Raw genomic sequence first — 128890 nt, 5'->3', positions numbered from 1 at the left:
TTCAACCGAAATTCGGTGATTTTCCACCGAAAAATGGTGTCAGTTGTGATTTTTCTACTGTTTCGGAGGTCAAATGAAAAACTTTTGAATACCAACTTTGTTCAGTTTTTCGAGATCTACAACTTTTGTTTCAGGAACTTTTTCATTTGAGCAATGGTTTGAAAGTTAATTAATTATTTCAAAAACCACCAATTTAAAGTCTTGTCATTTCATGTGACAACTTCCATTTTCTCTCTTAGGCCTCAACTAGACTTTTATTATTCTTGTTATTACGGATATGCCTATAAAATTTTAGAGACATTGGTTGATCCAATTGAAAGTTGTTTTAAATCCAGGACAAACATGATTTGAATTGGTTATCAATTCATGTGACAGTGTTTGAATTTTTTTTATTCAATTTGTATAGAGAATTGTTAAAGCATTCTGAAAGGTGTGCTTTCCTACTTCATTAACTCTCATGCCAACTCAAATTCTACCTCATTAGACTACAAATAACCTTGTTTTTCAACTAAAATGCAATTTTAGCCTAGCAAATGATCTTAGATTTGAGTGTGTTCTAGTCCTATTTGCTCAGAAGAACACCTAGTTTTTTATCATATTTTTTCCGAATTTTTTATAAATATTTTTAAATTTTTAAATTTCAAAATAGAAAATGGCGAAAAGTACCGAAATTTCACTTCCCGGCTACTAGCGGAAACGAAATTTTCACCGAAATTTCGGCGAAATTTCGCCGAAAAGGTAAACCCTGGTTTCAACAAGAGGTCGGCAACCGAATCTCTCTTGTTCCATCAGTCTTGGAATATGTATTTTTTAAATTTATCCTAGGTTAAATATTTTTATCTTTAACCGACAGTGTCTCCCAAAATAATTTATTTTGAAACAGAAAAATACATGTTGCTGTAGTTGGGTTTACAACAAATCAATTTTTATGATATTTTTTCTATCTTTTTTTTAGATTACACAGTACAACTCAGACACTCACAACGCACGTATACTCACACCTCAATGAACACACGTACGCAAATCCTATTCCTATGAGCATCTTCGAAGACTGAGCCTTAGGAGTCGAACCCAGGACCTCAGGTGCTACCAAGGCTCTTGTAACCACTAGGCTACATGCCCTTTCGCTATTTTTGCTATCCTTCATGGTCAAACTTAAATATATTGGCTTAGGATAAAACTAATGCTAGTAGCTATATCATGAGACGGTAGAAGAACTGATGAAATTTAAGCGTATGCGCAAGAACCAAGCATGTACCTCGTCGGATTAGTTTATGTGTAACTAGATAATTACAGGTGACAAGTTAAATTTTGAACTAAAATAGTCCTTTTGGCCCAAATTTTAGGATGGCTTGGCAAAGAAAACTAGCCATCTAGAGGCAAATCGCCGATAAATATCTCGCAACGCGACGCTAGGATTCTTCCGGGAAAGGAACACAATAATGAAAATGCAAGAACGCAAATCTTGTCAAATTATGATCCATCATTACACTAACCACTCATCTAGCAGAACTCAATCAATTAATATTCAGAAAACGGAGTACATAGACGTGGCAGTTGTTGGGGTCTAAGTTGTGATGCAATCCCCAACAGCAGTACTGTCGCCTCAATGCAAGGCACTACGGCCGTTGCTTTTCCTTGATTGATCGGTCATATAAAAAAGAAATCCAAAAGTTCAGAATTAATCGATCGGTCGTGCTCTAATTAATTAATCGTATTTGCTCTTTCTGATGATTGGAACCGGTTTCACCAGGCTGTCGCCCACAATGCATGATGATCGAACATCCATGCATCTTTAGTTTTTTCTACAGCTACCCAATGATTTGAAAGCGGACTGACGGCTGAGATTTCATTTCTGTTTGCCGCGATTGACAAGAATCTAATCAAGATCGTTGGGCTGTGAAAGAAACTGGAAGCTACGTACATGGGTTCAGCTCCAATGTTGGTCCATTTCAAAACATAACAATACGAGTCGTCAGTTTAAAAGAAAATTGTTCTGATACCTGTGTCGACATGTAACCATGAATATCAACAAAGGTTATGCACCTTCCAGTGTACGTACTAGCAGTCTAGCACTACTATTGTGAGGGAGGGGCATGATGATACCCCGCCGGATCGAATCAGTATCATCCCTTGTTGGGAGGAATGGGATTCTGGGAAGGACCGGATGATACATCATGATGATGATGATGTTGCTTGATAGAATAGAGAGAGGCGGCAGCCGTGCAAATCAGCCTAGCTGGATGGAAGGCAGTTGTGATGTTCACGTTGGCCTCCTACCCTAGCTGCCCTCCGCGCACTCTGTTCTTGGAAGTTCTTCCACGTCCGGGGCCGGGGGCGATTCCGCATCGCTTTCGTCGGCCGGCCGGGTCTTCCAAGTAGGCAGTGGTTGAGCGGTTGAGCCATGTACTCTTCCTGGACTGATAATTCATCTCGTTGGGCCAAATAGGAGCCCACCTCCATCGGGATGCATGTCGAATCACCAATCAAACCTAGTGGGGGTATCAGCCGGGGAATCTGGGCTTACCCACACAAATAATGTGGCCTTCGACACAAACAAAAAACTGTCCTTGACTTTAAGCGAATTGGGCTGGGTCACCTACACACACCGCACACTGCAGAGAGACACGGCGGGTCGTGCCGTGCGCATACTCACGTACGCATTTCCTTGTCTTATTTTAAAACATTTTGGCAAATAAAAATATTGAGCCCGTCCAGCTCAGTCGGCAGAGCGCAAGCCCCTTAACCTTGTGGTCGATGGTTTATGTAATCATTTTGTATTTTTAAATAAATTTACATTTACATTAGCCGAATAGGAACATATTTTCTTTAAATAAATTTGCATCAGCCGAATAGGAACACATTTTAGTTTGAAGTCTGACCATGATATTAAAAGTAGCACGCATATGTACAAGCGGTATCCGCATATTCTAGTCTCTGCTTCTCTATCTTTATCTCTACAATTACTAACGCAAGTAATATTTTTATGGTCCGTCAATCGAAATCTTACAAAGAATCCAGGTCCGTATGTTGAGTTAAAGGTTCGAAACCGTCTAGAATTAGCATTTGTTGAACAAAATAGAAAAAAACTGAAGTCTGTAATATATTATTATAAAACACATATTGTGTATAATATATACATTTTTATATGCTAATTAATATATATGACTTCTCATAGCACATACGGGTATATTAAATAGTTATTTCTAAATCGTACAATGATTTCTTACACTATTAATCGGAATTCTAATCGGAACCGGACAAATCAATCGAAATTCTAATCGGAGCCCGGATAAATCATCGGAATCTGAACTGGAACCCGGACAAATAAATCAGAATCCTAATCAGAACACGAACAATCAATACCTCGCACAATCACAACACAACATATACATGGAGTGAACAAGCATAAATTGGTTGGTGTTACGTACGACTATTATATTACCCGTAGCAACGCACGGGCACTATACTATGCTAGTATGTTTATAAAAACTGAAACAGAATCCCGAGACGGAAAGACAAAGGGTCTGTTGGCACAGCTTGATACTCCTTCATCCTGAAATATAAGGTTTTTTGGTTTGTTCAAAGTCAAATTGTTCTAAGTTTGACTAAATTTTTAGAAAAGAGTGATAATATTATGAGAATAATTAGATCCCTTGTAAAATATATTTTCTTAACTTACTTATTTGATGTGCTAGATGCTAATATTTTTCTCTATAAATTTGGTCAAATTTAGACTAATTTGACCTAGGATAAAATAAAATACCTTACATTTCAGACGATGGGAGTATCTTCTAAAAGCAGCTCCAACAACAAAATCAATATGCTCTCTATAGCAATATCTATGTAGGATATAGTGAATCTTATAGATTACCTATCCAACGGTCTTGCTATAGTACAGTTTCCTAAATTGGTGTGGGGTCCACCTATTTATGATCCATGGCTCCATGCACAACTTTTCTGTTCTTGCTAAATTGTCTACGGAACCATCCCACAAAAGCATTTGCCTATGTAAAAATAGCTGATCGGATGCATGTTATATCAACAGATTCTTAATGGATGGCATAAAGATTCGCATCAGCAAAAGATCTTATCAACATTCACCATTTGCACAATAGGAATTTGACCCCTTATTTGGGAGTACTAACATAATTTACAAATCGTGAACATTTCACCTACACAGACAGACAGACTGACCTACCTTTGTATCCACCAAAAAGTAAGCAAGTAAGTCACATAAGAGCTTTAAGAACACTTAAAAAGGTGGATATAGAAGCACCATCAACTTATTTGCGAATACAACAAACCTAAGTTTAGCTAAAATCCTTAAGCCTTCTCTTCAAAACATCCATAGATTTCTTACGAGCGTTTTGCTTAACATTGCGGTTTGAAAGGCTTCCAAACAGACTGCCCGTAGAATCCTTGTACTTGTCACAAACAATGGCCACCTTCTTCTAGTCCAGTGATCCGTAGTTCCTCTGCCTTATCACCGGGTTCATGAAGTTCTCAGGCTGGCTACTGAGCAGGAGATTGACGAGCTGTCTAATTTCAACCAAACAATCTCTGAAAGTTGTTTCCTTGCCCAAATCTGATAGCCCTATGCTGTCAAATTTCTCATCTGCAAATGCCTCCAACATTTTCAAGTCGATATCAAGTCCTAAAACTGCATTGACAGTGAACCTTTTCACACCATCGTTTCGAAGTGTTGTCATTATAGAGTCCGAGATGTGGCTAATTGCACCAGAAACCACCTTGTATAAAGCTTCCAAAGGTAGAATCGACTGAGCTGTTGATACTAGTGTTTCAAGATAGATCAGGACCTCATTCATGTAGTCATTGGCATCATCTGGGGCTTCCTCCGCAATCCAGCTAACATTTTCCAAAAGCACCATAAACTCGTCAACCTTAAAATTGGCCGAGTTTATTAGAGAATTATACAATGCATTCTGTGAGGCTTTCAGCACAGCTCGAGCAGTCAAACCAGAATGAGACCTCTCAGCAACTCGCTTGGGAATGCCACACAAATGGGCGGAGTGCAAGAGGTACATATCACAAGCTTGGTCAAGAACAGATATATTACCAGCAAGTTGCATCATCTGTGACATTGCCAGCGAGCGAGCATATATCATGTTTAGAAGACTGTCGTTCAATACCTCAATCAACAGCCTGTCTAGGTACACTTTCACCACATCATAGATGTTCATGAGACCACCATATGACAAGTAGCTGACAGAATCCTCGATGAAGGACCGAACGATACGACAAACCTCTGGAACAAAAGAGGAGAATGGTGCCACATATGGAAAATCAGGGATCACATCATCATGTTCCAGATGAAATGTTTTCACATTCATGTTGTACTCATATTCCTTCTTTATAACCATCTGTTCATACGAGTCATTAGTGAGGATGTCATCTATCTGCTTTCGACACTCAAGAAGAAGCAATTGATGGTATCTGTCCCCGCTTTTCTCAAGAACTTCAATCAACTGTGTGATTTGATAACCGTACTTGTTAACGGCTGCACCTGGAAGAGTGACATAGGGCGTGATTGGTTCATGTAGCAAGGCAGCCTGGTTCGCACGACAGCTGCAGGCTCTAGCGGGCCTGGCTCATTGGGTGCTGCAGCGTTATGTTTGGTTTACGTCTACATTCAGCCAGGCTCATGGGAGATTCCGTTTGGTTGGCCCGACCAGTGCTCAACCAATTCACTTTTTTATCTCAGTGCACGATCTCCAATGTGCATCCATTGTGCTCGCACGAGCCTGGCCGGCCAGATACACTCATTTCTCTCGTATCTGCGGAGCCTGGCCAGCAGACCATTTTTGCACCGCGTGAGCCAGGCCCAAAGGCTCGTCTGGGCAACCAATCATCAGCAGCTTGCATCTGGAGAGCCTGGTTCGGCTGAAATCAGGCAACCAATCAGGCCCATAGTCTTTTATGAGGAGAAAGTGGCTGGCTGTACGCATACGTGAGAACTGCTCCTCCAATATAGATGTTATCTTGGCAATAGCTGTCTCCCATGTTGTTTCCACTTGGCTCTCGGACAACAATCCATCTGCAGTTCGAAGAACATGTTCTTCAACGATAAAAAAACCCAGCTACTTGAGAAAGGAAGGGTTGATGGGACTCTAGGAAAGGCTGTGAAGTGGAAATCTGCATGTCCAAGTTGAGTTGCATGAGCCTGTTCTTGTAGTAATAGTCTCTGAACTTCTCCCCTATACCAAGACATATGTGCATGTGATGCGTCCGGTACACTGGTGTGACATCAAAATCTAATGCTGATTCTTCTTCTTTATTCTCCAGATTTAATGAATACAGATGCTCATCTGGTCCAGCATGGCTATGCCCTTCCGCTTCTCTCTGTCGGGCTCGTATTTCCTCATCTTTCTGGCGCGCCAAGGAAGCTTGGTTTATTGAGACCTGGCCAATATGCTTGGCCATTCTTCTTATATGAACAAGCCAGTCATTGAACTCGCTACAAACTTTCTTCTCAATGTGCAGCTTTATCAATGGTATCTGTCTCGCCACCACCTTTTTAAGAAGCTTCAAAGGAATACTATTCAAGTAGCCCTTCTGGATCATGTCTAAAGTCTTCAGTGCGGGATGAAACTTAGCTTCCGCAATATAATTGTTGCATCTCAAGCACAAGCTGAAGACCTTGACACAAATCTTAAGTGTTGCTATGGCCTCCCCTACATTTTTCTTGACCAAATATATCTCAAGAAGTTCATCAAGCTTAAATAGTAGGGTAGTAGAAGCCTCTTGCAAGTGAGAATTCTCACCAGAGAGCACGCCCTTCAGCTCCTCAGCGTCAACCAACACACCACGTAGTTCATCGACAGCAACAATGAAATCCTCATAATGAAGTCTACATAACTCTTCAATCTCAACTTCCTTCTTCTTCACAATGCTTCTAAGATTATGCATGAGAGCTTCAGGTTTCCCAGATTCAAATGAATGATGGGACCCAAATCCTCACCATTTGTAATAAATGCAGCAATACCCAAACCAAGACCTCCATCTCCACTGTCCACTATAGTCCTCTTCTTTGGTGGAGCAGACATTGTTCAACTATAAAAAAGAACAAACAGGTATATTATTTCATTGCGGATGTAGCAGTGCATAAATGGGTAGCATCACAATTCATAAGGCGGTTCGTAGCCAAAATATAAAGAAGGTTTGGGATGGCCAGACAGCTACACAAGAGCTTACTTGTTCCACGTTTCTTCTCAGTTGACACAACCCTACACTACAGTAGTAAAGGCAGTTCAGATTTCTTGTGAACATCTAAGGGTATATAGGGTATTGACTTCGTTAAATTAGCCCTTTTTAACACAAGCAAAAAAGCTGACTTTTCCTATATTCATGGAATTTTAATTTTTAATCATCTAAATATATTAGCTATATTGAAAATGGACACATTTATTTAAAAATAAAAAATCTATAGCCCGATATTAACGAATTTACTTTAAAAGACTGAAATATCTAGCTAGGTAATTTCAAAATTTAAGACTAAACCATTTTTCATACTCCGGAGATAACAATTTATGCAAAAGATAATGAATTATGCAATTGTTCAGAGAAAGATATTCATGATAGACAATGTTGGAAAGGTTACCACTAAATCAATAGCAAGTGTTAAATTAAGGATCTTTTATGTTTTCCATGGTGTAACTTTCGTCCCCTAGTTTTAAATGGTGTAAATAAATCCCTTAACTAATTCAACTAATACATAATTCATCCATATGTTGGCTTAACAACTATTTAGTGTATTTTTGACAACAGTTTAAGACAAATAATCATTTGAAAAACATTTTTTAACCATATCATGTTTGTTAGAGTGAAATAAGTTTGTTAAATGTGCTTACTAATATGAAAAAAGAATAGATTCTTACTCAGTTTGTATGTTGAGTCAAATAAATCAATATAATAATATGTGACAATTGGTTTTTTATTTTTTCCCTAAAAATTAAAAAATCTCTTTCCCCTTTATTGCTACCCAAATCCTTGGTGGCTGCCAGATGGCACTAAACCATTGTTAAGCCGAAATGTGAATTAGTGCATCAGTTAGTTAGGTAAGGGATTGATTTGCAGTAATTAAAACATAAGGGATAAGTTACAATTTCGCGATAGGTGAGGGATGAAAAATACCCTTATTACTTAGATTAAACCACTTCTACCAAAGAAAATAGCACCTACAGATGCATGGAAATGAAAGAAGAGGAGGGAAACAACCTCTAATACGAAAGGTAAATTATCAACTCTACCAAACTGAAGGAGGAATTATTGCACAAACTACCACTAGACGAGACACTCAAAATATTGACCTAAGCAACTCAACATCACAATGGGGGTAACTAGTGGGGTTTATGCTAAGCCGTTGCCCATTCAACGGTCGAGTGGTTTGCACGATAATGCAGTTAGGTGAGATGACACACCAACTCGGTCCTTAGTGGTGACAAGATGGATATCTCTCTTCCTTGCTCTGCCACACAGGCACGAGCACACCAATCGGCAAATCACACAGAAATGTCATCCATCCCGTCTAGACTCATCTTTCGAAATTCCACATTTCTCCCTTCCCACACTTTATAAAACAAGTTGTATTGTGTATGAGGTCCTAAGCATTCTAGCAGTGATTAACGTCCAAACAACACATTCAGACTTTAATCTAGGTGGTCAAGGAATGGTTATAACAAATCAAGGGGTGGCTATCCAACCGTGTTTTCAGCAGGCAAAACATATGCAATTTTTATAAAACAGGCCAATAGGTTGTGTTTATAAAAACTAGGACAAAAGCATGCATCAAAGGATGGGATTGAACTTGCCGTCTTCAAATCCTTCCGGGAGGTCCTGATCGAAGCACTGTCCATCGGGTTCGGGGTCGTGGAACTGGTCCTCGTTCGCCTGCTCACAATACTACTCGTCTACGGGTTCTCCCTCGTTCACACCATGATATACGACACAGATAAACATGCACACAATCAAGAAACAGAAATAGAAGTTTTATCGTTGAGCTCGAATCGGAAATAGTTAAGTTATGGAGTCCGGAGTAATATCTTTGGGTGGTTTCCTAATGGCACGGTCAAAATTATGTTATGAATGGCGTGTTAAAGTTTCGGATTAATCGGAGGTTGTTTGGCGCATGAAATGATAGGTTATATACAAGTTTAGGGGTTAAATAAGGGTCAAGGGACTTGTTTGTAATTATATTTGAGAAGGCAGGGGCTTGGTTTGTATTTTAGAAACTATTTGGGTCATTCTAAAAAGGGTCAGGGGTTCAGTTAGAAATATGTCTATATGGGAAATGATTTATTTTGAATTATAACACAAGGAGGGGCTTATTTTGCAAAAAGGCTTAAAAGAGTGGGGGCTCTTTACTGAATAGAGGAAAGGGGAGGGGCTTAAGGGCAAAACAACCCTTTTAACCCCTTCCTCTCGACCGGGAAACAGGGGAGGGGGCGCTAGGGCGTCGGCGGCGGTCAATCCGGCCGGTCCGAGCCCCGGCGTCGGCCGCAGTGGGAGTGAGAAGGAGGAGGGCGGCGTAGGGAATCGATCCCCCACCACGATTTGGGCTGAGGTACAGCGAGGCGGCGGCGTCATGGGGACCGGTGGGTGGCGAGTGGCGGCACTGTGGCGGCGGCATTGTGGAGCATGGCGGCAGCCAGAGAGTGGGGGAAGAGGGAGAGGAGGAGGAGAGGGTCCGTTTCCCCTACCTAGCGCGAGCTGGAGTGTAGTGGGGCGGCTTGGCCACGAAGACCGATGGCGGCGGCGGAGGTGTGTGTGTGGCGGCAGTGCTGCAGGGCCGGGAAGAAGGCTAGGAGCAGCGGTGGCGGTCGTGGAGGTGAAGGACGACGCGGGTGGCCCTTTTGTAGGCGAAATGAGGCGGTGGAGCGGTGGTGGTCGGTGAGGAGGCCGGCGGGCGGTGCGGGGCAGTGTTAATGGGGCTCGGCGTCGCGAAGCGGAGCGGCACGAGCGGCGAGGCGCGCACTGGTGACGCGACGCCTCGGGCAGGCGGCAAGCGGCGCTGGCGGCGCTGTGCGAGCACAGGAAGTGGCAGCGGTGGTGGCGGGGCGCCGCACGTGGGAGCAGTAGCAGGGCAGGGCGCCAGCGGCGGGCAGGGCGCGTGGCTGCGAGCGGCGTTCGGGGGGGCGCGCAGGAGCGGGACAGAGCAGAAGGGGGGATGGAGAAGGAAGGAGAGAGGAGAAAGAAAAGAAAAGAAAAGAAAAGAGGAAATGGAAAAGAAAAAGGAAAAATAGAAAAAAGAAAAGAAAAAGGGAACGAGAGAGAGAGTAGAGAGATCGTGCGCGCGCCGGCGAAATCCGCGGCGGCGACCGCGGGGCTTGTCGGCCACGCGCACGTTGTCGGGCGACACGCAGCGCGTCGCGCGGAGCGGGAAAAAGAAGATGAGACATCGGGTGATCGGGACAGGGAAAAGTTTCTAGGATCTACGGTTTAGGGCTTTAGGAGGAACTCAAGCTCAACGACGAAAATAATTTTTTTTAAAAAAAAACTTAGCACGTGATTTATTTTGTGGATTTTCGGGATGTTACAAACCTACCCCACTTAAAATGAATCTCATCCTCGAGATTCGGCTGGCTCCTAAACAGATGGGGGAATTCTTTCTTCAGAGCGTCTTCATGTTCCCATGTCGCCTCTTCTACTCCATGCCTGCTCCACTGGACTCTGCAAATCCGTACTTCGGAATTTCTTATCCTCCTAGTGACTAGTGACTGTGTCCAGGATCTTGACCGGTATTTCCTAGTATCGCAGGTCTGGTTGCAGATCTATTGCTTCTATTGGCACGTGTTCTGCCTCGGGTACTCTCAAACACCTTCTTAATTGCAAGACATGAAACACTGGGTGTATATCCGACATTTCTTCAGAACTCCATACGGTCCAATGTACCGAGGGGCCAACTTTCCTTGTATCTGAAATCTTCAAGTTCCTCGGATGGGAGAAACCTTGAGATACACGAAATCTCCTGGGTTGAAACTTATTTCCCGTCTTTTCTTGTCCGCGTAGCTCTTCTGTCGAGACTGGGCCGCTTTCAGCTTTTCTCTAATCTCGGCAACTCTTTCTTCTGCTTCTTTTATGAGTGCGGGTCCGACTAGGGCACAGTCTCCAACTTCTGACCACATCAGGGGAGATCTGCATTTTCTCCCGTAGAGAGCTTCAAACGGTGACATGCCCAAGCTTGCTTGGTAACCGTTGTTGTATGAAAATTCCGCATAAGGTAAACTCTTCTCCCAATCCTTGCCATAGGTAAGGACACATGCTCTCAGCATATCCTCTATGATCTGATTCACCCTTTCTGTCTGGCCATCCGTTTGCGGGTGATAAGCGGAGCTGAAATCCAACTTGGTGCCTATGGCTTTATGCAGACTTTTCCAAAACCTAGAGGTGAACTGGGTCCCCCTATCTGAAACCATTCTGCTAGGCACACCATGCAACTTTACTATGTTTTTCACATAAAGCTTTGCTAGCTTTTCTCCACCGTAATTTGTCCGTACGGGTATGAAATGAGCCGATTCAGTGAGTCGATCCACTATTACCTATATAGAGTTGTGTCCTTTCTGTGTTTTGGGCAAACCCACTACAAAGTCCATTCCTATCTCATCCCATTTCCAAACCGGGATGGGTAGGGGTTGCAGCAATCCTGCTGGCTTCTGATGTTCGGCCTTGATCCTTTGACAAGTGTCACAACGGGTGACAAACCGGGCAATATCCGCCTTCATTCCATTCCACCAGTTTTTTTGTCTTAAGTCCATATACATCTTGGTGGATCCTGGGTGGATGGAGTAGGCCGAGTTATGAGCTTCATCCATGATCATTTTCCTGAAGTCTCCTTTCTGGGGCACACAAATCCTATCTTTATACCATAACGTTCCCTTATTATCCACTCTAAAGTCCGGTGCCTTATTTTCTCAAGTCTGCCTCCGGATTTCCATTAGCCCCTTGTCCGAACTTTGAGCCTTTCTGATTCTGTCTTCTAGTGTGGATTGAACGTTCATCACGTGGCTGGAGCCTCGGGGAACAATGTGCACATTTAATTGTGTCATTTCCTCTCGTAGATGATCATCCTTGGGTCCATAGGATTTCCGACTTAAGGCATCAGCTACCACATTAGCCTTGCCAGGGTGGTAATGAATTTCCACATTATAATCCTTAACCAGTTCTAACCACCTTCTTTGCCTCAAATTCAAATCTGGCTGGGTGAAGATATACTTCAAATTCTTGTGGTCGGTGTAAATCTCACACCTATTCCCAATCAAATAGTGTCTCCAAATCTTAAGGACATGCACCATGGCTGCCAATTCCAAATCATGGGTTGGATAATTCTGCTCATGAGGTCTAAGTTGGCGGGAAGCATATGCAACGACTTCCCCGTCTTGCATGAGTACACAACTCAATCCTTGTCGGGATGCATCACAATAGATGAAAAAATCCCGATGAATGTCCGGTAGGGTCAGCACTGGGGCGGTCGTCAACCTATTTTTCAATTCTTGAAAACTCCTCTCACATGACTCTGTCCACGTGAATTTCTTCTCCTTCTTGAGCAGCTCTGTCATGGGCCGGGCTATCTTGGAAAATCCTTCAATGAATCTCCGATAATATCCAGCTAATCCAAGAAAACTTCTGATCTCACTGACATTGGTCGGTTGCTGCCAGTTGGAGACTGCTTCGACCTTCTCGGGGTCCACTGCTACTCCTTCCGCGGTCAGAATATGACCAAGGAAAGCTACTTTCTCCAGCCAGAATTCACATTTGCTGAATTTGGCATATAGCCTGTGTACTCTTAATTTTTCCAAAACTACTCTCAGATGTTGCTCGTGCTCCTGGACACTCTTCGAGTAAATAAGTATGTCGTCGATAAAGACTACGACAAACTTATCTAACTCATCCATAAATATCTTGTTCATGAGGTTCATGAAATAAGTAGGAGCATTTATGAGTCCAAAGGACATTACAGTGAACTCAAACTGTCCGTAGCGGGTGACAAAAGCTGTCTTTGGAATATCACTTTCTCTGATCTTAAGCTGAAAATATCCTGACCTTAGATCAATCTTGGAGAAGTACTTGGCTCCTTTTAATTGATCGAAAAGGTCATCAATCCTAGGAAGGGGGTACTTATTCTTGATGGTAACTTTGTTCAGTGCCCGGTAATCTACACACAACCTCATACTCCCATCCTTCTTCTTGACAAATAGGACTGGGGCTCCCCAAGGCAACGAGCTTGGTCTGATGAAGCCAATTCGTTGTAACTCTTTCAGTTGCTTCTTTAATTCTGCCAATTCGGAGGCTGCCATCCTATAGGGTCTCTTGGCTATAGGGGCGGTTCCAGGGACAAAGTCGATGACAAACTCTATATCCCTATCTGGTGGCATTCCAGGGAGTTCCTCCGGGAAAACATCTGGGTACTCATTTACTACTGGGACTTCTTCTAAGGACTTGGCTTCCATGCTAAACACCATTGGGTCTGATCCACTTACCCGGGTATGGCAGGTCACTCGTACTCCTTCCAGGTTTGTCAGGTGTACCACCTTGTCCGTACAACCTATGAGGCCATTGTGTCGGATTAACCAGTCCATTCCAAGGATCACGTCTATTCCTTTAGACTTAAGTACTACTAAGTCTGCTAAAAATTCTACCCCACTTAAATTGATCCTTACCCGTAGACAACCCAGGTGACACTTGATGTCACCTCTAGGCGTCCGGGTCATTAGGGGTATTTTTAGTAGTACTGTAGGTATGTTGTGCTTTTTCACAAAACTCGAGGATATGAACGAGTGTGAAGCTCCAGAATCAAATAATACTATTGCAAGAGCTGAGCTGACTAGGTACTCACCGAGCACTACACCCTGAGGTCCTTGACCTTCCTGTGCGTTGATGTGGTTGACGTGGGCTCGTCCAAATGACTGCTGGGGTTGCCTCATCTGCTGACTGTTGTTGTTGGTGTTGTTGTTGTTGCGGATGGGCACTCGGTTAGCATCTGACAAAACTGGCCTTAGTCCATTCACTGTATTGGAGAAGGCTGATGTAGCCGGCTTGTTCTTGGAATATGGGCAGTTGGCAATGAAATGCCCTATCTCTCGGCAGTTGAAACAGACCCTAGCATTGTTGTTGGTGGTGGTGACCTGGCTTGCATTGCTCTGCGGGGCCCTTATGGTGTTCTGGCTCCTGAGCTGTGTGTTAGGGGCCTGTGGGCCTGTCACTTGAGATTGAGTCCTATACTGCATAGGGGCCTGGGATCTTGGTGCAATGTAGCTGAAGCTTCTGGGTTTCTGGAAGCGATCCTGCTGGCGGGATTTTTCCAGAAACTTGCGCTTGTTATCCTTCCTCTCTTCAATTTTGGCCCTTTCTGTAAGTATCGCCTTGTTCATCAGGGTGTTGAAGTCCGGGTAGATTTGTGGGGTAAGCAGGGTCCAGAGTTCTGGGTTCAATCCTTTCTTGAACATGTCATGTTTCTTCTCATCATCATTCACTTCTTCTGGGGCATATCAGGCCAACTCCATGAACTGATGAGTGTACTCTTCTACTGACATACTTCCTTGCTGCAGAGCGCGGAACTCATCCGCCTGGCGCTTCATGGTGGCCGAGGGAATATAATATCGGCGGAACTCCTTCACAAACACTTTCCATGTGATGGTGGAGGCATCTTCGGCAGCGGCACAGTAATTTTCCCACCAGGCTAAGGCAGTCCCGGTGAGTTGGTGTGCTGCCAGAAGAACCTTGTCTCGATCCTGGCATTCAAACGGCTCGAGCTTCCTCTGGATCACACGTAGCCAGTCGTCTGCATCCAAGGGGTTGCTGGATCCGGCAAAAGTGGGTGGCTTGGTCCTCAGAAAAGCTGTCAGCTTGTCATTCATGGTTTGCTCTCAAGGCCGCTTGTTTACGAGGGCATTGGCCAGTGTTTCTAGGATGAGGGTATGGTTGTGAATTATCTGGGCTAGGTCTCCGAGGGGTGGTGGCGGTGGCAGTGGTACTTCTCCTTGATTTTCTCCTCGATTCTGGCTCACTTCCTGCTCATCCTGAGGAGGGTTCTGTCCATTAGGCTGCACTCCCGTACCAGCGACTGCAGGGTTCCGAATGCGGGAGGCCCTCGTAATACTTCGGGAAGCCATCTGTAAATTGGGTAGAGTTTTTGTGAGATTGGGATTAAGTGATGTTTAAGTTGTTTAATTCGTACTTTTAAAAAGGCAGAATCTATCTTCTGCCGATAAGCACACAACTAACAAGCACACAAACATAGCAAACAACAAGCACACACAACTTTATTATCGCAAGGGAGGGTACAACACGGGGTAAGACTAAAACGCGTACTACACGTCCGGATATAGGTTCACACTTAAGGGTACAACTTAAGCCAGTGGGGCTGGGAGGTACAACACTAGAGCGGCGTCGGGCATTCTACTCGCCGGGCGAGCCTTCTTCCGGGGCGGAGTGTGTGAGTAGTCCTTGCTCGCCGTCCTCTGGGTTTCCATTTTCCAGGGGTTGCGTAGCAGCTTCTCCTTCACCGACAGCAGTAGACCCTTCGGGATTCTCGGGTGGGGCTTGTGGGATTATCACGAGTGGTCCCCATCCTATGACGGGTGTCCCGAGTAGAACTTGGTCTTCCCCAATTGCCGGAACTGGGGTTCCATTCCTGGTCCATTCTTGCATACGCCGGTATCGGGCTTGCCTGAGGCTCTCCTGAGCAACTGCTTCACTGCTGACCGCGGCTGCGGCTCTTGCCTCGGTTTGGGCTGCTCGTATCTGTTGCAGTCTCACCGCGAGCTCTGCTTGCTCGGCTCGATTTGTCTGCTCCCTCAGAATGTTGGCTTGCTCGTCAAAGAGCTGATCCAAGGAGGCTAGGTACGTAGCCACTTGGTATAGTGGGTCTTCTTCATGGCGGCGCCGTTCCAGACTCCTCATACGTGCTTCCCAAACTGGGGTTCTGATGGCCGGCGGAACGAACCTCATTGGTGTGGGAGCGAGGTGTCTTTCAAAAATCCGGCACAGGTAACAGAGCGCCTTTATGACGGCCAAGGGATAGGTGTTGTAACACCCCAGGTGTTTATCACCATAACTACAAAGTTAATTCCATGGTTAATATGGTTGTTAGCACTAAATCTTCCTGAACAAAACCACTAAAGAAATTCTTAATAGCAATTCAACCTAGGAAATGTAAAAATCTCTTTTGAAAAGATTTCTAAATAAAGGTTCGCGTCATTTTTGAAATCAAATAATACTAAAAGGTAGGAATAGGGAAAGAAGAATGTTTAGCTAAAAATATAGTTGGGGGTGCCAAATGACTCAGTTTTGATGTTTGAACAAATTTTCAAAACAAATCAAGTCGACTCAATCGCAATTTATCTCTGGGAATCATTGTGAACCCGGAACTTCTGGGTATGAATCCGGAAATTCCGGATTTACCCGGATACTCCGGGTATTCTTCCGGATAGTCTGGACCTGAAGTGCTATATCACGTGTTTTAGGTCTGGTGACTGTTCCCAAATGTTATTCACCATTTTCTCTCCCTTCCTCACTCCCTCACGAGCCTTCCCCGTGCTCTCTCCCTTCCCAAGCCCTAAACACCAACTCCACCATCCCAAATCCATCCCAAGGACTAAGGGAGCTCCAATTGGCGTGGGGGACCCTCTCCTCCAAGTATTCCACCTTGGGGTGGTTTCATTTCGAGTATTCTTGCAAGGGAAGCTTACTCAAGGTACCAAAAGCTAGGGCTAAATGGATTGATCGTTCTAGGATGTTTTAAGCGATTTCTTTCGGGTCAAATCATCTTCTCATGAATCACTCTACTAGGGTCTAGGAGGGTTTTGATTTTTGTGGGGTGGTTTAGTCTTAATCAAAATTTTAGTTTTTGGGGCGAAAATGGTAGGAAACCCGGAGACTCCGGATATAAGCTCGGATACTCCGGATTTGGAACACTCCAGGGAAAACTGTGTGAAACCCGGAAACTCCGGGTATTAATCCAGATACTCCGGAAAATCCAGATATTCAGGATGTAAAATCCGGATATTCCGGATTTTTGCAGAATTGTGGACGCCTGGTTATCTCAAATTAAACTAGAGGGTTCTGTGAGTCAGTTAAGTGGAATCCTTTAGTACTCTCTTTTGCTTCTGTGTACATGCCCAGCCTTCTAAATGTGTTTAGTAAGTTTTATTTAAAGGACACACTTCAGGCTAAAACCAATTGAATGAACTCTCATAGTGTAGCGTCGAACCGCTCTCCTTTTAAGCTTGCTATGTCTTTTTGATGCATCAACCATGCGTTCATACATCAATATTGTTGCGTTTCATTTAGATACGCTAGATATGCAAAACATGGACGTGAAGCACGCGATGTTGGAGCCGAACCCCAAGACGGTGTTCGGTGGACATCTCCAGAAGAGAGAAGGACCAGTTGGCGCAACTGAAGACCCGGCCCAAGGTCGAAAGGGCTTAAGGCCTTGACAACATTAACACTGACTTAGTGTTACCCTCAGGCAAGCCCCGGTGCATATCCTATTAATTTAAATTATGATTCACTATGTATATATTTTATCTATTACTTGTGCATTACGTATTAGGAATTGATTGGAACCTTAGCTGCATGATCCCTAGGTTTCCTTGAGTTTTACTAGTATGTCTAGGTCGATAGCAGTGCCAGACTAAATAAGACCGGTAGAAGTCGGGTGACTACGTGTCACTCGCGAGACACAGGAAACTTTAGAAGCCGAGTAATTGCCGGTTACTCGCGAGATACATTATTATCTTTATACTTCAGTATTTGAGAAATGGATTGAAATGATATGGAGATGTGAGACCGGGCGGGGAGGATGTGTAGGTATGGCAGCAGGACAGGGTTCCTGGGTGCCTTAGCCCCGTCCGTGTCGATTAAGGACCGGTCATTGTGGCAGTGCTGATCGGGGATTGAATTGTACTAACCGCATGCCGGGAGTAGGAGGTAGTCGAAACTGGTAAGCCGAGTACTGCCTTGCTTCGAAAGTACAGGAACCCGCACCCAACTCCTGGGGCGAGTCGAGTAGTCGCTGAGAATTGGGATGCGTATGTTTACTTTTGGTGGTCTCACGTTGAGCTCGGCTGACCATATGTCGTTGGGCTGGTTCCTGTAGTTCGAGGCGGGGAGGGGAATGGTTGGCATGTATAGTCCGACGGGGCAAATACGTGCCGTGTTGGTTAGGTCCACCTTGCAAGGTTAAATCGGATCGATTCGTCGTGTCTCGCGGATATGAGGGCCTTGATCTCTTTGTCACACCGTAGCGAATGAGTTAGGGTATTAGAGATATAAAAATGGATATAAATTCTGAAGCTTATTTGGATGCTCCACATATGTGTGTAGATAGGCAAACTTTAGTGAGAGTCTAGCTATATAAGATATGCGGCTAAAATGTTGAAAGTAAGGATACACTTCTAGTTGCTATTTCTGCAAAAACAAACCACCAGCCAAAAGTCTTGCATGTCTAGATATGTGGGCTAAGTTATACCCACTGGTCGGGTAAGCCTTGCTGAGTATTAGTTGCTCATGGTTTGTTGTTTACCCTATTTCAGGTATAGGAGCTAACTAGGCTTCACATCGGTGGGCTCGATGTGGCGCCTTGTCTTCACGTCTCGGTAGTTCTCGATTTATATTGTTCGTTTTATTTATCCTCTAGTAAAAATATTCTATAAGTTAGATTCTTTTCCGCTGCTATCTTTTCTTTTGTAATTTTTTTTTAAATTTAAAGCTGTTTTGTAAAAGTCTAAATATAATTTGCTATTTTTGTAAGTTTATATCATGCTGGTACCTTCTGCGCTCGCCTCCGTGCGAGACTTCTGGTGTGTTTCGGTCGGCATGTGGGTTGGAAACAGCCTGTCAAGTTACACTTAATTAAGCTAATGCGCCAAATGATGGCGGTTACGCTTAATTAAGCGTTTTAACTCGGCGGGTCTGTCACAGGTGTCTTGGTGCCTAAACCCTGTGGCGGTCACTCGCCATGGCTGGATGTCGGGGTAGCGGTCACTCCTGGCGATGACCAGAATCACCCTGCAGCGGAGGGTACCATGGTGCTCGTACTCTCTGCTATAGTACCTTGGGCGTTCCGTAACGCCAAGGCTTTCCAGGGCATTGATCAAGAGGCTGGGGAACCAGGTGCAGCTTGGCAATTGCCCTGGGTCCAACCTTCCTCAGCTATCTGAAAAACAAAGATTAGGTGAATCCGTTTTGCATAAAAACGGTCTGTGAGGTTAAACAGGGTTGGACCTAATGGGAAAGGCTTGGAAAAGGGGTCTCGCTCCTAGGGGTCACGTCCTACGGCCAACCTACGGCTCTAATACCACCTGAAGCGTCTCGTCATAAGAGAGGACCTAAATGTGATACAAACATCAGTCCCAGGAGGCTGATGACACATTTATTACATCAGATGGTTAATCACCGTACAACTCTACGCGGTAGTTAGCAAAGGAGCGCCACTATCGCGAGGATTACAACCCACACCCACACAATGATATTAAATATAAAAAGGGGGGTCATCAGAGTCTTGCGTCATGCGGTATGCGGGTGACCCTAATCCACAGGCAAGGCTGGGTGCAGGACGGTACCCTACTCGACGTCGTCAGGAACGAAGTCTGGGTCTTCCTCTATAAAAATTAAGAATGGGGTGAGTACAAATGTACTCAGCAAGTCCAATCACACCCACGGAGAGGGAATAAACAGAATATAATACACAGGGTAATTCAAGGATAAGGTTAAGGTCTATTTTTGCGGAAAGCAATATTTTATGCAAGGGTTCATTTGCAAGAAAACATTTCCAAAACCAATTTTCTTGTACCGGGTAACACATAGGATTGATCCACACAGGATCCAAGTTTTAAGCTGCTACCGGACTCCTCATCCGCCGTAGCACACGGCACAACTGCCGGACACGTTTCCAAAACAACTCACGCCAACCCATCCCACAATAAACACTAGTCATGTGACCACACCGTAACTCGCCCAGTACCGTGGGCACGGCTATTCAAATAGATTCTTAACTCTGCATAAGTGTGCAACTTTACCCACAAGCGGGGTATCGCAACTCGATCACCTTAGTGTCGGTGCAGATCCCAACAAAGCCATTACCCACCTTAGCTAGACCTAACTAGCCATCACGGGATGCACCAAGGGGTCATTGATCTATCACAGAGGTTTTAACCGAGGCATCTGTCCTTCGGGTTCGGGGTCGTGGAACTCCTCGTTGGCCTGTTCACAATCTTGCTTTTCGACGGGTTCTCCCTCGTTCACACCGTGATCTACGACGCATACAAACATGCACACAATCAAGAAACAGAAATAGAAGTTTTATCGTTGAGCTCGAATCGGAAACAGTTAAGTTATGGAGTCCGGAGTAATATCTTTGGGTGGTTTCCTAATGGCACGGTCAAAACTATGTTATGAAAGGCGTGTTAAAGTTTCGGATTAATCGGAGGTTGTTTGGCGCATGAAATGATAGGTTATATACAGGTTGAGGGGTTAAATAAGGGTCCAGGGACTTGTTTGTAATTATATTTGAGAAGGCAGGGGCTTGGTTTGTATTTTAGAAACTATTTGGGTCATTCTAAAAAGGGTCAGGGGTTCAGTTAGAAATATGTTCATATAGGAAATGATTTATTTTGAATTATAACACAAGGAGGGGCTTATTTTGCAAAAAGGCTTAAAAGAGTGGGGGCTCTTTACTAAATAGAGGAAAGGGGAGGGGCTTAAGGGCAAAACAACCCTTTTATCCCCTTCCTCTCGACCGGGAAACAGGGGAGGGGGCGCTAGGGAGTCGGCGGCGGTCAATCCGGCCGATCCGAGCTCCGGCGTCGGCCGCAGCGGGAGGGAGAAGGAGGAGGGTGGCGTAGGGAATCGATCCCCCACCACGATTTGGGCCGGGGCACAGCGAGGCGGCGGCGTCACGGGGACCGGCGGGTGGCGAGCGGTGGCGCTGTGGCGGCGGCATTGTGGAGCATGGCGGCAACCAGAGAGTGGGGGGAAGAGGGAGAGGATGAGGAGAGGGTCCGTTTCCCCTATCTAGCGCGAGCTGGGGTGTAGTGGGGCGGCTTGGCCACGAAGACCGACGGCGGCGGCGGAGGTGTGTGTGTGGCGGCGGTGCTGCAGGGCCGGGAAGAAGGCTAGGAGCGGCGATGGCGGTCGTGGAGGTGAAGGACGACGCGGGTGGCCCTTTTATAGGCGAAATGAGGCGGTGGAGCGGTGATGGTCGGTGAGGAGGCCGGCGAGCGGGGCGGGCGGTGTTAATGGGGCTCGGCGTCGCGGAGCGGAGCGGCGCGAGCGGCAAGGCGCGCACTGGTGACGCGATGCCTCGGGCAGGCGGCGAGCGGCGCAGGCGACGCTGTGCGAGCACAGGAAGTGGCAGCGGTGGTGGCGGGGCGCCGCACGTGGTAGCAGTAGCAGGGCAGGGCGCCAGCGACGGGCAGCGCGCGCGGCTCTGCTCACGGAGCGGCGAGCGGCGTGGCGGAGATGGTGGCCCGGTGGCGTGCGCGTGGAGCGCGTGGAGGCGGCCGGGTGCAGGCGCGTGTGAGCGTGGCGAGGAGCAGGTCGGGCGCCCGCGGCGTGGCGCGGGCGTCTCGGCTCGGTGCGTGCGCGCGCGAGCGCGGTGCGTGGGCGGGCCGGGAGCGTGACGCGGCCGGGGTGGCGAGCGGCGTTCGGGGGGCGCGGGAGCGGGACAGAGCAGAAGGGGGGAGGGAGAAGGAAGGAGAGAGGAGAAAGAAAAGAAAAGAAAAGAGGAAATGGAAAAGAAAAAGGAAAAACGGAAAAAAGAAAAGAAAAAGGGAAAGAGAGAGAGAGAGAGTAGAGAGAACGTGCGCGCGCCAGCGAAATCCGCGGCGGCGACCGCGGGCTGGTCGGCCACGCGCGCGTTGTCGGGCGACACGTAGCGCGTCGCGCTGAGCGGGAAAAAGAAGATGGGACATCGGATGATCGGGACAGGGAAAAGTTTCCGGAATCTAGGGTTTAGGGCTTTAGGAGGATCTCGAGCTCAACGATAAATATATTTTTTTTAAAAAAAAAGACTTAGCGAATGATTTATTTTGTGGATTTTCGGGATGTTACAAAGATCGACTAACATTTTTTACCTTGAATTGGAATTTTTATTCTCATCACTGAAATCATATCTTGTTTTGTGCTTCCGATTAACCAATTTTAAATTATTATTATTTCAAGCAAAAAAATCTGACATTGATTTGTAACTTGAAAAAAAAATGGCAGGTCAAAGTATGGTGACCCGGCCGTGACTTGAGCATTTGTGATAAACAAAAGGTAAAATAAGACCTTAAGCTAAAGTGGAGCCGCAGCTAGTGCAGGAAAGTGAAATAAAAAATTAAACCACTGTCGTATTCCTATCAGGACATCGCATGATGTGGTGATGCTGGATCTGGGCTTTATTGGAACCAAGTTGATATAAACAATAGTGTTAGTCTATTTTCGATAGGCCTCTTACATATGCCAAAAGTACCCCAAAAAAAAACTGTTCCACACTTTACGTTTCAAAAAATTAAGATATCTTGTTTTGAAGTGGGCCATTTAGCCTACGACTGGTAGGATTGTTTGTAACACTGAGAAATGATCATCCACTGTGGTCAATCAAACCATTCGCCTTTTTTCCTATGTGTCCTGCAATTTTAGTATTTGTTCTTTCAATAATGATACATTTTTTTGTGAAAATACTGGTTTAAGGATTGTTTGCAACTGTGCTAGCAGCCCTCCCTGCAAATCACTTCGAAAAATAACCATGTTGGAGGTGAAGGCGGTGAACTGCATGTCTGCTGTCTGCATCACCCAAGAATGTTTTCCGGACACCCACTCCATGCACGCCATGGTTGTTCAGAGAGAAAGGCAATGCCAACCTTTTGAAGATGACATCGTGCAGGTGCAGCAGCCATTGCTGGAGCTTGCAGTGGGTGGGCGGAGCACAAGAGCGGTCAAAAAGGACTTGGCATGCTACCTTCCCTTCCTTTTGGTCTCCAGATAGATACTGGTCAAGTGCAGCATGATTGGAACCGGGGAGGCCTGCCAGATAAAGATCTCTTTTTCTCGGTGATTGTAACTTTCTGCTGTGGTAATGCGATTCGTTACGCATGCTTTTTAGGCTTATTTCCTCGAAATTATGGAAGCTCTTCTCTAGTCCTAGATTCTATAGATTCCTTAAAAGTAAAGATGTCATTTTGGTCCCAGTCCCAATCCATAGTATCCATAGGTAGTGTCTATGTGTCATGTCAGCAATATATTTTCTTTGGAAACTTCATCCTCCAAGCCATAGTTTCCTAAGGTGGGTCCCTAATTTTTTGGTGCGCGTGAAGCAAACTTGCAGCTCCTCATTTCTTCCCTCTTCTTCTTTCTAATCGGCAAAAAAAAAAAGCACAACCATCCTCAACCCTCTCTCCATCGATCTCTCCCTTCCCTCTTTCTAAATCCGAACAGCAGCAACCAGCAGCACGTCTTCTTCCTTCTCCGTTGATCTGCTCCATTAAGCAATAGCAGAGCAATTCACAAAATCCATTAGCTGCAGCACGCCAAACTACGAAATCACGAATTGGATCTTCCTCGCTTAGGACCAAGAGCGGCACGAATTGGAGTCGCGTGAATGCAGCCGAGCGGAAGCAATGAGCTCTGCACGAGCAGCAAGGTTAGTGCAGGCTGCTGCGGCAGCCAAGCAGCGACGAGCTCCGTGCAGACCATGGCGGCCAGCTGCAGATGCGCAGGTCGCGGCTGCAGATGCGCAGATCAACGGCGGCCGGCCGGCAGCGCGGGGCAGCTGCTGAGCTACGGCGGGCTCAAAGGGCATGCTGGGGTGGACGCGAGCTCCGGCCGGCAAGGGGAACAACAATGGTGATGGTTGATTGCGCGAGCTCGGAGGAATCCGGTGGTGGGCCTGAATGGGAGTTTCCCAACACGCGCTGCGCATTGGATACGGAGCCGAAACCATTTCCTGCTTCCTGCATGCGACCCGGTTTCTGGTTGTTTTCCCTCCTCTTCTCATTAATTTTCTTGCCACATCAAATTTTTGTTTGCATGATATATTATTTAATGTCATGGACACCAGCTGAGGTGGAGGGTTGGGACTGCCTTCGAAGCGTGCATGACAAATTTCGGTGACAAAGTGCTCAGTGCAAGAGATTTTTTTAGATTATGTAAAAAGTTTCGATCTTGATCATTCACACGGCCAAGCTTAGTACAAGAGATAGATAAGCTTTGGTGGCCAAATATTTGCCCAAATGGAACTAGTTCCTCTGTGGTCACGTATGAATGGCTACAGCCAAGCTCAGTAGAAGAGATAAGCTTTGGTGGCCAAATATTTGCCCACCAAGTTCACGTATGATAAGCTTTGGCAACAGCAACATCCGATCGGCAGAGCAGGCTCATCCGTCCGAAGGGTCTTTGCACCTCCACTTTGATCTTTCGACGGCTCGTTGCAACCATTATCCTGTTTAGGGCTCGGTGAAACCATCATCACAGAATCCAGTCCTTTTTATTTTACAGGGCCGTACTTTTCGCAGGCGAATCTTACGGAAAACCCCACGTCGACTTTAGCAGGGAGGCGCCTGCTACGACAAACATGCTCTCACCATAAAAGGAGCGAACAATGAAAAAGCGCTTTACATTTTCCCTTCCCTCTCTGGCCTCTTTGCTACAAAAAAACGAAGAAAAATCAGGGCAGATGCAAATTCCAACGAGCTGCTGCAATCAACATCCAATGCCGGATTTTTGCAGAAAGGGGAGTGATTCTGCTGCGAGAGAAAAGTCCCGGTAAAAGGAGTGTCGCTGGAAAGATGCAATGGTAGCGTTGGCGTAGCAGGGGAAGGCATTCAGATTCAGGCGAGCAAGCCTGACGAGAGAAAGGCAAGCAGGGCAGCGTGGAAAACAAGGAGGGCAAAGGCCATTCATCTCAGGGAGGCAAGCAAAGGCGCAAAGCAGCTTGCCCAATCATGGAAAGCGCCGCGGATTCTATGCATGAGCTCGCAAAAGATCATTGCTTTCTGTGGCACCGTAAAGCAGAGATGAAATCAAGGAAAACTTTGCTACGCACGAGTAGCTCTGCCTAGAACATCATGGAGTTTTCTTGGATTTTGGGGGCCATCCTAGCATATTGGGGGCCATCGTAGCATATTCGTTGTGTTCGCTTGCTGTGGCAAATGCATCATTTCTAAATTCCCTTATCAATACAACAGAAAAGAAACTTTGTTTTCTTCCATCATCTTTGGTGAAAGATGACACCGACAAAGCAGTCTAAACTATCACAAATGAAGGTAGGTAAAAATCCACACTAGTACAGTACTGCTGCACGTGGATGAAGCACTGAACCAGTTTTGAGTTTCAGATAGTCGGGAACTTGAGAACAACTCCTCTGTTTGTTGCTGTTGCGTACTTGCATCGTCCATAAATTGCATCAAAAATACATTACCTCATACTAGCTCATAGCAACAAGATGATTAACATTTGCTACAAGAATATCATGAGTTGGGAGGATTTTCTCTTGCTCATATGTAAGAGTAGCAGTCGTAATGGAGATAGTAGATAAGGTAGGTAGATATGTCGATAGATACAAGAACAGCTCAAGTCAAAGAGGGAGAGGAGAGAGAGGAAGAAGGAGGTCGGTCCCTGGCTAGCTAGCTATGAGGCTATGAGAGATGATGAAGTCGTCAGTCGAGGCCGGACCTGATCCGCTTGTGGCCGGCGCCGGCCTGCCGGACGGTGCCGACGGATCCGCCCTCGGAGGCCGCGCGGCCGCCGCCGTCGGAGGCGGCGAAGAGCGAGGAGAGGTCGGCGTAGAGGTCGACGACGCGGCGGATGTTGTTGTTGAGCTCCCGAATGAGGCCGACGTTGCGGGAGAGGTCGCCGGGCACCTTGGACTCGTGGTTCTGGTTGATCTCGTTGATGAGGACGCGGTTCTGGTCCAGCAGGCTCTGCACCTGCACGAAGCTCGTCTGGAACGCGTGCAGCACCTTAGTGTCCACGCCGGCCCCCGCGCCGCCGAACCCCGACAGCGTCGTCTCGCCGCCCTCCATGACGGAACCGGATGCGCTCTCTCCTCTCCTTCCCCCTTTAGCTCCGCTTCGTCGTCTTGCTGCTGGCGTCCTGTGCCTGAATTCTTGGATGGCTTGTCAGCTTCTGAATAGTCTGCAATGAGAACGGGGGGAATTGTGAGAACGAGGCTGCAGAATTCTCGCGAGGAGATGCTGCGATAAGGATGGGTGTGTTGATTTGCTCACTAAAAAGATTGCGTTTCTAAAATTTGTGGTTTGGGCAATCAAGAATCGGCCATTACTGCTGGTCTCGGCAAAGCAAAGGGGGCGGAGACAGTTTCACTGTTGGAGCATGGGAGGACAGGGTACTGTGCTACAAGATCAGATGTACTTGGCGAATCTTTCTAGCTTGGGCCCGAAAAAATCGACAAAAAAATCCGGGAAGCAGCGCGCGCGATTTTCCTTCCTTTTTTTTCCCTCGCTCCCTCGTCGAAGGGGGAAGTTTAATCCGGCGAAACAAGAATTCGGAGAAGCGCAATCGAAGGCGTCAGATTTTGGGGGAGAAGATGAATGAATGAATGAATGAATGAATAGAAAAAGGTCAAATTGATTGATGGTGTCGCGTAGCAGGAGGGGCGGCTCGGTGGAGCGATTGAGATCCGGCGAGTTGGGCGCAGAATTCCCGAGAGCACGTGGAGATGGCCTCCGGAGGTAGGCGGGGGGGGGGGGGGGGGGGGGACGAATCGGTCGCTGCGGGGCCACGAACCGCGACGAGGCCGGGCCGAATCGCGGCGGAATCCGCCGGCGGATTCCGGCGGGAAAGGAGATCGTCGGGCGAAGGAGTTCTGAGCCGACGGATTCGTGCCGAACAAGGGCAGCTGGAAGAACCAATCCGACGGCAGTCAACCCAGCATCAGGACGAACAAGCAGAGGAGGACGTGCAGGGGAGATGAGGAGGAGGAGAGAAGGCGGGCGGTAGTGCTTACCTCGGTGCTACTCCGTCGGAGACCTCAGATCATGGGAGACGGGAGGAGAGCATCGAATCGGAGAGCGAGAGGAGAGGGGCGGCGGAGGGAGGAAGGGGGGGAGGGGGGTGGGTGAAGGAAAGAAAGGGGGGAGGTGGATGACGATCGCCCTGTTCGTCGGTGCGGCAAAATCGGGTACCAACCCGCACCGAACCCACACGGACCCGATGTTTCGGTCTCCAGCCCGGGTTGGAGCCCGGACCACTGTGGACCCATGCGACGGAAGACCGGTCTGCCGGTTTACGGGTCCAGGCCGTGAAACCCACGGAGACCAGTATATATCGAAACAACAACAAAGGGTGGCGGCGGCCGCTGAGACGGACGGCCTGTGGCGGCGGCCAGCAGCGACGGTCGGCGGCCAGCAGCGACGGCCGGCGGCCAGGACGAAGATGCCGCGCGACTGCCTTGCTCGAGGCCTCGAGGTGGAGGCTGCGCTCGCTGCGGAGGCAACATGGGAACTAAAGGAGGCTGTCGCATCCATGGCTGCTAGGTCATTGGACATGGATGTGGATTCGCCACCGCATCTTCCCATGGAGACCCTTGCTAATCAGGTTTCCCTTCTATCCTTCTTCTATCGGTTGTTCCATTACTCTTTTCCTCGATTGTATTCAGCCATGAACCCTAGCTCAGATTGAGATTAGGTTTAGTTTGCCAAGAAAGGGATGAGTGCAAGATTCATCCATAGAAATAATAATCCGTTCTCAGTTCTTGTTAGGAATTTGGGTGTGGAAATTCCAGAACTGTATCTTTGAAGAATCGATAGGCAGATCTTGGTACTTCACATCAATTTTAAAAGTTGACTTGCATCTTTGGATGGAAATGCTTCAACTCCATTGCTCGCATGGGAATTAATTATCTCGTCAAGTACTGATGTTTTCCCAATAACCTGACCAAGCAAGCAAAAAATCATTGACATTTAGATGGGAGTGAAACTCAGGAATTATTAGAGCTTATTCGTAACAACAACTGTAGCACATAATCTTTTGGTGGTCAAGTAGGTGTTATATGCATGCTACCTATAGCAACATCTCTGAGCACATTTGCAACCACATTTCTTACACTGTAGCACATGGTTTGAATTCATACAATTCATACATTTCTTAAGGCCATGTTTGATCTTTCTGCTATTAAGTTAATTATGAATATATATATATAGCTCAAACATACCTCATCAATTAATTGTACATACACAAAAACATTGAATAGTTTATTTTACAGAACAAAACCATGGAATCTGTGATGAGGTAACTTATAGTGAGCTTTTTAAGTCATAGTGAGGTTAATCTAGTTACATGATAGTTTATTTTATAGCACCAAATCTTTCATCAGAATTTTTTCATCACCACAAAGCATTCTTGGGATAATGCTGATTATAATTATTTTAGGTTATACTGGATGCTGAAGAACATTCTTTGGAAGTACCTGCTATTGCAAACGAATACTGCTGCTGAAGGCCGGTGGTGTGAGAAAAAAAATATTATTAGTTAGCTGGTGGTTAAAGATTGCTGCTGAAATGATACGACTGAAAAACACAAGCAGAAGAGTAGTATAGGGTCGAAACAGGCAGCCAGGCAGGCCCATCCTTCTCTCTCCTCCTGTTTTGCTCTGCTTTTTTTTATTGCTCTGCGCGCAGATGGAGAGAATCTTTTGCTAGAGAGAGGGTGGAAGGGAGAGAGATGGGGAATGCGCTGTGCGGGCTCGTTTGCTTGGTGCAATGGAGAATCTGCCTGTGCCTCAGGTCCGTTTAGTTACCAAAAATTTTCACACATGTATGAAGCACTAAATATAATTAAATAATAAAACTAATTACACAGTTTGGATGTACACGACGAGACGAATCTTTTAAGTCTAATTAGTGCATAATTAGCCATAAGTGCTACAGTAACCCACATGTGCTACTGATGCGGTCAAAGGTCTCAAAAGATTCGTCTCGTGGTTTCCAAGTATGTTCTGAAATTAGTTTTTTAATTAGTGTCCGAAAAACCCTCCCGACATCTGGTCAAACTATTGACGTGACATCCAAATTTTTTTTATTTGGAACTAAACAGACCCCCAACCGCAGGCGAGCAAAATCAGACGCCTGGAGACGCTGCCCGGCCCAGTCAGCTTTCCCAGGGTCTGATCCAAACAGACCCGCTCCTCCTGATATTTCCGCTGCTGTGCTGCGTTTGCCTCCCGTCCCGTCCGTATTTCTATATTTATTCCACTCATTTCTGTATTTATGAAAAAAATATAAAATTAAGATGGAAAGCGGGAGGAGGTGTATCCCACCCGTATTTGCGGAATTCTGTTTTTAGCCGGAATAATTCCGTATTTTTTGTATTTATAAAATTCGGGAAAAAATAAATAAGCACCCCATATATCTTCTCATGTTTCTCAACATCAATATATGTTCCTCGACATCAATACATATATTTCACACTGTTCGCCTACACGGCCGTTTACACCATTTACACGGTGTGTAAACGCTACTCGATGGGTAGCTGTGTAGGCCGATTAGCCGTGTAAAACCGTATAAACCCGTTTCGACCGTTTTTAAGGCCGTTTAAACGACCGTGTATTCCGACTATTTGCTATACGGTGGGTGGCCGACCGTTCACCATTTAACGTTTTAGGCTATCATTGATATTTCACGCTTTAATCGTAGAAAACAAGAAATATTGATCATATTTTTGAAAAATAGCTTGTGTAAAGGAGTGTCTTGTGTTATATTCATGCAAAATGAGTGGTGATTAAATCATAATGTATTCCGGTAGATTTTTCGGTTCCCGTCCGTTTCCGTAACCATTATATCCCGTTTCCGCTTCCGTAACCGTTATATCCCGTTTCCGCTTCCGTACCCGGCTATTCCGCTCTAGCTCCCGTTTTCCGTAATAAAAAATGGAAACGGAAATGATTGAGGAGTTTTCCCGTCCGTTTCCGTCCGTTTTCATCGCTAGATACAGTGGAACCCGTCCAATTCCAGAAATTTAGAATGTTTTTTTATTGGGCGGTGACCAGAATCTGAAACCTCTCTAGCAATTCATTAGCGGGCCCTGTTTGATTTGATCAACGGCATAAATAGCACAAATTTTGACCAATAATTAGATGTACTAAATAAGTATAGTTTACAAAATTAACTCCACAACTCTTGTGCTACTTTGCTAGACAAATCTAATAAGATCTTTGACCGTACGATTAGAAATGGTTACTGTAGCGTCACTGTAACCAATCATCAATTAATTATTGTTATTAGATTCGTCGTGCAAAATTGCACCCATCCTTGAAATTTTTTTGCAACTAAACTTTATTTAGTACTCCATGCATGAAAAATTGAATTTGTAGTGCGAGTTTGATCGGCCAGAACCACGCTCTTCAATTCTGTCAAAGTCGGTTTGAATGAATCACCGCTAAATTGTCACTTTTTACTTTTTTACATTTATACCCTTCCGGCGATCAGAGATAGCACCGTCATTAGATTCATCTCAAAAAATTACATCCATTTCTGAAAAAATTTTACAAATATATTTCATTTAATACTTCATACGAACATTCATTTTTTTTAATTGACGTGACCCGGCTAAGGCATTCATCATCCATGCATAGTCAAGCACTCAAGCTCCTGGGATGTTAGGCAAGTTAATGTGCTGACCACATTCATAACTTTCATGCGCACGGATTCAAACTGACATCACAACCCCACGTCGCTTCAATTTTAGGTCCTTCATATTCCATAAACCCCGTAAATAAAAAAAAATCACATCGAATATTTCGACACATACATAAAGTATTAAATGAAGTCTATTTACAAAATTTTTTACATGAATAGGACGTAAATCGCGAGACGAATCTAATGAGCCTACTTAATCCATAATTTGCAACAGTGATGCTACAGTAGCTATTTGCTAATTAATGATTAATCATGAATTAATTAGCATCATTAGATTCGTCTCGCGATTTATAACCCATCTGTGCAAAAAAATTTGTAAATAGACTTCATTTAGTACTTCAAATTAGTAAGATTCCAACGCAAAAAAATTTTGCGCTGTAACTAAACACGGCCTTAACCATTGTTTGCTCTTCAGCTCTTGAATCAAAAGCAATCCATCATCAAACGGCAAGGCGCAAAACAGTCTTGAACTCCGGTGGTTGGGCGACAGCAAAATGTAATCGCCGGCGGCATCAACAGACCCTCACAACCACGCACGCGGCAGGTACCATTAAAACCGGCGGCGACAGCGACTTGTGCCAGCTCCATTCATGGAAGATTTCCTTGGAGACTGGAGAGCTCCCCCATTCGGATCCGTCATTTTCGGGCATGTCTGTGCTCGGTGCGGCTGGGCATGGCACGGGAAGCTTCCACCCCCCATGGAAGAAGCGCCATGGCACACTTGCCAAATGCCAAATGGATTAATGGACACCCGTCGGTTGCTTGGTCAAACAAATCTGATCTGTGTGTGGGGGATAAGCGCAGGTGCCGCGTAGCAGGGGCGCGCCATCAAGGCCACCACAAACACCAGATCAGGTCAAGATCAGATCCTCCCCCACCACCGCGCTCCTCTCCTTCCTAGGTTGCGGCCAAATCAGGAAGCAAATTTGCTTCGGCTACAAGGGACTTGAACACCCGGAATACACCAGTGTTTGGCTGCGTTAACGCCTCGTTTTCTGTTCATTGTTGTCTAGATTTTTCTTCCACATCGTCTTTTGTAGGGGAAGAATTTAGCAAAGTACTATATGGATCTTTCGGACCATTCAAGGTTTCCTAGCAAGGATGAAACCTCCTACAAGGTCAGACACGTAGACGGTGAAAACAACTCAACTAGCTTCTCCCTGCACAAGAAAAAAAAAACTTAACTAGTTCGACCACCTTAGGCATGCAAAAAGTCAAAAACGAGCAATCCAATGATATGGATATATTTCTCGCAAAAAAGGAAAGAGAGAGGTTGGTGTTAGCCGTTTCGTACAAGGTAATGCCTAACTTTGGCGCAAGTTACTGTAAATTCCAGTTAATGTTGTTGCCGTTAGGCCTGGGCAAATCAAAACTCAGCAGCGCTGGAGCTAAGCCGTTAGGCAAGACAGCCTGTGAGCCTCCACCTGTAGGCTGGATCAAAGTGAATTTCGATGGTTCTTTCGTCGCTCAGGATGGGAAAGCAGGTGCGGGTGTGGTTGCTAGGGATAGTGGGGGACAAATCATCTTCACAGCCTGGAGTGCCCTTTCTAGATGCCAGGGTGCGGAGGAAGCGGAAGCACAGGCAGGTTTGGAGGGCTTGCGGCTCGCTGCCCAATGGGCGCAAGGACCGGTCATTCTCGAAACGGATTGTGCAAGGATTGCGCATGCCATGGAAGCCAAGGAAGATCGCTCCATCCTCAGCTCCATCCTGTCGGAGGCGAAAGATTATGCAAGGCGTTTAGTGGATTGGCGTGTTGCCAAGGTGAAAAGAGAGTGTAATAGTGTTGCTCATGAGTTAGCTGCGTTAGCTCGAAGGAACTCCCATTCAGCGTTCTGGCTAGGTCAAACGCCTGCGTGCGTACATGACCTTGTTATAAACGATTGTACTCCTTCCAGCTGAGCAATAAATCTCTCTTTTCCCCGCCAAAAAAAAATGTTGTTGCCGTTGCTCTAAGTTTGATACTGAATAAGAAAAATCACCTGTTGTATGGCCTAATCTCCTAATTCCTAACTGGGCGACCAAAGAAAGAGTTATCTATCTAGCGAGGTAGATTTGGAATGCTACATATTAATACCAACTTACGGATAAGATGACAGTATTTAACATTTCTGCCGAAACCGAGGAAGTAGATCCGAGGGTGCAGAGGCTGTGGAGTATAATGCTTTATTTTTTTCAATCGTTAAAAAAAAGGTTCGGCAGAAATCAAGTACCATGCGACATTGACTTCTCTTGCGCTAGAGTCATAATCTTGATGGCTTAATAATCTCCAAGTTGACCAACAAATAATAGCAGAAACGCTAGATATTTATTAAATACTCGTGGATGAATATTAGAAACAATGGCTTTAAAATTGTAGCGCAATTTAAAATGCGGTTTTATAGTACAAGATAATGTATTGATTTCCAGCATGGGATCAAAGCTTCAGACCACCTACACTGCAGAAGTGCATAGCCTCCTTGCAGCCTTGCAAGCCCCAAGGTAGATGTGCCTCCACGTCTCACGCACTTTTGTTTCTTCAGATATATGATTAAAATTGCCAGATTTAGCTCTTTCCCTTCTGACTTTTCAAATCCCTTTTTTGGGTTCTTTTCTATTTTCCTTTCTTACAGTTCAACAGATGAAAAACACTTCTAATTTGATGTTTTTACTGAATCTCTTCATCTTTTTTTATTTGCTCTGCAAACCATGCTTTCCAGTCTGCCACCTTCTCATCACCATTTGCAACCTGCACAATGGTCAATGGAATAAGCTGGAAAATGATCTTTCCAGAACACAAAAGATATGCACAGTCGTTTTTTGTTCTGTTGTCAATATAAAGAACAAAGGTTCCTTAAAAACAACGAATGCCAGTCATGACCACAATCTCAAGACCATTGACCTAGGAGTAGTTGCGTACCTCAAAAATGAGTGTCTTTCGGGGTATGCCTTCAAGAGCTTCCACACATATGGTAGCAGCATCCTCTTTGCTTATTCTTCCCTTGGCTGCTCCGCCCTTCATATATCAAGCACCACATCAGAGAGACAATAAAGTGACACATCACAACAAGGTGCATTATAGGCATTCCAAGATGATAATATTCCTTTCCAATTCCCAACAATAGAAATGCATGTATGATATTCAATTTGACACAAGCAAATTACAGACATCTATCAATGCACTACTGTCTTAATGTGCCCTGTTCATTACGATATTACATGACAGTGCAACTGCAAGCAACTACAGAATGCTACAAAAGAACTGCACGATGGTTAACATGCACTGGAGGTAAGCTGGGTTTTCACATTGATACCTCAGTGAAATCAAAACCTCTCTCACCACCAGGGGTGCTTTGGAGAGAACCAGTCCTGATTATTGTAGATGGGATGCCAGATGCCATAACCACTTCTTCATCCCTCTCTGCTAGCTTCTTCAGTTTGCTGTTCATAATAGCTTGCAAACCACCACTGTTTCTGTAGACAGCCAGCTGCACTCTTATCAAGATCTCATAGGGGCAAAATCCTGATACTAGAGTCAGCTGGATACCAAGGAATTACAAGAAAATTGTAAACCTGTGAGAGCAGAATGATATGTTCGACACCCTTGAGGTCTATCGGTTCAGAGAAGAAACCATCCTGTAGAAATATCAAGTTCAAAAGTAAACCGTGAAAGGGAAGAGGAATGGCACTTCATACGTGCTACTAGATAATATGTTCTCACATAAGCACATAACTAACTTACACATGACAGTGTCTTGCTTAAGATTACGGTAAATACTATTTGGTCAGATTGACCCATAAATTTTAGAATCAGCAAGTTCTAACATACATCGGCTGGAGAAATTACAGCACGAACGCCCCTTAGTGCTTTCTTTGTGAAGGACTTATCTTCCATGTCACCAACCATGCACTACAAGTAAACAAAAAGGTGTTTATTTGGATGATATTCATTACATTTATTAGAAAAAGGTACTACAAGATAGCACAATAAAAAATATATGTATTTTTTTCTTATATAGTTACTTTCATCTCTAAAAGATGATAGTAAAGCAGTAAGTTAAAATAAATGAGAAACATATAGAATGTTCAAATACAGTCAGAGCACCAAAGTATCACCTCCACATAAGTTCCAAAAGCTTCTTCAGTGGATCGTTTGTCCTTAACAAGTGCTTTTACTCTAGCCCTTTTCAGGATTAGTGCCAGTATCACCATCTGAAATATAAGGAAACAAACTTGAATTGGGGTGCATTTTAGCAAAGATATACTAGTAAAAGTTCAGTTTTTGTTGAATGAATTGAAACATGTTAGCCTTAAGGATTTCCCATTCAAACAACTGGGTGTGTCAGTCTGGATTAATTTTACTAGAATATAGTGTGCAGCTCTGATTACTAGGGAAAAGAAAATGATGAGAGACGAATTTCAGGATTACACTTCTAAACATCGGTGCAATCGTACTCCTGCAGCAGAAGTAAAAGAGAAACATGGGGATAAAAGGAAACCTGTCCAATCTCACTGTCGCCATCTGTGACTAGCACAGCATCCCGAGGCTCCTCAATATCTGTTGTCACCCCAAATCTGCCAGCAAATAAGAGCAATGGCTACCAAGGAGATTACGTTTACAGGATATGTTCTATATGTACCTGGAGACTCAGCCTCCTCATCCTCGGCACCCCCATCCTTGGGAAGCAAATCGGGTGCTCCATACCATCTCCTTAACTTTGGTCCCCCTAGAACGATTTGAAATGCACAACTCAGGGTCTACTTGGTTGGCTGGCACACTTTGCCATATTAGAGTTATTGAAGTTTTGACTTGTGGCATGGGGTAACTTTCTTGTCATGTATGGTGCTGGCACGTGGCCCCCCAAGTTGTGGCGAGCATTTTCTTTTCACCAGAAAAAAATACACGTCTAACCGCACTTGGGCAAAATGTGTTAGCCATGGAAGCAAACCCTTAATCCCTTGGTTATCAATACTTAAGCAAATGGATTAGGCTTTCAATTCTGGACTGTATAGAGCCACTTATAATGTAATCAGGATCAATTGGATAAACAACTATGAAAACTGATTCTTCAGTCATCGCTACTGACTAACTGACCAAAGAATTAAAACACATTTCTCTCCAATAATTTAAAATCCAACTATGCTGATTCAGGGGGGAAAGGGTCCTTTCAGCTACCACAAGACGGCCATTGGTTCTTGATTACATACAACCTCATCAGCCAATCAGCTTCCAAATAAGAATGTCCCAATACGGAGCTGGCATCATTCCGCACAGTGCACATACCCTCGATGTAGTCGAGGATGCGGTCGGTGAAGCTGGCCTCGTCCTTGCCCCTGGCCCGGGCGACGGCGAGAAGTGCCTGCCTTCCTCGTCCTCCCGGGGAAGGCAGGGCGCCGGTGCCCCTGTTCCTGGCGCGAAGCGCCGGCGGCGGCGTTGGGGAAAGGCGCGGGAGCAGGGGAGGCGGGGGCATTGGAGCCTCGTGAGCCGTGAGCCGGCGCCCCGCCGCGCTGAACAGGGTTGCTTTCGCCTGCGCTGCGCCCGCGCTGTCCGGCGGATTTCGCGTGCGGGACCGTGGGGTCGCCCGCTGCAAGAGCGGGATAACGAACGCTTGGACGGAATGCCGGATGGCTGCCACACTTCTTGTTGCCTAGCCCTTATTATGGGCCGTCTCGGCGCAGGCCGCATCCAAGTTGGGGGCCCAACCAGCTGCTCAGTTGACCCGTAGGGGGGATATGGGCCCGAGGCTATTGCTGCATTTACTTGGTGATTCCAAAGCCTCCAGTGCTTAGGGATTCTTCTTGTGATCAGATTCATGTATTTTGAGTCAGCTAGACCGCGTTGCGTGGGGTTATTCCTGCTAGTTTATTTGAATTGTCCAACCTGTATTTGTAGGTTCAGGGGGAGATGAAGGAATCGATGAATATATAAGTGATGCAGATGGATCCAATTATCTTTTGTTATGTACTTCATCCGTTCCAAATTATAGAGCGGTTGTTTTTTTTGCATCAAGTTTGATCACTCATCTTATTTAAAAAAAATATAAAGATATTGTCAAATTTAAGTCAGTCTTGCAGAACTTGTATTGATAAAGCAAGCCATAACAAAAGAAGTGATATTTTGCACAATTTTTTTGAATAATACTAGTTGTCAAATTTGGGATAAAAAAATCAAACAATCTATAATTTAGAACGAAGGGAGTACTCATTTTGTACAGCGTCATATTTTATCAATTTTATTGTCCCCAATCAGCTAAATTTATGAAATTTTATCCTTTGCTTTCGTAAACTACAGGCATGTGGATTCTAGTATGGTTTGCTGAGACGCTTAGATAAGTGGCTCAATAAGCGTGGAGATCCGCCAGCTCCGCCACTGGGACAAGACCCTCGTGGTTCACACGAGCAAGCTCGTTGCGTCGTTGTCGTGGAGACTTTGACTATCACTTTGTGGCCCCGGCTGCTACACCTAAGCCAATACGGGATCGCCAAAGTCAACGCCGCTAGAGACAGCAGACTTCCGCGATCGGACAACATTATTTTCAGAGTGAAACGCACGGCCGGCTCCTAAACTTGCAGCAGGTGTCATCCAAGTTATTAAACTCTTAAAATGCACATCTAGATCCCTAAACTTGTTAAGGTTCACGTGGGGTCCAAATCACCGTTTCTCATGTTAACTGCCAGCGTGTCAAACTGACTGGGCACCTGACATGTGGGGCCCACATGTCAGATGCACCTCCTTCCTTCCTCAACCTTTCACAGCGGCGGCGCGCTTCCCGCCGGCGCGCGTCCAGCCGTCGGCACACCGGACCTTGCCCGCGTCCAGGGCAACCTGATAGCGCCGGCGTGCGCAGAGGCGTGGCGCAGTCTTGCGCAGGGGCAACCCGCGACGGGCGCATGTCGGCGGCGTGGTAGGCGCGGTGGTGTTTCAGTGGTGCGGCGTCAGGATTGAAGGGGGAAGAGGCTCGATTGAGGGTGGAGCGGCTCCGGTATGGCTCATGGAGCGATGACGTGCATCTCCGGCGGTGGTGGCCTTGCGCAGACGAGGGACCGAGCAACGGTGGACGAGCTCCACCGCCGTTCCACCTAGACGGGTGCACGGGAGCCGCCGCGGGCGTGCTCCGCCCTGGATGGGCGAGCTCTGCTGCGGCTCGGCCCAGGATTGGCGTGCAGGAGCCGTCGTGGGCGTGCTCCACCGCCACTACGCCACAAACGGACGCGCGGGAGCCGCCGCAGGCGAGCCCTCCCGCTGCTCCATCTTGGAAGGGCTCGTGGGAGCCGCCGCGGCCGAGCTCCACCGCCACGCGGCCCCGGACGGGCCCGAGCTCATGGAGCGGTGGCGCATCTCCGAGGTGCCTCTCCGGTGGTGGTGGTGCATGGTCGTCGGGGCATGGAGTGGTGGCGGAGCATGCTTGCGGCAACTCCCGCATGCCCATCGGCAGCGGAGCTGTGGTTCCTGCGTTCGCGTGGGGGTGGAGCAGACGACGGATCTTGCCGGTGTGAGGAGCGGCGCGCTCGCTGGGCGGAGCGGATGTCGAAGTTCGTCCGACAGCATGGTTGGGAGGAGGGAGGTGCACCTGACATGTGGGCCCCACATGTTAGATGTCCAGTCAGCTTAACACGCTGGTGATTTGATATGGGTAACGGTGATTTGGACCCCACATGAACCAATTAACAAGTTTAGGGATCTAGATATGTATTTTGAGAGTTTATGGACCTGGCTGACACCTGCTGCCAAGTTTAAAAGCTGGCCGTGCATTTTACTCTTATTTTCAATAGGGATCGGACAATAGTTATAATTAAGAGCCACCTTGCTGCCTTGTTCAGTTATTCCTCGATCACCGCTTGCTCTCTCGCTGCCTCTCACCTCTCAAACTATGGAGCCCGCTGACTACAACAAGCTCATTAGCCGGGACAAGGTCACGGGCGCGCCGCGGCGACGGCCTTCCCCGACTCCGTCGAGATTCCCGAGAGGTTCATCCGGACCGGCGACGAGGCCCGGGCCGGCGCCGTCGCCGGAGAGGACGACGACGAGGCCTACGAGCTGCCCGTCGTGGACATGGCGAACCTCCTTGACCCCGAGCTGTCGGCGTCGGAGACTGGGGTTTCTTCCAGGTCACCAACCATGGGGTCGACGAGGCCGTGATCCAGCAGATGCAGGACAGCACGGCGCAGTTCTTCAGCCTGCCGCTGGAGAGCAAGAATGAGGTGGCAGAACGAGAAGGCGGGCCCGAGGGGTTCGGCCACCACTTCAACGCCGCTGCAAGCGACAAGCTGGACTGGGCGGAGTGCCTCATCCTCGGCGACACGCAGCCAGTCCAAGCCAGGAAAATGGAGTTCTGGCCGACGAACCCGCCGGCGTTCAGGTCAGGCGCCGGCGGCGGGCCTCAGACAGGCTTAATTACGTACTGTTCCAGTCGACACGTACGTACGCTCCTTCAATTCAATCCATCTCGGATGATCCATTGCGTTGCAGGCACGCGCTCGACAGGTACTCCGAGGAGATGGCGAGCCTCGCGAGGCGGCTGCTGGGCTTCATGGCGGCCGACCTCGTGGTCGCCCCGGAGGCGCTCCTGGGCGCCTTCTTCGGCGGCAACTGCAGGCAGTGCGCGGGCGTCCACCGCTACCCGCCGTGCCGGCGCCCGGAGGACGTGCTGGGCATGACGCCGCGCACGGACGAGTTCGGCCTGACGTTGCTGCTGCACGCCGACGACACGCCGGGCCTACAGGTCAGGAGGCGCGGCAGGTGGTTCCCCGTGCGCCCGCTGCCGGGCGCCCTGGTCGTCAACGTCGGCGACGTCCTGGAGGTTCTCTCCAACGGCGCCTACGGGAGCGCCGAGCACAGGGTCATCCCGCACGCCGAGAGGAGCCGGACCACCGTCTTGGTGTTCCAGGACGCCTTCCTGGACGCGGGGGGGGGGGGGGGGGGGGGGGGGGGCGCCGCTGCCGGAGCTCCTGCACAAGGGGGATGAGCCGCGGTACAGGTCCCTGGAGAGGCTCGACTTCTCCGAAGGCCACCTGAGAGCACTGGTCCAAGGGGCAACACCTGAGAAAACTGGTCCAAGGGGCAAAGTTCCTCGACAGCCTTGAGATAACGAAATCTGGAAAAGTCTATATCATCCCCTCAACTTTTAGGAGTAGACTACATAACCCCCAACTTATGAAACGTCTATATCACCCCCGAACTTTTCAAAACGAATTAAATTATCCCCTAAAATAGTTTTGAAAAATCATATTAAATCACAGAAAAATCATAAAATAAAAAAATCCAATTGTGTTGGACTCCAAATGAGTAGAGCTACACAGTGAATATATAATATGGTATGCTTCAGTATATTTTTTTACAGCTATGAAGAAAAGCATAGTTCTAGAGCTATAATAAAAAAAATACTAAAGCATATCGTATTACATGTTCACTGTGTAGATCTACTCATTTGGAGTCTAACACAATTGGATTTTCTATTTTATGATTTTTTTGCGATTTACTATGATTTATCAAGACTGTTTTAGGGGGTAATTTGACCGGTTTTAGAAAGTTCAGAAGGTAATATATACCGTTTTATAGGTTGGGGGTTATATAGTCCACCCTCCATAGTTGAGGGGGTGATATAGATTTTTTCCAAATCTCATACCAATTAATTATTACGACATGTGTGTATGTTGTAAATCCAGTTATTTGTTGCATCGTGTGTCATAGACTTGCAAGTTTACATGTTGAATAATCTCGGGTGGTCAGAGACGTGCTTTGTCCACGCCGTGACTCCAACAATGTATTTGAAAATGGTGGTGACGGTTGGTGAGTACCGCTAGCAGAGATTGGAGAGAACCTTCGTTTAGAGATTCGGCCAGGGGTGTAAATCATGCAAGAATCTCCTTTATGGAAGCGAGTTGAAACGATGGTTTTTAGACAGGTTCGGTCCGTCCGGAGGCGTACTACCCTACGTCCTCTGTGTTGTGATTGGTTCTTTTCTGATCCCGAGTTGGAGAGGCCAAGCCCGGAATTTATCAGTTAGGTACCGAAAGAGACGTCCCTTTACATGTTCTAGTATCTTGCTATTTATAGGCTACAACTGCCTTCTCTTTTCTTCTCTAACTCGTGTGAACCCCCCCTTTGCATGGTGGGAGCCATCTCCCATGCTGCCCTGCCCCCGTCAAGCGGGTAGGCGGCTTGTCGGGCTCGTTGTAGTAGGCTTTGGAGGGCCCACTGGTGTCAGAGGCGTTCCGGGGTGACCTCGGGGCGTCCCGGGGTGTCCCGGGGTGGCTGTAGACACTGGTGGGTGGACCCCTGCGTCCCAGGTGATCCGAGGTCGTTTGGCGGGCCCTCGTGCCCCTGGGTGTTCCGGGGAGGCACCCGAGGCGGTCTGAGGCGACCACGTGGCGGTTCCAAGGTTGCCCCGTGGACCCTCCTGATCCGGGGTGACCCTGGTCACCCTCGGGGAGATGGCTAGGGTTGCCATGGTTTTTACGCGGTAAACGGTGGTGGGCCCTGGCCACCGTCCATCTTCAAGTTGATGGGACGGGTATATAGTTGGCCATGCAGCCCGCGACCCGGTGGCCCGCCCGGAAGCCCATTTTTTTGGCCCGGCCCAAACCCGGCCCGGCCCGGTCCATTTCGTGCCCGTGCCTGGGCCGGCACCCCCGCCCGTGGGCCGGCACGGCCCGGCACGGAGTTAGCAGGCCGGCCCAGTAGTGGCCCGCTAACTCCGACCGTCGGGGCGTCGGGCGCGGCCGGCCCAGCCCAGCTGGCCAGGGGAGGGGGCACCAGGGCAGGGAGTATATAACTCCGCCCGCCCGCGGCTCCCCCCGCCCGTAACCCTAGCCCCCATTCCCTCGCGCGATCGCGCCCCCCGTCGCCTGGCTCCCGCCGTCGCTCCGCGACCGCAAGAGATTGCGCCTCCGCCTGGCCGCCTCCGCCATTCCGGCCGGCGAGCGGCGACCCGCACGGCCGCACCCGCTTCCACCGCCGGCTTCTCGTCTTCCCTTCTGTCTCCTATGAGTAGATCTTCGGTTCCGTCGCTCCGGTGAGCAGATCTCGTGCTCCTACGCACCTCGCTGGCTCGCTCCAATCCTGGCCGGAGTTCGTAGTAGTCTTTGCCGTCTCGCCGTCGTTGTCTCTTCTCTCTACGGCTCTGGGCTCCGGCTGCGCAGGTACTCTATTCCGTAACCCTAACCCTAACCCTCATCTTCCATCTCCATTCTTTTCCCTACCCTAACCCTCGTCTTTCATCTCCGTCTTGTCTCTTGTGCTGGTCCCGTGCACTCGGGGCTGCCGGCCGTTGAGGAACGGAGCCGCCGAGGGTTAATGCGAAGGTGGGCTGCACCCTGAGGCCGTCGTGATGGACGACATGGAGGAGTACACCGTCAACGATGACCTCAGGGCATGTGGGCTGCCCACGGACGACGACGACGACCTGACAGCCGGCGCTGAGGCATTGTTCGGTAGCGGTGTTGCTCCGATCAATGTCGATGCCCCTGATGATGCCGGCGCTGGTGCTGGAGGTGATGGCGTCGGCGCGTCGGCGACTCAGACGCCGGCCTCAACGCCTACTGCTTCTACTGCCAACAACATCGTGCTGAAGCGTGCCAGGTCTGGTGCCTGGAACGACTTCGAGCCGATCTTTGAGACCTTGCCCTCTGGCAAGCAGGTACGAATCGCTGCCAAGTGCCGCCACTGTAATCATGTTCTGTCTGCTCGATCTGTTTCTGGTACTGGACATCTGCTCCGTCACCAGGCGCAATGCGTCAAGAAAGCTAAGCATGCTGCTTTAGTGCAGTCCCGCATCCAGTTCAATGGTGATGGTTCAGTCACTGGTTGGCAATACAAACCCGATGTTGCTCGGAGAGAGCTGTGCCGGTTGATTTCTAGATTTGATTTGCCTCTTGGTTTTGGTTATGAAGAAGCATTTGAAGAGTACATTCAGCGTGCTCACAATCCTTGTTTTTCTAGAGTCTCTAGACAGACCACTACTAGAGATTTGGAAAAATACTTTCTTGAGCGTCGTACTTCTCTAATTGATAGCTTGCGTTCTGTTACATCTGTTTGCCTCACTTCTGACATTTGGTCGGGCAATGCTAAGGAAGACTATCTTAGTGTGGTTGCTCATTTTGTTTCTGCTGATTGGGAGTTAGAGAAGAGAGTCATTGGGCTTAGGCTCATTGATTGCTCACATAATGGTGTTAACATTGCTGAACGTGTTGAATCTGTTGTTCATGAGTTTGGTTTGACGGATAAAATCTTTGTTGTGACCCTTGATAATGCTTCTTCTAATTCCAGAGCTATGTCAAAGCTCATTCCTAAGTTTGTTGGTTATCTTGGTCCTGATCCTGCACCACTTGACAATGTTAACAGAGAAAATGACAATGCATTGCGTGGACTCTTGCACCAGCGATGTGCATGTCACATTATAAATCTCATTGTCAAATCTGATTTGAAAAGGATCAAGTCTTATCTTGAGGCTTTTAGAACTGCAATATCTTATTTGAACTCTTCTAACCAACGCATCGGTGAATTTCATAACTATTGCATTGTTAAGGGGGTTAAACCTCGCAAGTTTGGTTTGGATATGGATGTGAGATGGAACTCTACCTATCTCATGCTCAAGCATCTCATACCATACAAGGGCACTTTCTCGACCTTTATTGCTGCTAATTATGGTTTGGTTAATGGTGAGCCACTACTCAGTGAAGGTCATTGGGCTGTTGCTGAGAAAATCATGGAGTTTCTTGGAATTTTTTATGAATCAACTGTTGCTTTGTCTGGTGTTTATTATCCAACTAGTCCTCTGATGCTGCATCATATCCTTGAAATTGCTTGTGATTTGCAGGCCAGAGAGACTGATCCTTTGCTCAGCATTCTGACTCCTATGAAACTGAAGTTCCTCAAGTATTGGCAAAACATCCCTCTTTTGTATTCCTTTGCTTTTGTTTTGGATCCAAGGGCCAAGATGAGAGGATTTCATAATGTCCTCCAGGTTCTTTCTCATGATGTTGGTGTTGATTATTCTAATTACTTCACTGAGGTAAGAGCTGATCTGTACAAACTGTATAACAAGTATGAAAACAAGTATGGTGCAGTTAGGTTGCAGAGGCCCTCCAACATATCAGGATCATCTGGTAAGAAAAAAATGCTTGGGGTAAGATATATGGAGCTGCTGGTACAAGTCCCTCTTCTCCTGCTCTTGCATCAACATCTTCTCCTGCTGTATCTGTGCCTCTTGTTTCAGAGTTGGCTTCCTACTTGGACAGCGACACTGTCACATGCTTTGATGATGATTTTGACATAATAATTTGGTGGCATGAGCACAAACTGACATATCCCATTCTGTCCATACTAGCAAAAGATGTTATGTCTGTTCCAGTTTCTACTGTCTCTTCGGAATCTTGCTTTAGTCTCACTGGCAGGGTGATCGAGGAGCGTCGACGATGCTTAGCGCCTCATAATGTGGAGTACTTGACCTGCGTCAAGGACTGGGAAGCTGCTGATGCAAGGGCGCAGCATGATGTCGAGAAGTTGACGCGAGATTTGGAGTTAAAGTTTGGCATCAAGGACAATGCTGAAGGGCAGGCTGCTGGAAATGAGTAAGTACTTCACAAGTTCACATGAACATGTTTGATTATGCTATTATGAATTGTTCAGTTTCATAAATCATGATCATTGATTCTTCTCTTGTCTGTGTTTGTTAGGTCTGTCCCTGCCAATGGCTAGTCATGAGAAGTGAAGGCAAGGGGCCTAGGCAAGAGGCCAGCAGCATCACCAAGTCAGCAGTAGTGTTTTGCAATTTGATCTTCTATTTGTAATGTACTAATGAGTCTGCTGAACTTGAACAATGTGATGTAATTTTGAACAATTATAGAGTTGGGCTGTACTCTTTTTCCCTTCCTAGGGTTTCTCACAAGGGTGAGTTTTACCTAGGAAGGTTTTTAATGAGGCAGCAACACTTGATCACATAGATCAAGTGTTAAAACAGCTCTATAATTGTGTTATCACTTATCAGTTAAGTGATATTTTGCTATATGTGTCTCTGTGTGTGGCTGGCTGTGATCTGTGACTTTTTTTAATTGCTTGTTAAATTTGGAGTAGGGTGAGATGTATTTTGAACTATGGGCTTCGGGCGGCCCGGCCTGGGCTGTAGTGCCGGGCTCCAGCAGGCTGGTCCGGCACGAAACAGGCCCGCGGGCCCGTGCTTGGGCCGCTGGTAGAGCCCGTGGGCTGGCACGGCACGGCCCGACTTGATATTGGGCCGGGCCAGGCACGACACGGCTAAGAACGGGCCAGGCCGGCCTCGTGCTAGGGCCGGGCCGGCCTCGTGCTAGGGCCGGGCCGGCCTCGTGCTAGGGCCGGGCCGGGCAGCCCGAATGGCCATCTATAGACGGGTAGCTCTGGGATAAGCTATCCGTCGCATATCTTCTTATCGTCTGAGCGCACGACATCCCCGTAATCACGATGTTCTTACGGGGAAGCCGCGCACCCCTCGGGCTCTGCACCGAGCCCGGTGACTGGGCGCTGTAACCGCCTGGTAAAGATATTTTTATCAGGCGGATGTCTTCGAGGGGAAGGAAACATCCTTCCCGGGCTTCACGTGCCGGGTCGGGCCCGGCCCGCTCCATGTGGGTGCCCACCTCTGCGGGTAGTTGTTCCGGGTGAGGGCCCGTCGCTGCACTCGGCTGACGTCGCCGGCTGACGCAGCTGGTGGGTCCCCACCTCCTTAATCGCGCATTAGTCTGGGGTTATGGGGTCCCCGTTCCCATTACGCTGACAGGTGGTACCCTCCATACCGAATTGTTATTAATTATTTTATTTTTTTAGGTTTATAAATTACGCTATATATGCATTTAGATATAAATATAAATTTTTGGTTTGTTCTGTCTTGTGTCATTGACAGGTGGGTCTTAGTTCATCCCGCATGCGAATCGGACTAGCTTTTCATCAATCGGACTCCTAACTGCAACCCACAAATCAATTGAAATCCTAATTAGAACCCAGACAAATCGACCAGAATCTTCCCGGGACAATCAATAACTCGCATGACCACAATATGGCATGTACACTGAGTGAATGAGATGATATTACTTTATCGATGATATTATGTAGATGCATGGGCACTATGCTAGTATATCTACAAAAGTCAAAACGACTAATAATTTAATTCGAGATGGACATGAGTATAGAAATATAAGAGTTCATATTCGAATATGTTATATGGTTATAGTCAAATAACATTTATTATCACGTGAAAAAGGATATATGACCAGGGGCTACTTTCAAATCAGTCGAGGACAAGCAACGTGATCAAGTTTCTGAGCTAAAATAACATCATCTTTTTTTAATGGTGAGATGGTGGGACGCATGCATTCAAATCTCGCTCTTATCTCAAGGCCAAGTTGTTTCTCGGGGTCATAATAATACTTTAATTAAGGATAACAAATTAACAACTGCCACTTCTACTCCTTCAAGACCAAGTTGTTTCTTGCAATTTTTTTTTATTTCTGTTTTTTACAAAAAATATATTTTCGATTTGGAAAATTACAGAAATATACCCCGGCCGCCCTGCTGCCGGACGGCAGGGGCTTTTCCGCAAAAAAAAGAAGAAAAAAAATTGCAGACAGGTCCATGGGGCCGGTCGCCCGGCAGCGGGGCGGCCGGCCCCCCTGGCCGACCGGCAGCTGGGCGGCCGGCCCCCCCCCCCCTTATATAAGGGTTGGCTGGTCCCCCCACCCTTCATTTGCATCACTACAATTCCAGAAACCAAGAAAAAAGAGAGTGGGAGGAAGAGAGGCGAAGCCCGGCCGGATTTTCGAGCCGGCGACTGCAGGTAACCAAAATTCTTCTACGCTTTACAAATAGTATGATTGTGTGTCCAGATATGTCGAGCAATTATTTTTGTTGAAACAGTAGATTAGCAATCAATTTGATATCATGATTCTGTGTCCAGATATGTCGAGCAAGCTTCGTTTTCAAGTTCATTATGGTGACAGATATATTTCTCATGATGCATATGGAGTAGATCTATCAGCTTTTGAACAAAGAGAGTGCGAAATAGATAAACCCTTAGAGAGAAGTTTTGGTTCCATACGCAAATGGCTTCACGAGATATTCAATGTGAATCCAAAGACTCATTTCCTAACCGTTCAGACTGTGACAAATTGGGGAACTGAAGGGGATTTCTGTGAGTTGATGCTTATAGCAAACACCGAAGAATGGCGGACTTACATGCAAGCAGCTCTTGACCGTGGGTGGCCTCTTGCAATGCTAATTCAGATTCACCAGAAGGCAGCCCATTTCGGTGAAGGATCAACAAGTACATCATCTCATATGAACCAAGCAGTGGAACAAGAAAATAAAGATCAGAATATGCATGTCACAGAACCTGAGCCACAAGGTATAGCTGATCAGGTAGGAGAAAAAGAAGATCAGAACGTGCATGTCATTCAACCTGAGCCGCAAGGTTTAGCTGATGAGGGTGAGCGGATACCTGAAATTGTGGAAGATGTACAGAATGAAGACCAAGAGGCTCGAATGATGGAAGAATGTGGGGACTCATCAGACGATGAGGACTACCCGTTGCTAGGTGAATGGAGAGGCAACGGTTTTGGAAATCTTGTGATACAGGATATTAGGAGTAATGAGTACGAATACAGAGAGAATGAGGTTGTGCAGGGGGCAAAGTATCCTAGCATTGAAGCTGTGAAAGATGCTGTGAAGCTTTGAGCTATATCGTTGAGGAAGGAATTCAGAGTTGTGAAGTCTAGCAGCAAAGAATATGAGGTGAAGTGTGTCAATGGCGATTGTACATGGCGAGTACATGCCTACAAGGGCAAGTACAAGACATACTGGGAGTGTTCAATTGTTACACCACATACATATAGATTAACTGATGTTGCTCAAACTCACCATAACATAACATTCACTTTCGTTGCCAAGAAGATGTATGGGGTGATTCTGGACAAAATTGATTATGAGCCAAAATTGATAATTAGGGACATCGACGACCGTTTTCAATACAAAATCAGCTATGCAAAGGCTTGGCGGGCAAAACAAAAAGTGTTTGAGATGAGATTTGGCACATATGAGGCATCATATGATAACTTGCCTCACATGCTGTCAGCAATTGTGCAGAGAAATCCTGAAAGCGCGGCTGATACCTACATTGTACCGAGTTTAGATGGGGGACCTGGGTTTCTGCTTCGTGCTTTCTTCTGCCTTGGTGCATGTGTGAGGGCATTTATGTATTGTGTTCCTGTTCTATGTATTGACGGCACATTCTTGACAGGAAGATATAAGGGGATAATACTGACAGCGATTGGAGTTGATTGCAACAAGCAGGTGGTTCCCATCGCCTTTGCTTTTGTTGAGAATGAGAACACAGAGAGCTGGTACTGGTTCCTTGAACGTGTGAAGATTCACGTTGTTGAAGGAAGGCCTGATGTTTGCCTTATCAGTGACAGACATGTTGGTATTCTAGCAGCAGTAAGGCAACTATATGAAGGAAGTCGAGGACAGCCTCCGCTATGGCCAGATGTTGTGAGTAGGTGGTGCATAAGACATATGGGTGCAAACTTTTATGAGCGCTTCAAGAATAAGGAACTTATGAATTTGTTTAAGAGATTGTGCACTCAGAATCAGCAGCGGAAGTTTGATGCATTGTAGCAGGTGCTAGATAACATGTGCGCCGAGCTGCTAAAGGAACAGGCCCCAACCTCCAGCCGGAGACGTTCCGGCGGCGGACCTTTCACACAGTGGATTAAGGATGCACCTAAGGAGAAGTGGTCAATTCTATACGACACTGGTGGTCGTCGATATGGGATCGAGACAACCAACCACGCAGAGTGTTACAATATGGTAATGCGTCATGTTCGTGGATTTCCTCTTGTTGGCATAGTTGAATTCATCATATACGGATGCACAAGGTACTTTAGAAAGCGGTACCAGACAGCTGCTGTCTTACTTAATGATCCAGGTGTGATTTTTTGTAATAGGGTCACTAGCTACATGAAAGAAAAGATTGAAAAGGCTCAATATCACATAGTGGTCTCCATGGGCACAAATGATCAAATGTTTGAGGTTTCATGCAAGGACAGGACAGGGCAGGGTGTCCGCAGACAAAGGGTCGTTCAGGATTGCTTGATAACGCCGGAAGGCAAGGTTTTTTGCAGATGCAAGAAACCACAGCTTCTTCATTTACCATGCTCCCATGTCATTGCGGCATGTTCAGAATCTGGGTTGGATCCTGAGGTTTTTGTTTCACAATATTACAGAAAAGAAACCGTTGTGCACACTTGGGGCCATGAGATATATGTCATAGGCAGTCTGGGATCATTCACTACACCAAATATCTCTCCAATGTACATTCCCAATCCAGATGCTAGGAGAGGGGTAGGTCGACGGCAGACACTTCGTATCCGTAACGGAATAGATAAGTCTGAGGCAGGAAAGAAGAAAAAAAGATGCAACCTGTGTGGAGCAGATGGTCACATTTACAAGAAGTGCCCTAAAATACAAGAAGATAATGCTGGTACTGAGGTTGGACCTTCTGGAAATCCCACCGATGGATTGCCTCCGGATTTTGGAGCCCGTCGCGTCTAGATTTCGTTATGTGTGCATATGTATTTGAACCAGATGTATGGATATGTATTCCGACCTGTATGTGATAATTACATTTCGTTATATATGGATATGTATTTGGACCAAATTGTAGCATGTAATATTACGAAGGTATTTGTGTAGTAACATTTCTTGGTTGTAGTTCTAAATGTGTAGCATGTAATATGTATTCCGACCTGTATGTGATAATTTCTGATGTTTCTATCAATATTTTCAAAGCTTTATTTCAATTGTTCTGTGTTTTGCTTGATGGTCTGTTACTGGTTGACCAGATGGGATTGCAGAAAAGAAAATCAAGATAAGAACATCCGTAAAGGAGAAAGGCATCATCATCTGAAGGAAAGTTCCTTCGGTAGCAAAAGGAAAAGTTTATGTAATTAATATTCCTTAGAGTTGTTCTGTACTTTTCAACCCTCCTTGAAGAATTATGAAAAGAAAAATCAAAGACTCCGCTTGTACAAGATGATAAGTGTGCATGCATTTAATAGAGTTTCCACTGTACGCTCCCTGATTATATATATGATGGCTGGAAGAACAATCCAAGAATACAGAAGAGAGTGGTAACTCAAAATTCATATCTCACTGGAAAAACTGGAAAGTGTACTGAAAATAGAAGGGTAGTTACGAATCATAAATTTTTGGTTTGCAATACAATTTTGTAAACAATGCTACGATTACAGAGCAGAAGCATAAGGCGTTTGTACTACTAGGTACTTGAACAATGAAAAACATGGCATGTGCAACACGATAACCTCGTGTTGTGAGTAAACCTAACATGCCTTAGGAAATGTAAAATGCCGGGATTATATGGTGGTGCTTTACTGAGTGCACCGGAGATATTTTCCCTTCCTAATAGCTTCAGACCCTGCTTCCTTAGCACGGCGGGCCCTCTCTCGCTTCCTCTCCCTATGAGCTTCACGTTCCTCTGCCTTCTGACTTTCCACTTCTGCAATCCTCTTCTGAATCTCTTCCTGGTTTTTCTTGCGCTTCTCCTCCATCTGTTCTTCATGCAGCATTTGTTGCCACCTTTGTGCAGCCCACCTTGCTTGACGCTCCACGTGGTCCTTATCCTGCTGAGATTGCTCGGTGTCTAACCACTGCACGAAATCACATAGAGGCGATGGAGTCTTTCCCCAAATCATGTTAGAAGTCGTTACTAGATCTGAAAGTGACAAACTCTAATAGTGTTTTGTAGTACCTTTGCTCGGTCCTTGCCGTAATGCTTGGGCGGGTCGTACTCGTAATTCTCGCACATGAAGAATCTCTCGCCAAAGTCGCCCCCCAAAACCCTTGATTTTATTAGTTTGCACAAGGATTCGCAAAAACACATAGGCACCTGGACTCCTTGGGGGACTGTTTCCGTCATCTTATTCCATGAAATGTAGGTGGATCCTGAGGATGCCATGGTGTTGAGCCATGGCATCCTCACCCCTCCTTCAAAATCCAGTTTTTTTTCTAGATTTTTAGTAACCCAAATGGGGGTGAGGGGGCAGCCAACACCTTATATAGGGGCGGAGGGCCGGCCGCCCCGCAGTTGGGCGGCCGGGGGGGCCGGCTGCCCCGTTGCCGGGCGATCGGCCCCAGGGACCTGTCTGCAATTATTTTTTTCTTTTTTTTGCGGAAAAGCCCCTGCCGCCCGGCTGCCGGGCGGCCAGGTCCCGGCCGCCCGGCAGCGGTGCGTCCGGGGTATATTTCTGTAATTTTCCAAAACGAATATATATATATTTTTTTGTAAAAAACAGAAATAAAAAATAAAAAAAAATAAAAAAACCGCGTTGTTTCTTGGGCCGTTCCAAATAGAGCCCACCAAAGGAGCCCGATCGGATCATGGTCCTGAAAATAGCTCGAGTCATAAACGTGGGCCGTGACCAGGGTTTACAAAATTGGTGGGAACCGGTCCGGTTTGACTGGTTACAGGTCAAACCGGTCCGGTTCTGGTTTGGGCCGGTACCAAACCGGTTCAAATTCAAAATTCAAATTTGAATTCAAAAAAATGAAAAATTTCCAAAAATACTTCAAGGTGCGACGAATCTAATGGTGTAAAATTTTCTCAAAAATTCGTTCGTTTAACATACTTTTCGGGCATTTAAAGTTAAACCAAAAAAGAAAAGGAAAAAAATGAGACGGCCCATTAAGGCCCACTTGGTAAACTGGTCAAACCGGCTGGTAAACCGGTCAAACCGGCCGGTATACCGTTCCAAACCGGTTACACATGTGATTTTAAATTTAGATTTGAATTCAAACCGACTGATAAACCGGTCAAACCGGCAAGTAAACCGGTCAAACCGACAAGTAAATCGGTCTAACCGACCGGTATACCGGTACGAACCGGTTGAACAGAGTTTTTTGAATTCAAATTTGAATTCAACCGGTTTCCGGCCAAACCGGACCGGTATACCGGTACCGGACCCGGCGGTTTGGCGGTCCGGTAAATGAAACCCTGGCCGTGTGACTAGTCGAACCGACCGCCTCAACATCTCGATAGCGTTAGGCCGTTAGGGTTTTGGCGGCGGCGGCCTGTATCCTGACCTCCCTCCGCCGCTTTTGAAGCCAGACTGCTCGCTTCCGCTTGGCCCCTCCCCTGCTGCTAGGGTTTCGTCTCGAGGAGAAGGCCGGGCGAAGCTCCCACAGATCCCTTCACCTGTCCCGCGTCCGAGGCTAGGTCGCCGCCATGAGCCGATCTGGGCAGCCTCCGGATCTCAAGAAGTAAGCGCTCGCCGCATGTGACTCTGTTCGTAGTTAGATCTTGGTTTGCTCCGCTCCTTTGTGCTGATTTTTTTTTGAGGGCTCCTTTGTGCTGATTTGGGTTTGTCTCTTGTGCCGTCGCAGGTACATGGACAAGAAGCTTCAGAGTAAGTGAAAATCTCTCGGCTACAAACCCCAAATCACAATAGTTTACCTGTGGTTTTGCTTCCAAGAAGTTCCTTGTGTGCATCCGGTTTCCTTTGATGTTGCGGATGAACGTGCGTGTCAAATCTGTTTAGTCTGCAGTGGTGATTAGGCCTGTACCCGATCTTCAGTAGATCGACTAACTATACCTCTAGCAGCATTTCTATAGTTGCTACAATGGCTCATTTAATCGCACCGTTTGAGAAATTATCGCTCCTTGTTAGCTTAGACGAACCAAATTTTGTTATGTTTATCCTGGTGGTACACTAGCATCATTTCTTTTGAGCCGAAATGTCAAAGCTATGGATGTATTTCAAGCCTGGCCTTGCATGATTACTATGTATGTTTGATGTTCTTTTGGTATTCCAAATGTCCTATACGACGAACACAATATATCAAAGCTATGGATTTATCTCCAAATGAAGCTTTATGTCATAGTTACTCTGATGGGAGTGGGACATTCACTCGCGATTTATTTTCATCTTCAGAATGGCATACTGTATCAAGAGTGTTCTGATAGTTGCATTGTATTGATTGATGATTCTTTTGGAGTCATTCCTGTGCTGGAGTGGTAACTTCTCTATTACGATCATTTTCAAGTTTTCTTTTAATATTCGTGGTTTTTCCCCATTGTGATTTGTGTTGGATGGCTGCCCCTACATGACGATAATATTATGAAAGCTATGGATTAATTTCCAGATGCGGCTTTTATTGTCATAGTTACTCTGATAGGCTGCCATATCAGTATTTTTATATCTACTTTTGTTCAAATCAGTCTATTCATTTAGGGATAAGATAGATTCTCTTTGTTGTCTGAATAGAGCTATCAAAATCCCAGAAACAAATCATACTTTACTAGCCAAGCAATGGGTTGCATCAAAGTCAATCGATTGGAAAGAAGCAATTGTTCGGCATAGTGTCACTTATAGAATACCGAAGTTGTTATATACCTGTTGCTCTTTTTTTTTTGTTCAGTATGTTTAGAGTATTACTAGCCAATTCAATCTGTTTATTAATGACTGTTAGGTGAGACATCTTTTCAAATATGGGTGATGCCTCCATGTATATTGTCAATGTTTTAAAAAAAATGCTAGATGTTAGGTCGGCAGTTGGGCTCTGGCACTTGCATTTGCACTTTGCTCAGAACACATAAAAATGTAGAAAACTATCACATATTAGCACCTAAAAATCGGGGAAATAGGAAAAACACATACCATAAACCTAATATAGGCGAAGCAGTGGATTTGAGCTTAGTACCTTGGCCTGGTTTTTTAAACACTATGTAAGTGAATCAGTTTTTTTTTTGCATGTGTTGTAGTATTTTTTTTCTTCCTTTATTGTTTACAATTTATATGGAAGCGAAGTCTGTCAGTGCTGTCAATGCAATCATGTTCTGTTGTCATTTCATTTTTTTACATCTTGGAGGTGCTGTAGTTAAATTTATATTTTGCTATCGATGAAACTTCTCCATTGGCTAATTTGTTCCTGTTTAACCATTTCTCCAGTCAAGCTGAATGCAAACCGTGTTGTTATTGGCACACTTCGAGGGTTTGACCAGTTCATGAATCTGGTGGTGGATAACACTGTTGAGGTCAATGGGAACGACAAGACTGATATTGGAATGGTGGTAGGTTTCCTTTTGCTGATTGTTGTTTGGAATTTTTGAACATGTACTTCAGAATGCATTGGTAGTAATATGTAGCATCATATGCTGACAACCAACAATCATCTGCAGGTTATCAGGGGAAACAGTGTTGTCATGATCGAGGCGCTGGAGCCTGTTGCCAAGTCTCAGTGAATCATCATTCTGCTTCAGCAGATGTAGAGGCACCAACTGCATGAAAACTGATGTAAATGATATCAGTCAACCTGCTGTACTTTAACATTATTTGCACAGCAATATAACTTTGAATGCGGAGAGCCTTGTCCTGTTTGTACTCCTTGATTGTGACTATGTAATCAACTGCCGATGCTTATGATAATACTTAATTTAACTCAAGCTTAATTGGTTGTGCGCACCAGTATCTTGTCACCTTCACAGCAGGTCTGGCTACCCAGTGCTGGATCCTGGTTCAAGGGTGACTACATGAATTGCCTTTCTTCCAGCAATCTGTGGGCGATGAGTGGTTCTGCTGTTAGTTGCTGCATCGCCTGCTGCTTTGTGGGAAGGACAAGTGTTTCCATGAAACATACCGCAAAGATTTGTATGTGGGCTGTTATTCCAATTGAATTATTTTGCTTCTTTGGTATATTAAGGCCACTGCATTGCTGCAGTGACTTTTTGCCTGTTCATGGTAAACTTTTGTTTTCTTGAGACTTATTGGTACATCAAATGCGCTTCTGTAGATGAGCTGAATTCGATATTTACAGTCCGTGTCGTCAGCATGTACTTGCAGCTTGTGCTGATCCTGGTGGTGGTGGCATCAAAATTCAAATTGCTCTGGTTGAATGATTTCTTAAGGGATTTCTTAGGTGGAAATATGTTGTACTTACTTTGATTTGAAGAATAGATCATGTATTCATTGAGATGTCTACACATGACTAAGGTTTCATGTAAAGTGTTTTTTCGTTGGTTTGCACGGTGAATGGTTATGAATGAAGTTACTCTACATCAGTGTTCCTTTGGTTTAGTTAGCGAGCAATTCGTTCTCTAATTATTAAAACACATGAAATATATGCTTTCACTGAAACTAATTATTTGCACATCACTAATCTATTGACAAGTTTGACAGTCAATGGACTCTGATGAAAATGAGGCTTGATGCTTACTATTGCACTTAACAAATGAATGATGATTTATTTATCTCCCTACTCATATGAGAATGGAAGGTCCATTCAACCGATTCAGGACAGCTATCGAAGTTGCTATGGTTGTTTACATTGTGATGCTGTCCAGGAACTATGTCCCTTTGCCAGTGCTCTGGCCTTCGGTGCTGCCCTTTCTGAACTCAAGTTTTCCAATGGACCTGTAGCGTGTCACTGGCACCTCGCCTTCCACGAGGAGGAGGTCGCGTTACCTACCCTCGGAAACACGCCTCGTGCTCGTGGAACATCGCGACGGAGACTCGGCGCCTGAAGGTGGGTCCGTGGGTGGGTTAGCAAGCCAGAACTCCATGTTCCTCTCTTGGACTGGTCGCGTGAAGAGGAACGGATTCTCTGCTCAGTCCAGCTTGTCGCTTGCAGGTGCGCTGAAGTGGTGGTCAAATCCTGCGAAACCACCTCCTCGCACTGCAACTACGTTCTTACCGTGGTCACCGGAAACGGGAACGTCCCTGCATTCCACGTTCCATAAACGTCTTTCTGTCTTTCTGGAACACGGGAACGCGGAAACATTTTCATTCCCGTCTTGTAAAAATATATCCTAAGTGCCGTTCCTGTTCCCTAGAGGAACTTCGGGACTATATTTCTTGCTCTCGAGTGGCAGGTTGAAGAACGGCACGGCGCTGTCCTTCATCTGCTGCATCGCTGCTTCGTCGACAGGCGGTAGCGGGCGTGTTCTTCTCCCTGCCGATGAGCTTGGGGGCAGTAGCCTCCACTGCTCTGCCTGTCTACCTCCTAATTGGGCATAGCAGTCAGCAGAGCACCGCACGAGCTGAGGTGCCTATTTTTATAAGCCGGGTAATTTAGGCTAAATCCGCCACCTAATCTCACAAACCAAAGCATTCAACCGCTCCTTTTTTTATGGTGAATGTGAATCATTTTGATGAGAAAACAATAAATTAAAGCAACATCACATTCCCATGGCGACCTGAAAATACGATCACCCAAGTTTTTTTTTTGAAAGACACGAAACCTAACCAAATTGATCTACACTCATTTTGTGCTAAAATGTTTTTTTTGCAGAAATAACTTAATAAGATGGCGCAGTACAATCTTCTCCGGCCAAAAGACTTGATACAAAGTCTAACCTGCTAGCATGAATAATCTGCTAAAATCGACATATATATAGTTTCTTAAGTTGAGAGAGGTTGAATGCTTGATTTTGAAGTTCACGGCATCGGATTGAAAATATTCATAAATTATAACCCAATTCAAGCTGATTTGATTTTGTCCCACCAGGATATGTTTTATTATATGGGAAATGAGAGGGACACTGAACTTGAATAAGCATAAGCTACGCCTTCAGGTTCAGGCTGTCCAGGAACCGTGTGCCTTGGCCCAATGCTTCGCCGCTGCCCTTATGGTACTCGAGTATTCCGACGGACCTGTACCGTGCCGGCGCCTCGCCTCCCCTGAGGAGCTCCGGCAGCGGCGCCACCCGCCCGTCAACGCACGCCTCATGGAACGTCGCGACGGTGACCCGGCGCCCCCGGGCGTCCGGGACCACCCTGTGCTCGACGCTGGCGTAGGCGCCGTTGGTGAGGACGTCGAGCATGTCGCCGACGTTGACGACCAGGGCGCCCGGCAGCGGCCGCACGGGGAACCACCGCCCGGCCCTCTTGACCTGCAGGCCCGGCGTGTCGTCGACCTGGAGCAGCAGGGTCAGGCCCAGGGTGTCGGTGTGCGGCGGGATGCCCACCACCGTGTCCCGGTGCCGGCACGGCGGGTAGTGGTGCATGGACACGCTCTGGCCCTTGCCGTCGCCGAAGAAGGCGCCTAGGAGCACCTCCTGGCTGACGCCAAGGTCGGCTGCCATGGAGCTCACCAGGCGCCTCGAGAGATTCTCGATCTCCGCGGAGTACCTGTCGAGCGCGTGCCTAGGAGGTAGAGCCAAGGATCGACGGGACAGTTGGTTAATGACGACGACGACGACGACGACTAATTAAGCAGCGTCACTGTCAGTCTAATCGGAGCAGTGGACGCACCTGAATGTGGGTGGGTTCGTCGGCCAGAAGGCATCCATGTTCCTGGCTTGGAGTGGCCGCGTGAAGAGGAGTAGACACTCTGCCCAGTCCAGCTTATCAGTGGAGGCTCCTCCGCTGAAGTGGTGGCCGAATCCCTGGGCCCCGCCTCGGACAGCCACCGTGTTCTTGGCCTCCAGCGGCAAGCTGAAGAACTGCGCCACGCTGTCCTTGATCTGCTGCATCGCCTCTGCCTCGACCCCATGGTTCACGAGCTATACAGAGCGAGAAGAGTACATGATCAAGAAGAAAAATTAACGTGAGTAGGGAAAAGTAGGAGAGGCGGGCTGGGGAAACGGGAAATCCATCCGATCCTGACCTGGAAGAAACCCCACTCTCTGCACGCGGAGCCGAGCTTCGCTGTCTCCGACGCCGACAGCTCCGGATCAAGGAGGCGCGCCATGTCCACCACCGGCAGCTCGGACGCCTCGTTCTCGCCGTCGACGACCGCGCCGGCTGCCTGGACCTCGTTGGTTCGGATGAACCTGTCGGGGATCTTGGCGGAGTCGGCGAACAGGGCCGCGGTGGCGTCCGTGATCTTGTGCCTGCCGACGAGCTTGCCGGCAGCAGCCTCCGCCATTGGCCTATGTGTCTACTCTTGAGTATTGTGCTTGTGCGCGCGCAGTGCACGGCACTGGACAAGTTTATATACTCTAGATTGCAGGGTCGTCCAATTCGTTGGCAGGTCCATGAAAGCTATATGCATCCCAGGCCCTCAACTTTCTAAGCTCTTTGGTTATGCCGCTGACCCTGACCGCGTGTACAGTCCGCCTGCCCACTCAAACACCCCATATGGGATTTTGCAATGCTGTAGAGGTGTGGTTGCAACTCTACCTGACACATATCAGGAAAAAACTCCACCAGACTTGCATGGTTATGTTTGAGTTTTTATCAAACCACAACCACCCTAGATGTAAAATGCAGGAGTAGGTAACTGGATGTATCATATAGTAGACTCGTAGTTTGTCCCATTGGAGTCATTCTTTTTTCTTAGAGAAAAAAAGGAGTCATTCTTATAATTAACTACTCCAAGTTGATATTATGCATTTAATTTTTAGAAAGAACTAAGGGAGCTAGTCATCACTGACCTTCAGCCGCCTTTACCTTTTTAATAAGGTGATGACTGAGAGACCATCGGCCTGCCGTCGTCCTCGGTGACCGACCGATTCACTATGTTCGCTTAATTTGTAACTAATCAACCAGCAGTGTTTTTCTCTCATATCAAATCAGTACCAGCCACCAACCAATCAGCAGTACTTTTCTCTCATAACAAATTAGCACTAGCTACCAGTCACAGTCCAGTAAACAGAGTGACATATATCTCTGGTTCAGTCGCTCCTTCAACCACAAGCTCCCTCAATCCAGGCTTGGTGCCATGATCATACTTCTCCAAAGCCAGACTTGGTGTACAATTTTATGGCACAGTTATCTACATTAGAAACTAGGTAATTATGCCAGATGTATTTCAAGGTAATAAAATTGTACTCACATCTCATGAAACTCTATCATTCTCTCTTCTTACCATGTTAGTATTGATGATATTTAATGCTATAAAATCCTCCATGAAACTCCATTGAGATGGGTCATAGAGAAAATCTTACACCATACTCTTTTTTCTTTTTTAGCAATCTTACAATACTTTTTAATCAAATCTTATATGTATTGCACTGGTAGGCAGGTGCCAAGTTTCCAGAACGAGCAGATGACCAGACCCCAAAGCCCCAAACAGGGCCGAATCTATATTTCGGCGCGGTATTTTATCCAATTTATCAAAAATATATACTTAATTTTTTTTGCAAATTTGTCACCCAGCCGCCGGTTGACTCGGCTGTAATCGGCTACCGCCATATGAATTGGCGGTTTGTTGCATGGGCCACGGCCCACAAAACATACCGCCGTTTGAACTGGTGGTAAGCACTTACCGCCAGATGAACTGGCGGTAGGAGCTACCGCCGTGTTGGGACAGCTATAGCCGTCCTGTAGAGGGCCTGTGGACCTCCCAGTAACATATCGCCAATTGATTCGGCGATAGCGATCTCGCCAATTGAATTGGCGATAGGCAGTCTCAGCTGTAAAATTTTTTGTAGAGGTGTAAATTTTTTTTATAGGGTGCGACGTCCGAAAATAACATTGGTTCAGACGTCCGGAAATTTTGAAACAAGATTTCGATGTCCGAACATCGTAACAACGGGCAAGCCGCCTTTTGGGAGAGGGCAGTCCAACAAGTCATGTTTGGTCCGTACTATGGAGCGTAGTGTCGCATCTTATGGTACGACAGCCCGCCGATGAAACAATAATTGTTCAAAAACATTATTGAATGTGGTGACCAATTGTGCAAATAGTTGATGCTTTTTTTTGTAATTTTTCAAAGTACTAGTATGATAGTTTTCCAATGCCGGATGATGCACGATTTTATTAGAAAGGAAAACAACCTCCATAACACCACGAGTACATAGGAAGCGAAAAGAGGCTTCCGAAACACCAGGAGTAGACATGAAAAACACGAAAAAAAACAATACATACGAAGTGAAAAAAGGCTTCTGAAACAAACACGCAACATATTGATGGCGAACGAACATAATTTATTCTGACAGCATGATTGATCAGAATGAAATGGACCAGTACAACATCCATCATTCACGGCTAGTTTCCTTATCACATCCTGCCCGTTTTGCTTTCCGCTCTCGCACTTGCGTACATCTTTATCCACCTTCTTCGACCACTCCATATATTGCTGATCACGACGAGTGATCCACATGTCAATTCACTCATGGAAATAACACCAATGAATATGCGTCTCATCACCAGCGTACTTTAGTAAACAATTTATTTAAAAAAATAAAACCACTAGACAAATATATTTAAAAATTAATCTATACCTGTGATGTTGCACCTCTTTTTTGGACTTCCACGATATTCTTGCAACACCAATACCTCTGGCCGAAAGTCTCGGAGTCACGAGATATGTTCGGAACACAACGCATCTAGCAATAGCAATCGGGTGGCTCTACACCTTTTGGCCATACCTTGGAATCTGTAATACATTTATTGGGATCGTTAGGAGAGGGTCCTAAATTAGCCTCCATTTCTCGAAGGAAAGATGCCCTTGAGAATAAGGAGATCATAGCTGTTTGTTTGGGCTAACTGAAAATACATGAAAGCAAATATGCAAGCATGTGCTCTCGGCAACTACATGGTCGCCTTTTATACACGCATGTAGGGTCGAGATGACGGACTAGAGGGGGGGGGGGTGAATAGTCCTTTCTAAAACTAATTGCGCCGGCTAACCAAAATTTCTGCGGAATTGAAACTATTCGCTTAGCCAAGACTTCACCCCTCTAACTATGACTCTAAGGTACCTCCAAAAAGATCCTACACAAAGAAAATGGAGTGCCAAGTTAGCAAGAGCTCTCCTAACAATTCTAATGCCAAGCCACACAAGTCTAAGCACTAGTACTTCACAAACCGGAGGAGCTCCTACACAATTCTAATGAGCAAACACACAAAGCCAAACCCAAGCTCACTAGATGCTCAAGGATATGGATACACAATCCAAACCTAAGAGCTCAACTTGCTTAGCTACACAATCTAAGCAAGAGTAACTAATTAAGCTACACAAGCTAACTAGTTACACTAGGATCTCTACTTCTAGCTACACAAGCAAGAAGATGATTAGCAAGCTACACAAGCTAACTAATCACTAGAGAGCAACTACACAAGCATAAGATATATATATGAATGTAAATACAAGACTTATGATTTGAAGAATGCAAACCACCGAAAAGAGTAGACAAAATTGACACGGTGATTTTTATCCCGAGGTTCACTTGGTTGCCACCAAACTAATCCCCGTTGAGACAAGCTCCAAGGTTGCCGCCGATCCTCTTGCTAGTGGTCACTCTCAAGTCACACTCTCCCACGTGGAGTGCTCACACCGAGCTCTAGCACATGATCCGGCCGGACCACTTGTTGCTCTTCACGTCTCGCTCAACTAGAGTTGCTCTTCGCGGCTCCCGCGGGGTGAGCACAATACCCCTCACAAACTCTTCTCCGGAGCACCGCACAATATTCTTGCGGGCTTAAACGGAGCCTTTTGCAACCAAGCCGTCTAGGAGGTGGCAACCTCCAAGAGTAACAAGCACACCGGCTTGCAACACGATCACCTAATGCCACTCGATGCAATCTCTCAAAGCAATCGCACTAGAATCGCTCTCTCACTCGATCAGATGATTACTATCAAGTTAGAGTGAGTAGAGGGCTCTCAAGCACTCTCACACAAGGACACCAAGTCCCCTAAGTGCTCAGCCACATCAAATTGCCGGCCACACCCTCTATTTATAGAGGGAGGCCCCAAACTAGCCGTTATACTCAAAACCTGTGAAAACAGAGTTTTCGCGAACTGTCCGCGTTAGAGCCATTCAAACCCAACGGCTAGATCTGCAATGATTATGTGTCAGAGTCGACCGTTAGAGCCCTTCGCGGACTGTCCGCACCCTATTGGCGGACCGTCCGCCGTTCAGACACTCCGAACACTCAGAGAGACAACGTCTCTGGACAATATTAAAGTTTGAGGGGCGGACCGTCCGCACCTCTTGAGCAGACTGTCCGCCCTTCACATCGTGCAACCCACCAGAAGCAAAATCGTCTCTGTTCATTTTCTCAACTGACCGGCGGACCGTCCGCACCCCAGTGGCGGACCGTCCGCCCTTCACTCATAAAACCCACCAGAGACCCAACACGTCTCTGGTCAATTTGTTAAGTGACATGCGGACCGTCCGCTCCCCTTGGCCGGACCGTCCGCAGTCCAACTTTTCAGCCCAAGCCAGAGAAACAACCTCTCTGGATGATTTCTTTAAAACACCTGCAGACTGTCCGCACACCAGGGGCGGACCGTCCGTAGTACGACCTTCAATCCCAAACAGAGCTACGATCTCTCTAGACAAAACAGAATTATACTGGCGGACCATCCGCCGAACATGGCCGGACCGTCCGCCCGTCATTTCTTTTTCCCACAAGTTGATCAACATTAACTCCAACACCTTCTCCTTTGCAAATGTGCCAACACCACCACGTGAACAACGCCATGTGCATGTGTGTTAGCATTTCACAACCAGTTTCAAAGGATTTTCACTTGATCTCACCACACCACTCGATCCTAGCAACATCGCAATGTTAGATCGCTCAAGTGGCACTAGATGACCGATATGCAAACAAGTTTGCCCGTCTTGATAGTACGGCCATCTATCCTAAATCCGGTCATGCACTTCTCTACACAACCTTTGACCGGTGAAATGAAATGCCCTACAAGTCATACATTTGCCTTGCGCATTCTATTTCATCTTCCCAAATATTGATGCCACACAAACACCAAACTCCATCAAGCCTTTTGATCATCATCATGAGTCAACACTTGGCTTGATCTTTCTTGAATGATATGATCCACTCCATATCATCACATGACCTATTTGGTCCATCGATCTTGACCTTGCTCTCTCTTCACCGTTGTCTCGGTCCATCGGCGCCAAATCTTGCCCAAGCATCACCGCCTCGCGGTCCCTCGCTTCAAAGTCTCGACTTGCCCTTCTCCATTGCAACCGGTCCATCAAGCCAAGCCTTGTCTTGATCTTCTCCACTTTGGTCACATAACTCCATGTCATGTCTCATATGCAATGAGCTCCTCCATCAGACTATATGAGCATAGCATCAACCCTTAGCCATTTCTCCTCCATGGCACATGTTGCTCATACTAGTGTCTTTGTGTGGACTAATCTCATGTACATCTCAACATAAACACTTATTAGTCCACCTAAGTTGTCACTCAATTACCAAAACCAAACAAGGGCCTTTCAATCTCCCATTTTTTGGTAATTGATGGCAACTCTACAAAGATATGGAAATTAAGCAAATTCCAAGCTAGCACTTCACACACGTGTAAATAGCTAACTTGGTTTGGATTTTATGTTTCTTATCCACCATTAAAACCACTTGTAAAAGATTGGATAAGCACCATAAAAATCCGACTTGGTAGTGATAACTCCCCCTACATGTGTGCTCAAGAGATTTGGTTTTAAACTCACACACATGCATAAATATGAAATTTGTGGGATTGTTATCACTACTAAGTGATGCTAAGGTATATAGGATAAACCTTTGAAGCGTGATACCAATTGGAGTTGCATCCTTGAAATTCATTCCTTAGCATCAATGAGTAACTAGACATGCATCAAAAACTCAAGATACCTCATGAGATCAATATTATTAGCAAGGCTCTTGATTCACATGTAAAAATAACATGTCTACCTACAATCTATGCATGCTAGTTATCAAATCATCAATCAAGTTCTATGACTAGCATACATCACACACAAGCATTGTACATATAAATTTTAGAACTTATGCAAATGCAAGCAAGCACATGAATATGTACATATCAAATGCAAACAACCAAGTTCATGAGCTTGCTCCCCCTACTAGTGTGCTCCTCTTGTCCAAGAATATTGATCCTCCTCAATATTGCTCCTCTTGATCCATGTCCATGCTCGCACTCTCATCTCATCTCCCCCTTTGTCATCCAAGGATAATTCATATCTTTGTTCATTTCTTTCCCCCTTTGTCATCAATGACCATAAAAAGAGCCGAAACCACATAAAATTTGCCATGTGAAGATCAATGGCTACCACTTGAAGTTGTACCTCTTGTACTTGTAGGGTTACCACTTGAATACCCCTTGTAGGCAATCATATGAAGCGCTTGTGGTTTGATACAAAGAGTTGGATTTGGGTAGATGGTTGAGTCTTGAATCTTCATTTTTGATAGACACTTTCAATTTGATTGGAATTGACACCACTTGTAACAACAACATGTGGAAGCATGAAGACCACCTTGAAATGCCATATGTAGGACACTAGTAGGATCCTTGACCTTGATACCTTGTAGTGGGGCTCCTCCCCCTATATCAAAGTGTTTGTCAATCCACTTGAATCTTGAGCTCTTCTTGGTGAGGGTAGCTTTCTTGATTTGAATTGATCACTTAAAGTTGTGGATCACTTGTGGAATCACCATTGTTGCACTAGATCCACTTGATTGAATACCACTTGTATGACCATATATATCACTTGTAGAGATGCCATGATATACCTTTTGTTGAATCTAGTATCACTTGTAAAATCATGATGGATCACTTTGTTGAATTTGACATTGATAATCAATTCTTGAACTAGATTGTTACCATGAGCTTCTTACTCTTTGACTTGATCTAGACTACTTGCCCAAATAATTCAACTCGGTTTGAACCAATGACAAGCTTCTTCACACCTCATTCTAAGGGTTATCTTGACAATGTTGAGTTAAACACTTGAAAGCTCATTTTCTAGATCAACTACTTGGGTTTACTAGCTCATGAACATGTCATATGTTACCACTAAATCATATCAAGCATAGAAGCAATAGTGGCATCATAAAACATTTAAAATTATTTTATTTTTCATGAATGATCACTATATATGACTATATGCACTAATCATGTCCTTAGCAAAGTATGAATGCATATGTCAAGCAATTTCACCTTGCTATGTTGGAGTAGAGGATAGTCATTAGATTCCAATTTAGCTCTCCAACTAGCATCACGAAGTCCAATTATAATAGTTTGGTGAAGACAAAGAATGCCAATATGAGTACCATGCTTTCACCCATGTGAATTGAGAATTATTTATGATCAAATGCACTATCTTGTTATGGTTGGCTTGCTTCTTCTTTTTGATCTTTGCTTGCTTAAGAGAATACCACTTGAATATACTTGAACTATCATGAATCTCTCTTATGTTAGGTGTTGCTTGCTTTTCTTGATCAACCCATTTGATAGTTTCAACTAAGCATCTCCAATGACTCTAGATTACCACTTCCATGTCGGCCTTCCAAGCACCTTGCTTGTCCCTCCCACTCTTGGGCGGCCCGGACCCTCTCCAGGGAGAAGTGATCTCTCCAAGAACCATTCTTGACACTCACTTGAATGACTTTGATTTATTGATCAAACTATGGACTTGTCATGATGAAAAATCTTCACATCTTTCTTTAAGTCCTTTTCTTTCTTCTTAGCTTGATCTTGATCTTTCAATTGAGTGCCAAATGTGTGCCAAGTGCACACCACAATCAAATGGCCTTGTACCTAATACTTGTTATGCTTCTACCTCCTCTCAAAACCAAACCTAGGTTCATCAACCACTTGTAAAGATGGTTCCAACTTGAGAACCTTTCAATTTAAGTGACTCAAGATCAATCCAATATTTGTCATTTTTCTGGCAGATTTTGTACCTCTCAAAGAATATATCATATCTCTTAGAGTACAAGTTGAATTGCCATAAAATTTTGTGGAGATGTGTGACACTAAGTCATATAGTAGCCATAAAAATTTGAGCTTCCAAACATTTCTAGATTGCTACCAGATTTTGACAGAGCTAAGATTGTTTCTGGGCAGATTCAACTTATCTCAGGCGGACCGTCGGCGGTATACTGGCGGACCGTCCGCACCTGCATCACTTGTCATCCAATTACTCCGATGCACAGGCGTCGGACTGACTGAAGCCTACTGGACCGTCCGCGGATACTTGGCGGACCGTCCGCGCTTACTTAGTGGACACATCATCGGTGTAACCGAAGCTTACCGGTGCATCTGGTGGACCATCCGCGGTTCATGGGCGGACTGTCCGCACTACAATTTTCTGCTGATCAGAGCCTCTGGTGAAAAACTTCATGAATGGCGGACTGTCCGCCTCTTACCCGCGGACCGTCCGCGCTACCAAATTTCAGACAGCCCAAAATTTTGCCAACTTTCACAATTTCAACTTTGAATTGGGATTATTGCTCAAATAACATTCCAAAAATCTCAAAACTAGCATGAACACCATCCAAAGACTCATATGAGTGAGTAAGAATGAGAAATAAAAAATAAATCAAGTAAAAGAAAGGAAACTCATAAATAGCCCATAAAAGCTTTGAAAAATCAGAATTTTGAAGCAAAGAGTGCACATAAGAACCAAATGTCATATGTACTAGTTTTCAAGCCACATTTGAGAAGTAAATAACATTTAGCTCATTTTTCAATTTGCAAAATGATTTTTTCATCCAAAAGCAAGGTTTAACACAAATAAGTTTGCAAGTCATCAAATATTTCCAGTAAATCACCCACAACATGATAATTGCACTTGTATGTTGAAAGCACTTTGAACTTCATAAGCTTGTCATGGCATTGGGTTGTATATATGCAAAAAGCTTCAATTCCTTGATTCAATCATAAGATCAAAAATATGAATTTTATTTGAATCAAGCCTCCAATGCCTTTGGTACCTACACACATTCATCCACGTTTTGATGGTACCCAAACTAGGTTGGGTCCTCTCAAGTTAGGAGCAACATACTTTGGCAATGCCTTAGTATGAATAGCAGGATGTTTTGCAATAATAACAAATGAGGTACCATTACCATCCTTTCTAAGCATAATATTTGCATCAATTAAAATAGGCTTAGAATTGTTACCTAAGGGACATGAATAAGCCATGTGTCCCCTTTCCCGGCATAAGTAGCATCTTCTCTTTTGTTGAGCCTTTTCTTCCTTACTCATTTGATGCTTCTCATTGCCTTGCTTCTCATTGTTTGCTTGAGCCTTCTTCTCAAGCTTGTTTGGGCAACCCGAAGCTAGGTGACACAATATTGCACAACTATGGCACTTGATATGAGCATGTAGATTCTTCTCTTGAATCTTATTCTTGCTCAACATCTTGGCATCTTGAATGTGAGTTGGATGCATTGTTCTTGCCTTGCCACCCCTTTTTGTTCTCTTTTTCATCATCTTTAAGTCATCAACTTGATCATCATGGTTGATCTTGACTTGAGGTTGGGATGCCTTTTCTTGCTCAACTTGTGGCTTTGGTTGAGGTTCTTGTTGCTTCACCAATTGCTTGGTTGGGCACATTGAGGTGAGGTGACCCCAAGTGCGGCACCTGAAGCATTTGACATGTTTAAGCTTCTCTTCTTCCTTCTTCAACTTGAGTTTTTCTTTGTTGGGGCAACCATTTGCAAAGTGTCCCATCTCATGGCATTGAAAGCACATGAAATGAGATAGCTTTATTTCTTCTTGCTTCTTCATCTTCCTATTATATTTATTCTTGCCCCATTTCTTGCCTTTGACTTTGCTCTTGTTGGAACCAATACCACTCATGTCACCGAAGCTTCTTTAGTTTTTGATTATGCTTTCAAGTGTGGCTTTTGATTTTGTCCATCTCTCTATCTTGTTGCTCAAATACTTCACTTGACTTTGGAGCTCTTTGTTTTCTTCTACAAGGTTAGTCTCATATTGCATAGTAGAAGAAGAACAAGCATCTATATGTGAGGTACATAGCATAGACAATAAAATCATCACATGAGGTGGATACATGTTTCTTGCCTACATCACAAGGGTTAGCAACAATTTGCAATTGATCCTTTGACCCATGTGATGAGCTGTCACTAGTTTTAATTCTTTTACTAGAAAGCTTGTTAGTGAGTAAAGCATGGTCTAGTACCAAATTCTCATGAGCAACACTAAGCTCCTCATGAGTCAATTTTAGCTCCTCATGTGAACAACTTATAACATAAAGTAGATACTTTTGTTGTTCACATGTGTCTTTGAGAAAAGAGTTTTTTTTTTCAAATTTGATTGTTTTGGCTAACACTTCCTCAAATAATTTGATCAAGCTAGCATATCTACTCAAGAGCTCATCATATGAATTAAGATCAATCACATTTCAATTTGATACCTTTGTGTCACATTGTGACATGAAGCAATGTGATGATAAAGATGAGCTTTAGGTAGCAATATTATCCATGCATGAACAACTTGATCATCAAGTGTGGTTGGAGTAAAATCATCACTTGCAACACTTGAATTAACATCATTAATCATGTCAAGTGAGCTTGTTGTAGATTGATCATCATTATCATCACTTGACCATGAGATGGAGCAATCTTCCACAACCACCATGTCGTGGATGTGCTCACCATCCTCATGCACTTCCTCCTTGGCCTTAAAATCATCATCATCATCGAAGGCCGCCCCATATTTCTCATTGAGATAACTCCAAATCTCGTGGGCGGTTTTCATATCCATGATCTCACCAAGTATGCAATCATGCAAAGATCTAAACAATATGTTAGTAGCTTAGATATCTAGACCTAGACATTTCTCTTGTGTTTGAGTTAGATTTCCTTCATCCAACACATGAGAAAAACCTACATCTACCATCCACCACATTTGAGGGCAAATAACTTTAAAATTGCATGTCATCCAATTTCTCCACCGCGCAAAGTGTGTGCCATAAAAAATATGTGGACACTCAACATCTAGCCCATAAGTCGCCATCCTCTCGGGTTGGTAAGTACCACAAATGAGAGACCTCGGCTCTGATACCACTTGTAGGGTCGAGATGACGGACTAGAGGGGGGGTGAATAGTCATTTCTTAAACTAATTGCGCCGGCTAACCGAAACTTATGCGGAATTGAAACTATTCGCTTAGCCAAGACTTCACCCCTCTAACTATGACTCTAAGGCACCTCCAAAAAGATTCTACACAAAGCAAATGGAGTGCCCAGCTAGCAAGAGCTCTCCTAACAATTCTAATACCAAGCCACACAAGCCTAAGCACTAGTACTTCACAAACCGGAGGAGCTCCTACACAATTCTAATGAGCAAACACACAAAGCCAAACCCAAGCTCATTAGATGCTCAAGGATAAGGATACACAATCCAAACCCAAGAGCTCAACTTGCTTAGCTACACAATCTAAGCAAGAGCAACTAATTAAGCTACACAAGCTAACTAGTTACACTAGGATCTCTACTTCTAGCTACACAAGCAAGAAGATGATTAGCAAGCTACACAAGCTAACTAATCACTAGACAACAACTACACAAGCACTAGATATATATGAATGTAAATACAAGACTTGTGATTTGGAGGACAAACTTAAAGTTTGAGGGGCGGACCATCCGTACCCCTTGAGCAGACCGTCCGCCCTTCACATCGTGCAACCTACCAGAAGCAAAATCGTCTCTGGTCATTTTCTCAACTGACCGGCGGACCGTCCGCACCCCAGTGGCGGACCGTCCGCCCTTCACTCATAAAACCCACCAGAGACCCAACACGTCTCTGGTCAATTTGTTAAGTGACATGCGGACCGTCCGCTCCCCTTGGTCGGATCGTCCGCAGTCCAACCTTTCAGCCCAAGCCAGAGAAACAACCTCTCTGGACGATTTCTTTAAAACACCTGTGGACCGTCCGCAGTACGACCTTCAATCCCAAACAGAGCTGCAATCTCTCTGGACAAAACAGAATTATACTGGCGGACTGTCCGCCCGTCATTTCTTTTTCCCACAAGTTGATCAACATCAACTCCAACACCTTCTCCTTTGCAAATGTGCCAACACCACCACGTGAATAACACCATGTGCATGTGTGTTAGCATTTCACAATCATTTTCAAAGGATTTTCACTTGATCTCACCACGCCACTCGATCGTAGCAACATCGCAATGTTAGATCGCTCAAGTGGCATTTCACAATCATTTTCAAAGTTTGCCCCTCTTGATAGTACGACCATCTATCCTAAATCCGGTCATGCACTTCTCTACACAACCTTTGACCGGTGAAATGAAATGCTCTACAAGTCATACCTTTGCCTTGCGCATTCTATTTCATCATCCCAAATATTGATGCCACATAAGCACCAAACTCCATCAAGCCTTTCGATCATCATCATGAGTCAACACTTGGCTTGATCTTTCTTGAATGATATGATCCACTCCATATCATCACATGACCTCTTTGGTCCATCGATCTTGACCTTGCTCGCTCTTCACCGTTGCCTCAGTCCATCGGAGCCAAATCTTGCCCAAGCTTCACTACCTCGCGGTCCCTCGCTTCAAAGCCTTGACTTGCCCTTCTCCATTGCAACCGGTCCATCAAGCCAAGCCTTGTCTTGATCTTCTCCACTTTGGTCACATAACTACATGTCATGTCTGACCGAATCCAATGCACAACTAAATTAGGTCGACCGAACTATGTGCACCTCCAATGCAATTAGTATGACAAATTAGGCAGGAGCCATAAAGTTATTGATTTCATTAAGATAACGATAACATAGCAACGGGTCATTGCGTCTGCACTACTATGATAAATGACGCATGATACCTTTGCTATGAACTTGGAACTAAAACAACGAACTACAGTGGCACGTGCAACACGGTAACTATGTCTTTGGGAATTTAAATTGCGTAGATTACATGGTGGTGCTTTACTGAGAGCACCGAGGATATTTCCCCTTCCTAATAGCCTCGGGCCCTGCTTCCTTAGCACAGCGGGCCCTCTCTCGCTTCTTCTCCCTGTCGGCTTCACGTGCCTCCGCCTCCTGACGTTCCACTTCTGGAATCCTCTTCCGGATATCTTTCTGGTCTTTCTTGCGCTTCTCCTCCATCTGTTCCTCGTGCAACATTCATTGCCACCTTTCTGCAGCCCACCTAGCTTCTCGTTCAATGTGATCCTTAGCTTCCTGAGATTACTCGGTGTCTAACCACTGCACGAAATCACATAGAGGCGGTGGAGACTTTCCCCAAATCATGTTAGTAATCAGTAACTGGTCAACAATTGCGAAGCTCTGGTAGTTTATTTTAGTACCTTAGCTCGGTCGTTGCCGTAATGCTTGGGTGGATCATACTCATAGTTGTCGCACATGAAGAACCTCATGCCGAAGTCGTCTCCCAAGAATGTCGACTTCATGAGCTTGCACAACGAACCGCAAAAGCACATAGGCACCTGGATTTCTTGTGGTATATTTGCTCCACGCTTGCTCCAAGGAATATAGGTGGATCCTGAGGAAGACATGTTTTTGAGTTGTTTAGTGCTTGCAGTGTGCTGTTGTATGGTTCCATGGTCTGCCTGGTGGCCTTATTTATGGAGCAACTTGGAAGGTCCATAAGCTATGTTCACGGATGTTCCGACAAGAATGCAGTTAGGTGTCTTGTCACTGGTTCACGGATGTACATGCAGCGAGCATCTCGTCCTATGCGTAGCACTGCACCGGTCTATTCGTGATAACAACACTGCACACTCCACACAGCTGTGTCCTTTGGCCTGGACGCATCACATCAGTCAGAAATGGTTCCCCGGCATGCAAACATCATTGAACAAGTGAAGACAATACACAAACGTACTGAACGTTCTACCTCTAGGATAAATCGAGCGGCATACAGACAGCACGCTATCATAAACCTAGCATTGTGTAGGTTTTTTAGATAGCCAGCTTTTATTCGAATATAACAAAGGTTACACATAGTAGTGCGGCCACCTTGCATATTGTGTGGCTCCTTCGCCATAGTAAGCGTCCGTTGTTGGTGGTTGCGGCGGTGGTGACGGCGGTGGCAGATCCCCATCCTTCTTGTGACATGGACAATTGCAGTATAGATCACTGCAGATTGTGTCCTGTGACACGACAACATTGTTGTCATCATCTTCCGTGCCGTTGTCACCAATATTCATTTCTAGATCGAAGATACGATTCTGCAGGTACTCAATGAATTCTTGATGTGGATGAATAGAAGCTGGATCCACCCACCTAACGAATCCGCAACCATCCTCATCTGCGGAAGACTGAAACATGTAACCTGGGGTAAGTAATACGAACGAGATGCAACACATGTTACAAACGAAGATTAGTTAAAGTTACCCATGCTCGCGGGCATTTGAAGAAACGACGGCCTCCATCCTCTCCCTCGGTTATCATCTGCACTACACAGTTCTCACCATGCATGTATTTTGGCCATTCCTCTTTGCGGTTATCATATCCTCTCAGAGGTTTTGTGGTAGTGAACTCACTTTTGCTCTGAACCGGAAACTCAAACACTGGTTCTGGATAAATCTCAGGACCAACAGGACCCTCCCACACAGTAGGCGGTCCCTTCCGTAACCTCTTTCCTCTCCCACCACCGAAACCCTTACCACTAGACGACCCCCCAGACATAACTACCTAAGCAAGACGCTACTACCGAAGTGAGTAGCAATGTGTCTGCCACTGCGGATATATATAGGCGGTCATGACACCGCGGCCTCGGATCAACGGGTGCCGGTCATAGTTGTATTGCATGCAGCCTAGTCATCGTACTGTCAGTGCAATGTCGTATCCCATCGAGCGTACTATCGCACGGACCTAATAGTCGTACTGCCACTGCATCGGCCTACTCGGTATTATTGCACTGCCCTGACACATCTCATCGCCCGGAACACTGCACGGCACCGGCCTAATCGTCATAATGTCACTGCACGGACACATCCCATCGTCGAAAGCACTGCACCGGCCTACTCATCATAATGGCACGTAACGGACACATCCCATCATAGTCTGCACAGACCTACATAACATAGTCGGAACAAAATAATTAATAAGCAACAACATGTACACTAGATGCGTCCGCGCTTGCCCCCTCTCCTCCTGCCACGTCGCTCTGCAGCCTGGGCCACCCTAGTGTGGTGCTGTGAGTACGTGAGTGGCTCTGGTGGAATGGCCTCGCGAGTGGAACGACGAGTCTGGTCAGGAACAGGTGTCTGCTCCCCCCTGAGTGGAGTCCTGCGTCGCAGGTGGGGCACCCCCCAGCTGTGAAGGGCCGGCCTCCTCTGGCATCAATGCAGTAGAGAAGAACGTGTTCACCCAGTCCGCCTGCTCGAGGTCGTCCACGTCCGCAGCCTCCTCATCGTGGTCTGTCCCTCCGAGCTGCCGGTACTCTGATTCACAAGGCAGCCTCCATCATTGTACCATTAAGTATATAGATGTTAATGCATATTAACAAGTGCTCTTAAACGTATCTAAATCTTGAATTGGACGTCGACGGGAGGAAGATTCGGCGCCGGACGGATCCATCGGAGTAAATGACGACGAGTCGGGCCTTGCACGAAAAATAGGTATAATTTTATTAATGAACTTTTACATGTTGCCGTACTATCGGATTGAGACAAGGTTAGAGGATGATTTACCTGCCGAGTACAAAAGTGATGGTCGAGGCACGTACGGGGGCGGAGCTGCAGACGCCGACGGGGTCGCCATCGTGACCGGTGGCCGTGGCGGTGCACCCGATTGTGCTGGGGGTGCTAACCGTCGTGCCGAGGGACTGGCCCTGTAGCGCGAGGTGCAGCAGCTTTGGCTTATGACATGAGTAAATACAAGCATCGGTACGGAGAACACACTCCTGCACATGCTTCTCACGCCGACCCCCCATTCGAGCTTTGTCCCTACACATCACCTCGTACCGATGTTCCATAGAGCCAACTGGAGTCACCCGGTGTAAACGGACATTTTTAAAAGCCGCCTCCATGTACTCCGTAATCTTGTATCCGTAAACTTTGCGATTATCGCCCATATCCTTCTGTGCCACAGCGTAACGGTCTCTAAAGTACTCGCAAGTGCGATACAAGAAGAACTCGACGATCTCAACAAGTGGCAATGATCTTACACCATGCAGCACCCAATTGTATACCTCGGCTAGGTTCGTAGTCATTATACCATACCTAGCACCTCCTTCATCAAATAGTAAAGCCCATTTCTCTTTTGGTTCATACTCAATCCACTCCGAGAATGTCTTAATTGTCCTTCTCCTTTTGCGCCTGACATCCGGACCGTCCAAGCCCATGTCTTCAAGTAAGACCTGGTCGTCCTCCTCTGTAGTGGCAGGTCTCTTCGCTAGCTCCACCGTTTGCTTTTTTGTCAGCTCATCCAACTTTTTCCATAGAAAGTTGAATTTTCTTTTCTGATTCTGGCTGCATAACCGCTTGAACAGCTTCATAAGGGTTTTGTTCTTGAATTGGCTATGAAAGTTTGCCCCTATATGCCTCATGCACCACCTACTCTTTAGGTCTGGACAAAGTGCAGCCCTACAGCACTCAGTAGAACCATTCTGTATGTCATCGATTGCTTGTAATATACCCTTGTGTCGATCATGAATCAAACACATGTTCTCTATATCTTTGACAATCATCTGCTTCACCCTATGCAAAAACCAATACCAAGTATCCCTTGATTCTTTCTCCATGAAGGCAATTGCCAAAGGCAACAATTGCCTGTTACCATCAGCTACAACAGCTGTGAGGATTATGCCTTTATACCTTCCTGTAAAGAATATCCCATCTATGCAAATGACTGGCCGGCAGTGCGGAAACGCCTCAATGCAAGTGCCCAAGGCCAAGAACGAGCATTGGAGTACCTGCTTTCCAGGCTTCTGGGCACATGGATACGTTTTTAAGTCGTAGTAGTTACCAGGATTTCTAAGGCATATGGTGTGCAGCAGTGCCAGCATATTGTGATACGAAGCTTCATACGTCCCCCACCTCATCTCCAGCGCTTTCTGCTTCGCTCTGTAAGCTTTATTGTAGCTAATTTTATATTTAAACTCCTCCTCAACAGCATAAATAATTGACTTAGGTTCATAACTAGGATTGTCCACGATCAAAGGGTACATGTAGTTAGCTATGAAACCTGCACTGAGGTTGCGGTGCTGTGGTTCTAATTGCCCAAGCAGTCATGTATGCTCCACAACTTTTCTGACCTCAAAGAAATCCTGCCACTTGCCCTTAGAAGCGTACACCCTGAAAGGGCATTCACTTCTCACACAACGCACGTCATATGTTCTCGGACTGCTATTGACAACTTTGAACTGTCTTTGCAAAGAGAGAGTCAACCAATGTTTTATAGCTTCCTTCATATTGTCACTGTTGGCATACACCGAACCGATGCATACCTCATTTTGCCTGTACTTCCAAGGGACCGCTTCACCTTCATTTACACTTAATTTTTAAAAATCATACCCGGACCAGTTGTGTGGGACATGGTAATCATCATCATCATCATCATCCGAGGAGTCATCATTCATTGCATTGTGCTGTTGTTCACCCTCCCTCTGAAACTCTTCAACTATCTCTGGAATGTTTTCCCCTTCATCAGCCTGACCAGTTGCCTGACGAGGTTCGTGTGCAGCATGTCTATCATCTTCTACAATCTCGAGTTCACCACCTTCTTCTTGAGGTTCATGCATCGTCTCGGTATCTTCCGATACTATATCTCCCTGCCCTTCATGATCCCCACCCGCTTCAGTACTAAAAGTAATCTTCTCGAACGCTTGAACAAACAACACAAGTGGTAAGCCTCGGCTACTACTTATATTGACACAGTTCCTCCAGTTTTGCGTCCCTTCAAGCGACAATAGCTCCCAAAACACTGGTTTTCTTCGACTGACCACTGCCATGACAGAGATCTCATATTCATCTCGATTAAGGCCGAAAGCTTTAAATAGCCAATTGGATATTGAAATTCAAGACCTCTCTCTTGCTCTGGGTACTTTTTTTTGGTCGAACTAAACTCTAACAAATCTACCCCTTCAGGACCATATCTAACTTCTCCTGACCCATAGAACACTTGAAAATACAAATCATCTGACATGCCTGCCAATATTTACGACAATAATTACTCGTCTTTAAAATTTAATCAAAGCCAGTAAATGTTTCTGTTATTTTGTAACGCCAGTAAATACAATATAATATTTTGATTTTTCATATTTCAATTCAACAAGTACTGTATGTGACTCAATTATATTGTATTGCCGACCATTCCAATACAAATCATCTGACATGCCTGCCGATATTTACGACAATAATTACTTGTCCTTAAAATTTAATCAAAGCCAGTAAATATTTCTGTTATTTTGTAACGCCAGTAAATACAATATAATATTTTGTACACAGATGTCAACATACGAAAATCGATTCAAACAATTTTTCATATTTCAATTCAACAAGTACTGTATGTAACTCAATTATATTGTAATGACGACCATTCCAATATTGATAGCATATCTTATCATCAATTATAATTGTAAGTCGAGTAATGGGGCATAATTAATTTTTAAATCTATCTTAATTATTTTTCTAGAATTTCTATAACTTTCCTCAATTCCTACATTTTCTATGTAACCTAATATCAATTACTAATATTTCTATGACACTAATATGTCTATTTCAACTCATTAATATTTATATCTAAACTAATATTCGTATATATTTTCAATTTCATGTACTACGAATTTATATCAAAAATAATTATATCTAAATCACTAATATTTATTAAAACTATTGCTACACCTAATACTCTATGCATACGTGCATTTTCTAGTACTAGTCTACCAACTATTAATCATAAAACTATATTTTAAAAATTACCTGACATAATTTGTCGTGCAGGACGGGCGTGCGACCGAACGTGCGCCCCGGCCCGGGCGAGCGCCGCCGCGCAGCGCCGGGCCGGGGAGCGCCGGCGAGCCGCGGCGGCCGGCCAAACCCCGGCGCGCGGAGGCCCGGCGCACGCCGCCGCGCAGCGGCCGGGGGACGGTCCTGAGGAGGCGCGCCGCGGGCGGGGGAGCGGGCGGGCGAGCGTGGGGGAGCGAGCGGGCAGGCGGCGGCGGACTTGGGAGTGGAGGAGTCGGCCAGAGCGGGCCGGTTTTAAGAGGGGGAGCCTACTGCCGGTTGGTTCGGCGGTAAAGGTGAGATACCGCCGTTTCAACTGGCGGTAGGTTCCCGGCCCACAATGGCCCATGGACCTGGCCTCCTATCGCCAATTCATCCGGCGATTTGTTGTCAGGCCGTGGCCCACGGACCCTACCGCCGGTCCATCCGGCGATATATCGGTTCCGCCGGATGAACCAGCGGCTGGGTGACAAATTTGCAAAAAAAAATATATTTTTGATAAATTGAAAAAAAATAAAAAACTCAAAAACTCAAAAAAAAAACTCACAGAGACATTGGGTCGACGGCCCAACAAGCAAAGTGTCGGCCCAGTACACCTCCTCTCGACTCTTTCTTTCCCTCAAAAAAGTCTCGGCCTCGCCCACCATCGCCATCGTCATCCAAGGGGAAACCGGAAACCCCTCCTCGCCTCGCGCCGCCGCCGAACCCTCCTCGCCCCGCCGCCACCTGCCCCCAACACCCGCGCCGCCTCCCACCGGACCACCCACGCCGGCTTGAGCTCGCCCCTATCCCGTCCCCGCCGCCGTCTTCCTCTTCCTCCTCTCGTCTCCTGTAATGGCGTCGAGAGGAGGTCACTCCGGGATTGGTGGTGAGCCCTGACTGCACTTCCTCGGACTGCGCTGCGCGCTCTTATTTCTTCTCCCCTACTATGAGCGATGGAGCCCTAATCGACCGTTCTGTTACTTCGATCCGGTTCTCCTTGCCCCTAGGCCCTAGCGCGAGATTGATCTCAGTGGCGTTCACCCACCGGGACCCTATCGCGTGTGAGTGCACGCATTAAGGTGTCTAATGACCTAACGTAGCAATTGCTACAGTTAACACTTTATTTTGCAATAATCTTCGGCACAAACTGCACCTCCGTGTTCGCGCCCTGTGTTACGCGGACCACTGGAGGTGTGAAGTTAAAGTGAATTGAATAGATGAGCGCTTGGTGCTATTGGTGAACGCTAGGGATACATATTAATTCTGTGCATTAGCTGAGCCTTGACCTTCAAGCTTTTTTTTGTCCATATGAAAACTATGAGCCTATATGATTTCTGGAATGGCGCAAGTACTAACTACAGGTTTATGCCATGTACAGATTCTTTTGGCTACGGTACAAAGCGACATGACAGCAATAAAGAGGTGTGGTTTATTTCTTAATCAAGTTATTATTTGCATGCTTGATGAGACCTGAATGATTATGTTTTTTACTTCCTTGCTCAGACTTGTTTTCCTATGCGGCGTTCACATATAGTTTTGCTTGTTTTGGTCAAATGCTGCTGTTTTATTTCTGTAATAAATTTGTAAGCGGTCCATAAATTTCCTAATGCTGGATGTTCTTTCTCAAAGATTATATAGTGTAAATTAACAAACACAAAAGTATGTGTTCTTGTGAAGTCTGTTTTGCTGCATACTTTTGTTTTATCACTGATGCAATGCATTTGGTTGCTCGGTTAATGGAATTTGCTAGATACACATGTACAATTGTTTAAGAAGTCTATTTTTATTCCAAATTCCTGCTGTTTTATCATTGTTGTTGCATACTCAGGGGGTGTTTAGTTGGTGAAAAAGTTTTGGGTTGTGGTACTGTAGCACATTTCGTTGTTATTTGACAATTAATGTCCAATCATTGATTAATTAGCGTCATTAGATTCATCTCGTAGGAATCAGTTAGACTATGTAATTAATTATTTTTTCAACTGCATTTAATGCTCCATGCATGTGTTCGAAAATTTGATGTGACGGGTACTGCGCAAACTTTTTTGGGAACTAAACGCCCCCTCAGGAGTCTTTAATTGAAATATCATGTTGTAGCTACTTTTGTAGACACAATATATGTTCTTATGCTTTCTGTATTCTGCCATTGCAGAACAATGCTTTCAGAATGCAAAATGAAAGGCAAACCGAATGGGCAAGACCTGGAAGAGTTTTCAATAGAAACATTAACAGAGGAGGCTACTCTCGAAGCCAATATGGTATTATGTTGTTCTTGACTTCTTGTTTTCGATGCATTATGCTTTGCATATGCACCCCCCCCCCCCCCCCCCCCCCCCGCCAAAAAAGTAGGTCGCGCCTACCTGCTGTGTTAAGGCAATGAAATTGAAATTATCATGATTATTATTTGTTATCCAGCGTTTCAGAGTAAAGATATTCCTCTTAACCTTTTGGACATCTTATATTTTCAGGATTCACACAGGAATTTCGTGTTGTTAAAGACAACAGAAGTAAACAGAAAGAGGCTAGTGAGACGATTCTAGAAGCATCTCACAACAGGAATTCTAGCGATGATCCAATTGTTGCAGATGAAAGGTAGATCATGCCAATTAAACCCTTTTTTGTATTATCCTTTTTATGTAAAATGGAACTGGAGTGGCCCACCTAAATTGGGCGGTTGGCTGGTAGTAAATATTGTATCATCTCAAAATAATGAGATAATTGTAACTTGCAATTGCAGTAACATAACACAAACTGTTAATATTGCTGTAGGTGGACTTCTCTTATGCACTGTTTTCCTTCAAGTTTATGTTATTTGACTGTTTTCACACGGCTGATATGTGAACCCCCCCTCACCCCACCCCCACCACATACACGCCAATTGCTTGCGTCCTTTACTCATGTTTTAGTAGTTCTATCACCATATTTATGGTTGCCGTTATTGTAGTTCAGATAAATGTTTAGTAGTATTTTGGCTTCTCTGCTTTATGATCTGTACCTGCTTTGTTTCGTTTATCTACACTGAAATTTGCTGCATCATTTTCACCAGTATCACATCTGTTCATATATGTCATTGTCCTGTTCCTGAAGCTCAACTGAAAAGGTAGCTGCACAACATCGTTTGGTTGCTCCCAATGTTAATGGACATGTCTCAGCTCAAGCTGATAATGGTATCAAAAATGCTGCTCAATCCCATGATAAGGAAGTCAAGCCTTCTAGTGTCCGAAAGTTGGAACAATCTGAAGGGATGCAAGCAACACTGGTTGGTTCCAATGCAGTTTTGGGAAAGGGCAACCAGAACAGAGTGGCAACTGTTTCAAATAATTTTGGCGGGGAACTTTGCTGTTCTTCATCAGATCCAATCCATGTACCTTCTCCTGGTTCCAAATCTGCTGGAACTTTTGGAGCCATAAAGCGTGAAGTTGGAGTAGTTGGTGCTAGGCAACGGCCTTCTGATAGTGCAGCAACAAACACATCTACTTCTAACAGCTCAGCCAGAGTGACATCAGCACCGAAAGATAGCCCTCTGAATGAACAGCAATCTGGACTCCCTACTACCCCTTTGAGGAACAGTCGTTCTAATTTTCCTGTACTGTTGAGCAGTAGGGCATCCCATCATGTTAGTCATACAAAAGGTTAGCACTTCCATGGGAATTTGATTTGTTAGAACTATTGACAAATAAGTAGCTTTTTATGATTGCTGTTTCCACTTCTTGTTACACATAATTTTGTCTAAGACATTATGCACGGACATGCAAGTTTTATACTGCCATATAGAAGGTGTTTTTTTACGAAAAGCATTAAGCGAGTAAAACTTAGTTTACAAGTGCATATTTGGCTAGAGGTCCTCATCATATTAGGTCCTTAGCTTCGCTTTATGTACATTAGTACTAGTTTATCTTTATGTACATTTGTATAGTGTTTTTTCTCAGCATTTGACCAGTTTTAATAAAAAAATTGTTTTAACTCTTATCACTGAGCCATGTGGAAATTTATCTGCACTTCCTGACAGAAAAGGCTATGCCCTTTTTCATCTTTGGTAGCACTTTTGTCTAGCATTTTGAAATATAGAAGTACTTCTCACTTGTTTGCAGTTAGCCTACATCTGGAGTGGAAGCCCAAGTCAGTAAGCCCCCACTGTGTCAATCATGAAGTTAGTGTTATGACTCCCGGTGTTGATGGTAGCCAGGCAGAAGTGGCTGGTTTGTCTAAGAAGCTCTCACAAGCTAATGTATCCCAAGATGAACATGTTATCATACCTGAGCACATCAGGGTACCAGACTCAGAAAGAACTCATTTCATCTTCGGTACTTTTGAATCTGAAAGTGATCTGAAGCCTTCAGTAACCGCCTCGCATACTGTTGTAGCTAAAGAAGACTTAAATGATTGTTCTCCTTCAAGGTGATTCTGCAGCACCTATAACTAGTTTTTTTTTTGTTTTTTTAATCTTGCTCCCATTGCATGATCAAGCTGGTGACTGTAGCAGCTCCAGCATCTCATTGGGTGATTCTTACTTTTGATTTTAAATCAAGTTACATCAATAAATTGATTTGGACTTGTGTTTGTGTGTCATCAGCAGTCTGACAGCATTGAATTCCATCATATCAACTGATGTGGCTCATGATGACAAGACCGATTATGTTGGTTCTTGCAGCTCACTTCCACAGCCAGAGTCTGTTGTTTCAGTTTCTGAGCATCAGCAGTCATTGCATGAGAGTGTGGAGGATCCTAGTTGTGGGGTTGTTGGTGAGTATGGGACAAATGAGATGATTTCAAGCAAGGTCAGACATTCTCAGTCTCAACTCCAACATCAGGACAATCCAGCTGTGCAGAACTTTAAGGTGAATCAATTTAAAACAGATGACAATGTTCCATTTTACTTTCTCCATACTATTCCTTGAGTTTTGATGTTAAACTGACATTTTTCACCCTTCCGCTTCATGATGTACCAGGTGTACGAGCCAGATTCTAGATATGTGATGCCACTTATCACAAAAATTGTTGACGGTGAAACAGCCCAAAGTACACCTTATCCATCTGAGGTAACATCAGCACACTATTGTCCGTTGATACATTTGGTGTCTGTTATACACTGCTCTTGATTTATATTTAGAAACGGAAATTTGTGAGAACCATTTGTTTGCAAATGTTTCGAGCCTGGAAGATATATATCTCGACTTGTTTTTTGTTGTATTCAATACCATTTCTCTTTTCTCTTTTATACAGACAACTATTGAGATTCTTCTCTTGTAGGCTTACAATTGCTGGTGAATTAGTGAATTTTGCATTGTATATGGCACCTACTTATGAACAGTTTGATGCATGTTATGGCATCTAGTTATGAACAGTTTTTTGAAAACCTGCCTAGAACTTTTGCAGTCTATGCCAGTATGTCTTTTTAGAGGTTGGAATGTTGGATTCATCGTGGCTGTTGGCTCCTGACATGCTCAAGCAACTATCGTGATAGTATCTTTTTTTTTTTGTTAGTGCTTATCCATAGTCCCAGGCTTATGTGAGATTCTGTTGACAGGCCATGGGCTTACATCCAGCAAATGCCTATCAGTTACTCGCATCTGGTGCAGCTCAACATCTAGTGCCTCAAATGTACCCTGAACAGTTTCAAGTACAACAGTATCCAAACTTCTTGCCATATCGCCATGTTTACTCAGCACAGTATGGGTCTCCAATGCCCGTCCCAAACTATTCAAATGTTCCTGCATATCCTCAGTTGCCACACGCCAATAGCTATCTGGTGATGCCAAATGGAGCCTCACAACTAGCAGCGAATGGCATGAAGTATGGATCACCCCATCAGTATAAGCAAATTTTTCAAGGAACCCCTGCTGGATATGGTGGCTATGCAAATCATAATGGTTACCTCGGTGTAATTGGCAGCACAGGTGCTATTGAGGATGCCAATATGAATAAATATAAGGACAACAGTATCTATGCACCCAATCCACAGGTAGCGAGGAATCTTTTCTTGACCATTAACTATTTCTTAAGGCCTTTTCTGTTCCTGCTATATTGTTTAGGCATTACTCTTACATTTTTATTTCCCATGCTTGTCAGGCTGAAACAGCAGATCTATGGGTTCAGGGTCAGAGAGAGATTCCCAATATGCCATCTGCACCGTTCTATAATATGGTAGGACAACCAGTGTCCCCCCATTCAGCATGCTTGCCACCACACAATGGTCACCCTTCTTTCAGTCCAGCTACTCCCCATCCTGCTCACATGCAGTACCCGGGCTTTCCTCACGCACTGCACCCAACATCGATGACCCTGGTGCAGAACCCACAGGCCATGGTACATCAGCCTGGAGCGCCGCCATTGGCAGGAAATCTGAGCCTTGATATTGCAGCCATGGTGCCTGGTAGTCAAGTTGGAGCGTTTCAGCAGAACCAGCTTGGCCATCTCGGGTGGGCGCCGCAATCCTTTTGAAGATTTTTACATCTTCCCTGGTGCGACTATTGAAAAAAATTCAGTTCCATATCCAGAGAAACCTGCATTGAATGCTGTAATATGCTGGATAACCTGATGAATGCCAGGTTTTTTGGTTTAATTATAAATGGGGAAACCACCTTTTGGAGTGCCTTGTTGATTCAAAAAATGTCTCTAGCTTCTTCCGGAATACTTGATAGTTTCAGTTTCTTCAAAATTTTGACTTTGCCCTTGGTTGCTTGTACTTGTACTGGTAGTTGACAGAAGGTAAAGAAGAAAGTAGTCGTATAACTGAACCAGACAAAATAATCTAGCACAGTGACTTAAACTGCTACTTCAGTCCACTAACCTTATCACGAAGATGATATACTCTGCATCCGGTTCCGGTCAAATTAAGGTGAGCAGTAAAGTGATTCATAATGCTAGTGCTTGTCTGCTTGCTGATTGGTAGATGATTCACAGCCACTGAGCGAAATAGATTCGAAAGACTGCGAGCAAATGCGCAGACAGACTGAATACTGAGCTCTGCTTAGCTGCGTGATAATTTAACAAAGATGGATGATAGCTGCACATTTTCATCCGAGTTTGAGTCCCAGACATAACATGATGCCCTGATTTACGTTTATTATTCTGTCAGTGATGGGAAGCATATCTGTTGACACAGATGCACATATGATGGTTTAATAGGTGTTCATACGGGTGTGAGTGAGCACATGTCTCTATATTCTATTTTTCAGAAGGGAAAAGTTCAATTTACTCTCTTCAAGTATAGCCAAAGTCTAGATGACCCCTGAATTATAATTTGGTTCAATTTACCCTCTAAACTATGCAATTTAGTTCATTTTACCCTTATATACAATTTATCTTTTTTGTTTCTATATACAAAGTTAAATTTTAATTTCAAATTTTGCAGGGTAATAGTGGACATCACAATGCATATTAAAAAAATTGTTATAATTTTTTCATCGTTATTTTTCATATAATTTTGTACTCCAATCATTAATTTATTATTAAATATCCTAACCTATCAAAATTATGATAAAAAATTATGATGTATTTTTCTAAGATGTGTTATGACGTGTACGTCTTGTAAAATTTCAACTTAAGACTCCACCTATGCTTGGAGAAATAAAAAAGATAAATTGTATTAGGGTTCAATTTGAACCAAATGGCATAATTTAGGGTGTAAAATGAACCAAACAATAGTTTATGGGGTTATCCAAACTTTTACTATAGTTCAGAAGAGTAATTTAGACTTTTTTCTTTTCAGAAAGAAAGTTGAACAGATATGAACAACAATTATGAGAGAAGATAAGTTTGGCATGTGGGCTCCACTATCACTGGATGATTTGTCAAAACCATCTGCCGCGTCGGATCCAACTATCACGTTCATCTGATTTTCATGCTCGAACTACAAAACCAGACATCCTGCACCGTGGAACTATTAAAACTGGACAAAATACACAAGTAACCCAAACCACCCGGTAGCGGCCACGACGTGGTAGATGGTAATCATCTAGTGATAGGGGGCTCACATATCAAACTTATGTTCTCCACCATGCCGCCGATGTCTCCTGCTACGTCTCGGCACTAGCGGGAACACGTGCGGGGAGACGAAGAGGAGCAGCTCCAGGGGCAGGGTGCCATCCGCTGCCGCCGTTGCGCAGTGTGGGCGAGTCGATCTCCTGCATGATGGCGGCCAACTGCGCGGAGATGGAGGAGGCGGAGAGGTCGGCGATAGCGGGGAAGCGGGCACGGGCACGTGATGGCCCGTTCTACCTCGACGCCTCGTCGGTCGTCGGAGGACCACACCGTTCGCATGCCGTTCAGGATGAGAAGCATCGGGCAGGCACAAGCAGATTGGCGTCCACCCCAGCTTCAAGGTCGTGCGAAGTAGAACTGATCATTGTCGGGTCGGGTCGGGTTCGAGTCGGGTCACTTTGGGTTTCGAGTCAAAAAAATGTTGGCTCATGACTGGCCCATGACATAGTCGGATTTGGGTTGGGTCGGATTGATCTGCAATTTTGTGTGTAATTTTCGGATTAAATTGTTATTTTTAAGTTTCGGGTTAAATATTTTGGCTCGTACCTGATCCGTCACTTGGTCTGGTCTGGTCTGGTCGGGTTTTTTTTTTGGACGGGTTGGGTCGGATTTATCGAGTCGGATGGTCCGTGATCAGGTCTAGTGCACAGTACGCGGGCGCTAGCCACCATTCGCCCTTTTCACATTTCATTGTGAGCAAAATTCGTTCAAGCTTAGCTAGTTACCGCAGCTGCTGCTGTGTCAATGGATGCATCCATACGGACTAGAACCTTCCCTGGCGACAGTCGGTGGAGAGGAGGTAAAGGAGCACGAGGAGGTTGAGGAGCGTGGGCGAGCAGAGGCATGCCAGGCCGCGCCGCCCTGAGAGCTCAATGACAACCAACTCTGGCGGTGTTTGTTTTTCACTAGCATAGCATATCACATATTTTCCGAGAAAAGAATTTTCAATGCATGGAGTATTAAACGAAGTTTATTTGCAAAACTTTTTCACGGATGGGTGTAACTTTTCACGACGAATCTAATAAAAGTAATTAATCGATGATTGTCTACAGTGATGCTACAGTTGTGGAGTACAGCATTGTGGAGTTAGTTTTATAAATTATTTTTATTTAGTACCTTTAATTATTGGTCAAAATTTTTGTGCTACTTGTGTTAGGGCAAACCAAACAGGGCCCCTATGTTGCGGCGCCCCACGCCGCGTCGTGTCCGGGCACGCAAGGAGGGGAGGTCCACGGACTTCGCCGGAGCAGCGGGCAGGCTAGGGTTCGGATTCGCCGCGTGTGTTTGTTTTTTGCTCGGGGAGAGAGAAAGGAGTCGGTCAATTTGCTGGATCAGCGTGGAGTTCCACGTGGACATGTGATGTGGACCAAAACAAGGAAGGACTTGGGCTGAGGATGTATTTTGTGAATATTTTTTTATTTTTAACCTATTTTTCAATTTTATTTTAAAAATAATTCATCTGAACAATTATTTGCAGATCTAACTCTTTTGGTCGCGCCGGCCTGCGTGGCGCGACAAAAACACGATGTCGCGCCACATGTATTGGCGTGACAAGGTGTGCCACGTTGGCACACTTCGAAGCGCTCGGAAGAGGTCTGCCAGTGCATATTCCATGTGCCAATTTTGTCACGCCACTCCCACCGGCGTGACAGTACAGCCTTGTCACGCCACCCCCGCTGGCGCGACAAGGTTTGATCTTAGAAAAATCATATATTTTTCATACGAACTCGGATGGAGATGATTTGTATACAAAAATTGTAGCTTTCAATGAGATCTACAACTTTGTAGTTTTGAGTTTTTTTATTTGAAGTCATTAAGATGCTTAAATAATTAATTTAAACTTTCAATAGCATATTAAGCACTTGTACCTCTATCAGATCGTCTCTAACTTGACATGTTTGTTATGGGTACAAATTAAGTTCTATATAATGGTTGATATAGGAAATAATATGGACTAAATAGTTAGATAATAAATACAATGAGAAATCAAACTATATCGTATGATCAAATAACTTTTTAAAAGATTAAGACCTTAAAATATGATAACAGTTTGAAAAAGATACATATTTTTATACTAGTACTTTAGTGGTTTAGATAAATGAGTACTTTCAATTATTCTCCATCCTAAGGCCTTCTTTTCACCGTATCTCTTTTGGTCAGCGTGACGCTCATCGATTGCACCGCTTGTTTGGTCTAGCCAAGACTATTGCTCGAGGTGCCTTCCATGGATCCCACCACTCTAAATACCTATTATGGGCATGTTTAGTTCGCGAATTTTTTTGAGTTCGGCTAATGTAGCACTTTCTTTTTTATTTGATAATTAGTGTTCAATCATGGACTAATTATGCTCAAAAGATTCATCTCATCATTTACAGCTAAACTATGCAATTTGTTATTTTTTAAACTACATTTAATGCTCCATGCATGTGTCCAAAAATTCGATTTGACAGGGAATCTTGAAAATTTACAAGTGCTTAATATGTCGTCAAAAGTTTAAACTAATTATTTAAGCATCTTAATGACTTCAAATGAAAAATCTCAAAACTACAAAGTTGTAGATCTCATTGAGAGCTACAATTTTCATATAAAAATTATCTCCATCTGAGTTCGTATGAAAAAGATATGATTTTTCTAAGGTCAGACCTTGTCGCGCCAGCGGGGTAGCGTGACAAGGCTGTACTGTCACGCCGGTGGGAGTGGCGTGACAAGTTTGACATGTGTAATATGCGCTGGCAGACCTCATCCGAGCGCTCCGAAGCATGCCAACGTGACACATTTTGTCACGCCAATGAATGTGACGCAACAGCGTGTTTTTGTCGCGCCCAGGGTTCACCAAACCGGCCGGAACCGGTCCGGTTACCGCGGTTACCGGTCTAACCGGCCCGGACCGGTTCCGGTTCCGGCCGGTTTTAAACCGGCCCAAATTCAAAATTTAAATTTGAATTCTAAAAAATGGAAAAATCCCAAAAAAATCTTAAAAATACTTCAAGTTGCAACGAATTTAATGATGTCAAATTTTTTCAAATATTCGTTCATTTAGTATACTTTGCGAGCATTTGAAGTTAAACAAAAAAAACGTGCATACAAAAGTATACAAATACAATGTAAAAATAGTACAAAAAAAGTTTGGAGGGTTCATTTAAACTAAAACATGTTATACAAACATTCATTTAGTATACTTTGCAGATATTTGAATTTAAACGAAAAAAGAAAAAAAATTGAATTTAGCGAGTTACCAGTCAAACCGACCGGTTACCAGTCAAACCGACCGGTAAACCGGTCTAACCGGCCGGTTAGCCGTTCGAAACCGGTATAACTGCGGGTTTTAAATTTAAATTTGAGTTTGACCGGTTTTTACCGGTAACCGGTCAAACCGGACCAGTTAGCCGGAACCGGGCGCCGGCGGTTCGGTCCAAACGGTCGGATAAAAAAACCCTGGTCGCGCCACGCGGACCGGCGCGACCAAAAGGGTTAGATATGCAAATATTTGTCTGGGTGGATTATTTTTAAAATAAAATTGAAAATAGGTTAAAAATAAAAAATAATTCGTATTTTGTTCGGTTTTGAACAGTTGAGTGGTGTCGGCTGTCTAGTTTTGCAGTTTAAGTATGAAAATACGTTGTAGGTTGAAATATGGACTTTACCCTAATAATAATTTCTAAAACCATAACCAACTTCCAAAAATATGCTCATCTTTTTTTTGTTAGAGTAGCTAAAGAACTTTTCGAACCGTTCTCATTAACCAGTCCATCCACCATGCAGAAGGACCAAGGATTCACATTGTCAATATATGTTAGTTGTACCCAACAAACTGAAAAGGAAATATTGATATAAAAATATGTGGTCTTAGTCATTAGCTGTTACATCCATTTGTAAATGTATGCCGTCTTTGAAAGTGTACAGTTAAACTTGGGACTAACTTTAAAAATTGATTTTAGTTATACTGATTGGATTGATCATATATAATAACTGGACTTCGTTGCGAAAAGTGATTTCATAATATAGTAACATATAAATTTGTCTATTGTTGCGTTCATTTAAAAAATTGTACTGAAAATTACATATTAAAGACCGTGTCAATGTCTAAAATGCCATACATTTTTGTAGGTGGAGGGTGTAATTTACTAAAACTGGAACTTATATTTGAAGAAGTGATGAAATAATGTGTTGGATGTTTTGTTCTTTCTTTTAAAGAAAATATGAACGCTCGGATGAATTTTAACTGTACGATCGGAAATCTTGAGCTGATCAAGTTTCACAAGTATTGCAGAATATTATTTTTGAAGAAAAAACAATACTTCAGCTGCAACCAAGTTTGGAAAGATCAAAACCAAACATGTTAACAATTCACCGTTTTCTCATAAAGAAGAAGAGGAAGCAAGTTTCAATCTTCAAGATTCTTGGATAGCTTTCGCAAGACGATGAAGTGGGCACGTTGACAATCAACTACCACAGTGGTCACAAGTCACAACACAGTGGCTTGCTAATGCAACAATTTCTTCGCATATGAGTGGATAAAATAGTTAAAGTTTGAGAGACAATTAGGACGTAGGGAATCATGTCGTCCTGGAATAACTTGAGAGAGAACATATATAAATGAGTGGATTGAACTACTGAAATTCGACAGTGTAAAAAGAATGTGACAAGATATCATTCTCAAGACTATTGGAAAAAAAAGAGCTTTTCACATGCAACAAAGGCGTTTGATCTTATCCATCTTGTTAATTAAACAAGGTTGCTAGAGAAGAGAAGGATACATGGTGGCGCCTCTGATGCAGGTTCAGAGGTGTATTTCTTACTTTCTTCTATAAAGCAATATTATGGTAACATTTTTTCATGCGTCTTTTTTAGTTTTATTTTTATGCGTCTGATAAGTGCTTCCTTTCTTATAGTTAGGACCCATCCATGGCACCCAGCATGGCATTGATTACCTGATAATGTCCCTACCATTACGTGTGGTGCCTTAACAAATTTTTTTTGGTGTCGTTTCTGATAAGGAGCCGGTTCCTCTGCGTTAGGCTGTGTTTAGTTGCGCGAAAAATTTCCAAAATTTTTCATTGACGCACATCACATCTAATTTTACGATACATATATGGAGTATTAAATGTAGTTAAAAAATATAACTAATTGCACAGTTTAGTTGTAAATAACGAGACGAATCTTTTAAGACTAATTACTCCATGGTTGGATAATAGTTGCCAAATAAAATCGAAACGTGCTACAGCAACTTTTTCGCGAACTAAACACAACCTTGTGGCAAAAGGACTCGGCCACTGATATGTAGGGCTGGACTTGCATGTCAGTGGCTGAAATCACCTCTGGAGCTACAGCTACTGCAGCAGAGGATCTCAGTCCTCCGATAATGATCCCTGACGTGCCCACCTTTGTGCCTTTGCTTAAGGACAATAATGTAATTTATGACAGTTTTACCCTAAGTCTCCAACGATAAAGAGGAGAACCTCAGCTGCACCTCACTTCCCTACCTAAAACTATGATTTACGTACATTGATGCTTAAGTGACAGAGCAGATGTGGTTATTATTCAAGAAGAATTATCATGCATAGCAAACTATTATTCTCTTAGCCAAATATGCCATTTTAAACGTTTGGTTCATCAAATGTGAGGTTGTTGAAATTTCATTCCTCTAACTTACATACTTCCTCCGTCCATAAAAACAATGTAATTATGAGGATTCGTGCCCGTCAAACTAGTTCAAATTTGATCAAATTTATATTAAATAGTATCAATACTTATATCTTTAAATAAATTTACTATGAAAATATAATCTAATATAATCTAATGGTACTTATTTTGTATTATGAATGTTATTATTTTTCTATAAATTTAGTCAAAGTTTAAAGGATTTTTTATTTTTAACCTATTTTTCAATTTTATTTTAAAAATAACCCATCTGGATATATATTTGCAGATCTAACCCTTTTGGTCGTGCCGGTCTGCGTGGCGTGACAAAAACACGCTGTCGCGCCACATGCATTGGCGTGACAAGATGTGCCACGTTGGCACGCTTCGGAGCGCTCAGAAGGGGTCTGCCAGCTCATATTCCACGTGTCAACCTTGTCACGCCACTCCCACCGGCGTGACAGTACAGCCTTGTCACGCCACCCCCGCTGGCGTGACAAGGTCTGACTTTGAAAAAATTATATCTTTTTCATACAAACTCGGATGGAGATGATTTTTATACGAAAATTATAGCTCTCGACGAGATCTACAACTTTGTAGTTTTGAATTTTTTCATTTGAAGTCATAAGATGGTTAAATAATTGATTTAAACTTTTGACAGCATATTAAACACTTTATCTCTATCGGATCATCTCTAACTTGACATGTTTATCATGGTTCTACAAATTAAGTTCTATATAATGTTTGATATATGAAATAATATGGACTAAATAATAATAGTTCGATAAGAGATACAAGGAGAAATCAAACTATATCGTCCTTGTGTATGAAATATAATGCAACACCCTAAATATTAATTATAGTTATAAGCTAGATCAAGTATTTTTTTGAAAGATTAAGATCTTAAAATATGATAACAGTTTGAAAAGATACAAATGTGTAAGTTTTATACTAGTAATTAAGTGGTTTAGATGAAATAAGTACTTTGTTGTTCTCCATCTTATGGCCTTTTTTTCACTGTATCTTCTTTGGTCAGCGCAACGCTTATCGATTGCACTGCTTGGTTTGGCTAGCCAAGATCATTGCTCAAGGTGCCTCTATGGTCCCACCACTCTAGATATATATTATATTAATAAGCAAGTGTTGTTATAGAAAAAAAGAGCTACCACGTTCGTCGAGAGGGTCTAGAAATTTATACATTAATCTAAAAAGGAGAAGGATTTACACAATTGGATTTTACGAATAACTAATGATCTAAACTGACTCAAGAGGCCATATCATATGCAATTGAAAAAATATCTAATTTCATAATTAAAGAATTAAAAAAATAAGAATATAATTATAGAGTCCATGCCGAATACAAAAATTCGTCAGATTTTCCCATCCAATCAAGACTACGTCGTATGGCACGTCTAATGGGGATCCAAACAGGTTGATCCTGATAGATGGAAGTAAAATGATGGGACATGATGATGGGGTCAAAACAACATAATATATGGATGCAAAAGAATGACACAATTATTGATTGTTTTATATGCTTATTTGTATATGGGCTTCCAACAACGTCAGGGACCGTAAGAAATTCGGCACAACGGTAGTAGAGAAGTCTCCATACAGGTGGTGATGGCAAAACGGTTGTACATATGCACATGTAACTTCGGAGTTGATTTGTACAAAATAGATATAATGTATATGCACGTAATTTGATAGGCAATGTGAAAATATGTATAATAAGACTTAGTGATGTATAGTGGTTGAAAAACAAACTCTAGGGGAACAAACAAAATAGCCTGCTACAACAAAATATTTATAATAAAAAAAACAAAACGTAGCAAAACTAACCACGCTATTAGCATGGACCAACTCACAAGTTAAAGTTATAATTAATAATATCTAGAGTGTTGCATTATATTCCGTATTCAATGATGATATAATTTGATTTCTCATTGTATCTCTTATCGAACTATTATTATTTAGTCCATATTATTTCATATGTCAAACATTATATAGAACTTAATTTGTAGAACCATGATAAACATGTCAAGTTAGAGATGATCCGATAGAGGTAAAGTGCTTAATATGCTGTCAAAAGTTTAAATCAATTATTTAACCATCTTAATGACTTCAAATGAAAAAACTCAAAACTACAAAGTTGTAGATCTCGATCTACAATTTTTGTATAAAAATCATCTCTATCCGAGTTCGTATGAAAAAGATATGATTTTTCTAAAGTCAGACCTTGTCACGCCAGCGGGGGGTGGCGTGACAAGGCTGTACTGTCACGCCGGTGGGAGTGGCGTGACAAGGTTGACACGTGGAATATGAGCTGGCAGACCCCTTCCGAGCGCTCCGAAGCATGCCAACGTGGCACATCTTGTCACGCCATGCATGTGACGCGATAGCGTGTTTTTGTCACGCCACGCAGACCGCGCGACCAAAAGGGTTAGATCTGCAAATATATATCCGGGTGGGTTATTTTTAAAATAAAATTGAAAAATAGGTTAAAAATAAAAAATATTCAAGTTTAAACTATTTGACTCCTCGAAAAGTGAGAATTGCATTCTTTTATGGATGGAGGGAGTACTAAAATAGGAAACACTATCATTCAGTAGTATAGAAAATCTCAAAAGTAAAATACACCAGCGGTCCCTAAACTTGTTGGGGTGTGTCATCTAGGTCCTTAAACTCCTCAAATGCATTTTCAGATTCCCGAACATGTTTCAAGGTGTCACATAGGTCCATAATCTCTTAAAATGTAGTTTTAGGTCCATAAACTTGTCCCACGGTGACACGCAGGTCCATAAACTCTTAAGATGCTATTTTCAATTTAATATAACTATTTTTTTGCTACTTTAAGTTAATTAAAAATTATTTTGCTATTTTAAATTTAATAAAAATTGCTATTCTGATTTTTATTGAGAATGAGAACAAATTATCTTAATAAATTTATACAAAGCGCATGCAAAATATAAATAGTTAGTAGAAAATATTAAGAATTATTATTGATATCTCCATGTTAAACGAGAAAATATAATATCCACCATTGATATTAAATAATATAGATTAATCCATAATTTATGATTAATAAGCAGCTAGTTTAGAATTAAAATGGTCTTACTGGTAAGATTTCTAAATGAATCGGCTGAAAAAATAGTTTAATAAACAATTTATTTTGAATACAATTAATCAATGGCAATTTTCAGGGATACGAAAATTCACCTTAAGAGTTTAGGGACAGAAATGACACATTAGGACAAGTTTGGGGACCCGAAGATGCATTTTGAGAGTTTGGGGATCCGAATGACACATCTGGACAAGTTTAGAGATCTAAAAATGTATTTTGAGAGTTTAAGAACCTAGATGACACTTCGAGACAAGTTTGCTCATGTATTTTACTCAAATCTCAACTCAATAACTACTTTGATATTGTCGTATTATGCTTCTTTTCAATTTAAACTTATATAAGCTGGAGCCTGGAATTAGTGTCCGCCGCCGCCACCGCGCGCGTCCTCCACCCCCGCCCGCCCGCCGCCGCGCTTCCTCCTCCTCCGCCCACCGGCGTCGCGCGCGTCCTCCTCCGCCCGGCCGTTGGCGCCATGTATGGGAACTCCGGGCAAGCGCCCCTCTAACGCGGCGGGGGCCTCGCCCATCCCCCGCCGCCTCCAGGCCGCGGTCTCCACGGTCTCCACCGCCCAGATCCTCCGCGCCTCCGGCTACTCCGCCGCGGAGGCCGCCGCGCTCCGCGCCCTCTCCGACATCGCCGGACGCTACATCGAGTCCCTAGGCCGCGCCGCCGCGGCCTTCGCCGAGGTCCACGGCCGCACGGAGCCAAACGTCGCGGACATCGTCCTCGCGCTCGAGGACCACGCGCTCGGCGGCTTCCCCGGCGCGTCCGACCCCACGCGGCCCGTGCTCTGCTCCGGCACGCTCGCGGAGCTCGCCGGGTTCGTCGGCGCTGTGAAGGAGGTGCCGTTTGCGAAGCCCCTGCCGAGGAGGGATCCTGGCTCCGGCGCCGGCAAGGGGTGGGAGAGCTTCGCGGCTGCGGAGAGGGAGCCGCCGCTGAGGCATGTTCCGCAGTGGCTGCCCCGCTTCCCCGAGGGGTGGGAGGAGCGGCTGCACGGCCGCAGCGGCGAGGCAGAGGTGAAGGACGAGGAGGACACGGGGGAGGTGTTGACTGTGATGGCCAACGGCAATGCCGTGGAGAACGGCAGGAGAGCCGTGCCAGAGAACAGGGAGAAGGTCTCGTTCTGCTTGAGGGAGAAGCGGCCGCGGCATGCACTGCCACCGGAGAAGTGCGGTGGCGCCTTGGAACGATTCGTGAAAAAACAAGAAAAATTCCTGTAGAAGAGATCAAGAGATGTGTGCCTGGTTGCGCATCGAACCCGCGGCGTGGATGCGGGCCGACGAGTGTCTGAGAGACTTTAGACCACCGCAGCAGAGCATATGATGTTCGGCTTTGTCACAGTGATTGGTATAGTCTCGAGGAGTCTTAAGCATGTGAAGCCATTTCGGTGCAGACAATTTGATGAATGTGTAGAAAATGCCAAGGGTCAAGCACTCAAGCTAGCCTGCTAAAGAAGTCACACATTGAAGAGAAATATGTTCACAGAGTGAATGCCATTATGCATGCCCTTGAAATTGAAAGGTCCCCTTCTTCACTCGAAGGTAATAATAATCTTCAGCCGTGGACACACTAGCATGGTGGATAATTATGTATTCGAATTATTTCACAATGCAACAAAAGCTAGGATGCATTGTACCATGGTGCATTGTAGTATGCAACAAATATGGCTGCTGTAGTATGCATTGTACGCATAAAGTATTAAAGTTATCCTCAAACCAGATTGGATTTAAATTATGATTATTTTTTGTAGCATTTGAGTTGTAAGCTTCAAGAGTAAGTTACAATCACGAGTTGTGTTTCAATCCTGGCCATTCTTTTAAAAGTGTGCACAACATGGGTTCTCACTGTGACACTGTGGTATGGCGAGAACGGATGGGAGTGCGCAGGGGAGAAACTAGGAGCAGTTGAGATTGTGAGCAAGAACGGAGAGGGTAGCGAGAACGGGTCCGTGGAGGACTGCCTTGGTCGCCGGCGGCTGATGTCCCAGCCAGGACCGAAGAACAGAACCCTCACGGGACGTCTATTCCTTCAATAAAAACCTCCTAGATACAAACTAGGCTACCTTTATAGAATAGGTGCCAACTAACCAAATCTCCAGGCCTACTAAATCTCCAACTCCTAACAATCTTAAGCTGATATCTAGAATAAAGGAAACAATCCAACTTCCTAACTACTCCTCCGCCTGATTTGCTTCAGCCGCCTGGACTTCCTGCTGTTGGCCCGCTTTTGTTCTCCTTCTGTAGACCCGGCCAACAAAGGAGTCCGTAACACACTGCCATAGTATTCCACAATGAAATTAGTTTTCTAGTTTCTACTATCAAATATGTATCACCATTGTTTATTAATAGTCACTTCGTTTCTCATTTTTCTCTCCGATGTACTAATCTTTTCATCAGAATCTTCTAGTTGCTGCTAGATCATTCTAGGTATGCTACATTCAAATACCATTCTTTTTTAACTTTATTTGTGGCCTTGTTGGATCTATTAATGTTCCTGGAGTTTTGGTTCTGTACTTCACCTTGGTGAGAAATTTTACAGCGCTTAAAGATATAACTAAATTTTTTATTGTACTTGCAATTTTATAATAAATAATTGGTTACATTGTGAGTTTGTGAAGCAAAGTGGTAAGAGTCTGAAAGTCCAGCCGGTACTTAGTCAACTCTAGCCCAAATCCCCTGGAAATGTATTTGGCAGTTTGGATGCATTGGTACCTTGTTCCTTTCCCTTATCTTGATCCAAGATTTGATAAGCGCAATGGTATCCTAACAATACTTCAAAGCCAAATGTACTATGTGCATGATGCACCAAACCAAGGACTTACCACGCACGCTGATCAATTATTGTATTCTAGCTCCTGCTGTTCCAAAACAGAAAGTTTGAGGGAGTGAAGGAAACTGATGGATATGACTACATCTGAACTGTAGTGGCATATCTCTAAAACTTGACAATTACAATGCATGAATCCAATTAACCCTTCTTTACCTTTATCTCAGACTAAGAAGCCTATGTATTATTCAGCTATCGGGATATATAATGGTGATTGCCGATAATGCTAAATCAGCTAGGCAATCGATTGTTTGAGTTATGAAAAATCATTTAGTAACTTGTATCGCTACCAATGGATAGCGAGGTTACCCATAGAGCTATACTGCATCAATTGTGTATAACAGGTTTGTTCTCCCCCTCAGACAACAATGATAGTTGCGGAAAGCAGGACCAGAGCTGGTGAAGACTATTTTGTCCTTTGGGAACCCAGAAGCTGCTTTTCCCACTCAAAAGTTTGACTACAGCCAGCCTTTTGTAAGCTAATTGACTTTTAATTCTTCAGTGCTTCTATTATTCTTGGAATTTATGTTACACTTACCCACAACTGTGTTCCAGGCTTGTGCTTCTTATACCGCTGATACATATTATTGCGGGGTCTTGACAGGATACACATCAAATGCAATTGTCAGTTTTCTTCATCAATGTATACACTTATTAACATAGTAAACTTGCATAGCACACATGATCTGCCTGTTTCTCATGTGCTTGGCTATTTTTATTGCCCAACACTGTTCTGCTTTTGGGTTTCAAATGAAAATGGGAAGTGTCCAAGCGAGTTGGATTTCAGGTTTTAATGTAAAAGATAGATTGGTTAATAGAATAGGATTCGATAAAGTATTAGCCAATTTAATAACATAACCCATGAGAATATGAAGCCGTTTTCCTTGAAGTTTATAAGCAAAACACAAACATTTGAATTTTCTGTGTGGAATCTTATATATTATGACGCAGGTTCATCCCCAAATTAATGGTGCAGCAAACTCCAGGGTACCATTGCCTATTGAACCTGCAGCAGAAGAGCCCATATTTGTCAATGCAAAGCAATACCGTGCTATCCTGAGGAGGCGTCAAATGCGTGCAAAATTGGAGGCTCAGAATAAACTAGTGAAAGGCCGGAAGGTAAGCCTAAAGCATTTCACGGTTGCTCCAAACAATTTCTCTTGTTATCTTCATGGTTTTGCACACTTTGGGATGCACTTGACTTATTAAACTAGTGCAATTTCCATGATCATATTTAGATAGTTATCAATCAGAATCAGTCCAGTGCAATTCATAGATTCGTACCTTCGTTTAGCATAAGAACCTATTGAGTCTGCTCATAGTATATGTGGAATTGTCATGCCCAAAGATTTTCTAGCACAATTCAAGATATACATTATTACCTTGTAAATGACCATTCTAGAATGTCTTCTCTACTCCACTACTTTCCCTTGGTGCTAAAAGAACCAATGGAATTTTCAACATATTCACACTATTCCTTGCAGTTGTGTGTGCCCTTGAGCTTCCTTGATGAACACCAGCATTACGTATATAATTTAGTAGCCAGACACTTGGCAGTTAGTACCATTTCAAATGGTCCGTGCATTCCTGTATATCCAAAATAAATTTAGTAACCATCAGACTAGGACCTTTGCCACAGAAATTATTCTATTCAGTTAAATATAGTATTTCATTTACAAAAGCATCAGTCATGGAAAATTAAGCTGGATTTCTGTGTACTGTTTATTAATTAATATAGGTATTAGTGTATTGTTTATTTCAGCTTAGTTATGCCACATTTGTTTATTCGGCTCATGATTATACTTGTCCAACTCTGTTTAGCAATCTATTATCCAGTTAGGATATTTTTCTGGGATATAATATCACTGAGAGTGAAAATTTTCTTCTCTTCCCAGCTGTATCTTCATGAATCTCGGCATCGTCATGCAATGAAGCGAGTTCGTGGACCAGGAGGTCCTTTCCTTAACAGAAAGGAGCTCCAGGAGCAGCAGGGCCAGGAGGCTCTGCCTTCACTTCAGACTCCAACAGGTGGGGTGGGCAAGATGGCCCTCTGCAGGAATTTATGCCCTGAAAACAGCGCATCTCACTCGCCTTCAACAAGCTCTGGTACCTCAAGTGTTTCAAATGGGGGCGGCATGGTAACTCATCAAGAGCACATCAGCTTCTCATCTTCTGATTTCCTCCCCAGCATGAACTTTCACGCAGAGAACGGCAATGAAAAGATAGCTGTAAATGGTGTCCGCCACTGCACCCCGTCGTGAGGTGAACTGCCTCAGGTTGTTGCGGTGGCGTTACCATCACTACTGGCGCACTCCTGTGTGCCCGTGGCAATTCATCCTTGGCTTATGAAGTTTGTAACAATAGTTTGCTTTCAGTTTTCATATGGAGTAGAGCTTGTCTCAGATGAACTCGTTTATATCCGTTGCGACTAAAATGACTGAGGTTCCACTTGTTGATATATTGTGGATGCAGATGTAATCTTGTGTTTCTTGGTGGACCAAGTAATGTTTACCATGGTTTGTTTGGAAGAATCTGCTCTTGTATCCATCAGACCGCTGGACCATGAAATTTGAGACTCGGTAACGGTAACAGGTTATTTTTAGAGACGAGGTAAATGGTGGACAAGTTGCCGCCAAGTTACATCCGAGACTTGGAAGCCGTTTTATTCCTTTCACAAGCAGTACATAGTAGAACTCTCGTAGTCATTTCCCTGCAGGTTGCACTGCCACCGGCCGGTTTTCTGTTCACGTACACGTGTAGCAGCGCAACGGCTGACACGTATTAGTACTAGTACACCAACATCTAGAAGCAGTACAGCAGCGAGCGCAGAGCACAAGGTGGTCAGCCACCGCCCCACCCCACGCGGCACGTCACTCGGCGGCGTCGGCAGCAGCTGCGGCGGCCTCCGCCTTGCGCTCCGCGTCGAGCTTGGCGGCGATCGCGGCGGCCTCGTGCTCGGCGGCCTCGAGCAGGAAGCTGCCGCCCTCGTCGTCGACGGCGACCTGGAGCGGCTGCGAGCCGAGCCCCTCGGCCACGGCGAGCATGATGCGGCGCATCTCGTCGCGGAACTCGGCGCGGTCGACGGCGCCGCTGTGGTCGGCGTCGAACTGCTCGAAGACGGCGTCGTAGAGCGCGGCGACCTCGGCGGGGAGCGGCGCCGGCCGGGCGGACCCGAAGCCGGCGCCGTCGAGGAGGCGGAACGACTCGAGCGCGCGGCGGAGCTCGGCACGGGACAGCACGCCGTCGCCGTTGGCATCCAGCGCCGCGAAGCGCGCGTCCACGCTGCGCGCGAACGCCGCCTCGTCCGCCACGAAGGCGCGCACCGTCGAGCCGTCCAGGACCACCACGCTCATGGCCGCCTCTTATTGCCTTGCTTAGCTTGCGGGCTGCTGGGGGAGGGAGAGTGGAGAGCCGAGACGAGAGCAGTTTGGTTTCGCTCGCTGCGGTTGTTTGGTCGCTTTGATCCGCGGTTTGGCCGGGATGTTTATCTTGTCCAGCGCCGACCAGCCCTCTGATATTTTTGGCTGGGCGTGGGGTCAGTGATCATTCACTGCTGTGATCCCACTTCCCACGTGCCCCTCATCTCTTGATGTCGTTCTCGGATGCCATTTTCCAAGTTGGCTCCTCAATATGGCCTTCCTTTAAGCGTCTCTTTTGGTATTAGCACTGAGCCGACCTGTGTGCTAATAGCCTAATACTCCTTCCGTTTCAAATTATAAGTCATTCTACCGTTCCAAATTATAAGTCATTCTAAAAATTTTGGAGACTCAAGCCATTTCAAAATTTGACCAAAATTATAGAGAGAAATACAAATATTTATGCCGTCAAATAGATATACTATAAAAATATAACTAACAAAGAATTTAATGATATTTAATTGGTATCATAAATGTTATTATCTTGTTGTATAAATTTGGTCAAATTTGAAAACGTTTGACTCTCTAATATTTTTGTAATGACTTGGAACGGAGGGAGTACTATCATGGTTAAAAAGAGAGTAAAAACAGTGGTGCGACCAGCAGCAGTTTTACTTTGGGCATTCAGCGTGCTTGTTAACGACGCCACCGGCACCTTTTTGTTATCGCGCCCCATGGATTGGAATTTGGAATAGAAGAATGTTCCGATTCCGACTCACGGTTGGTTTGGGTGACAGTGACGACACGTCGACGCCTGAGGTGAGTGAGGATGAGCACTCAATGTCGGCAAATCGACAGGTTTGACTCGTTGGCAAAGGGGGGCATCCAATGGTTTTCTTATTCAAACACCCACAGGTTGAATCAAAGGCATATTCCTGAGAAATGTATGTTGAGTACTCTGTCCTATCTGTGATGAGTGAATTGTCAACCGTGCGGTGTGATCGTGCGCTTGGTCTTTGGATTGCAGGTACACGGGCGTCAAGTGTCGACGGAGAGCTGCCGTGGAGGTGCTGTGGCCGATGGACCGTGCGGTGGACGGCGGTGAAGGGCAGCCGGGATCGGAGCTCAGGCCGGGCGGCAGCTGTGGCGTCCACTCCTGGATCGAGGGCGCAAGCGGCGACGGAAGGCGGGTTTCTTGGTTTGCGCCACAAAACCAAGCAGGCGGACGGCGGTTGAAGACGCCAAGTCGTGGAGGCACGGGCGTCGATCTCGGGACTGACGGAGGCGACGGGCGTCGACGGCGTCTAGGGCTTTGCTGCGGGCGAGGAGGTGACGGGCGTCGGGTAGCGTCTAGGGCCGTCAGAAGGCCGAGGCAGGAACGGCGTCTAGGGCCACGGCATGGAGGCGGAAATCTTCCCGCGCGCGGAGTTTTGACGGTTTTCTCAAAACCGGCCATCTACCCCGGTTCACGGACCTTCCGAAACCGTGGACCAAATCTTCATCAAGATGGTGGCATCGCGCAGAAGACTTCGTTTCGAAGAAACAACCTCAGCCGTCAGATGAGATCGTGTACATGGGGATGCTGCAGACCAACCGGTCTGACCGGTCCCTGGAACCGGTCTAACCGGTCTACACAACCGGTCTGACCGGTCTGTGGAACAGGTCTGACCGGTCTCAGCGGGTATAAATACCCCCACCAGCCCGTGGCTGGTAGAGTCTCTTGAGTCTTTTCGAATCCTTTTCGTTTTTCCTTTTCCCTTCCCCTGCTCTAGGTTAAGGCCAAGGACTCCAACGCAAGCGAGGGTTAGGGTTTAGCTAATCTCTCAAATTAGTGGGTAGGATGATGGGCGGATGGCTCTAGCCTTTGTAAAGGTGAATTCCTCTGAGATTAATGAATGAAATTCGTTTGAGATTCAACTTTGTGTGGTGAGTTCTTGTCCTCTCCCTCCTCTCTTGCGTTTTGGGTTCGAATTCTCCTCTTTTGGTGTGTTTTGTGTTTGGAGGAGACAACCATTTGAATTCGTGCTTTGTTGAACTCTTTGTGACGACTCCGATGCATCTAGCCTAGTGCCAAACCCCTGGAATCGTGAGTTCTCACGAATTGGAGTTTTTTGTGTTCTTGAGAAAACCCAATCCACTTTGTTCTTCTCCCGAATTCTCAAGATCTTTTAATCTTTTGGGAGAGATCTCCTGGGATATGTTCACGGGACAGGTGTGAAGGTATCCTCCAAGTTTCGTTGGATTTAGACTTCGTTTGCTCGAGATTTGCCTTTTGAAGCTTTGGTTGTGGGCTATCTGGGAGCGACCGGTCTGACCGGTCTGGGTAACCGGTCTGACCGGTCTAGAATTTCAATTTCCAGCCCAACCGGTCTGAGCTAGCGGTCAGACTGGTTTGACTCAGCAGAGCTGCTATTTGGAGAGTTTTTCCGTATTGCTTCCGTTTCTCTTCCTATGGCTTTTTTTGCTTAGAGATAGCTAGTCCATAGCAACTCTCTCACCCTAAGTTCGAGGGCTTGTGGTGATTTTCGGAATATAAGCCGACGAATCGATTTCGAGAGAAATTTTGATCGGCTCACATTCACCCCCTCTGGTCGCTAGTTTCGGTCCCTCAATTCCTGCAGCTATCTTATCAGCACACCGGTGGCCGCTGCCGCAACTACTTGTAGCAGAGCTGAAGTGACCATCTCAACGCAACGCAACGCTACCAGAAAATATGTTTCCACTGGATCATCTCGGCGCCAATAGAGATCAGTATCTCCCGGATGCTGCAGCATAATGTTCTCCAAGATTACAACAGCACGTATGAAATTACTGCACGAATATGATCTTGCTGGAATGCTAAAAAAATGATCTTCCTGGACATGCCAATAAGAAAATACATTCACGGATGGAAGTAAAATTTTACATCGTAAGTTACTTAAGAAGATCACAAAAATGCTCAATTGTGGTGTTGTCGCTTCCGAAATACTAGAAAACAAGAAGAGAGTGCATTATTGCATTTCTTAAAGGGGATAGATAATTAGGTTTGATATAATGGTTACAATCCTTGAAAAGTAGGGGAGACGAATTATTTGCACGGGAAGTTTAAATCCGATCTGCCGAAATTTAAATCCTTAAGACACTTACGAATTATTTACTACTAAAATGTTTTGTGCGCAAGTGCACTAAGAGAGGCAGCCCGAAAACGTTTTCGGGTGTGTTTAGTTGGTGAAATTTTTTGGGTTTGGCTACTGTAGCACTTTCGTTTTTATTTGGTAATTGGTATCAAATCATGTACTAATTAAGCTCAAAAGATTCATCTCATCATTTCCTGCTAAACTGTGCAATTAGTTATTTTTTAAAACTACATTTAATGCTTCATGTATGTGTCCAAAAATTCGATGTGACGGGGAATTTTGAATTTTTTTGGAAACTAAACAGGGCCTTCGTTTTGAAACAAACAGCCCACGAACTTGCAGCCCATCTGGGGCCTGTGACTCGCTCGACACAGCCCGAGTCCAACTCCAAATCTCATCCCCTTCCTCGTCACTCTCCCTTCTCTCCCAGACCTCCGCCTCCAATGGCGCCCATGGCCACCATTTCCGCGCCGCTCGCCGCCCGCGCCTCCCCCTCCGGCCTCCTCTCGCACCGGTGAGGAAGAACTCTTCCAGTCCCTGCTCTTTCCTCTTCTCGACTCTTCCCGCGGCTCAATCTCACCCTCATCTTCTCCCTGGTTGTTTGTGTAGGCGCAATGGAGCCAGAGCAAGCCTTGGTCTCCGAGGTGAGGTTTCCTACGCTGTTTTTAGCATAGCAGCTACATGATTGTTTGCCTTCTCAGTCATACGAATCGGATGGATCCGCCCAGCCCCCTGGGAAGAGGGAGTTGTGCAGGCGAAACTGCTTGGAGCGTTTGGTGCAATAATCCACTAACAGCTCGTAGATTAGGGCTTCTCTTGATTCTGGCGGGAACTGTCGGTTTGCGCGGTGACTGATGCTCAAGGAGGTTCATCTGTTTCCTCAGGACAACAACTGTGTTGTACTTGTGAAGTGCCACAGCGCATTTCATCGATTGGTTGTCTACTATGGTGTCGTGTGTCCAGTTTCTTAGCTCTGTGTCTATTCTTGAGTTGGTGCTGGGATTATATGAGAATATATGTCGAATGAGTAGATTGTGCGCAGATCGGCACTGGCTTAATAATCTCTTAATTGAACTGACTGGTTTATGAAACTTAATTCGGAAAATAGGATCCATGTCTTAAGGATCATACCTAGCTACCACAAAATCAAGAAGCACCACTTCTGGCAAACGTAAATTTGAGCCCATATCGTTGATCTTGAAGTTGTTTTACAACATTCATTGCACTACTGATTAGTACAAAATAGGAACACGAGCATAAAGTTGGATGATACTTCCATTCAAGTTGGTATGATCTTGAAATGTGTTTGGCAGGACCGCGTATTTCAACAATTCTACGTTCTTGCCTGAAGGCACAAACTTTACTTTTCAGCATGACAACAATGCAGATGATGCTAATGTTATACTGGTCATTCTTCCAACCATTTTTCTATTTATTCCTTAGTACTGCTATTTTTTTGTTTACGTAGCATGCTTTTTCGTTATTATTTTGTTGTGATTTGTTGAATTCCTATCTGACTCAAGTTATACATATAGGAGTGAAATTTGTATCACATGGTGTTTCTTCAGAGCAGGATGAAAGGATACGTTGCCATTCTTCTCTCAGGTAATTTGTAACTACCATAGTGTATTATGTGGTGTCAAGAACTTGTTTGTTTTCTTATCGAGGCTGTGGATTATGGTTTCTTTCACCTTGATAATATTATATATGTAAATAATGTATGTCTTGCTAACGTTGTGAATGATTTTGGATAGGCAAAACACAATTGTAGCTTCTGAGAACGAAAATCCACCATTAATGCCGGCAATCATGACTCCTGGTGGCCCTCTTGATCTCGCAACTGTACTACTGGGAAATCGTGTAATCTTTATTGGTCAATATATCAACTCCCAGGTGGCACAACGTGTGATATCACAGCTTGTCACACTTGCCGCTATTGATGAAGAGGGTGATATTCTGGTTAGTATGCACTCTTATGTTACTGGAGTTCCTAGTATTGTACAGTAGCAGACCCTTGATTACTCATTATTGTTCTGCATTATCTTCTACCACCTTTTGTATAACGAAAATCATGTTCCTGTTTTATTAGATCTATCTGAACTGCCCTGGTGGAAGTCTCTACTCCATCTTAGCTATTTACGACTGCATGTCCTGTGTAAGTCATCTTTGTTCTGTATCTTTTATTTTTTTCCGAATCGAGGCATTCCCCATTCTCATTCCAGAAAGAACGGAAATTCGTTCTGTATCTTTTCTAACCTAGTACTGGAGTTCTTCTTCTTATAAGTCATACATTTGGTGATTTGGAGCATCAAAATTTATAATTTTAGCATCAGAATGTATTACAGATACATGAGAAAAATATTTTACATCTATTTCATATTTTCATGAATTCTCCTTGGCTTGCAATGTGCTTAAGACGCTAGTCTGATATCGGTATTCAGTAGCTGTACATCATATATTTTCAAGAGTTGCCATCATGTGCTAACAGTAGCACTGGCGCATGGGGCTTGTAACTCTTTGTTTCCTTTTTTTCCGTGTTCTATATTAGTTATCTGTCCATTTTGGGCATGTTTGACAAGCATACTTTATTGCCTTTGGAGTAGCAAGATTTTTTTTTGACTGAACAGCAGAGCATTGGATTCTTACAATTTTTCAAAAGTAATAAAATATGTACAGGTTACAAAACCATAGGCTCAGGGAGGGAGGGAGGGATTATACAACCAATGAATATAATTCTACCTGCAGGGAGGATTTGGCTCTAAGCATGATGAGAGCAAACTCTTAACTTGCAACAAATAATCTTTCCGCTTCATGTAATTGTTCATCAAGTGGTCCAAACTTTAAATGCTGATATGTGCATATTGCTTTGATGTGTCATTAACATAGATTTGATTGTCTTGTTATTAAGGTTCTCTTTTTTAATAGTTTCCACTGAATCGTAGTGTTTACTTTTTATTGTCTTAGGACTTGCAAAAAATAATTGTTTCCGCTTCATGTAACTGTTCAGCTAGTGTTCCAAACTTTAAATGTTGATATGTGCATCTAGTTTCGATGTGTCAATCAGACAGTCACATATATTTGATTCTCCTTTTTTTGAGGTTCTCCTTAGTGATTTATTTATATTAGATTTGATCCTTTAGTTTCTTCTGTTGCCATTTTTTTTTTTTCTTATTGGCAATACACCAAGACATGCATCTGCAATGAAATTTATACTGATCTGAATATCTCTGATGCCCTGTGCTGCATGAATGAAACATGATTTGTGTTATCATAAACAGATAAAACCCAAAGTTGGGACTGTGGGCTTTGGTGTTGTTGCTAGTCAAGCAGCAATCATTCTTGCTGGTGGTGAGAAGGGGATGCGCTATGCAATGCCAAATACTAGAGTAATGATTCATCAACCTCAAGGTGGATCGGAGGTATGACTGTTGGCTTTCTTATTTGATTCAAGTAGTCCAATGAATTTCTAATATTGTTTGGCTAGTTTGATAATAATAATTATTGTTTTGGTTGGAACCACTTCTAGTTGCATCGGCTTTGTGACGTTTGCTTAACTATACTTGAATTTTGTTTTGATACAAACAATTGAATTACGTGTAGGGTAATGTGGAGGAGGTGAGGCGACAGGTTGGGGAAACCATTTATGCTCGTGATGTAAGTGTTTTGGAATTACAAATGAGTGATGCAGTTTTCATTATTACATTTCCACATCAGATGGTGGATGATGCTAAGAACCAAAATAACTTGATGCCAGTTTGGTTTGTAAACTCTAATGGGAGTTCTCGGACTTTATGCATGCAGAAAGTTGATAAAATGTTTGCTGCCTTCACGGGGCAACCATTGGATATGGTGCAACAGTGGACAGAGAGGGATCGATTCATGTCATCTTCAGAGGTATCTTTTCTTCCCTACTATATCATTGGGAAAACGAGAGAAAAGTAGCAATTTTTTATTTTCTTTTTCGCCCCCTGAGAACCTTTTTGAATGACTCATGTCTAACCATTTCCAGGCCATGGATTTTGGACTAGTTGATGCCTTACTGGAAACAAGATACTAGCGAGGGTACACAGACCCACATCCTCCGAACAGAACAAAGACTTGGAAATGCTGCGGAATTGGAGCTGGAGTTAGATGTTTGCTATCCACTTTGTTTGACGACTCAGATTCGCCGTCTACCACTGATTAGAGCTTCTGTACAATGTTTAGCTTAGGCCTAGATGATCCTCGAGGATCGGAGCAAACTGTTAGCTTGATTGAGCCAAGCCTGGAGGCGCACGCACAAGTCTGAGGTCCGCCGCATACGCTGTGGCCTGTGGAGCCAAAGCCTGTAGGCGCATCTACACATCATTCAGATACTGTGGAACATGTGGAAGCAATACTGTAATGCTCTCAATCTGCCAGAAAGCTAACATTGGACTGCATAAACTTGGAACCAGGGAATTTTAATAATGAGGTACTCTTCTTGCACATTTTTTCCACGAGTCATCAGAAAGGAAGTGGACGAGGAGCGCTTTCACTCTTGTAGCAGTGTGACACTGGTCCGATTGGGGCAGGCGGGCCAGTGACTGGTTTCATTTCATGGTTTGCGAGCTTCAACTTGTTCGGTACAAGCGCAGTGGAGCCGATACCGGACTACCACCGGAGCCGGAGCACCCACCACTGGGTGTTGGGCCAGCATCCTTCCACTGACGCAAAAGTTGGCCAGGCCTGGTGGTGCAGTCGCTAATTACAAAACCAGCTCACCCCACCGTCAGCCGTTAGTGATCACCTCTTCCTCCCAGAACCCACTGCCGTGCACCACCACCACCCACGCCGGAATGAAGGGCGTGCCCGCCGCCGCCGACACCGCGGGGGCCCCGGTGCCGGCGACCAAGATCTCCATGCCGGCCTCCGCGGCGGGCGGCGCGGAGGCGGCGCTCCTGGGCAAGGGGCGGCGGTACAAGGTCTGGGCGCTGGCCGCTATCGCGCTGCTCGCGCTCTGGTCCATGTCCGCCGCCTCCGTCTCGCTCCGCTGGTCCTCCTCGGGCGACCTCGCCTCCGTCTACGGGGACCTGGACGCCCCGCTCGGCGACGACCTCGACTCCCTCGTACTTTCGCCCCCCCACTTCTACTTTTTTTTTATTACCCGCTGACCGCTGTCCTGTGCCTCCCTGTGGAGAGATTCATATCCTGCCTGCTGATTTTCTGCCTGGCTTGTTCCTGTGCGCAAATGTGCGTATCAGCAACTATGTGTGATGGGATTTATCTCCCATTAGCTGGATTTTGTATTAGAATCTCTAGGTGGGCATGGTTCCTTTCTTCCTCCCCTTTGCAACGATATGTGGACAAAAATTGGGGGAAACTCAACAATTGCCTGGCCTATAGGTAGTTCTGCCAGGTTCAGGTTTTCTCAGGTCAATGTCAGGGGAATCGTGCAGTTCCTTTACATTATTTAGGTTTGCTTGTTAGACCATCTGTGAGAAAACGCAGGTCAAACGATGTACCTACAAATAGTACTTACTATTAGATTAGATAACATTTGAGTAGGTACCACTTATCCACGAATTTTACTATTTTTCCCAATTTATCTTAACTCCTTGATAACAACAGGATAGGTTCATCCAAAGGCTTCAATTCCCAGCATACCTAGCAGGCTGCCAATTGCCATAGGTGTGCTGTGGAAGCGCCAAATCCTGGGATGCAGACAATACATCCAAGGCTTCTCGACATAAACTACTTGGTTACCAATTTCTTGTGGAAGCGCCAAATCCTGGACTGCAAACAATACTGAATCCACCAAATTCAGATTTTGTATTTTATCGTAATTCATCATATCAGAACTGCCTTTCAAAATATCCGTTACATGTATCAGCCAGATGTCAAGGATTACCAGCAAAACCAGAATTTATAACCCTTTGTCGAACTAGGTTACTAGTCAACCTGGCTGCGCCATGGAATTTCGAGTTCAACCTACTAAGATACAGGTGGTGTGCCATGTTTGGATCATGGGTGTCTAAATTTTTGTATAGATAAGGCATTTAGATTATACTTATGCTTTATTTGTACCTCAGAAAGCAAAATTCCATTACTTTATATGATTGTCCAATAATAAGTCAAGTACCACATTTCCTAATTGTTATATCGTGATTCATTGTTGTCTTGTCTAGTAGCATAAAGCAAAAGGAACATACTTCAGTCTGTATTTGCATGCATGGATAAGCAGCTTACGTTTGCCTTATAATTTGACCAGGAGATGGAGGAGAGGGAGAAATTAGTGGGTCGAATGTGGGACATGTACACGCGCACCAGTGACGAGGTACGGCTTCCACGGTTCTGGCAGGAGGCGTTTGAGGCTGCATATGAGGAACTTGCTGGTGATGATACACAGGTCCGTGATGCAGCTGTAGCTGAGATTGCTCGAATGTCAGCTCACAAACTTGAGCTTGAGCAGACAGTGAATGAGAATGAGGTATGCCTGATAAGCTCTAGCTCATCCCAATTGCCTCCAAATTCATTCTGGTTTCCTAATTTTGTGAGACTGCCATTTTTTCACCATGTCAATTCATCCCACTTTGACATTAGTATTGTTCTGAAGCATAGGCATGCTAATTTATCCCATTTTGGATCAATAATTTGAATCCGATACATAGCCTATCAACACAATTTGCAGTTTTTTTTTTCCAATTTTCATCACAGACACAGATGCCTTTTAGCTAGAACATTCAGGGATTGTAGGTTTCAGCTAATGGACAGGGCTAAGGAGAATTCACAATTGTCCAATGGAACATAATGACCTATCGAACTGATGACATAGAATGTAAAATTCACAATTGTCCAAACCAACACATCGTTGAAATGGCAGTACATATTATGGTACTTTGACAGTAGTGCAGGAAAGTTGCTTGGCTGCAAATTGTTTCTCGACTTTCACATAAATTATTTTAGTACAGTGCTGTCAGCATTTTTGGTGAAACTGATATCATGCGCTGTTAGCTTGCATGTTGTCTTGTATGCTCAGTTTGCTATAGTGCAATGTAACCAGCCTACCTAATCAAGTATCTTAGTACAAAATGCAAATATGAAATGCTCAATGTACACCAGAATATGGATAGTTTGCAATGAATGACTCTAGGTCCTTAACTGATCTGGTTCTACTCTTGCAACTGAACAATCATATAATATCTAGATTGCTTAGAAACTTCAAAACTACTTATAGAAAAACAGATACATTGACTCTAGTTTCCCAAAATATCATAATGATTTTCTTCAAGAATTTTCTTATTTTCGGTCACCTTGTGCAGGAAGAGAATGCAGCAAGCAACAGAGGTGGTAGCCGGTCGATGGGGAAGTAGTAGCTTCGCAAATATCTGCTGACTAAGATCCTCAGCGCCTGAAATTTGGGGTTTAGACATGGTTGATAGTTATACTGGTTGTTCACTGGATCTGTACCAGATACTGCGAAAAGAAAAGGGTGCATTTCTGGCACTGTGTAACGTTAGTTACTGGCGCTTATGTATTGTGCCAGGTAGAGCAGAAGGCTTGTCATGGTTGTAAAGTAACCTTCCCAGTGAAGATATTGGCCACAGCTTACGTTGCTTCTATATTTATTCAATTTGCGTTCACGATTGTTGGATCGTGCAGAGACAAAGGTTTCTTCAGAAACAATTTTCAGTGTCAAAAGGTTAGAGAATGCAGTTCGTTCCAATTAGCCCCGAGTCATGCTGGCGCAGGGAAATATCATCGAGAATTGATGAGACTATTAGGGACTTGATGTAGCGACATCATCTTGTTGGAAACGTGTAACGGGGTTCCGTTCGATCGACGATTAGTCCAGCAGCAGAGCAGGACTCCTCGAGCCCAAGTTCATTGGTTCCGGGCAGAGAGACACGGAGGAGACGTGAAATCCATGTGAGTTGTGAGGTGGTACTGGAGTGTGGAGTGCTTGCCGTCGGGGAGAGTGATGGATAACTCTTGTGTTCTCTTGGTCTTTGTGGGGCTGCAGTCCTTGTATGGACCATAGCAACACTCTTTAGCATCTTGGACTAGCTTTAGTGTCCTCTCTAGGACATCAGTTAGTGTCCTCCCCAGGACAGTAGTTAGACTAGTTTTAGATTAGCATTATTGGTTTAGTCGTTGGCTGCCCAGCAGCCTGCTGTATAAATAAGTGACCACCTCTCCTATGGAGAGCATGACATTGTGTTTGAGTGAACGAAAAAACCCCAGAAAATTGCCCCAACACTGAGTGTCATCCTCTCAGCTCAATGAGAGTGAAAATTGAGCTTCTAACATCTGGTATCAGGGCCGTACTTTTCTGTAGGATAGACATCTTCTGCTCTTCTCCTTTCCAAGCAGCCCATCCACTCCCAGCAGCAGCTAGCGCAGCAGCACCAGGAGCAGCTCCAGCACCTGCTGCAGCCCCAGTTCCCCTTTCCTCACCCGAGCATATGAGCAGCAGCTCGTCTGAGGCTGCGTCTTCTCCACGCGGCAGCCCCTTGGAGGCGCGCCATGTCCGACGCACCGTCTCGGCGCTCGGTCGCCTCGAGCGCACGGCGTCAGCGAGACGCCGAGCTCGCCGCGGCAGAGGAGCGCAGGCGAGCGACGGCACAAGCCGCTGCAGCATAGGCTAGGGCGGCCAGGCCGGCAGCTGCGGAGTTGGCGGCGGCCAGGGCGGAGGTGGAGGCAGAGGAGGCGGAGGATGCAGCGCGTGCGGCGGAGGTCGAGGTTGAGACCTTGCGCGGCAGCCTCAGCGGCTCCATCGCCGGCGACACCACCGCCGACGGGGATCTTGAGGAGATGGAGAGGGAGAGGGCGCGGGAGCGGACCGCGCGGTGGGCAGCAGCCCACCCCGGCAGCGGCGCCCTGGAGGCCGGCGCGCCCGGCGGCGGCCTGGATGCCGGCGCGCCCGGCTGCGGCGGCCTGGATGCCCCCGCGCCCGGCGGCCTCCAGGCGGTGGTCCGGGACGTTGGTCCCGGTGGCGGGTGGCCAACCCTCACCAAGTCCAACTACGTCGAGTGGGCTGCGGTGATGAGGGTGAGGCTCCAGATGCGGCACATGTGGGATGCCGTCCAGTACGACGACGTCGACTACGACGAGGACCGTCTGGCGCTGGATGCGCTCATCGCAACAGTCCCTCCCGAGATGCAGTTCTCGCTTTCGCAGAAGGAGACTGCCAAGGAGGCTTGGGACGCCATTGCTGCGGCTCGCATCGGCAGCGACCGCGCCCGCAAGTCCATACTGCAGGCACTTCGCAAGGAGTGGGAGAACCTGGCCTTCAAGCCAGGTGAAGACGTCGATGACTTTGCTCTCCGTCTTAACATTCTGTTGCAGAAGATGGTGACGTTCGTCGGCGACACCTACGACGAGAAGAGAGCTGTCGAGAAGCTCTTCCGGTGCGTCCCCGAGAGGTATAGGCAGACCGCTCGCTCGATCGAGTCTCTGCTGGACCTCTCCACCATGACTATCGAGGAGGCGATTGGTCACCTCAAGGTCATCTACAACGACGACCCACAGCCTCCCTCGGGAGGTATCTCCATCGGCGGGAAGCTCCACCTCACTCAGGAGCAGTGGGAGGCCCGGCGCGGTGACGGAAAGAGGGGGGAGCCCTCTTCCTCGACTGGTGGCCACAAGCGCGGCAAGCCGCGCAGGGGGCGCGGAGGTGCCCAGGCTGGAGCATGAGGGCGCACCGAGGCACGCACGGAGGCGCTCAGGGTGGCGTCGCCGACAGGCCCAAGGCGGCACGAGACGACACCTGCCACAACTGTGGCAGGCCTGGCCACTGGGCCAAGGACTGCCCGCAGCGGAGGCGTGGGGGCCAAGCCCACGTCGCGGAGACCCAGCCGGATGACGAGGCGGCTCTGTTCCTGCTCCACGGGGCCATGGAGCTGCACCCGCGCGGCACCGTCTGCCACCACCCTACTCCACCTCGACGAGCCGCGTGCCCAAGTTTAAAGGACCTTAAGATGCCTAGAGGGGGAGGGTGAATAGGCAATCTGTAGCTAAAAAGCACTTTAAAACTGTCAGTCACAGAGTCTGCCCGGAAACTCCGGGTATAAGCCCGGAAACTCCGAGTTTTGTGTTCAGAGTATCCGGAGCTCTTGCCCAGAGACTCCGGGTATGAAATTATTGAATGTAAACAACTAGAATCTGAGTAAAAAAAGTAGATCGAGCAAAGATACAAGTACCAGGGGTTCCTATAGATGAAGATTCACAAGTTGATTTGCACTAGAAACTTGTAGATGAGTAGATCGATGTCAAACCCTAGAAAAGTGTTCTCACAAGCAAATATAAATGAAACCAAGTAAATGATGCAAGAGAGACAGAGATTTGTTTCTCGAAGTTCACACCCAAAGATGCTACGTCTCCGTTGAGGAAGAATTCAAGCGATGGCACTCAAGAACCCCTTAACTCCTCTCCCAAGGGCGAGATCACCTCTCAATCCCAAGGTCACTTACTATGGATTCCTCGACGAGGAATGAAGACTACAAACTTCTTGAGTTGCTCACAATCTCGGTTGAGCAATCACAAGCACGCCTAGCCATCTAGGAGCACAAGGCTCCAAGAGTAACAAACTTGAAATCCACGGGCTTGACCAAAACCAAGTGCTCAAGAGATGGGAATGAGGCTCACTAGTACGAATCCTTGCTCTTGCTTGACTCTCACTCAAATCCCCCAAAGGAATCACTCAAGAATGGAGAAAGAGGAGTGTGAGAGCTCTCTTCTTGCTAGGGTGTGAGTTCAGTTCGAGGTTTTGGCAAGAGTGTTGGCTGAAAGGGTATGGAGGGATATTTATACCTCTCCACCTGAAAAAGAGCCGTTGGGGTCAGGGTTACCCGGAGACTCCGGGTATAAGTCCGAATACTCCGGGACAGCAAGATTTCATACTCTGAACAGGGTATCCGGAGACTCCGGGCAACAGGGTCCGGAGTATCCGGCCCTATACCCGGAGTATCCGGGTTTGGTAGGACACAAAGTCAGGCTTTGTTCTTTTGAGTGGTGTCTATGGTTCGCACAAGTTTTTCTAGGTTCTCTTGAGCACAAGTTCTAGATCAAAACCTTTGAACCAAGTCCCTCTTGACAGTACGGCGTTCCTATACTCAAATTTCAAATATAAAAACTAATTTCTTGAGTATACTTGAGCACCGCCTTTTCATTCCTTTTTCGAGAGGTCATGTATCGACAATTGATTTACCTGTTCAACCTCATCACCTGCACACATGCTTAATTACACCATTAAATATACATGTGTTTTGTCATTTATCACCAAAACCCACTTAGGGGCCTAGATCACTTTCAATCTCCCCCTTTTTGGTGATTGATGACAACCCACATGTAGCTCATTTGATAATCATAAAGCTGTAAACATCTAGCATATAAGAGCCCCCCCCTTAACGTATGCCATGAACTTTGAATTTCAAATTTGACTTAACACGTCAACAATTGGCATATATATTAAGAGATCCGGCAACTCTTATATGTTTTACAGTGGGGTGAGCAGGTGAGTGCAAAAGAAAACAAGTGACATGCATATGACAGGATATCCACTCATAAGAAAACGTGATTTGGCAGCAGGACCCGGAGACTCCGGACCAAAAAGTCCGGAGTATCCGGCCTGTAACCCAGAGTATCCGGCCCTCTGCACAAATCACAGAAAACAACCATCATCACAAGTCTTATTTTAACTCAAACTAACACAAATTTCCTTAAAGCAGATTTAAACAAGATAGCTAAGCTCAGAGTAGCACTCATTACATAAGTTCTCATGCCACATAGTCCTTACAAACGATACGAGAGTTCGAAATAGAACGAAACGACCATAAAGTGCAATATGTGGATACATGCCCAAATGAGTACATAAATGGCATTTTCACTCCCCCTTTGTCATCAAATGCCAAAAAGGAAATGAAAAGCAACACAAAAGTCTTATACTCATCATCATCTTGGGCGGCGTCCTCGGAAGTGTCCTCATCCTCATCTGAGTCGCGGTGGTCATGGTAGCCTTGGGGTTCTTCTTCTTCAGTCTTCTCGTCCTCATCAAAGATCTCTTGGCCACTAGGAGGTGCACGAGAAGAGGAAGTAGTAGCACGGCGACGAGGAGAGCAAGCTTGACGACGAGCACGAGGAAGTGGAGCATGAGCAGCAGCAATAGCAGCCTCATCGGCCGCATCCCACTCAGCAAATGGATCATCAAACTCCGGTAGGTCATGGTGTGCATTCAACGGAAGCCCGAGATGACCTCTAATCTCATTGATGGATCTAGTGTTGTCATGAACATCATGTGCGATGTTCCTGCACATCCCAAACAAGCTGCGGAGGGCCCTCTTCACAAAAGAATCATGATGACCATGGCGAGAGGAAGAGGTACCCCTTGAAGAAGATGGTGTGGGATCAAGTCTTGGGTTCCTTGTTGCACCGGCATGAAGTGGAGGAAGTGGAGGTGTATCACCAGAGCGGGCACGAAGGTGAAATGGCTCATGCTTGCAAGTCTTCTGAAAAGTGACCTTTGTGACTCTCTCAATCATGTACATAATGTATGGTGCAGCCGGGAGAGACTTTTTTGCTTAAACCATGGTCCTTCTCAGCTCATTCCAAATAAAGTCCATGATGCAAAAGGGTCTGCCACCAGGCATAGTGCAAGCTAAAAGATTAACTGCATAGTACCTGAGTGCCGCTGGATCTCCATCCTTTGCATCAATGGTTGCCCTAAAGAATTGATTCATTGTATAGTAGACTGGCAAAAGAGTGCTTGCATTTCCTTTCTGAGCCTAATAAGGATTGTAGAACAGAGTTGGCAACTGATATGGCTTGAGTTGCTGCTCAACATGAATAGGATCACGCTCCTCATCCTTTGACCCGAGATCAAGGATCCTAGAGAAGGTCATGTAGTCCACGCAATACTTCTCTCCCTCAGTGGTCCAATAAAAAGCTATATCTCTTTCATCATAGTATAGTGAAGAGTGAAATTGTGCCAAGATCTCCTCATTCTAATTATATCTGAATCCCATGATGTCATACAAGCCCATTTCCTCATAGTACTTCCAATCCATGTACTTGCATGGCACAATGGGTGCACTAGACTTTCTCTTCACAACCGAGGAATAGAAGTCTGAATGTAATTTGCACCAAAAACGCCTTTCAAGCCTCTCACATTTCTCATATTTGTATACGTCTTCCTTGCGGGCTTCTCTAAGAGCGACATCTTGCTTGTAATAGTTTCTAGCCATTTCAACTGCGAAACCTTGGACAAATTGGGGTCTTGCAAGTCTTGGACACCCTGGATATGATCGCTGCTCAGGTGTGAATTCCACTTGCAAGCGAGGTGGAGTGCGAGGACAGATAGCATGAGCAACTCCTTGCTTTGTTGGATTGGCGCGAGATGGAGGGGGAACAGGTCTGCCTTGCATGACATATGGAGCTTTCCTTAGCTCCTTAGCTTTTGGGCTGCTCCCGACTGGTTCTTTGCCGGGACGATGACGGGGACGCAGTTCCCGTTGAGTTGGATTTGGAGGAGGCACATCATCTTGAGATCTAGGATCATGGCGACGCTTTTGCCTCCTTTGCCCAGCCTCCTCTTCGGTTTCTCCAGCACGCAGCCTCACCATGTCTAAAGAACATCAACAAGATCAAAATTAGGATTGGATAGGTTTTGGAATGAAAGAGATGTGCTAGGATGTCAACAGTCCGGAGACTCCGGGCATAGCCCCGGAGACTCCGGCCCAGAGGGTCCGGAGTATCCGGGCCTATACCTGGAGTATCCGGACAAACCTACTCTGAAACCCTAGGATTCAAAAACTAGGATTTGGCCATGGGATTTGTATGAAATTTGAAACAGAGGCTCCTACACATGCTAGGAAGAGATGCCTTAAAGATTATTCCTAGAAACCTATGGCATTGAGAGATCGGGCGATTCGAAGTTCAAAGTACCTTTGAGACCATTGAGAGCGCGGGAACTTCAAATCCGTAGCCTCCCCGGAGATTCCGGAGAGGAGAGCAGCCTTCCTTCAAGGAACCAAAAGTTCTTGACGGTGGGAAGGTGAAAATCGCCCCAAGGGCGAGAGTGGAAGAGAGGAGAAGAAAGGGGGCGGTGCTAGCAGTAGAAAATGAGAGGGTAACGGTTGACTCCCGACCCCACGGTATATATATGAAGATTTTACCATCCGGAGTATCTGGCCCCAGGGCCGGAGTATCCGGACAGTCCGGAGTATCCGGGCCCTGGGCCGGAGACTCCGGCTCCCCCTGATACTGAGCATAGAGGGCAAAGAGAGGACTTGATTTGATAGATTTTTGATGGAAGATCTAATGGTGTGAGACAAAAATTACTTAACTTGAGACCAGCCAACAATCAATCAATAAGAACAATGATCTCAAGTAAGTAAACTAAAGAACCAATTTTTTTTTGAAATTCAAACTTTCATGATTTGTTTTGAATTGAAATTTCTCTCCAAAAGATCCTATACTAGTTTCACACAAGTATGTACAAGAGTTCAACCTAGGTTACGAGAATCTAAAATATTTAGCTCACTCCTCAAAGCACAAAACCTTTCTCATCTAGAGGCTTAGTAAAGATATCGGCAAGTTGCCCGTCGGTGCTTACATGTTGTAAAGCAATATCTCCCTTAGCCTCATGATCCCGTAAGAAGTGATGTCTTATATCTATGTGCTTTGTTCGGAAGTGTTACACCGGGTTGTTAGCTAGTTTGATTGCACTCTCGTTGTCACACAAGAGAGGAATCGCACTAAAATGACAACCAAAGTCACTCAAAGTTTGCTTTATCCACAAGAGTTGTGCACAACACGCACCGGCGGTGACAAATTCAGCCTCCGCCGTGGACAAAGCGACCGAATTTTGCTTCTTAGAGCTCCACGCTACCAAAGACCGGCCAAGAAATTGACAAGTCCCAGTAGTGCTCTTTCGATCTACTTTGCAACCGGCATAATCCGAATCGGAATAACCAAGTATGTCGAAAGATGAGCCTTTGGGATATCACAAGCCAAGGTTAAAAGTGAAACTAAATATCTCAAAATTCTTTTAACCGCCATCAAATGGCATTCTTTTGGATTAGCTTGAAACCTTGCACACATGCACACACACTAAGCATAATATCGGGCATAGATGCACAAAGGTAAAGAAGAGATCCAATCATGGAGCGATATACCTTTTGATCCACGGCCTTTCCTTCTTCGTTAAGATCAAGATGTCTATGTGTAGGCATTGGAGTTTTGATGGGTTTGGCATCTTCCATGTTAAACTTCTTTAGCATATCTTTGGTGTACTTAGTTTGACTAATGAAAGTGTCATCCTTGAGTTGCTTGATTTGAAATCCAAGGAAGAAAGTCAACTCGCCCATCATGGACATCTCGAATCTCTTTGTCATAATCCTACTAAAATCCTCACACCAAGTTTGATTAGTAGAGCTAAATATAATGTCATCGACATATATTTGACACACAAAGATATCTTTATCAACTTTGCGAGTAAAAAGAGTAGGATTGGCTTTGCCTATCTCAAAGCCTTTCCTTAAGAGAAAATCCTTAAGGCATTCATACCATGCTCTAGGCGCTTGCTTAAGCCCGTAGAGCGCCTTATGGAGCTTGTAGACGTGGTTTGGAAACTTTGGGTCTTCAAAGCCCGGTGGTTGCTCAACATATACCAATTCGGAGATTGGTCCATTGAGAAACACGCTTTTCACATCCATTTGATATAGCTTGAAATCATGGTGAGTAGCATAGGCAAGTAATATACGAATTGACTCAAACCTAGCTACGAAAGCATAAGTCTCACCAAAATCCAAACCTTCGATTTGTGTGAATCCTTGAGCAACCAACCTTGCCTTGTTTCTTGTTACCACGCCATTTTCATCTTGCTTGTTTTGAAAGACCCATTTGGTTCCTATGATATTTTGTTTGGGTCTTTCTACTTAGGACCAGACTTCATTCCGAGTGAAGTTGTTCAACTCCTCTTGCATGGCCATCACCCAATCCGGATCATCCAGGGCCTCATATATCTTTAATGGTTCCAAGGAAGAAACAAATGAGTAATGTTCACAAAAGATAGCCAAACGAGAACGAGTAGTTACCCCTTTTGTTATGCTTCCAAGGATGTTGTCCACCAGATGATCCTTTTGGATACTTTGATGTACTCTTGGGTGTGAAGCTTGTGTTTGTTGTTGAACTTGTTGAGCCTCTTCTTCAACTTGAGGTTGATCTTGATGATAGGATGGTGGTTCTTGATCCATGTCCCGGATACTCTGGTCCTCTTTCCAGTTAGACCGGATTTGAGACCCGGAGTCTCCGGCTTGTTTTTCGGAGTTTTCGGAATGCGCTGCGGAATGTGTTCTTGATGTACTTGGAAACACCATCTCATCCTCATCTTGATCCTCTTGTTCTTGAGACTTTATCTCTCCAATAGCTAGCTTCTTGATTGCCTTACTTGATGATTCCTCCAATTCTACAACATCATCAACTGGCTCTCCTTGAGAGCCATTAGATTCATCAAATGTCACATCACACGCAATCTCAACGCAGCCGGAGGTTTTGTTAAAGACGTGATAGCCGTGAGCATTTGAGGCATAACCAAGAAGAAAGTCTTCATCTACTTTAGGAGCAAATTTAGAACTTTTGTTTTTCTTATTTAGAATAAAACACTTACTCCCGAAGACCCTAAAGTATGACACATTTGGCTTTTTACCAAGAAGTAGCTCATATGCCGTCTTGTTCAAGATTTTGTGAAGATATAGGCGGTTGATTGCATGACAAGCCGTATTGATTGCTTCCACCCAAAATTGATCCGAGATCTTGTATTCATCAGGCATTGTTCTTGCGGGTTCTATGAGAGTTCTATTCTTCCTTTCAACAATTCGATTTTGTTGAGGTGTGTATGGTACCGAGAACTCATGACCAATTCCTTCTTCATCAAGATACTCTTCTATGTTGGTGTTCTTGAATTCGGTGCCATTGTCACTTCTTACTTTCTTGATCTTGGTTTCAAACTCGTTTTGGGCTCTTTTTGCAAATTTCTTGAATGTTTCTTGTACTACACTTTTGTCATGCAAAAAGAATACCCAAGTGAAACGAAAATAATCATCAATAATGACAAAACTATATTTGTTACCACCAATGCTTATATAAGCCACCGGCCCGAAGAGATCCATATGGAGGAGTTCAAATGGCTTGAGGGTGGTGACGATGCTCTTTGATGGATGCGGAACACCAACTTGTTTTCCCGCTTGGCAAGCACTGCACACACGATCTTTCTCAAAGGAGACATTTGTTAGTTCTAGGATGTGATCCCCCTTTAGAAGCTTGTTGAGATTTCTCATCCCAACGTGAGCTATTCGGCGATGCCATAACCAACCCAAGCTAGACTTTGCCACCAAACATGTGTCAAGTTGAGCTTTCTCTTGTGAAAAGTCCACAAGATATAGCTTTCCCTTGAGCACACCCTTGAAAGCAATGGAGTCATTGCTTCTTCTAATGACGGACACACCCTCATTAGTAAAAAGACAATTGAAGCCCGAGTCACAAAGTTGTGAAATGGACAATAAATTGTACCCAAGTGTTTAAAGTAATGTTACCGGTTCCAAGAACTTTTCCTCTTTCATTACTGGCAAATGTGACGTAGTGATCGCCACTTGACTTTGTCAAAGAATCAAACATACTCCGTTCTCCGGTCATATGATTTGTACATCCACTATCGATCACCCAAGTTGATCCACCGGAGGAGTATCCCTACAAAATAAGATTACTCTTTATTTTAGGTACCCAGCAATACTTGGGTCCTACAACGTTAGTCACAAGCACCTTGGGCACCCACACACAACTCTTTACTTTAGTGTTAAAAGTGCGGTGACCAACAAACTTAGCAACCACTTTACCACGGTGGTTTCTAGTCAACACAAAATTCGCATAAAAGGATACATGTGACGCTGGTTCTTGTGTTTGTGGTTTGCTTGAATTCTTGAACTTGTCTTGCTTTGATGAGAATGCAACAATCTTGACACCCTTTTCACATGTAGTTCTTCTCTTGATGAATTTGACATGACTTGATGCTTGATTCTTCTTTTCTCCCTTGCGGATGGGAGTTTTACAAGACCCCCATTTGCTCCCAAAGTGGCGGTCTTGTTATTCTTGACATATGGAATAGATTGTGGAATCCCTTACTCATTCTTTCCAGGGCCTTTGCCTTTCTCAAATCCAAACTTGCTCATGTACCTTGTGCCAAATCTCTTTGTATTCTTCTCAAACTCAACTACCCTTGAGTCGGGATTTGCTTTCGATGATTGCTCACTTGGATCTTGTAATAATTGGGTGAGCCTACTAATTTCCTTCTTCATGGCATTCATCTCAACATGGTTAGTAGCACAAGTTTAAATATCAACATTATAACAATGTGCACAGCCATTGCTTGTTGATGGAGTGGATGAACTAGATTTCTCACTAGCTTTTGAGTAGCTCTTAAGAGTAGTGTTGTGCTCAACCTCAAGTGCCTTGTGAATGACTTGTAAGCTTGTAAAGCTTTCTTGAAGTTTTACATTTTCACTTCTCAAGTTAGCATTGGTGTCCTCTACCAAGGAGTATTTCTTGGTTAAGTCATTTACTTTTTCTTTTTCACTAATAAGCAACTCTCTTATCTTAAGTTTCACTAATAAGCAACTCTCTTATCTTAAGAAGAATGTTATTATTGGTCTTGAGAGAGTACTTAATTCTCTTGTTCTCCTTCCTTTCATAGGCAAGGTCCTTGTCAAGAGTCTTAGTGGTTTCTCTCTCAAGCCTAAGCAACTCCTCTTGAGATTCAAGAGTTTATTCTAACTCATCCACTTTCATCATTAGTTTCATTATTTTAGTTGCACCTTTTTTACCATATTGGCTAATTAAACTAGCAACTTCATCTTCCTCATCTAATTCATCATTCGATGAGTTTGGAGAGTTTACCTTCACATTCTTGGCCATAAGACATATGATTGGATCTTGATCCTCATCATCAGTGATATCTTCAAATAGTGTTGTGAAATGATGAGGAGAGACCTTGAACGCCATGGTAGCAACATCTTCATTCTCAGATTCACTTTCTTCTTGAGAATCCCATTCTTGACCAAGGTGAGCTTCACCAGCTTGTTTCTTGTATCTTGGTCTTTCTTTCTTGGAAGAGCCTTTTTTGTTGTCTTTGTTCTTTTTCTTCTCTTCTGGACAATCCGCAATGAAATGTCCAAGTTTCTTGCACCCAAAACAAGGCTTGTTGGATCTTCTTCTTGGTTCATACTTGCCCTTGTTCTTGCCATAATTCCGGAAATTGCCCTTTCTAAAGACTCTTCTAAAGTTCTTGATGAACAAAGCCATTTGATCATCATCAAGCTCATCATCCTCTTCATGGCTAGATTCTTCATTCTTGGATGATTGATTTGCTTTCTTTTTGCCCTTGTAGCTTGCTTGCAATGTTATGCCATTGTTCCTTGCCGCTTGCTCTTGAAGCTCGGCCAAATCTTGATTTATCTTGACTCTTCTAAGTTGATCATGATGAGCTTCAATTCTTCCAAGAATATTTTCGGCGGTGAAGTGCTTGAATCCACGTTCGGCTCTTATCAAGCTAGGTAGAGTAACATCCCTAGCCATATACATGGTCAAGAGCTTGTCCACAATCTCACGATCATCCCATTTGTCACCACCAAGGAAATCCGCGGGCTTGACTAAAACCAAGTGCTCAAGAGATGGGAATGAGGCTCACTAGTACGAATCCTTGCTCTTGCTTGACTCTCACTCAAATCCCCCAAAGGAATCACTCAAGAATGGAGAAAGGGGAGTGTGAGAGCTCTCTTCATGCTAGGGTGTGAGTTCAGTTCGAGGTTTTGGCAAGAGTGTTGGCTGAAAGGGTATGGAGGGATATTTATACCTTTCCACCTGAAAAAGAGCCATTGGGGTCAGGGTTACCCGGAGACTCCGGGTATAGGCCCGGAAACTCCGGGACAGCAAGATTTCATACTCTGAATAGGGTATCCGGAGACTCCGGGCAACAGGGTCCAGAGTATCCAGCCCTATACCTGGAGTATCCGAGTTTGGCAGGACACAAAGTCAGGTTTTGTTCTTTTGAGTGGTGTCTATGGTTCGCACAAGTTTTTCTAGGTTCTCTTGAGCACAAGTTCTAGATCAAAACCTTTGAATCAAGTCCCTCTTGATAGTACGGCGTTCATATACTCAAATTTCAAATATTAAAACTAATTTCTTGAGTATACTTGAGCACCGCCTTTTCATTCCTTTTTCGAGGGGTCATGTATCGACAATTGATTTACCTGTTCAACCTCATCACCTGCACACATGCTTAATTACACCATTAAATATACATGTGTTTTGTCATTTATCACCAAAACCCACTTAAGGGCCTAGATCACTTTCATGAGTCCTCCTCAGCAACGGCTCCGACGATGACAAGATCGACGGATGGTATCTCGACTCCGGCACCACGCACCACATGACTAGACAGCAGGAGTTCTTCTCTGATCTGGACACCGACGTAGGTGGCTCCGTCAGGTTTGGGGACTCCTCCGCCGTGGAGATCAAGGGCGTGGGCTTCATGATCTTCACCGCCAAGTTCGGAGAGCATCGGATGCTCACCGGAGTCTACTACATCCCGGCGTTGCGGAACTCCATCATCAGCCTTGGGCAGCTCGATGAGAGCGGCTCACGTGTGGTGATTGACAGCGGGGTCCTCCGCATCTGGGACCATCGTCACCAGCTTCTCGCCAAGGTGGTTCGAGGGAAGAACCGCCTCTACATCCTCCACGTAGGGGTGGCCCAGCCTCTTTGTCTTATAGCTCGCAGGGACGACGAGGCATGGCAGTGGCACGAGCGCTTTGGGCACCTCCACTTTGAGGCCCTGAAGCGGCTCGGTGCCAAGGAGATGGTGTGAGGCCTCCCATGCCTCGACCACATGGAGCAGCTCTGCGACATCTGCGTGCTGACAAAGTAGAGGCGGCACCCCTTTCCCCAGCAGGCGAGCTTTCGAGCCAAGGAGCGGCTCGAGCTCATGCACGTGGACTTGTGTGACCCAGTGACACCGGCCACACCCGGAGGACGGCGCTACTTCTTGCTGCTCATCGACGATCTCTCCCGCTACAAGTGAATGATGATCCTTGGCAGCAAGCGAGAGGCTGCGGACGCCATCAGGCGTGCTCAGGCTGCTGCGGAGGTAGAGAGCAGCCGCAAGTTGCGCGTGCTGCGCACCGACAATGGCGGTGAGTTCACGGCGGCCGAGTTTGTGGCGTACTACGTGGATGAGGGCATCTAGTGCCACTACTCTACGTCGTACAGCCCGCAGCAGAACAGCGTCATCGAGCAGCGCAACCAAACGGTTGTGGGGATGGCCCGGGCCCTCCTCAAGCAGAGGGGGATGCCGGCTGTCTTCTGGGGAGAGGCGGTGGTGACAGTCGTCTACATCCTCAACCGCTCGCCCACCAAAGCACTCGACGGCATGACACCGTATGAGGCTTGGCATGGGCATAAGCCGGCGGTCTCCCACCTGCGGGTCTTTGGCTGCCTCGCGTTTGCCAAGGAGCTTGGCCACATCGGCAAGCTCGACGACAGGAGCACCCCGGGAGTGTTCATCGGCTACGCGGAGGGCTCAAAGGCCTACCGCATTCTCGACCCGGAGACACAACGTGTGCGCACGACGTGCGACATTGTGTTCAACGAAGGGCGAGGATGGGTGTGGGACAAGGCGGTGGATGACGGCTCGACTCCGATGTATGACAACTTCACCGTCGAGTACGTCCACTTCAAGGGAGCTGGGGGAGTAGTCAGCTCTTCTTCACCGAGCGTGCCTACCCCAGTCCCCGAGCCTCCACCAACTCCGGCGCCTGCTACACCGGTGGCACCACGCTCTTCAGCCACGACTCCGGCTGCGCCGAGTTCCTTGGCTGCACGACCACAGCCGGCGACGCCACGCACTCCAGCACCGACAGCCACTCCTCCGGGCACATCTACTCCAACACCTGCTCATGGTGAGCACAACCCGGTGGAGTCTTCGCTCTCTCACGACGAAGAGCGCATCGACGTGTACCACGACGGCGAGCCGTTGCGGTACCGCACGATGGAGGACCTTCTCGGTGATCAGCCGATGCCGGGTCTGGTGCCTCACGACCTGGAGGCGCAGTTTCACCTCGCGTGCGACGACGGCGAGCCTCGGTCTTTCGCAGAGGCTGAGGGACATGTGGCATGCCGTGCCGCGATGCAGTTGGAGATGGATGCGGTTGTGAAGAACTGCACCTGGGAGCTTGCCGATCTCCCTCGCGGTCACCATGCGATCACCCTTAAGTGGGTGTTCAAGCTGAAGAGGGATGAAGCCGGTGCCATCGTCAAGCACAGGGCTCGCCTGGTGGCACAAGGTTTCGTGCAGCAGGAGGGGGTCGACTTCGACGATGCCTTTGCTCCCGTGGCACAGATGGAGTCCGTGCGACTTCTCCTTGCGCTGCCTGCCCAGGAGGGCTGGCGCGTCCATCACATGGACGTCAAGTCGGTGTTTCTCAACGGCGACTTGAAGGAGGAGGTCTACGTGCACCAGCCACCGGGGTTTGCGATCCCCGGCAAGGAGGGTAAGGTGCTACGTCTGCGCAATGCCCTCTATGGCTTGCGGCAGGCCCCGAGGGCGTGGAACGCCAAGCTAGACTCCATGCTCAAGGGGATGGGCTTCGAGCAAAGCCTGCATGAGGCGGCCATCTACCGGCGGGGAAATGGCGGCAATGCCCTGCTGGTGGGTGTCTAGGTCGACGACTTGGTGATCACCGGCACCAAGGATGCGGAGGTGGTGGTGTTCAAGGAGGAGTGAAGGCCACCTTCTAGATGAGTGACCTGGGGCCTCTCTCCTTCTACCTGGGGATCGAGGTGCACCAGGACGACTCCGGGATCACACTTCGACAGACCGCCAACGCCAAGCGCGTCGTTGAGCTAGCTGGGCTCATCGACTGCAACCCAGCCCTCACTCCGATGGAGAAGCGGCTGAAGCCGAGCCGTGACAGCACGGCGGAGGAGGTGGACGCTACGTAGTACCGGCGCCTTGTGGGGAGCCTCCGCTACCTCACCCACACACGGCCGGACTTGGCGTTCTCTGTCGGCTACGTTAGTCAGTTCATGCAGCGACCGAAGACGGAGCACCAGCAGGCCGTGAAGAGGATCATCCGCTATGTTGCGGGGACTCTTGTTGGCGCTCCTTATGTATCCATTTTATCCCCTGTTTAACTTTGATAATGGCACGAATTTAATATCAAAATCACTAACCATCCTAACCTCGGCCCAATTATTGGTCGTTTTCGCGTTTGCACATATATTTTGGAGGTACTTCATTTCTGCAGGTTTTTGACCAATTTTGGAGCATGAAATGACGAGGCCCACGATCACGCGATGACACAAATAAAGATGAAGGCCAAAGCCCGAACAAAAGACCGAAGGCCATGATGATTAGAGGCCCGTTCGTGCACATCCACCCTCCAATGAAGCCCAAAGGACAAAGCCCACAAGATAAGATCAAGATACTTCGGGGCTAAGCAAAGAAAAGAGAGATTTAAGGAAGGATTTTCCATCCTATCCTTTTCCTCGAAGAAATCTCGAAGATAACGACGTCTAATGTGGTGCAATCGTGAAAGGCATAAACTCTAGAAGACTCCAGGATACTTGGGGAGAAAGGAGGACACGAGGCGGCGAAGAAATGGGCCAGGCCGGCCGGCCCAGCACCTTTTTGAGGCAGTTCGGCCTCCCCTTTGACCTAGGGTTTTCTGAGGCTATTTAAAGACCCCTCCCCAAGGTTCACGAGGAGATCAATTCGGGAGACGACGCCAAGGAGCAGAGAAGATAGAGGGACACCTCTCGGAGAGCCGAGGGTCGTGCTAGTTGTCAAGGGGCTTCCCAAGCCGACGTGGGAACCTTGCAAGGAAGACCACGTCGGAGTTCTGGAGCTAGGATCATCAAGATCAAGGTAGGGCCCCGGTTGTGATCTTGTGATGTACAATCATTCATGGTGAAGTTATTTGTGATTCTGAATGTTTAGCGACCATGTTCTCTCTTTCGATTTCATTCTTTTCTTTGGGTTTGCTTCATCCTAGATCTATTATCGAGATAGATCGCTTAGCATGATCTTGTAGTCATGGTGGCTAGATGTTCATGGTGGAACTACCAAAGGGGGTTCGACTTGCTTCAGGGTACTTTCGTCCAAATGGGGGCGTCGTGACAGGGCGTTGCCACTGAGTAGGTGGGGTATCGAGGGATCGGATTGGAGATTTTGAGTTTAAAGATGCTTTTCATTGAGATTCACATCTATCTTACTTCACTACATCTAGCTGGAACTACAACATATGCATGATCTAGGTGATCTAGATTGGTTATCTCTAACTTTCTCTTGCTACCTTCGGTGTTTGTCGTTTTTAGTAGATTAGATTCGTTTTTCACCATCTCAACACAAAGGAATCTCTATGCTAGTAGATTGTTTCTTGTATCTTTGGTTCCGTGGATTGATAAACCTTGGGTGAATACTCTAAGGAAAAAGCTACACGAACCGTGCGCTTGCGGTATACAAATCGGGGGTGCTAAGGAGCGTCAACAAACTTTTCTGGCGCCGTTGCCGGGGAACCATCGATTTAAGATCCAATCTTACTTGCATTCGTAAATATTTCTTTTTCTTGATTTTTATTTTTGACCTTTTTAGATCTTTTATTTGTTTTGTGCTAACTAAAAAATGGATCTATTCCACGAAAATCAATCTAATCTATTCCACGAAAAAACGGACGGGAGCCTCTCCAACAAACCCGAAAATTTTGTGGATGATCCAGAAAAAATTTACAGGCAAAGGAGACGAGAAGCACGATCAAGGAAGCCGGAACTAGTAGATCCAAAAGTCGAAGCCGACGTTTCATCGTCTTCACCTCAAGCAACTCCACCAACAAGTCCAAAGGAGGCGCCACTTCACCAAGGGATGGCGCTACCGGAGTAGGAGCGTACGATCGGGGAGCTATGCACTCCGGACGTTCGGGACTTGCCGATCCAAAATCTCGACAACATCGGAGTTCCGTTCGAGATCAAGACTTTAATCATAAGGACGGTGCAAAGCTCCCACTTCACTGGAAAAGAAGACGCTAATCTACATCTTCAAGCGTTCCTCCAACTATGCCGTACCTTCGACATGCAAGGGATGACTCAAGATCAAATAAGAGCGAGGCTCTTTCCGTTCTCTCTACTTGGGAGAGTGTTGCAATGGTTTTATTCTCTACCGGCACACACGGTGCAAAATTGGGAGTCCTTGATGAATGAGTTCATGACGGAGTTCTACTCGCCGGGTAAGACCCAGATTCTGCGCAACAAGATTGCAACATTCGCGCAAGCCCCGACGGAGACTATTGCAGAAGCCTATGAGCACTTCAACGACTACATCCGCGACGTACCTCATCACAAGTTCTCAAGGGAGGATGTGGTCCAGAAGTTCTATCAAGGCCTCACTACTGCATCAAGGGGGATCATTGACGCATCGGCCGGAGGTTCTATCATTGAGCTCATGCCTACTCAAGTTTTCAAGCTATTCAAGAAGGTGGCAGACAATGACGCATGGGCATCATCGGGGCGCCTACAACCACTCCAAGCTGTGGGCGCCGCGAAGTGTGTATTGCAAGTGGAACATGAAGAAGTGCTAGAAGGGAAGATCGACTCGCTCATGAGAAGGTTGGAGAAGATGGAAGTGGAAAAGAGAGAAGCCCAAGCTATTGATTTAAAGGCGGCCGAAGCAAGGTCTATATGTGAAGAATGTGGAGAGTACGGCCATGTCCAAAAGAATTGCCCGGAGGAAGCCAAGATGCTCGACTACATGAAGAAGGGAGAATGGATCCCACAACCCAACTTCCGCTATGGGCAAGGTAGACCTCAATTTAATGCAAGCTCTTCCATTCAAAACTCGGTGCCTCTTCGTATACAATTGAAGGAGTTCATGGAGGAGCAAGGCAAGATCAACAAGGATACCATCACCAAGTTCAAGGCTATGGACAAGATCTTGGAGAACATTGATGGCAAGGTGACGGAGGTCGGGAGCTCTAACCTTCAAGTACTCAACATGATGAAGATGCTAGAAACGCAAGTAGCCCAGCTCGCCGGACGCTTATCTAGCAACGAAAGAAAATTGCCGGGGCAACCTCAAGGTCCAGAGACGGCAAAGGCAATTCAAACTCGCTCGGGAAAGGAGACCGAAGAACCCGAACATGCAGCGGGAGCAAGGAAGCCTAAGCCAAGAGTTGAAGTGGAGACCATCATCAAGGAGAAGGCACCTACTCCTATGCCAGAGATAGTCACCGAAGATCCGGAGTTTGAGCTAGATGATATAGACACCAAGATTCTACCGCCAAGGCCACGATACCGCAAAGGTAAATATGAAGATGAGCAATTCAACAAATTTGTTGACATAGTACGCAGGTTGAGCATCAATATGCTGCTCTTGGACGCCCTACAAGTTCCGACGTATTCTCGCTACTTCAAAGACATCATGGGGAACAAGCGCGAGATACCGCCAAGCACTGTCAAGCTAACCGAGGAATGTAGCGCGGCAATCGCTAATTAAGCTCCTGAAAAGAAGAGGGACCCCGGATGTCCTACCGTCCCGTGTTCCATT

General features: G+C 45.4%; 11 protein-coding genes, 2 long non-coding RNA genes and 2 pseudogenes across 17 annotated transcripts; 8 read left to right on the top strand and 7 right to left on the bottom strand.

Annotated features, from left to right (window-relative positions):
* Nucleotides 1-4313: 4313 nt before the first annotated feature.
* On the bottom strand, nucleotides 4314-7067 carry LOC120693452 (annotated as a pseudogene).
* Nucleotides 7068-25337: 18270 nt separating this feature from the next.
* LOC120691327 (protein ELF4-LIKE 3-like) lies at nucleotides 25338-27112 on the bottom strand. Its single transcript, XM_039974369.1, has 2 exons — nucleotides 26969-27112; nucleotides 25338-26136 (listed from the first exon to the last, which is right to left on the bottom strand). Exon 2 carries the CDS (start codon nucleotides 26022-26024, stop codon nucleotides 25659-25661), a length of 366 nt encoding a protein of 121 aa, XP_039830303.1. The 5' UTR covers nucleotides 26025-26136; nucleotides 26969-27112; the 3' UTR covers nucleotides 25338-25658.
* Nucleotides 27113-27118: 6 nt separating this feature from the next.
* On the top strand, nucleotides 27119-29360 carry LOC120691326. Of its 2 annotated transcripts, XR_005682180.1 has the most exons (3): nucleotides 27119-27558; nucleotides 28393-28745; nucleotides 29056-29360. XR_005682180.1 is itself a non-coding variant. In XM_039974368.1 (2 exons), exons 1-2 carry the CDS (start codon nucleotides 27175-27177, stop codon nucleotides 28456-28458), a joined length of 450 nt encoding a protein of 149 aa, XP_039830302.1. In that variant the 5' UTR covers nucleotides 27119-27174; the 3' UTR covers nucleotides 28459-28829. The 2 variants fall into 2 exon arrangements, 1 of the variants encoding a protein (XP_039830302.1); XM_039974368.1 differs by lacking the exon at nucleotides 29056-29360 and having other exon boundaries at nucleotides 28393-28829.
* Nucleotides 29361-32940: 3580 nt separating this feature from the next.
* LOC120691614 lies at nucleotides 32941-36251 on the bottom strand. Its single transcript, XM_039974754.1, has 9 exons — nucleotides 35918-36251; nucleotides 35274-35360; nucleotides 35133-35191; nucleotides 34750-34845; nucleotides 34463-34543; nucleotides 34207-34269; nucleotides 33948-34121; nucleotides 33554-33649; nucleotides 32941-33382 (listed from the first exon to the last, which is right to left on the bottom strand). The coding sequence occupies exons 1-9, from the start codon at nucleotides 36102-36104 to the stop codon at nucleotides 33302-33304; spliced, it is 924 nt and encodes a 307-aa protein (XP_039830688.1). The 5' UTR covers nucleotides 36105-36251; the 3' UTR covers nucleotides 32941-33301.
* Nucleotides 36252-38504: 2253 nt separating this feature from the next.
* LOC120689189 lies at nucleotides 38505-39742 on the top strand (annotated as a pseudogene).
* A 3740-nt stretch (nucleotides 39743-43482) lies between these two features.
* LOC120691650 lies at nucleotides 43483-44639 on the top strand. The gene is made up of 2 exons (XR_005682341.1): nucleotides 43483-44205; nucleotides 44311-44639. It is a non-coding gene; the product is annotated as an uncharacterized LOC120691650 (long non-coding RNA).
* Nucleotides 44640-51694: 7055 nt separating this feature from the next.
* Nucleotides 51695-54122, top strand: LOC120691793 (probable small nuclear ribonucleoprotein G). The gene is made up of 4 exons (XM_039974985.1): nucleotides 51695-51934; nucleotides 52058-52080; nucleotides 53623-53744; nucleotides 53853-54122. The coding sequence occupies exons 1-4, from the start codon at nucleotides 51900-51902 to the stop codon at nucleotides 53913-53915; spliced, it is 243 nt and encodes an 80-aa protein (XP_039830919.1). The 5' UTR covers nucleotides 51695-51899; the 3' UTR covers nucleotides 53916-54122.
* A 1941-nt stretch (nucleotides 54123-56063) lies between these two features.
* On the bottom strand, nucleotides 56064-57657 carry LOC120687523 (protein SRG1-like). The gene is made up of 3 exons (XM_039969538.1): nucleotides 57278-57657; nucleotides 56923-57173; nucleotides 56064-56814 (listed from the first exon to the last, which is right to left on the bottom strand). Exons 1-3 carry the CDS (start codon nucleotides 57536-57538, stop codon nucleotides 56232-56234), a joined length of 1095 nt encoding a protein of 364 aa, XP_039825472.1. The 5' UTR covers nucleotides 57539-57657; the 3' UTR covers nucleotides 56064-56231.
* A 19245-nt stretch (nucleotides 57658-76902) lies between these two features.
* LOC120690313 lies at nucleotides 76903-82876 on the top strand. 3 transcript variants are annotated; one of them, XM_039972921.1, is made up of 10 exons: nucleotides 76903-77132; nucleotides 77625-77668; nucleotides 78396-78501; nucleotides 78712-78835; nucleotides 79331-79875; nucleotides 80335-80641; nucleotides 80895-81081; nucleotides 81193-81282; nucleotides 81771-82205; nucleotides 82313-82840. In XM_039972921.1, exons 1-10 carry the CDS (start codon nucleotides 77099-77101, stop codon nucleotides 82682-82684), a joined length of 2244 nt encoding a protein of 747 aa, XP_039828855.1. In that variant the 5' UTR covers nucleotides 76903-77098; the 3' UTR covers nucleotides 82685-82840. The 3 variants fall into 3 exon arrangements, with proteins under 3 accessions (XP_039828855.1, XP_039828854.1, XP_039828853.1); XM_039972920.1 differs by having other exon boundaries at nucleotides 76905-77132; nucleotides 80820-81081; XM_039972919.1 differs by having other exon boundaries at nucleotides 76911-77132; nucleotides 80817-81081; nucleotides 82313-82876.
* A 10475-nt stretch (nucleotides 82877-93351) lies between these two features.
* LOC120690414 (transcription initiation factor TFIID subunit 8-like) lies at nucleotides 93352-94247 on the top strand. Its single transcript, XM_039973054.1, has one exon. It carries the CDS (start codon nucleotides 93467-93469, stop codon nucleotides 94208-94210), a length of 744 nt encoding a protein of 247 aa, XP_039828988.1. The 5' UTR covers nucleotides 93352-93466; the 3' UTR covers nucleotides 94211-94247.
* A 675-nt stretch (nucleotides 94248-94922) lies between these two features.
* On the bottom strand, nucleotides 94923-95771 carry LOC120690418. The gene is made up of 2 exons (XR_005681745.1): nucleotides 95702-95771; nucleotides 94923-95262 (listed from the first exon to the last, which is right to left on the bottom strand). It is a non-coding gene; the product is annotated as an uncharacterized LOC120690418 (long non-coding RNA).
* A 593-nt stretch (nucleotides 95772-96364) lies between these two features.
* On the top strand, nucleotides 96365-98347 carry LOC120690416 (nuclear transcription factor Y subunit A-6-like). The gene is made up of 3 exons (XM_039973055.1): nucleotides 96365-96459; nucleotides 96768-96935; nucleotides 97712-98347. The coding sequence occupies exons 1-3, from the start codon at nucleotides 96433-96435 to the stop codon at nucleotides 98075-98077; spliced, it is 561 nt and encodes a 186-aa protein (XP_039828989.1). The 5' UTR covers nucleotides 96365-96432; the 3' UTR covers nucleotides 98078-98347.
* A 49-nt stretch (nucleotides 98348-98396) lies between these two features.
* On the bottom strand, nucleotides 98397-99308 carry LOC120690417. The gene has a single exon (XM_039973056.1). The coding sequence runs from the start codon at nucleotides 99167-99169 to the stop codon at nucleotides 98687-98689; it is 483 nt and encodes a 160-aa protein (XP_039828990.1). The 5' UTR covers nucleotides 99170-99308; the 3' UTR covers nucleotides 98397-98686.
* A 3329-nt stretch (nucleotides 99309-102637) lies between these two features.
* LOC120689534 (ATP-dependent Clp protease proteolytic subunit 6, chloroplastic-like) lies at nucleotides 102638-109894 on the top strand. 2 transcript variants are annotated; one of them, XM_039971823.1, is made up of 10 exons: nucleotides 102638-102802; nucleotides 102898-102932; nucleotides 103824-103893; nucleotides 104043-104247; nucleotides 104378-104443; nucleotides 105567-105707; nucleotides 105889-105942; nucleotides 106090-106182; nucleotides 108518-108736; nucleotides 109569-109894. In XM_039971823.1, the coding sequence occupies exons 1-10, from the start codon at nucleotides 102732-102734 to the stop codon at nucleotides 109617-109619; spliced, it is 1005 nt and encodes a 334-aa protein (XP_039827757.1). In that variant the 5' UTR covers nucleotides 102638-102731; the 3' UTR covers nucleotides 109620-109894. The 2 variants fall into 2 exon arrangements, with proteins under 2 accessions (XP_039827757.1, XP_039827758.1); XM_039971824.1 differs by lacking the exons at nucleotides 108518-108736; nucleotides 109569-109894 and adding an exon at nucleotides 106298-106737 and having other exon boundaries at nucleotides 102639-102802.
* An 11168-nt stretch (nucleotides 109895-121062) lies between these two features.
* Nucleotides 121063-121878, bottom strand: LOC120689188. Its single transcript, XM_039971508.1, has one exon. It carries the CDS (start codon nucleotides 121876-121878, stop codon nucleotides 121063-121065), a length of 816 nt encoding a protein of 271 aa, XP_039827442.1.
* Nucleotides 121879-128890: the final 7012 nt, after the last annotated feature.

This window comes from Panicum virgatum, chromosome 9N, assembly GCF_016808335.1.
Source record: "Panicum virgatum strain AP13 chromosome 9N, P.virgatum_v5, whole genome shotgun sequence".
Taxonomy (NCBI): Eukaryota; Viridiplantae; Streptophyta; class Magnoliopsida; order Poales; family Poaceae; genus Panicum; species Panicum virgatum.
The sequence above is the reverse complement of the archived record's forward strand: the minus strand, read 5'-3'. Positions and strand labels throughout refer to the sequence as shown.

Bases quoted from the DNA above. Each gene is read 5' to 3' on its own strand.
- LOC120691327 (XM_039974369.1), bottom strand. From the start codon at position 26,024: ATGGAGGGCGGCGAGACGACGCTGTCGGGGTTCGGCGGCGCGGGGGCC.
- LOC120691326 (XM_039974368.1), top strand. From the start codon at position 27,175: ATGTTTCGGTCTCCAGCCCGGGTTGGAGCCCGGACCACTGTGGACCCA. The intron at 27,559-28,392 runs GTTTCCCTTCTA...TAATTATTTTAG, and splicing joins TGGAGACCCTTGCTAATCAG to GTTATACTGGATGCTGAAGA.
- LOC120691614 (XM_039974754.1), bottom strand. From the start codon at position 36,104: ATGCCCCCGCCTCCCCTGCTCCCGCGCCTTTCCCCAACGCCGCCGCCG. The intron at 35,361-35,917 runs GTATGTGCACTG...AAATCGTTCTAG, and splicing joins CATCCTCGACTACATCGAGG to GGGGACCAAAGTTAAGGAGA. The intron at 34,270-34,462 runs GTATGTTAGAAC...ATATTTCTACAG, and splicing joins CTGTAATTTCTCCAGCCGAT to GATGGTTTCTTCTCTGAACC.
- LOC120691793 (XM_039974985.1), top strand. From the start codon at position 51,900: ATGAGCCGATCTGGGCAGCCTCCGGATCTCAAGAA. The intron at 51,935-52,057 runs GTAAGCGCTCGC...GTGCCGTCGCAG, and splicing joins CAGCCTCCGGATCTCAAGAA to GTACATGGACAAGAAGCTTC. The intron at 53,745-53,852 runs GTAGGTTTCCTT...AATCATCTGCAG, and splicing joins AGACTGATATTGGAATGGTG to GTTATCAGGGGAAACAGTGT.
- LOC120687523 (XM_039969538.1), bottom strand. From the start codon at position 57,538: ATGGCGGAGGCTGCTGCCGGCAAGCTCGTCGGCAGGCACAAGATCACG. The intron at 57,174-57,277 runs GTCAGGATCGGA...CGCTCTGTATAG, and splicing joins GAGAGTGGGGTTTCTTCCAG to CTCGTGAACCATGGGGTCGA. The intron at 56,815-56,922 runs GTGCGTCCACTG...TCTACCTCCTAG, and splicing joins ACGAACCCACCCACATTCAG to GCACGCGCTCGACAGGTACT.
- LOC120690313 (XM_039972919.1), top strand. From the start codon at position 77,099: ATGGCGTCGAGAGGAGGTCACTCCGGGATTGGTG. The intron at 78,502-78,711 runs GTATTATGTTGT...TTATATTTTCAG, and splicing joins CTACTCTCGAAGCCAATATG to GATTCACACAGGAATTTCGT. The intron at 81,082-81,192 runs GTGAATCAATTT...ATGATGTACCAG, and splicing joins CAGCTGTGCAGAACTTTAAG to GTGTACGAGCCAGATTCTAG.
- LOC120690414 (XM_039973054.1), top strand. From the start codon at position 93,467: ATGGGAACTCCGGGCAAGCGCCCCTCTAACGCGGCGGGGGCCTCGCCC.
- LOC120690416 (XM_039973055.1), top strand. From the start codon at position 96,433: ATGCAATTGTCAGTTTTCTTCATCAAT. The intron at 96,460-96,767 runs GTATACACTTAT...ATTATGACGCAG, and splicing joins TGTCAGTTTTCTTCATCAAT to GTTCATCCCCAAATTAATGG. The intron at 96,936-97,711 runs GTAAGCCTAAAG...TTCTCTTCCCAG, and splicing joins AACTAGTGAAAGGCCGGAAG to CTGTATCTTCATGAATCTCG.
- LOC120690417 (XM_039973056.1), bottom strand. From the start codon at position 99,169: ATGAGCGTGGTGGTCCTGGACGGCTCGACGGTGCGCGCCTTCGTGGCG.
- LOC120689534 (XM_039971823.1), top strand. From the start codon at position 102,732: ATGGCGCCCATGGCCACCATTTCCGCGCCGCTCGCCGCCCGCGCCTCC. The intron at 102,803-102,897 runs GTGAGGAAGAAC...TTGTTTGTGTAG, and splicing joins TCCGGCCTCCTCTCGCACCG to GCGCAATGGAGCCAGAGCAA. The intron at 102,933-103,823 runs GTGAGGTTTCCT...TTATACATATAG, and splicing joins AGCAAGCCTTGGTCTCCGAG to GAGTGAAATTTGTATCACAT.
- LOC120689188 (XM_039971508.1), bottom strand. From the start codon at position 121,878: ATGTATATGGCTAGGGATGTTACTCTACCTAGCTTGATAAGAGCCGAA.